The 144179-nt window shown below is 46.1% G+C and overlaps 1 protein-coding gene and 1 long non-coding RNA gene across 6 annotated transcripts; both read left to right on the top strand.

Moving 5' to 3' along the window:
• The first annotated feature begins 55354 nt into the window (after positions 1-55354).
• IRF2BPL (interferon regulatory factor 2 binding protein like) lies at positions 55355-58822 on the top strand. The gene has a single exon (XM_090033755.1). It carries the CDS (start codon positions 55802-55804, stop codon positions 58058-58060), a length of 2259 nt encoding a protein of 752 aa, XP_089889881.1. The 5' UTR covers positions 55355-55801; the 3' UTR covers positions 58061-58822.
• Positions 58823-62617: 3795 nt separating this feature from the next.
• On the top strand, positions 62618-134594 carry LOC149872066 (uncharacterized). 5 transcript variants are annotated; one of them, XR_016440349.1, is made up of 4 exons: positions 64791-65526; positions 100238-100411; positions 108608-108728; positions 132008-134594. It is a non-coding gene; the product is annotated as an uncharacterized LOC149872066 (long non-coding RNA). The 5 variants fall into 5 exon arrangements; XR_016440350.1 differs by lacking the exons at positions 64791-65526; positions 100238-100411 and adding an exon at positions 62618-62691; XR_016440351.1 differs by lacking the exons at positions 64791-65526; positions 100238-100411 and adding an exon at positions 62699-62970.
• The last annotated feature ends 9585 nt before the right edge of the window (positions 134595-144179 follow it).

The raw sequence follows: 144179 nt of genomic DNA, 5'->3' as shown, positions 1-144179 counted from the left end.
GGGAATTTGGATTTGTGCCATAGTCTTTAATTATCTGTTCGCAAACTACTTATTCCAGAGAACCTTTTCCTCATTCTCTGCATAACTTTCATGGTGTCCAGGGAATGATCAAGTTTTGTTTTTTAGTGAATGATTGCCTGTAGGATTTATGCCTCATTTGTTGCACAATTTGGAAAGTGCGTAGGTGAATGAGGCAGGCTAGTAAAGGGGCAGAAAGATGCTTTTGTGGATAACGCAGTTGAATGCCACCCTAGACATAATGTATGATCATGCCATTCAAATCTAGATCATACTGGATGCATCTACATGTGCAATTAATGTAGACCAGTAGACTTTTTGCTCCCAGGCACACCATTTGAACATGCACGTGGGAGTGAAAAATTCCGGTGCAAATTGCTCTGTAGTTTATCTGTGTGCACCACCTGGAGCCCAATCAAAGCAGTCCAGTCTGGCAGGTGCCCCAGGGGGGCTTAGGGTCCCTCAGTGTGGGGGTTGGCTGCCCTGCACTGAAACACCCTGTGCCCCAACCAGCTGGAGCAATATCTACACGTCCTGCTGTGCATGAAAAAACTCTGCAGAAAGCTAGTACTTGTATTTTACAAGACTGTCCTGCTGTGGAGTTTATTAGTTTTGTGTGCTCTAATAGAGATGCATGTGTTTGATGCATGCAACTGAGATGTTTACTGCACAGTTAATCAGTCAACTGTGCAGTAAACATCTTGTGTAGATGTGTCCACTGGCTGCATCTACACAAGATGTTGACTGGCTGCATCTACATGAGACGCTGATGAGATGCATCTACATAAGACAGTTGTACTGCACAGTCATTTAATACTTGTATAAAGGGTGCATGGACTTCTCTTGTATAAACTAGTATTAAATGATTGTGCAGTAACCCAAGTTACTGCGCAGTAGTGCCAACAAACAGCTTTATTGTGACATTATTGTGCAGTAGCCCAAGACTACTGTGCAGTAGTGTTGCATCACGGTTTCTGTCACGCGATGTTACCGCACAGTAGTCTTGGGCTACTGCTTATTCAGCGTCTTGTATAGGCACGGCCACTGTGTACAGATGTTGCACTGACATGTCCCAACTTTGGAATACTTGTCTTTGCAACCATAACGTTCTCTCATAGTGTGCTTTTTATTGTAAGTTCATCTGGAGTAGAATTCTGCTTGGGAAAAGACTGTGAATCAGACCTCTGAAGAGGTGGTATATTTGTGTTAGAAACACTGTAAAAGCAATATATCCCTTTTCTAGAACGTTTCCATTTTTAAAAGAATACAGGCGACATGGGTCTTTGGTTGGCATGACATATATCTAAGGACAGATGTGAAAAAATATTCAATTTAATTAGTTGGTAGATAGGCTCTTATTGTTGTCCCAGAAGTCCTAGAGTGACTGAGATGTGTTTGATGCAAGCCTAGAGATGCTGGGGTGCCAGGATCAAAGGATGCATTAAATAAGTAATCTTTGTGATTCTGGTACATACTGTCCCAAGTGTAAGAGAAGATTCAGGAATAGGCTGTGTTTTATTGCAGATGCTTATGGACCTCAAGGAGCGGTTACAGAAACTGGGAATTAAACAGTTAAAGTACCTGAGCTCCCCCAAAAGCCCCCAAACTGCTACCAACCAAAAGTTCCTCTTTGCCTTTGCTTCATGATGAAAGGGGTAGGCAAGTCCAGATCTGGGGAGAAGGTGCGGTGGTGCAGCTGCATGCCCTGCCACTGGCTTTGTTGCTCTCTGAGCTAACTACCTGGTCACCAACTGATTGGCACAAGCTCTGTGGGGCTGGGAGCAGAGACGTGGTGAAACCTGGGGTGGCTGCAGCCCCTCCCAGTGCTGCTGGAGCCTGCTCTGAGCCCAGCCTCTGCCAAGAAAAGCCCCACGCAGCGCCAGATCCGGCTCCACCCTGCAGCTGCAGCCTGCTCCACACTGCACAGATCTGGGGGAACATGCCTCACGCCTCCACCCTCCTGGGGTGCAGCAGTGGCGGGGGCTGCCCCCACCCCTTGAGCTATGCCTCCTTTCCACAACTCCTCCTACCCTGGCTGGGCAGCACCTTGCCCCTGCCCTCTCCCTCACCGCAGGGGGTGTTGATCTGCCCCCCCCATCTCTTTCCACCACAGTGGACTTACCAGCTGATGGCAGCTGTATCAGATATCAGATCAGTATTGGCTGCACACTTCTGTCCCCCTTGGGGAGGGGCCCACTGCACTGCACCGCACCCCAGCTTTTGCACCCCTATTCTGGCCTGCTGCTCAGCCCACTGCCAAGCCATGGTTGGAGGACAGACTAGGGAGGGAGCCTGCACTACCTGTAGGCCCCTCCTCCCCCACCATCACTATTGGGGCCTAAAGGTGCCTTGCCTGCCCCAGCTGCCTTGGTAGGTCACCCCCACCAGAAGCACACCCTGATTGGCTGAACTGGACGGCTTTCACCATTGCTGCTGCTGCCTCTCAGGAGAGAGGGAGATTTCCTGCTGCACTACCTTGTAGCCCACACAGGGCTGCCTGGAGCCGGCACAGGCAGTCCCACACAGGCTACAAGTGGCTGCAGCATGGGGCACCAGCCACGGGGTGGGCAAGGGCCTGCTTTTCCCCCCTCTGCACTCAGCTTTTCCTTGGGTCACATTTCCCCGGGGTCCTCCCCTGCCCTTCCCCCTTACCTGCGGTTCTGGTGCAGGGCAGCCACGTGGTCCCAGGCCAAACCCCCCCGCTGGGGCTTCCAACTGGGTGGGTGGGGCCAGGTGGGCTCTGCTGTTGTGGGAGCCTGCAGGACTTCGCCTGGGTTTTACTGCCCTTGGTTCCTGTCATTTTTGACAGGAACTGAAGGCAGAGAAATACTAATTTTCTAAATTTTTTAGGGAACCCGCGTGCCAGATAGAATGGCTTTGTGGGATCCAGCCTGTGGGCCATATTTTGCCCACTCCTGGACCAAGGGCAAGGGCAGTGGGAAGATCTTCTCTTCAGCCTCCTCCACAGCTTTGGGTGGCCCTGCCTCCAAGCCTAGGCCACCAGGACCTGAGGGGACCAGGTGCACTACACCAGCCACCACACCCACTCAGCCTGTCCCTGGCCCTAGCCCAGGCCCCACCAATGTGACCTCCTGGGGTGGGGAACCACAGCTATGTGCAGGCAGCTGTGGGGAGACCTGAAGCTGGGGGGTCTGGACCCTTCACTGCCGGCCCTTCCAGCTCAGGTGGCGGGGCCCCCTTTCTGGCATTCACCAGCAGGCACAGAGTGAAGTACCAACTGCCCAAGCGAGAGAACCTGCACTTTGAGATTTGGGTGCAGGCCCTGGCTCAGGTAGTGGGGGCCCCCAAGATCATGGCAACCTCCCGCTTTCATGGCAGGGGGGTCTTTTTCCTTGCCTTGGAGGCCGCCGGACAAAAGATGGTGGAGAGGAGGTTTGTGTTTGGAGGACAAATACGTCCCTCTCAAGCCTCGAGAAGAGCTGAAGACCAGGGTGGTCCTCAGCTCTATCCTTCCCTATATCCCCAATTGGGCCCTACTCCCCCAGCTTCAAACTCTGGGGAGAGTTATCTCCCCAGTGGTGGCCCTCTCACTGGGGTGGCAAGACCCCAGCCTCCACCACATGCACTCTTTCTGTCACCATGTTATGATCTAGCTGGCGGCGGAAGTGTGGCTGGAGGCTGAGGGGTGCCTGGCAAGTCCTTATTGGGGGGGCCCTGGTGAGGATTTTCTATACACTGGGGGACCTGTAGTGATTCCAGTGTCAAGCCCACAGATCGTGATGAGAGACATGCTGGGATGGGATGGGCTCCACCTTTCCCCTAAAGGTAAGCGTGTGTTCTCTTCCAGGTTGGTGAACCTCCTTCGGCGGGCTTTAAACTAGGCTCGTCGGGGGAGGGGGAAGATGAGGGCGGAGGAGACGATGAACTACCAGGCCCAGCAACAGCCAGCGAGCCCAGACCAATGGTCAAAAGGGAGAAACAGGTAAGTGATGGGGGACGGGGCATTGCTGAGACTAGGGGGTCAGTGGGCACAACCGTTGGAGGCCTCAAATGCCTCTACACGAATGCTCGAAGTATGGGGAAGAAGCAGGAGGAACTCGCCCTCCTCCTAGCTGTCACCAGCCCTGACATAGTGGGGATCACAGAAACGTGGTGGGACTCATCGCATGACTGGGCGGTGAGTGTCAAGGGCTATAGGCTATACAGGAGGGACAGGATAGGAAGGAAAGGTGGAGGAGTAGCACTGTACATCAAGGAGGAATATACTTCCTCGTCAATTAGCAAGGGGGTAGAGGGGGGGCACTCTGAGGTGCTCTGGGTTAGAGTAAAAGGCAGTCCAGGGGATAGAGACTTAACGGTGGGAGTCTACTATAGACCTCCCAACCAGGGAGAAGAGCTCGACCAGGAATTCTTAGGTCAGCTCACAGAGGCAGTGAGGGCTAAGGATGTGGTCATCATGGGGGACCTGAACTTCCCAGACATCTGCTGGGAAGAGCAGTCAGCCAAGTCTGACCACTCACGTCGGTTCTTAGCCAGAGTGCAGGACCTCCATCTAACCCAGGAGGTGCACAGCCCCACCAGGGGAGACGCCTTGTTGGACCTGGTGCTGGCCACGGGTGACGACCTGGTGAGGGGGCTGCGGGTGATGGGCCACCTGGGAGACAGTGATCATCGCTTGCTGGAATTCACCATCCAGCGTAAGGTGGCAAAGGGCTGCAGCAAGGCAACAGCCCTAGACTTTAGGAGGGCTGACTTCAACAAGCTAAGGAGGATCGTTGGGGAAGCGCTGAGGACCCAGAGGGGAAGGGAGCCAGATGTCCAAGGTGAGTGGTTGCTCCTTAAGGAGACAATCCTCCATGCCCAAAGGGAGGTAATCCCAACAAGGGTCAAAGGGAGCAGGAGGGCACATAAACCCCCATGGCTCACTAGGAGCATCCGGGAATGTCTCCTTGCTAAAAGGGAGGCATACACCCAATGGAGGGATGGGGTCATCACCAAGAAGGACTATGTTACAGTCGCCCGAGGATGTAGGGGGGCAGTCAGGAAGGCCAAGGCAGAGATGGAGATAGGACTAGCTTCCTGGATTAAGGACAATAAGAAGTCCTTCTTCAAATACATAGGGGGTAAAAAGAGGGTCCCGGGTAATGTGGGGTCCCTGCAGGACACGATGGGCAACTTAGTCGTCACGCCAGATGACAAAGCTAACATATTTAACGATTTCTTTGCCTCTGTCTTCCTAAGTAGGGACCAGTTCAGCCACCTCCCTGTTGGGCCCCCCTCGGGCCCCAGGAGAGACATGCCTGGGCCAGGGGTTAGCGAGGAGTTAGTTAGGGTACTTCTGGAGAGGCTGGACATGTTCAAGTCCGCTGGTCCGGACGATCTTCACCCTAGGGTTCTACAGGAACTGGCCGAGGTCATTGCGGGACCCCTGGCGCGGCTCTATGAGCACTCGTGGTGCTCTGGTAAGGTGCCGGAGGACTGGAAGAGGGCCAATGTGGTCCCTATCTTCAAAAAGGGAAAAAAAGAGGACCCGGGAAATTACAGGCCAGTTAGTCTTACCTCAATCCTGGGTAAGCTCTTTGAAAAAATTATCCTGGCACACATCCAGGAGGGCCTTGCGGGGGAATGCATGCTCGGGGCAACCAACATGGGTTCATCAGTGGCAGGTCTTGTCAGACCAACCTGGTGGCCTTTTACGATCAGGTCACCAAATGATTAGACGCAGGGGTTGCTGTGGATGTAGTCTTTCTGGACTTCCGGAAGGCTTTCGACACTGTCTCTCACCCTGTCCTCATCAAAAAGCTGGGAGACTGTGGTGTCGATGCCCACACGGTCAAATGGGTCGCTAACTGGTTGGAGGGCCGCACCCAGAGGGTGGTAGTGGATGGGTTCTTCTCGACCTGGAAGGACGTGGGCAGTGGGGTTCCTCAGGGCTCGGTCCTCGGGCCCGCACTGTTCAACATCTTCATCAGTGACTTGGATGAGGGGGTAGAAAGCACCCTGTTCAAGTTTGCTGATGACACTAAGATGTGGGGGGATGTGGGCGCACTAGAAGGGTGCAATAGGCTACAAGCTGACCTTGACAGGTTGCAACGGTGGGCGGATGAGAATAGGATGGGGTTTAACACTGATAAGTGCAAGGTGTTGCACATGGGGAGGAAGAACCGGCACCACACTTACAGGTTGGGGAACTCCCCTCTTGCCAGCACGGAGACGGAAAAGGATCTTGGAGTCGTCATTGACTCCATGATGAACATGGGCCAGCAGTGTGGGGAGGCAGTCAAGAAGGCCAACTGTACCCTGTCATGCATCCACAGATGCATCTCGAGCAGGTCCAGGGAGGTCATCCTCCCCCTCTATGCGGCACTGGTCAGGCTGCAGCTGGAGTACTGCGTCCAGTTCTGGGTGCCACACTTCAAGAGGGATGTGGATGATATGGAAAGAGTCCAGAGGAGGGCCACTCGTATGATCAGGGGTCAGCAAGGCAGGCCTTATGAGGAGAGGCTACAGGACCTGAACCTGTTTAGCCTCCACAAGAGAAGGTTAAGGGGGGACCTTGTGGCCTGCTACAAACTGGTCGGGGGGATCAGCAGGTATTGGGGGAGTCCCTGTTCCCCCGTGCGCTGCCAGGAGTGACCAGGAATAACGGTCACAAGCTGGCGGAGGGTATGTTTAGATTAGATATTAGGAGGCGCTACTTCACAGTCAGGGCGGCTAGGGCCTGGAACCGGCTTCCAGGGGAAGTGGTGCAGGCTCCTAGCCTGGGGATTTTTAAAAGGAAGTTAGATGAGCACCTTGCCGGGGTCATCTGACCCCGGTGCTCTTTCCTGCCAAGGCAGGGGGTCAGACTAGATGATCTACCTAGGTCCCTTCTGACTCTAGCTACTATGAAACTATGAAACTATGATGCTCACAAGTATCACGAGTGCCCCATGGGCCAGGCAGGGAGGGCATCCGCAGGTCCCACTGGCAAGAGGGGTGCCCCTACCATCAGCACACCTTCCCCCTCAGATGCCCCTGGTACCCCAGCCACAACTATGAGCCTCCCCATGAGCTCAAGGGACCCTGACCCCCAACCAAGTTTGGTGGAGTCCCAGGGAGGGTGGCAGCAACCAGGGGGAGAGAGGGAGCAAGGGCCCACTGCCCCTAGTCATGCCTCTTTCATTGCTGCCCCACCCTGCCAACCTTCACTTTCTCCTACTGGAGCCTGTCTGCCTGAGGACCACCCCATGACTGAATGAGTCCAGGTCCCCTCTGGGCATAATGGCAAGAAGAAGGCTTGGGCACAGCTGGAGCCCTCTGATGAGGAGGACTCCTCTCCCCCTCCCAAGACCATCATATGAGGGGAAGGAGCGGCCCTGCCTCTGGGGGCCTCTCCAGTTGCGCCTGACACCCTAACCCAGGAAAGATCAAATGGGTGATCCCCATGGAGGAGATTTTGGGGCTTCTAGATAGCCCCAAACAGGAGCCCATGGAGGAAGCCCCTCATTCTGCTGACCAGAGCCTACCCCCTGAAACCATGGGCACCAAGGCTGAGGCTGAGGCCTACCCAAAGGAAGGCCCAGGAGCAGAGCCTCTTCCCTCTGATCTGGAGGGTACAGAGACCCTGGGGCTCACCCTGGTGAATCCCAAGGGAGGAGGTCCCCTTTTCCAGGACCCTGAGGCAGACACCAAAGCCACCTTGGTGCCTAACAGGTCTCTTCCCTACCCTTCCCAGAAAAGCCTCACCCCCAGCCTGCCCCATAGTCCCACACCAGAGGGGATCATGGTGGGGTCCCCTAATCAACAAGAAGATCTTACTGGGGACCTGCACAGATCCCCCCCACCAGGGCTTCAGCTCTACCCTATCATCTTATGAAGGAGCTCCACCCACACCCTTACCCCTACCCCTGTCCCAAGGGGCTTCAAAGCTCTCCCAATCCCAACCAAAGTCTGGGGTCTTAGTGGACCAGGGGGTTCAGATGGTGCCAAAGGAGCCCACTGAGCCCCAGGACCAGGAGGAGGACACCCAAGAATCAGCAGGCTCCATGAAGCCTTTGGACCTCTTGGTGCCAGCGGTCCCTAGGGATGACCTACTTGCATTGCTTGACCGTGACTATACCCGCCTGTCTTCCAGCAAGGTACAGCTAGGCTTGGATCGCTGGGGAAATTTTGACAGCAGTGGTGAGGATGCTGGTTGGGGAAGGCAAGGGGCCCAAAAGCTGCCATGCCCAGATCTATAGGCAGGCCTGCAGTTTCATAGATACCCTCTATACGTATGGGAGGGCACTATGTGAATTGGCGGGCCCCACACCGAGCGTTGAGATGCACAAGACCCCTGCTGAACCATCTACTCCACACCCTACCCCCCAGCCATGAAGTTGTTTAATATTGTGACCCTCGATGTCTACAGCTGCAGGAAGGGTCTCCGGAGGTGCCGGATGCTCTTCTTCCTTCAGGAGGGAAGGTACCCCATGGTATTCTTGCAGATGACCCTGACGACTCCAGCCAATGAGCCTAGTTGGCAGCTGGAGTGGGGGGGCAGGGTCTTTTTTTCAGTCATCTCTTGGCCACCTCTTGCAGGGTAGCCATCCTGTTCTCCCCAAGCCTGCAGCCAGAGGTTCTCCAGGATGTTGAGGTGGTGCCGGACCACCTGCTGCACCTCCGGGTCCAGGTGCAGAGGTTGGCCCTGAATCTTCTGAACATGTACGCCCCTGTGAGGGACTTGGAGTTGGCAGATTTCTTCCGCCAGGCAGCAATATACATTGGCACCCTCAACCCTCACGAGTGCCTGGTCCTTGGTGAGGACTTTAATGTCACCCTAGACGTGTGAGACTGGTCTGGCAGGGAGCACAACCAGGCTGCCGTGGGTGTTCTTAGGGAGATCCTGATGGATTAATCCTTGATGGATGTTGGCATGCCAGTCACCCAACCGCCCCCCCTGCCTTCACCTATGTGAGGGTGGGGGAGGAGCAGGCATGCCACTTGCAGTTGGACTGGACTTATATCTCTTTGCTGTATTTTATCTTGGCTCACTCCTCTGGCATCTGGCCAATCTCTTTCAGCAATCACCACCTCGTCTGGATCCAAGCCATGCTAGGGCCTGGGTGTCTGGGGTTGGCCTACTGGTATTTCAGTGCCAGTTTGCTGGAGGATGTGGGCTTCAGGAAGGCCTTCTAGGAATTCTGGGTGTCCTGGTGGGAGCAACAGGCAGTTTTCCCCTTGGCTCAGAGATGGTGGGATGTGGGGAAGGTGTGCATCCACTTTTTTGCCGCAGCTACATTCAGGGGCACACCCAACAGAGGGAGGCGGCCTGGGAGCAGCTCAAGCAGGAAGTGCTATAGCTGGAGAGGTGCCTGGCCACCAACCCAACCAACCTGTACCTTTGCGGACAGTGTCAGGAGAGATGGGAAGAGCTTTGTGCTCTAGATGACCACAGCAGCCATGATGTGTTTGTCTGCTCGCATGTCGAGCTCCCTCAGGAGATGGACTGTGGCTCCTGCTTCTTCTATGCCCTGGAAAGAAGGTGAGGGGCCAAGAAGTACATCATCTCCTTTCTGGCTGGTGACGGCACCCCCCTCACGGATCCAGGTGAGATGCGCCAGCGCGCATGGGCCTTCTATGAAAAGCTCTTCTCCCTGGATCCAAACAACACCAAAGCCTGTCAGACCCTATGGGAGGGACTCCTGCAGGTCAGCGTGGGCAACCGGGACTGGCTGGAAGCTCCTTTCACTCTGGCTGAGTTTTCAGCTGCCCTTTGTCTGATGTATGGCAACAAGGTGTTGGGCATTGACAGGCTGACCATGGAGTTCTACTGGGCTTTCTGCGATGTCCTTGGCCTGGACCTTACCACAGTCTGGGCCAAATCCAAGGGAAGTGGGGAACTCCCCTTGTCATGCTGGAGGACCATGCTGACCCTCCTGCTGAAAAAGGGGGATCCCCATGACCTGAGGAACTGGCATTCTGTGTCCCTCCTCTGCACAGGCTACAAGGTGGCAGTGAAGGCCATCTCACTGTGCCTGCGGTTCCTGCTGACAGATGTGATCCATCCCGACCAGATGTGCACGGTGCTCAGACATTCCATCTTTGACAACCTGTACCTGGTTTGGGACCTCCTGGACCTAGCACGCTGGGAGGGCCTGGCTTTTGTCCTCTTAACCCCTGGATCAAGAGAAGGCATTTGACAGAGTGGATCATGGGTACCTCACAGGCATGCTGTGGACCTTTGGCTTCTGGCTCCGCTTCCTGTGGGCTCTCCAGGTGCTGTGCGCCTCTGAAGAGTGTTTGGTCAAGCTCGACTGGACCCTGGTGGAGCCCATCCTGTTCAAGAGAGGGGTGCATCAAGGCTGCCTGCTGTTGGGCCAGCTGTGCACCTTGGGCCTGGAGCCCTTCCTCATTCTCCTGCGGAAATGGGTGGCGGGTGGCAGGGTTGATATTCCGGGAGCTGGCAGTGCGGCTGGTCCTGTCAGCATATGCTGACAACATAGTCCTCATAGTCCAGGACTTAGGTGACCTGGCGTAGGTGGAGGCCTGCCAGACATTGTACTTGGCAGCCTCCTCTGCCTGGGTCAACTGGCTGAAGAGCTTTGGCCTGGCAGTGGGTGAAGTTTGGCAGGTGGGCTCACTCCCACCCGCGTTCCGCAGGATCTGCTGAAGCGTGCACTCACTGCTCTACTTGGGGTTCTACCAGTCCCCCACAGACCCCTCCCTGCCAGAGAATGCACCAGCTGGAGGCAAGGGTGGTGGAGTGGCTCTGGGTATGGGCAGGGCTCCTGAGATGTCTCTCCCTACATGGGAGAGTGCTGGTGTTGAACCAGCTGGTCCTGTCCATGCTCTGGCACTGCTTACACGCCCTGCTTATGCCCCCTGAGGTCCTGGCAGGACTCCAGAGACAGGCGCTGGAGATTTTCTGGCCGGGATGGCATTGAGTCGCTGCAGAGGTCCTGAGCCTCCCCTTGTGGGAGGGCAGCCAGGGCCTGGTTTTCCTATGCAGCCAGGTCTTAGCATTCTGCCTTCAGGCCCTGCAGCAACTGCTATATGGTGTCGGTAGCCATGCGGCATGGGGCAACCTGGGGCATGCTTTCCTCTGCCACTTCCAGGGGCTCCAATATGACTGGCAGCTCCTCAGCCTGTGGGGCTTCTCCCTGCAGGACCTGCAAGGGCTGCCAGATTTCTACCAGGGCCTCCTCTGGGCCTGGAGGCTGGTCTCTGCCTCCAGGTCCCCCACAACAGTTGCCCAAGGTGCCGACCTGCTTGTCAGGCCTCTCCTCTGGAATCCCCAGCTGGAGGTGCCAATGGCAGAGGTGCCCCGGTTGCGACAGAAGTTGATCCTGGCTGGTGTCACCCATATTGGAGACCTCCTGGACTATGATAGACTGGAGTGGGTGGACCCCACTGCGCTGGCCCAGTTCATGGGTCTACCCATGACATGTACAACCTGCTGTTTTGGTCCAGGAGGTGAAATCTGCCCTACCCCCCCAACGCCCTTGCCTTTGTTGACCAGGTCCTGCATCCGGCATATCCTCCAGCCCACTGGAGTTTGTTGAGGGGCCAGCGTCTTGCCTGGCTTCACGGCACTCCTTGCTCCACCCCCTGAGCTGGCTGGAGGACACCAAACTGGTCCACTTTTCCACTGTTCATTGCCCCCACCTCTACACACTCATGCACTGCGCTGTCCATTATGCCGCCCTCGTGTCCCACCCAGACACCAAGTGGCGGGACCTGCTCAGCGAGGGCATGGCTGGGGTGAGTCTGTACTTCATCCTTATCCCATGAGCCACTGGGGACCTCAGCTGGAGGTTCCTCTATGGAGCCGTCACCATGGGCATGTATGTGGCGAGCTTCATGGACACCCTGGTCTCCTGCCCTTTCTGCAGGAGGAGGGAGACCCTGACGCACATGACCCACGAGTGTGCCATGCTGCAGCCCCTCCACCTCCAGAGCCTCCTATTGAGGTTCTGGTTGAATTTCACCCCCCCACCTTTTTGTTTTTGTTCACTCCATCCACAGCTCCACCAAGTCCAGGGACCTCCTGGTCAACCTCCTCCTGGCCTTGGCCAGGTGGGCCTTGTACTTGACCAGGAAGGAGGCTGTGGCCAGGAAGGTGCCCAGAGACTGTGGGGCTGCTTTCTCCTCACTTCTCCATGTCCAAGTGGGGCTGCTTGTCCATGCAGAGCACTTGTGGGTGGCGTCCACTGGCTCCCTGGATGCCTTCGAGGACTGGTGGGTGCGGCCTGGGGGGGCTCTGCTCGGTATCCCCTTCAGGTGCACTTATTTTCACGTTTTGACCCTTTGACCCACATGACACTCCTATCCTATTTTTTTCATTAGTTGTCCCAGGTATTTTGTTGTAACATTCACCCACTAGCCCCCATACAATAGGGTCTACTCATTAGCTGGGTAGACCTTAGGGCCCATTCTATTTTGAATGTTAAAAATAGACAGGAGCTTCGGAGGCCTAGCCAGTTGGTATGTGGGGACACTACCCCTTGTGCCAGCTGGACTGCTGAAGCAGCCCTAACCTGGAGTGGCCCCTGCCCCCATTACCCACTGCAGGAGTCTGGCAGTGGAGACTGCTGCCTGGCTGTGAACTGCTGCCACCTGTGACAGCATCTGCCCTCTTGAACCTGCGGCCCCATGACTGCATTGCCTGCCGGACCTGGATGGGGTGCCCCTGCTCTGCCATCTGGGCAGCTATTGCCCAGAAGATATGCTCCTTGTGGTGGCCTACTTTGAACTGTCCAAGAATGTCCTCTTGGCCCCAAATGCCCAACAGGTCAACCACCTCATCTGCCCTTCAGCTGGGTCCGCAGTATTGGCCCTGGACAGGCTCCGCTGCCTGGGTCGTGCTGCTTGTCTCACCAGCAAAGATTCTAGTGTTCCCTGTTTACAAATAGCAAATTTGCTGATAAGAAACCCAAATTCTCTCACTAAAATACCCCAAATAAGTGTTCTTTTGCTATTAAAATGAAATGCCATTATATAGAGAGAGATCAGTTGGGAAATGTTTTATTGATATATTTACTAATTTAAAGCAGTTTGGAAGCCTACCATGCCTCTATCATCACAGTAAAATAAATTCTAAATTTCTATACACTTTGACATTTACTTTTGGCTTTTTTGTCATAGAAAAATCAAAGTTGCCCCTACTCCCTTTATTTACCAGGACGTGCAGTGTTGAGCAGCACTGATATGCCAATGCCCTGCCCTTGCCCTTGCCCCTCACTCTTGACCCATAGGGCCAGGTATGTGGGTGAGGGGTTTGTGGGGGTGGCTTGGGGTGTGGGGGTAGTAGGTAGATTGTGGGGGGGACTGTGGGTGTGGGAAGGCCATGTGTGGGGACTGCTCAGGAGGGGTGGATCCCCTGACCCCTGCAGGGTGCAGCCCCTCTGCACTGCTCATGGGCTGCCCCCCCACAGGGGCCACAGCTCCCAGAACAGGGCCCACATGCCCCCCCATAGGGCCTACATGCCCTCAGGGAGCGGCAGCCATGAGGGAGCTCAGGACTTCCTGGTATAGCCCCCCTGCACGGCACAGGGCAGTATGGCTTGGCTCCATCCACCTGGTACCCAATGCTGCCTGTGTCATATTGCACAGGGCCCGCCCAGCTCAGCACAGTCCCATGTGCTTTCCGGCAGCTCCAGGCCACTTAGGCTGTCGCCAGGGACCCTGCGCCACTTGCAGGGATGTGTCATGCCAGGCCAGGTCCTGAATGCATGGAACCAACCTGGGAGGGGCCTGTGCATGCAGGACCCAGCCCGGCGCAACAGACAGTCCCTGCAAGTGGCACAGGGCTCTGGGTGACAGCCCGAGGGGCCTGGAGCTGTCCAAAGGTACATGGTGCTGAGCTGGGCTGGGTCCACATGATTTGCCACAAGCAGCGCCAGGTGCCAGGCGGTCAGGGCTGAGCCATGCTGCTCCACACTGCAGGGGGGCTTTGCCAGGAGGGGCCTGAGTGCCCCGATGGGCTGCTGCTGCAGGGTGGGGGGGTTGTGAGCTGTGTAGGGGGCAGGCAGGGGACCCAGCCCTCCTGAGCAGCACCCCCCCAACCCCAATTCTTTATTTACCTCCAGATCCAGGGTCCATGCAGGCTACACCAGTCCAGGTTGCCTCACATGTGGAGCAGCATGCTTCAGCACCAGGGCAAGGCGCAGCCATAGAGATGCTCTGGATGGCTACCAGAGCATCTTTTTGGCAGACCCGAGCCTCCGGTTGCCTCAGGGCATGGTCCTGGATCATGCCCTGCCCCACTTCTTTTCTGCGGGTTGTTTTTTTGTTTGTTTGTTTGTTTTGATACCTGGATATCCAGGTATCAAATTTTGAGCCCTCACTGCAAATATGCAATGCAGGTAATGTTTTTTTGTTCCCAGCATGCCTCTTGCCGTATTTCAGACTGCTTTGAGATATGGCAAGAGGCACTTGCAGGCTCATCTGGATGTGCCCCAGAGGTCCTATGATGCAGGAGAAAGTCCTAGTCAACTTACAAAGTACAAAACAATGGTTCTCACTCCTTATTGGGTCAGATGTAATATTTACTAGTTTGTGAATTCCAGAATCATCCTTTACACCCTTTGCTTTTCTTTCCCCTAAGTAATGTACAGCTTGAGGCTTTGGGCTGTAAGGTCTTCCTCTTCTGTCAGTGGTTTCTTCAGCAAGGAGTAGGGAGGAGAGCTAGCCTTCTTGTTCCTGTTTTATTTAGAGTCTTATCCATATACCCTTCGCCCACAAAGAGTCTCTTCCTCTAAAAATTTCTATTAATGTGTACGCTCATTTATGCAGGGATGGAAGTAGGGATTTTATCACAGACTTACTTCCATTGTAACAACCACTTTAAAATATCTCTTAACTTTTTATTAAATGAAAAGACAAAGGAAAATAGTTAGAAGCATTTGAAACTTGAAAAAGTAGGTGGTAGGATGGCACAGGGGACACAACGGTGGGAGTCTACTACAGACCTCCCACTCAAAGTCCCGAGCTTGACCAGGAGTTTGCCTGGGAACTGACTGAGGCCGCTTGCTCCAGGACCTTGGTTGTCATGGGTGACTTCAATTACCCGGACATCTCGTGGGAAGATCACTCAGCTAAATCTGAGCGGGCGCAAAGCTTTCTCTCGTGCGTGGATGACCTCTACCTGACTCAAGAAGTCTATGGGCCAACGAGAGGCAAAGCGCCGCTTGACCTGGTACTGGCTACGGGGGACAACCTAATCGGCGACCTAGTGATTGATGGGAAGTTGGGTGACAGCGACCACGAGCTGATCACCTTCACCATCCACTGTAAAGCTGGCAAGTCAGTCAGCAACACAGAAGTCCTTGACTTCAGAAAAGCCGACTTTGACAAGCTCAAGAGGCTAGTCGGTCAGGCCCTCAGGGACCATGACCCCAGGGAGATGGGAGTTCAAGAAGAGTGGTTGCTTCTCAAGGAAGCGATCCTCAGTGCACAAGCTAAATCTATTCCAACACGGAGGAAAGGCAGCAAGAAGGCACAGCAGCACCCCTGGCTCTCCAGAGACCTAGCGGACCTACTGTGGCTAAAAAGGAAAGCCTACAAAGGATGGAGGACGGGATTCACCTCCAAGGAGGATTACTCCGCGCTGGTCTGGTCCTGCAGGGAGCAAACCAGGAAAGCCAAGGCTGCAACTGAACTCCAACTAGCTTCAGGCATCAAGGACAACAAAAAGTCCTTTTTCAGATATGTGGGGAGCCAGAGGAAAAGCAAGGGCAATGTTGGACACCTGCTAAACCAGATGGGGCAACTGACAACTGACGCCCAGGAAAAAGCCAACCTATTAAATAGGTACTTTGCGTCAGTCTTTCATCAGTCACACGGGATGCCCATGCCTGCTATGGGACAGGGAAATCTGGGTGAGGGGGATCCCCTACCCTCCATCAATGCTGACCTTGAGAAGCTGGATAACTTCAAGTCAGCTGGCCCTGACAATCTGCACCCCAGGGTACTCAAGGAGCTGGCGAGCGTCATAGCCCAGCCCCTGGCACGGATCTTTGAAAACTCCTGGCGCTCTGGTGTAGTGCCCGAAGACTGGAAGAAGGCCAATGTGGTGCCGATTTTCAAGAAAGGGAGGAGAGTGGATCCGGCTAACTACAGGCCCATTAGCCTGACTTCTATCCTGGGGAAGATCTTAGAAAAGTTTATTAAGGAGGCCATCCTTGATGCACTGGCCCAGGCTAACATTCTAAGGGACAGCCAGCATGGGTTTGTTGCGGGTAGGTCTTGTTTGACCAATCTCATTTCCTTCTATGACCAGGTGACCTATCACCTGGACAAGGGAGAAGAGATTGATGTCATATATCTTGACTTCAAAAAAGCTTTTGATCTGGTATCCCATGATCACCTCTTGGCCAAACTGGCCAGTTGTGGCCTTGGCTCCACCACGATCCGCTGGCTGGGAAATTGGCTTCGTGGTCGGACCCAGAGGGTTGTGATTGATGGCAGTCACTCATCATGGTGCCCTGTGACCAGTGGGGTCCCTCAAGGCTCTGTCCTGGGACCCATACTGTTCAACATCTTCATTAACGATGTGGACATTGGAGTCAGGAGTGGACTGGCCAAGTTCGCCGATGACACCAAACTTTGGGGCAAAGCATCCACGCCAGAAGATAGGCAGGTGATCCAGGCTGACCTGGACAAGCTCAGCAAATGGGCAGACGAGAACCTGATGGTGTTTAACACCGATAAATGCAAGGTTCTCCACCTTGGGAGGAAAAACCTGCAGCACCCTTATAGGCTTGGCAGTGCTACGTTGGTTAGCACTACAGAAGAAAAAGACTTGGGGGTCATCATTGACCACAAGATGAACATGAGCCTGCAATGCGATGCTGCGGCTAGTAAAGCGACCAAAATGCTGGCGTGCATCCATAGATGCTTCTCGAGCAAATCCCGGGACGTCATTCTCCCCTTGTACTCGGCCTTGGTGAGGCCGCAGCTCACCAAGCGTCCAGTTTTGGGCTCCACAATTCAAAAAGGATGTGGAGAAGCTTGAGAGAGTCCAGAGGAGAGCCACGCGCATGATCAGAGGTCAGGAAAACAGATCTTACAATGACAGGCTGAGAGCCATGGGACTCTTTAGCCTGGAAAAGCGCAGGCTCAGGGGTGATCTGATGGCCACCTATAAGTTTATCAGGGGTGACCACCAGGATCTGGGGGAACGTCTGTTCACCAGAGCGCCCCAAGGGATGACGAGGTCGAACGGTCACAAACTCCTGCAAGACCGTTTCAGGCTGGACATAAGGAAGAATTTCTTTACTGTCCGAGCCCCCAAGGTCTGGAACAGTCTGCCATCGGAGGTGGTTCAAGCACCTACATTGAACACCTTCAAGAGTAAATTGGATGCTTATCTTGCTGGGATCCTATGACCCCAGCTGACTTCCTGCCCTTTGGGCAGGGGGCTGGACTCGATGATCTCCCAAGGTCCCTTCCAGCCCTAATGTCTACAAAATCTATGAAATCTATAAGGATTATTTTTTAAATTCCCTTTCCCTAGTTATACAGACCCTTACAGGGAAAAGCTCCCCTTGCTTGACATTTCTATAAAAAGTGTTTAAAGATGGTATGAATTTTTCTTGGAAAAGAGGAAAAAAAGTGTATTTAGATGTTTTGAGCTCCTGTAGTTAAAGTTCAATCCTCTTTCTTTTCAAGGAAGAGCAAGACAGATATTATTTTTTACTCCAGAGTAAAAATAATACTCCAAAGAGGGCATGCTAATTGGAATCTCAGGTTTTCATTCTAGCTGGTAAAGCTGAAGTTGGAGGTGGAGGTGAAGATGCCATTTGGTTCCTTTCCCTCACCCAGTTCTATGTGGATGTTTTCCAGAGACAAGCCAAAGACCTCAAGAAGGTACAGTCAGCTTGAAGATTCAAGGGGGTAGTGACAGCTATGATATTGGAGCTCCTTTTTTTCTTTCTCACCCCACTGCCCCAAGCTATTCAGTCTGCCAGCTTTCCAGTCCACAAGTCTAAGAAAAAAAGTTGCCAAGTGCTGAAAAGAATTTCCAGAAACGATGGCATTCAGTTTGCTTTCAACAACCTTGCTGTGGGTGGTTTCTACTGCAAACTTGCAAGTCTAGAATTAAGAACGTGTTACCAGTCCCTGGGGGCAGTGTCCAAACAATTGACCCTGTTGGAGGAAAAAGGTTTATTCTTTGACTACTCTGATACTTGTAACTGCCCATTATTGCCCAGCCTTCAGTGGCTCAGGGGTACTCCCTGATAGCAACATCAGTCAGCTCTGCCTCTTAGCACAGCAGTCAGACCAAAGACTCTTCTGAGCCTCCATAGTTGGAATCTACTCCTGCTGGAGTAGACTTAGCCTATGCACTGGCCATATCCAGAAACATTCCTTGAAAAAAGTGGAGGACTAGAGAAGACTCCTTCTGGACCCTGTCCAGCTCAAACCTCCAGTCTGAATCTTCTCCTTGCAAGAAAGCTAGCTGAAAAAAATAACCACAAGGACCTTCTTGCTACCCCAGGGCACTCTCATCCTACAATGTCTCTCTCCCCATCTCAGGAGGAAGGTGAAGAGAGGTGTAAGAAGAGTGGTTCTGCAGATATTCACATGCTTCTAATCACCCCAACAAACACAAATAAGGATAGAAAAGAGCTCTCTAATCCAGAAGTCAGCAATGTATGGCCTTCAGGACAAATTTAGCCCATGAAGAAGTCTGATCTGTCCCATAGAAGTCTGATCCATCACAAGGGTTTGGTAACACGGAGCTATGCTTTACCCCTCTGCTGCAAGGCCTGCTCCTCTGCAGTTTCAGAGCTTCTGCGTGCTGCAAAGGGGCTGAGAATCTGGCAGCCAGCTGCTTGGAGGGGTGGAAGGACCAGGTGGTAAGTTCCAGCTGCACTAACAAAAGGCTGCCTCCCTCTGCTCTAAACTCCTTCACTCCTACAAAGAGTGTGACTTAGGGGATTCCTCTAGGAGGTATTCTAAGAGCCTCAGAATAAGTGTTTCCTTCAAACTGCATAAATCTGCAGCGTGCAGTGGGGAAGATAGTCCTCTCTGCCAAGTCTTCCCTTCCTCCCAACACACACTCAGAGTGTGACATGAGGTAGAAGAGTCCCATCCATTAATATGTTCCACTTTTTCTATGTGTATATATCACATCCCAAGAAAGATAATTCTTTCCTCATGGGCCAGTACTCCAAGTCAGAGTTAGAGAACTCAGAATGAGATATTTTTTAAAAGAACCAAAAGCCATGCAGAGAAGAGTGTCCTGCGTATTGTAAACTACTAGTATGAAGTCTGCAAATGTCATAGGAAAGCAATAGTTATATATCCAACCTCCTGCACCTTGGAAAAGACACCCAATCTTTGCTGATCATGACAGACAATACCTTGGCTATGTCATACATCTCACAAAGGGGAATCAGATCTAGTCTTTCAAAGAGATGTTAATTTTACTTGGGCAAAGAAAAATCTGTAGTCAGTTCACTCCCTTCATATCAAATGGAAAATGAGTGTTATGGCTGATTGGCTCAGGAGGCAGGGTGGGAACTTCATCCAGAAGTGTTCCAGCTAATAGTAGAAAAAAATGGTCTTGAAACAATAGATCTGTTTGCCTAGCATTTGAATCGCAAGGTTTCAGCATTCTTTCTTGCTGGCAGGATCACAAGGCCAATGCAACAGATGCCTTTTGCAAACATGATCAAAGGGTCTTATGTTTCTCCCTCCTTTTTCTCTCCTCTCCAGAATGCTAGAGATGAGGAGAAAAACAGCACTGATAATTCTAACACTCCCATCCCAGCCTTACAAACAGTGGCTCTCAGAGTTCTTCAGCAAGGCCTTCCATCAACTTTCCATCCAGAAGAGATCCAAGATACTAACTATGTAGCAAGATTCACAATTGAAAATTTAAGCTTAGCTGACTGGCTCCTGAAAGGAGCCTCTTAAGACAAAGAGGTCATACATCAGACAGAATACACTTTCACGCTCCAGAAAGAACATTTATTAATGTAGTGTATTTAAGGGCTCGATCTGAGGCTTATCCATTGGTGTCAGGATAAGGACTTCACCCCTACTTCTGTGATGGCACCATGGATTCTCTAATTTCTTCAAGGACTCAAGCCAGGATTGGCAGTTCAAACATTCAAAGGTCACATTATTACTCAGCTAACATTCATAGTGAAATGAATAAAGAGTGCATTTCTCTTATGTAGATGTTTGGCCTTTTTTTCCTGAAACAAGAGCAGCATTTTCTACAGCCTCCTAAAGTGCATACATTTTTTATGTAGGGTTGTTGGTTGTAGCCATGTTGGTCTAAGGACATAGGCAGGCAAGGTTCTTTGGGTAGATGTGATATCTTTTATTAGACAAACTAAGTAGTTGGAAAAAAGTTCTTTGTAAGCTTTTGGGCACAAACACCCTTCATCAGGCATAGAGAGATTTTGCTATTAACACCAGCAGAGGCTCCCTATGCCTAATGAAGGGCGTTTGTGCCCAAAAGCTTACAAAGAACTTTTTTCCAACTACTTAGCTGGTCTAATAAAAGATATCACATCAACTAAGAACCTTGCCCGCACATTATTATGGGATCATACCATGTTCTCAGATCCATTAAAGGGCTTCCATTTGAACCATCCATTAAGTCTTTTTACTTTCCATCCATTAACATGGCCTTTTTGTTAGCAATCACGTCAGTTTGCAGGGTGCCCAAGATGGGAACACTTTCCATGGAATCACAACATTGCATCTTCCATACAGATAGAGTAGGGCTGTCGCCAGGGCCAGATTATGACATGCTAGGACTCTAAGCTAAGGGTTTCCAACCTTCCTATGCTGTGGCCCATCAAACTGTGGACTGGAAGTGGCCACAGCCTGCCAAACTGTGGACCATCGTGTGTAGCCTCATGGCTAGAATTTCCAGCTGGAACACAAGTAAAAATACTTCCACCCCCACCAGGAACAGGGGCAGCCCTCAACTACAGCTGCTGTGGGCCCTGCACCTGGAGGAGGAGTCGTGGCCTCTCCACCCAGCTCTGCAAGGCCACAGTTTGCCAGTCCGCAGTCACTTCCAGTCCAGCAGCCAACCCTTTGTGGCCTGAGGGTTGGTTTAGAAGCCCCTCATAATGTGAGCCCCTAAGATGAAGCTGACTTAGCTTATGCCTAAATCTGGCACTGGCTGTCTCCATACCAAAGATTAATTCTGCATACCAGTGATCACAGAAAATTGTCTGTTCATTCTCTTGTTCAGCTGTAGCACTTCCCGAAGAGAAACTGTGGCATACTTTGGACAGCTGTAAAGATCTCAAAGTATAAATTCATCTGCTTTGTTTGTGCCTTATCGTTCTACGTCAAAGAGAATGAAAGCTGCAAAAACTTCCATTTCCAGGTGACTAAGACACTGTATCTCAGAAGCACAAGGAAAAAAAGCATAATTCAAATCCTCCAAAATCAGAGTTCACTCAGAGTCATGGCAGGCTTATGAAGAAATATGTAAAGCACTGCCTGTTTATACCTTCTGTGAGTTCTACAAGCTGGGTATCCAATCATAGTCTAATGCTGCTTCTGGTAGATGAATGCCCTTCATTTTAATATCCCAGTTATTGTGAAGAAAGGGTCCCCCCCCCCCACCCATTGCATCTGTACATCTATGGAAAGTTTCTCCCTTCCACCCCGTCCTCGTTCCCACAGATTGACCACTGTTGAAGAAAATCCCAATGTCATGGGTCTGTGAACAATATTGTGAACAGGAGTAGGACAATTTATCTGTGCCTTATGTGAACACATCATTTTTTTAAGTGGGTTTGGCTGGAACATGGGAAATTCTGGTTTGTGGAAAGGTTTGGCTTTTGAAATTTGATTTTGTTTTTAATGAGAACAAGATTCTGCCTTGTAAAGATTTCCTGCAAAACCAAAATTTTGGGGGGGAAAATTGTTTCAGGAACATGGACATATGTTTCCAAACTAAAATATGCTTTCTGAGACCTGGCATCTGCTAAATAAAACTTCATGGTTCTTATCAATTTCACTGCTACTCAGCACTGGACAGCAGTGCAGGGGTGAACAGCAGTCAAATGATAAGAGCTGTCAGCTTTACTCAGCAGTCACTAGGGCTTCTCTGGTTTGTGGCTCTGGGCTGCCCTGCCACTTGCGCTACCTTGGGATTAGATATCTCATGAGCCAGCTGTCTCTGCAGGCTTCCCAACTCTCAAGAGCAAACTGGCTCCCTGGACTATGTGAGGTGAGTAGCCTAGGACAGCCTGGAAACCTGGAAGCTTTAGATCCCTAGGTCATTTTGCAAGGCAGGGCCACCCTAGGGCTACACCCCCTGGGAATCCTGGGATATGTAGTAGCCTTTCAGGCAAGGCAGCAGGAAGGCAGGCACAGTTCTGACAGGAACTGCCTGTGGCTTGTCAAAAGTTCATCAAACAAGAGGTGTTTCTTCCTTCAGATCTGACATTAACTAACTAACACAAATCTCCCAAATCCCTTGCCTCAAGGTCAAAACAACTAAGGTTTCTTTTTCATCCTTTTCTTCAGGAAGAATAAGCTACACATCCCAACCTCTTTTTCTCAGAAGAGAAAAGCAAAAATCTTCTTTCTCCAGGAATGAGACACAGGGAAACCCTCAGCAAACAAAGTCTCTGTTCCTTCTCAGATTTTAAACAAGTGAAACAAACTCAAAATTAACATATTTAAGAAATATCTCTTCTATGAGTAGATGCCTTAGCTCAGAACAGCTATGTACTTGTCAAGCAACTTCAGTCTTCAGCAGCTTCTCTTCTCTTCTTTTGATATACCCCGACGAAATTTCTGGGTGCTTGTAGACCTCCTTTGCCTTACTGTCTCAAACTCTAGCCGGAACTCCCATGGCTTCCTAATTTGGTCAGTCTCCTGACCCAGATAGGTATCAGAAAGATAGTATGTATACTGTCCCATACACCCTTATTTAAAGTCTATACAGGTTTTCTGTGGAGCTGAGTTATACCTTTACAAATCACTAATTACACAGCATAGCCTCAGAAGAGGCTATGGAGGATATCAAGTAGTCTCGGATGGGAGGTAAAATACTTTTATGACTTAGATACTGATTAAGTGGCAGAAATTGTTTAATTGTCTGTGTGGTAGAGGATTAACAAAGAGATATCACAAGATACTGTACTAGAACTTTTGTTTTCTAATATAGTGAACAATGAACTAAAGGGGTGAGCAATGAGATGGCAAAAAATTGCAGATGGCATCCTACCTTTCCTTTTTCATGTCCTTGTGACAAGGTATTTAGCAGCAGATGACATGAAATTATTTAAGTCAGTAGCTAGTATTCAAATCCATACCTGCTCCCCAAAGAAAGCACCCTAATCTCTTGCATTTCCTATAGCACAGAGTTTTTGCATTCCTTTTAATTGGATCTAAGTTGTACAGTGCAATCTCCTGGCCACTTCATGCTTTCCATTTTGCTAAGTGAGATCTACAGCTTTTCATTCTCAGCCTTGAGCTGACTTGAAAGACTGACTCCATGTCCCAGCCTGCAGGGTAGAAGCACTTAATTAGTATGCAGGGCAGGTACTGAAAGGAGGCTGTCTCTATGCGACAACTCTCGATCCACTCCTCTGATTAATACGGCTCAGGGAAGAGAGAGAGAGAGAAATATAAAAAAAGAAAGAATGAAAAGAAAAATCCTTTTGCAGCTTTTATTTTATAATTGTTAGTATAAGATTAGTCTGGAAATACCTATTAGCTAGGGCCCGGTGTTTGTTTGTATTGACATTCTTTAAATATATTAAAAAGCAAATATCAATAAAGGTTGTGACAAGATAAAAATAGGCAACATCCTTAAACCTCAAATACTAATTACCTGTTGAATTTATTATTACTGGACTATTTTGAAAAATAACTTCAGACCTTTAGCTGAAAAGTGTCTCTGCATCAGAAAGTAATCCATTCTCATTACTGATTCTTTTGCTCTTCATTTTGGGCACAGGGCTCCTTGTCATGATCAGAAGGCTAGGTCCATTGTAAATGTATGTGCTTGGGTGCAGGGGAGAGAACAAGTGAGAGACTGAAAAAATTAAGCTATTCTTGTAATTTATCTGTTTTATTTTTTGCATGATACTGTGCTATGTGAGAAAATGCTACATTTCTCTGTTGCATTTCATTCCGAAAAATAGGAAAATGCTATACAGATAATCAGACCATCTCTTTCTCCAATCAGTTGTATACAAGTGGCAATTCATTCATTACTGAAATATAACCATTTTTGGGTGGAATATAGCAGCTTTTTCACAATGCCCGGCAACACTGCACAATGGTTTAGAACAGGAACATTCCTTGTACACTAGACCTCCATTTTCTGTAACTGAAAAAGCAAATTCTGAGTTTTAGATTGGAAGCAGTTTAATCCTAGGAAGTTTGAGATTATCTTCTGGTGACTGGGGCTTTGCTCATATGGGTTTGTGGTAGCACTAGGATTCCTTTATTGAGTTGTTTCTTTGTTTTACATGGCTGCTGGTTTAGATTCCACATTTACAATATGGGCATTGTAACAGCTTATGTTTTATAGAAAAGTAGGGCTGGAAAGGACCTCAGAGGCATGGCTACACATGCAATCATGTGTGCTTGCAGCAGCTCAAAAAGAAGTGGTGCAAATTTGAGCTGGGGCTTTTTGCCTCAGTGGATATGCTTGGACATGAGCTTTGTTGTGGAGAAAATTGTGCCACTTGGGGCAAAATAACCCTGCCTAGCTCCTCCTGGATCTGCAGCCAGGGGGAGCTAGAGCCTGGGGCCAGCACTTGTGCTGTCCCCAGCAGTATAAAAAGCAGCCCTGTCCTGGCCTCATCAGTACAAAAAGCTGCCCTGGCAAGTAGCTCAGGGCTACTCACTCTCAGGAACTTCTGAGGCCCAGCCAATTGGTACCTGAAGACACTAACCCTTGTGCCAGCTGGACTGCCGAAGCAGCCCTGAGAGTTCCCTGCACCCCCTACCCAGTGCAGCAGTCTGGCAGTGGGGGCTGCTGCCTGGCTGTGACCTGTTGTGCACCTGCCAGACCTGGATGGGGACTGCACAGCCAGTAGAGGCATCTGCCCCTCTGGGCCAGCTGCTAGTGGGCTGTGGCTTCAGAGTTGGCCTCTGTGCAACACTATTGCCATATGTGCCCCCAGCCCGGCCATCTGGGCAGCTATTGGTGGGAAGATGTTCCAGGTGTGGTGGCCTGCTTTGAACTGTCAAAGCACATCCTCCTGGCCCCATTTGACCAGGAGGTCAGCCACAGCCAGCTGGGTCCAAGGTGCCATCTCTGAGCAGGCAGGGTTCTGCCACTGGCCTCCCTAGCACAAATTCTGTTCTCTATTGGAAAACTGAAAAATCCCTGATAAAAAAAATCCCGAAGTCACTCTGTAAAGTACCCCCAAATCCATGTTCCTCCACAATTAAAACAAAAGACCACTATGAAGAGAGAAATAAAGTGAGGAAGAGACAGCCATCAGTTGGGCAATGTTTTATTGATATATCTACAGTGTTAAAGCAATGTGGAAGCCTACCAGTGTCTCTATCGTAATAATAAATAATAAAGTGGACTCTAAATACAAGTTTCATGAATTCATGAATACATGAATATATATTTTGCTGCCTTCCCACAGGGACTACAGCCCCCCCACACAGAGGCCAACTGGCCCCCGCAGGGGCTACCGCCACCCCCTGCAAGGCCCACATGCCCCACCCGAGCACCCCGATTGCTGCCCCACCTGGCCCCATCCCTCACCAGCTGCTTCAGCCCCCTCCCCCCGATGACTACATAATCCCTGTTTTTTCAGCCTTTCCCCATCAGTCATGTTTCCTAGATCTCCAATTATTTTTATTGCTGTCTGCAGGACTCTTAATTTTTCCACATCTTACTTAAAGTGTAGGTCCCAAAACTGGACACAGTATTTGTGGTGAGCTCCACCACTGCTGAATAATCACATCCCTTGATTTTCTAGTGACACTCCTATTTGCTATTAGCCTTTTTTGTAGTAAGAGCACATTATTAGCTCATATTCGTCTATGGTCTACTGTACCTCCAGGTACTTTTCTGCAGTACTGCAGCCTAGCCAGTTATTCCCAAGTGTGTATTTGTGTATGCAATTGTTCTGTCCCAAGTGCAGGACTTTTCACTTGTCCTTGTTGAATCTCTGACAGATTTCAGACCATTACACCAATTTATCAAGATCATTCTGAATCCTTATCCTACTCTGCAGTGTCTTCAACTCCACCCAACTTGGTGGCATCTGCGGATTTGCTAAATGCACTCAATCCCGTCCTCCAAATCATTAACAAAGGTGTTAAACAGTATTGGACCCAGAACAGACCCCTGAAGAACCCCACTCAACACCTCTTCCCAACTAAACATCAAGAATTGCTTACTACTTGCTGAGTATGATGATCCAACCGATTATGTGTTTCACCTTACAGTACTTGCATCTAGACTCTATTTCTGTAGCCTATTATTGAGAATATCATCAGAGACTGTGTCAAAAGCCATGCTAAAATCAAAGTATACTATTTCCATTGTTTTTCCTCATTGACAGAGCCAGTCTCTTTGTCATAGAAGGAAGTCAGGTTGGTCAAGCTTGACTTGATCTTGATGAATCCAAGTTGGCAGTTCCTGATCACCTTGTTCTCCTCCAGGTACAAAGAAAATTAATTCCTCGATGACCTACCTTATAAACTTTTCAGGTATTGAGGTCAGATGGACTGATCTGTCATTCCTAGGATCCCCTCCTTCCCTTTCTTAAACATGGTCACTATATTTGCCCTTTTAGGTGTCTAAGTATTTTACTGAAGCTAGCCAGTTGTTCTATGTCCAATATTTCGATTTGAACTTCAACTAGGATTTATGCTAATAGGTAGATCTATTTAATAAAGAACAGTGAAAGAGACAATCTTCAGTCAGCTAGTTAAATTGTGACTAACAGAGTGGGCTTTTCAAGGCTTTTGAAGATACTGGCTGTTCCCATTCATCAAAGGTAATCCAAAAGAATGATGCTTAATTATTTGTAAAGACTTTTATGGGCATATACAAGTAATTGATAATCAGACACACAATGCAAACCAGTAACTTAATCAAGGAATTCTGGTCACTCCATACACTGTAAGAATGAAATTTAATCCTGAGAAGTTAGAGCTTGGATTTTCTAGGTTTAAACCACAAATTATTTATCACTCAGATTTTGCATTTTCACCTTTCTGAATATATAGTCTATTAAACAGCCCTTGTGGTTATTATTGGATATTTAAAGAATTATTCATGTCACAGGGTTTAAAACTTCCAAGAGTTATATCTTCATTTTCTAAAGACTGGCATAGTTAAAAAGACCATGAAATTCAGCCCTGATGCATCTCCATTAATAGTAATGGTCAAATGAGTTACATCAGGAATGAAATTGACCTACATTTTTTAAACGTTTACACTGGGCATATTTACATGTTCATTAATGCCATAGTTACTGCTCATTTAGTTTAGTACTTCCTTAATGAAGTATTAACTGAATGTGCAGTAACTACATTTACTGCGCAGGAGCGCCAGTGCAGTTTTTTTGTGACAGTTACTGTGCAGTAGCCTAACAACAGTGTGCAAGAGCTTATTAGCATGGGTTTTGACTGGCATGCTACTGCACAGTCAGAGGCCTGTGTAGACATGTGCACTGTGTGTCCATCTCAGTTTAAGGCTTTAGGTACTGTAAAATTATTTAAGCTGAATGCTCCATTTCAGCAAAATATTTAAGCATGGATATCCAAGTAACCCAGTTGATTTAACTAATTTCCATGGGGCAACTCATGCACAACTTTAGCCAAACCATTCATTTTGTTCAGGAATCTAATGGGAAAAAACTAGTACATCCCTAAAGAAAGCATGCACATTCACCAAGAAGAATTAAAATTGCATGGCAGTCTTTATTTGGGCAGTAATCAACTTTTGAGTGCTTGGCTATACAACTGTAACATTCTTTTAACATAATTTCTTTATATACAATTCCTTATGTTAACTCCATCCTGTGGAACTATATTAAATTCTGTATGGATTATTAGCAGAGTTAGAACTCTTAGACACATGCTACAGATCGCTACTGCTTGAGCTAATGAAGTAACTGACAGCAATAACTGGCTGCTATCGCTTGGGTAGACCTGCCACCTGGGGAAAATGAGATGCACACATTGCCAATGTGTTTCATGGCTATTTGGTAAACAACAGAGGAACACTAGAATTCAGGAATCCTTTTGTTCGAGGTTCTTGTGTACTGTTGAGTATAGATCTCTCTGTCCTTACTCTTCTTAGCCAGACCCTTTCTGTCCCTGTCTCCTTGCATGTCCAATCCTCCAGCGTATAAACTGATGCCTTCAATACCTGTTTCTCTTCCTGTCCTCTACCCCCGAAACTTGCCCCTCTTCCCTGGTCCTCCTGTTTCTTCTAGGCTATTTTTGTCCCCTACATGTCCCTGTGCCCTTTTGACCACCCTCTGCTTCCCATTGCTCTGCCTGACAGTCATACAGCTGCTTCTTTCTCCTCCATAGTTTGTGTGCCAGTCAAGTGGCATTAAGAGCACAAGTGAGACAGTCTCCATGCTCTTGGTTTTGGTGTGCAGTGCAAGAGAGGCCTCTGACAAGGAGGAGAAGCATTTTCCAGGAAAATCCTGCTGAATCATTGCAGAACTGGTGTAGAGCATACTTTGAGATGGAACAGTTTAAATGCTGGTGTGCCAGCCTCTAACGAGTTTACTAGACACATGTAACTGGCAAGTCTCAAAAATTCTTACCTGGACAAGTCCAAATAGATTGTAAAGGAAACAAATGTAAGTACTTCCACTGCTCAGGCTACCTTGCTCTGCTCTGAAACATGCCCTGCTCTGAAACATGCAGGTGCAAGAGTTTTTTGACTGTAAGAATTATTTTTTTTTACATTTGGCAAAACAGTATTTTTGTAACCTACTTTTCAGAAGAGAGCAGGTTGTAATTGTACAAAAATCAGCCTGAAGCAAACACCCACCATAAGAAGTCTCAGTGTGAATGGGTAGAGTTTGGGATTACACACAACTACAAAAATCTGTTAGGCAACCATAACCATGTACATATGTTGCTACCAGCTCTGCCTGTAATAAACTATCCCTCTCTCCCTCATCCCCACTGCAGCATTTGAAACCCAAAGATAGTAAACTACTATGAACATATGAACACCAGAAAGTGAAAGCCACAAAAAGCAAAAGTGACACTGGCCACTTTTCACTACTCACATTGAGAAAAAGAAGTAAACAGACATTTGGAGAAAAGTAAATGAAGTTTTGTAACAAACCAAGGTGGTTTTCTATCAGGGTGCCTTTCAGCTCCAGACATCTCTCTACTGCTTCCTTACTAAGAACAAACTCAAATTTGCCCCTGGGATAACTTCGTACCCCAGTAAACCTTATTCCCACCTGTCCCAGTCTAAGCCTTGCAGCTCCAGTAAAGGAAATTTTGCCAGCTTATGAGACATAGCCTTATGGTTTGTATACAATTATAGGTTTCCACAGAAGAGGCAAGCCTAGAACGATCAGTTTCTCTGAACATCATCTTTACCACAGGCAACCAGTAAGGTAAATAAGATAGCACAAACATTTATTACACAAGCAAGATAAATCATATAAACAACTGTAGGTCGTAGAAACAGAATACAAGAAAATAGCCATAAAAAGTGAAAGGAGAATCTCACCCTGCATTTCTCACTAAAATGCAGCACTTCTCCCTGCCCAGAGAACTGTCCTGCTATCTCCTGACAGCTTTCCTGCTAGCAGCTCCTTAGGTTGCAGTACCAGTTATACCAGCTTCTGCTAGCTGGGGGTATAGATTATCCTAAGGCTAGAAATTTCTAGACACGTTTTGCCTCACACAGTACTTCTTAAATACTATAACCTTACCTAGCTATCTGTATTTTTTATATTCAATTCTTGGGGTGTATGTTATACAGATTACTTCTCCCTTCAGATATGCATCTGTCTGTCATGCCAGGTGCTGCTCCTGGTTTACAATTATATTGAAGACACATTTACATCCTTTCAGACAGATAAGCCATTAACTACATTTCCTTGGCTGTTAATTATTCAAAGGAGATATAGACTCTCTCTCATTCTATTCAAGGATGAAAAATATCAATCTTTGCATGAGATTCCTTCCAGGTGTTTGTCTCCTGGAAATAGATTTCCTTTACAAAAGGTTTCCCCCATGAAATGTAAACCACAATTGTTTGGGATAGGTACCTCTACCTGAATACACATTGAAAGTTACACCATCTTTCTGGCTGATTGATATGCATAGCCCTGCCAAATGCAAACTCCCAGAGATTAATTTCCCTTCTGTAAAGCCACAGTTTCTGAGAGAGGCAGATAGCCTTTGTCTGGCCTGGGCATTCCTGACAATTAAACTGTCACCTATTTCCAGTTACATTATAAAAATAGAAAAACAGTAGTGCAACTGAGGGGGGAGGGGTGACTGGACCAGTATCTCTAGGTGCTGCCTTTAGCTGGGGGGAAAGGGCTGGTGACTCATCATGCTGCTGCCCAGAATACAGAGCTGCCCTGTTACACCTCTGTAGAAAATAACATTTCTATCCAATACCATGGATCATACAAACAGAAAAAATGATAAAACTGAACATTGTCTTACACTGGCTATGAACAGAGACCACACTAGATCATTAAATCTAATTTGGGAAAATGTCTATGCAGGAACCTCAATTACTTCTTTCACTTAATACATTTTGTAATCCAGAGACAGGGTTTTCCCATGCTCTTTCAGCATCTGAAGTGGAACAATGCTGGGGAGTATTCCCCAAATGGAGGCATGGCATTAGGCTTATTGTGCTCCTTGCACAAGTCCAGGTGTATGGAGAGTGTCTGTGTGGAGCTGAGAGTGGGAAGCTGGCTTTTCCCATGCAGTTCCAACCTGCAAGGAGCTACTTGGGCCCCCCATGCCCCAACACAGCCTCCCGGGGGGGGGGAGGGTTGGGGCCTGGGGACAGGAGGCAGTGGGTCAGGAGTGAGTGGCACTGGGTCAGGACTAGCCATTGATGTTTACAATTGGGTCCTGATACAAAAAAGGTTGAGAACTACTAACTTAAGAGCATCCAGGGGCTGTTTCATATAAAGGAACAGCCCAAAACCTGGAATATTCGTCCTCCCTCTAAACTGTGCTTTCTATGCTCATTTCTAGCAGGAGCAGCACAGAATTGGATCCCCCAACCCTCCCCACGTTTATGTATTTAAAATCCAAGTCTCTTCACAGAGACTTCAGTGCAAAATGGTAGAAACCATGAGAAACTGTGATAGTACAGCAAGCAACCAGCCATATGTGCGGCCCCTGCAAATCCCATCAGTTATTAACTCTTGGCATCTTGGCTAATTCCATTGCAGTTAATCATCCTGCCTCCTTAAAACTCCCCCTACCATTTCTGTAGGATATAAAATTCTTCTTCACTTTCTGTTGTGACCGGGCAATCACCCAGGCCCAGTTACAGTACCAGCCCGCCTGCCTGTCTAGGGCAGTCTGCCCAGTCTTGTCTGCCATGCCTTTGTATAAAGTAAACTGGTGTTTACTTTACATAAGCAGGAGGCTGCCCATTTAAGACCCTAATGCCTAGGGGTTTGTACATGACTCCAGCCTTCCCTTACCATGTCCCATGCCTTGCAGATGTCTTCCTTGAGTTACTGTTTGCTCTGGCTCAAGGCTGGGCCAAACTCAGACCCTTGCTAGGCCTCACACATTCCTCCTTTGTCTTCACCCCAGCGGGCCTCAGTCATACCACCTGCTGTCAACAGGTCTCTCACACACTGCCCCACACAGGGCCACACTCAGCCTGCCCTGCTCCCTTGAGTGGCTCCTGCAGGCCTTCGGGCTTGCCTACATGCACTCCTTGGTTGGCTCTGGCACAGCCTCTCGGTGCTGTCCCGTGCCCCTCATCTGAACAGGGACCAGCCAGTTCACCTGGCCTTGGATGGAGCTCTGACCCAGGCCCCTCTATGGGTAACTCATAACTCTCAATCTTTGATTAGGGCCAATTGCTTGCCCACTTGGCCTCAAGCCCACTTACAGCCTCAGGCCTCCGAGAACTTACCTGGGCCTAACTGCCTCCTTCCTGGGGCCTCTACACACACCCCATCTCTGGGGCCTCAACTCATTCCCCTTATGGGTATTACTGCCAATCTCTGGCTTCTAACCCCATGCACTCCACCCCTTTCACTGGGGGACCTACTCTACCCCCCTCACTGGGGCCCATATTCTGCCCCTATACTGGGGCCTCAGATTCTTACACCCTGACAGGCTCAGGTGCCTCTGCCTAGGTGTACACTCTGGTCTTCATGGCCCACTGCATGATGGGGGCTGGGGTTATCAGGTGCCCCTACCCACCTTTCACCAGGAAGGCAAGTGGCCTCACATTTCTGTGGGACAGCCTCACCATGGACAGCCCCACCCAACCACCCTTCCCTGGCAGGGTGCAGTTTTAGGTCTTACCCAGGACCAAGCAGACCTACCTGTCCTGGTCTAGCTCCCTCAGTAGGGCTCCTGTATGCTGTCCTTGGGCTCTCTCACTGGGTCCAGCTTTCACTCTGGCCCCATTCCAATCTTTTAACAGCCTGCATACTGGCTGACTCCTACCTTCTTCAGCTGTGATGTCACCCCCATCAAAGGGATCTTCAGCCCTTACAGGCTCTGGCTCTGCCTCCAGGCAAGTCAGGGTGCCAGATAGCTCACAGTGGCCTTAGCCTGCCCCTCACATTGGACTTAATTGCCCTGAGGCCCTAGCCCTCTTGCACTGACCAGTGCGAGGGATCAGAAAGTCAACCTAGCAGCAGCTGACGCCCATACTCCAGAGAGGGGTCCCTCCTGGGTTCCACCAGAGAGCCCTCTTCTACTCCGGGGCTTGCCTGGCCCCTTGTAGGCCTACCAGGTGTTAGCCCAGGAGCGGGCAATTACTTGGGGCAGAGGGCTGTTTACCTAGTTTTGGCAGGCTGTCGAGGGCCACATGGGTAGCCCCGCCCCTTAACAGGTGCCCCGCCCTCTGGTCACCATCTTGGAACCAATGTCCCAGTGTCTTGGGACCAACGTCTTAGGGCCAGCACCAGTGGGGCCCAAAGCAGGGCACAGGCTGACAGGGGTCTGTGGAGCCAGGCTGGGCTGCACCAGCAGGGAGAGCGGGGAGCTGGCTCAGCTCCATAGAGCCCCTGCTGGCTGGGACCCCATGCTCCTGCCACCCTGCTCTGGGCCCCACTGGCACTGGCCCTGGGACACAGGTGCAGGCCCCACGTTCCCACTGGCTCCTGCACCCACTCACATCCAATGCCCCCCAGCCCTGTGGTACAGGTGGGGGGCAGCACACAGCCTCAACCCCCTGCTTGCGGGGAAGGAGTCTGGGGAAAAGCTGAGCATGGGAAAAAGTGGCCCCTCCCCCGCCCCATGGGCTGTGCTCCCTGCTGCAGCCACTCGCAGCCCACAGGGCTGTCCGGAGTAGGCACAGACAGCCCCATGCAGGCTGCAAGTGGCTGAAGCACGGGGTGCCAGGCACGGGGTGGGCAAAGGGCTGCTTTCCCCCTCCCCACATTCAGCTTTTTCCCGGGACACTTTTCCCTGGGCTCCTTCCCTGCCTGGGGTCCTCCCCTGCCCTTCCCCCCCATTCCCTCTTACCTGATGTTCCAGCGCTGCTGGGACAGCCATGTGCTCCCAGGCCAGAAGCCCTGGCTGGAGGGGCAGGGCCGGGTGGGCCCTGCTATTGTGGGAGACTGCTGTGCTTCTTTTGGGTCCTACTGCCATTTTTAACAGGAACCAAGGGCAGATAAATACTAATTTTCTAAATTTTTTAGGGGCCCCATGGGCTGGATAGAATGGACTCGCAGCCTAGATGTGGCCCATATTTTGCCCATCCCTGCGTTAGCCCTATGCCTAGGCTGGGCCTTGTTCTAACTAGGCTGAAACCTTCTTCCTGGGGCTGTGGACCCTACTGGGTCTGTAGGAACTTCTTGCCATCCCCACAGTTCCTCCCTTACCACCAAAGTGTTCCATGAGCAGCAGCAAGGCCAGGTGTTGTTGCTTCTTCAGCTGCTTGTAGCAAACTGCTGCCTCAACCATGAGAGTCAGAATCTAAAATGGCTGCCTCATCAGGGCTGGCCCACACCTGTCCTCTGCCTGCTCTTAGCCCTTAAAGTGACAGTCACAGTGCCCTAAACTTGCTCAGACTAACCAACTCCATGCTTCATTCCAAAGGTGATGGTAATTTGGGAGTGAAGGATGTGATTCCATGGTATATATGTGTGGAAGGATTCCTCTCCTCTGTGCTCCTGCACAGGATCTGGCCAAATACATTTGCTGTAGGAATACAAAGATCTGATTGATAGTAATGCTGAAAGTAGCATTAGTCTCCTTAAAGAGAGATAGAAAAAGGATCTTGAGGAGGCAGTGCTATGGCCCCACCTCCATATCAGTCCACCTGACAAAGCAGGCAAAAGAAGCATATGTTTCAACTCTTTATAGAGTAGGCTGAAGTCTGCTCCCTTTGCATTCCCAGGAGCATTTCACAGCCTCAGACAAATTGTCAGCAGGAGCCGCAGCTGATACCAAAGGAATCATGCCTCAGTGTGATCCAAGGTTTGCTTTGGAATCTTGGTCAATTAAAGGTGGTTGATAACTATCACTGATTATCACTATTAATGTTATGTATCTCCTTATATTTATCTTTATATTATGCATTAGAGATTAAAAAAAAGATAAATTATCAAGTGCATCCCTGTTACTTCCTCTGCAAATGCAAGTCTATTTCCAACACTGTGTTCTTCCATTATTTATTCACGCTGGTCTTAAATGGTTTCTGGCTAATATAGATTACTTTTGTGTCCTGTTTCAAAAATGCTGATTCTGATGCTGAAGAAAAGAATAAAATGTTATTACGTGTGTTGATAAAACCCCCTTGGCATCATGAAAATGGCTCTCTGCTTCTTCAGTTTCTAACACATTTGCATAGGTTACTCTTATGTGTGCCAGATCATAAGGGGTCTCAGCCAGCATTGGATATTAACGGACAGATCCAATAAACAAGGTAATCAGAATGTAGGTGGCTAGGTTCAAAATTGTGATCCTAAGCCCCCTGCTTAGTGCCCACCAACACTGGATGTGTCCAAGCTCCATAGGCATCTCTGGAGTCTTTGGCCATGTTCCTAACTACTCCAATCTTGACAGGACTGAGCAGCTTAGCACTTCGGTCATGCTTAAGCTGAACAGGATTGAAAAACTTGGCATTGTTCTGTGCAAGTCCCATGAGGGGCTTGCTATGGTAGGTGCTCTCAGAGCATGCCCACCACATGCTGGCAAGACCACTTTCCTCACAAAGTGTTGCTATCACCTTTGGAGGAGGAACGGATGCCTCTACCCTCTTCCACTTCATAGTAACCTGATAGTTAGAGCATCTGCCAAGAAAGTGGGAGACCCAGATTCAATTCTCTTCTTTAAAATCCACACCCCAACCTCCCAGGACAGTGCCATACTGTAGGTTTTTCTACACAAGGGCACTCTTCAATCCTCTTGTGGAAGCTATACCATTTTGGAGAACAAATTCAAGATTCATTGGAGCAGATAAAGAGCACAACTCTTTAGCTTGGTGTTTAGGCATGGGGTTCAGTGGGGGTGTGCAGAGGGAGAGGTATGTGGCCCTGGGACCCAGGGTCCTTGCTGGTACAGCCCCTGCTAGCGTGGCCGGGGTGAGGCATGTGGCCCCAGTGACCTGGAAGCTGGACAGCCCTGTGATAAACTGTAGAAATGGTAGTTTTGGATTCCATTCACAGGTGCACAGCTCTTCCCAGGCATAGTGTAGAGTCTAAGTACCTTATCCAGGATTATGAATATTACTCTGCTAGGCAAGTACCTATAAGGTGGGCATTGCTGAACCTAACTTGTAGATACTTAAGTCCTTGATTGGATCTGTTCTTAAGTCTGTCACCATCCAATTCCCTTTCAAAGGTACTGCTCTCCTATCACATCTCCTTGGTCTGCTTTGTTTCTTACTGCCGTTTCCTTTTATCCTTCCTCACAAGCACACCTAGTATTTCTGTGGCTCCTTCAGTTTCTCTTGCATATTAACAGCTTCAGGAATAAGGTCAGGTATTGTAATTGGCTGCCAGCTGTATTTTATTTTGTATCAGACCTGCTGCAAAAAGCATCTATGTTCCCCATGCAGATGCTTGACACAAGTTTATTTTAAGATAATATTAATTGGATTTAATTTAATTCATCTAATCAAGAGCATTTGTGATACAGTTTGGTTGGTATTTTATAGATTCCCACAAGGAACTTTGAAATAAAAGAAACTAACGCCTATTTACCTGGATTCTATGTATTTGGAGGGAGGAAAATCAATTTTGGAAAATGTTTGAGCAAATGTCTAAGGGGTTTTGCTCTGCTGCTTCTGGAAAAAAATAGAAAGGGCATGATGGGAACAGCTGGCTGGTTTCTCATGTTTTGATTGTAAAATTATTTGAAAGTTGGGAGTAATTTCTTACTCCTCCCCATTCGGTCTCATTCTGTTTGGAAACTCAGACGTTTTACCTGCTTTCTTCCTGTGTTGACTTCTCAGCAGTACAAAATGTCAGCTCCTGTTGCTGGAATCCTGATGTAGCAGACAGATAACTGAGGTGGATGAGAATAGGAAGACTGCACTCTATATTGCCCTTATGAATTAAGCTCATATCAGAAGTGACCCACAACCATTACCATTTAATGGTTGTTTTCTAGCCTATCTGACATGAATTAGAGGTCTGAGTCTAGCTCTTAGCTTGACATGTCCACATTAAAAAAGGAATCACCACTTCTCCTAAACAGTTCCACTGTTAGTGGTTTCTCCAGAGATCAAGAAACAACTACTCCATGGTGACTGATCTCCCCTTTCACACTTAGAAGAGGGCTTTGTGGAACAAGGTTGAATAATGTTGTTATAAAAGTATGAGTAGGGTGAAAGGAATTTTCCCTGCTGCTGCCTGGCATACTCCCAGGTTGTGGATTAACAGAGGAATTTCAGACCAGATTAGCCTCATAGGCACCTCCATTTTAGGCTTTGGTGTGCATAAAAATAAAAGAGTCCTAAATAGAGTGAGGCACCTATGATGTGTATACAGAGGATGGAGAGAGCTAGGTACCTTCAAAGGTCATTTCAGAGTGTCCAGATACTGAGAATGAGATGCCTAGAGATAGCCAACAGGAAACAGTAAGCACAGATGTGTGTCTGAACTCCTGCCCACATCTTCTATCTAACTGCCAGACTACAATATTATCTCCTGGAAGGGATCCTCTACCCACCACCTCCTTCTCTGGATTGTTTTTGAATGATAGTGGCCCCAGTGGTATGCTTTGTGCTTACCTCAGTATGGCAGAGTGAGCTGGGCATGCATGCTCTGAGCTTGACTACTGATTCAGGCCTTCTGGGGTTGTAGGCAGAGTTTAGATGCTGCATCACCTTCATTTGGGATTGTAACAGATATGGTGAGGAATTAGGTGCCTGGCTGCTCAGACTAGAGAGGAACAGGAGGACAAAATATGTGGTGGAAAAACATAATTTTCAGTGTTATAAAAGAATGTTAAAAGGGAAGGAGAATAAAAACAGAACTTCTATAAATTTCCTCAAGGGGCTGCCCACCTTTATGCCTACCAGATCACATGCCTTGCATTCTCAGCCCTGAGACTCCTTCGTGGAAAGAAGAATGGAAGAAAGAGCTAAAGAGTGTTGGGGGTCTCTCTACATGCTGTCCTAAAGGTAGCTCTGCAGCCTATTGAAATGTATCTCTTTTACTCTTCATGGAGTTAAAAAAAACAAGAAGCTGCCAAAACTTGCCCTCCCCACAACACAGCATTCAACATATAATACTGCAAGAGCTGTTCTCCCACTGCCCACTCTTTCCTGAATCCATCCTTCATCCTGACCACTGCCTTTAATTCCAAACAGTATCACTTTCACTGACACTTAGCCAACAAGCCTTTAAATACAAGACCCATTTACAACAATTTAGGATTGTAGTCACACCCCACATAGATAAAGTGACCATATATCACAATTTTTCATAAATGTAGAATCATAGAATCAATGAGTCGGAAGGGACCTAGACAGATTGTCTAGTCCGACCCCGTGCCATGGGCAGGAAGGAGCAGTGGGGTGGGCAGGGTCATAAGACCCCAGTCAGGTGCCTATCCAGTCTCCTCTTGAAGATTTCCAGGGAAGGTGAGAGCACCACCTCTCTGGGAAGCCTATTCCAGGCTCTGGCCACCCTTACAGTGAAGTAGTTCTTCCTAATATCTAACCTAAACCTATCTTCCCTCAGCTTGTGGCCATTGTCTCCATGTCCAGGGATTTCTTTAGAGACCTAATGCATTCACATTTTCATTTAATCAATCAAAAGGTGCATGTTTTTATTAACTACAAAATGGTTATTTAAGTCATACTACTATACCAAGCAAAATGTATCTTGTGTTTATCAGGAACAAAGAGTCCAATGGGATGGGTGTTCAGGGTTATGAACAGCATTTGGAATAAAGGAAAAAGTTAAAATGAATATAATTTTAATGACACTTATTAGGTTTTTATGACAAAGTTACTTGGAGTGCTAGGTAACTGGAAGAAAATCTTCCACAAATAAGAAATATGCATGTATCACTGATGAGTTGCAAGCTTTCAGTACTGATCCCAACAACATTTAAAAAAAAGTGAACTTTTGACTTTTGTGTGAGTGTTGCTCAACTCTAATAATGCAGCATCTCAATTTTTAATGTTTTTTCATGGGTGATGACACCTGGGCCCTCCCTTCCACTGAGTCCTATATGGGGTGATTTTAATTGGTCTCTCCAGAGCAGAGGATTTCAGAGTTAATTAATCATTAAATGAGAGAGGCAGTTCACCCCTCTGAGACTACAGAACATTCAAGTCATCAGGAATGGAGGTCACAATAAGTGGATCACTGTGGCTGAGTCTGAATCAACAGGAGGATATAGAGCGAAAGATCATGATTGTTGTGTTGCTGTTTGGGTATTCAGAGAAATCCAGGTAAACACTAGGGGTATATGTAGACATTACACCTAGATTGACCTAACTAGGGTTAGGTAAATCTAAGTGCTGATCTGTACAGACATTCAGGGAGATTAGATCAGGCAAAAAAAAGTCTGACCCAATTTAGTTTATCCAAGAGGTACACTAAATTAGATCGGGAACAGGTTAGCCTGATACAAGTAGCATCTACACATGTTTAGAGCACAGCCCTGGGACTGGGAAAACCCAGCCACTTGCCCCAGCCCTAGGGCTGAGACCTTCCTACATCCCAGCCCCGTCTGGGCTATTTTTAGCCCCTGACTTTCCCAGCCCAAGATGGACAAACCCCCTTGCAGACTTCTCCCCCTGCAGACCTACCAGCCATACCCTGATTTCCCCAAACCATCCCATCTAAGTTGTTAACCCCCCCCATGGACCTACTAGCACATCCCTCCCCCAAATCCTTCCCATCCTTCTGCCAACCCCAACTTACTTAGATCAGGTTCACAGCGCAGCTCCTAGCTCTGGCAAATGTGTACATGCTGGACCTGATCAACGATCGTGCAGCTTAAAGTAAGCCACGTGACTGTAGATCGGGGACAGCAAATGGTTGCTTGTCCCCTAGTTCTATAGACTGCCTAAATAATCAAAGAACAGATACCCTCAATAGTTAGTGAGGCAACAGAGTTGGCTAGTTCTTCAAAGTGCTTCTGTTTCCTTCCCACATCACTACAGACATTCCAGGATAATACAGCTTCAGCCGTTGCCTTTCATCTGTTATTGACATTTGCCAAGCCCCTGCTTAGCTAGGACCTGCCTGTTTCCCAAAATGTGTTCATACATTGTTCATAGAAACACAGAGCTCTCTGCCTTTGCTTTCAAAGAATTCATATTTTTGTACACTGTTTTCTGAAATATTTTCACTCATTTTGCCTGATTCCCACTGTAATGCAAATTACTTTCTCCTCTGTATCTGGGCAAGTGCTCTAACTATCAGGTAAATCAGAAAGTCTGGCTGCTTTCTAGAGGACTATATATATAAGATCCTGTTACCAAAGAAAGACTCCATTCTCAGCCTGTGAAGAGTGAAGGATCTTTGCTGTCAAGGAAGATTATCTCCAGTGATGTTGTTGGATTGCATTGGAGAGAATTCACTTTCCCAAGAAAAATAGCACCATGCACAAGTGTCCAGTCCTCTAGAAAGCAGCCAGACTTTCTGATTCACTTGTAAACATTCAGGCAACTGTAGCTGGGGTAGTAGCAATGCTGAAACGGTTCAAGAGGTTCAATCTTAAAACCTCTTAGAAAACTCAAGCATCCCGAATGAAGCCTGAATTTGGTCTTGAAATTACTTGCTAAAAATCTATTTGAGCAGGTCACCTTGGTCTTACTGTGTTTTCTTCTCATCCGAACCTGTCTTTCATGGTAACCATAACTTTCTCCTGATGAGTTTCAAAACTTGGTGCATTATTGATCAAAGAACACTAATGTACTTTTTTCACAAAGAAAAAGTGGCTCTTTGAACTCTGAGCAACTTCTACTCAAAATGGGACATGGGTTTTCATAGAATTTGAGAAACTGTTATGACAGCATAGTCCCAAGTTGAAACATAAATAATGGGAAAAGATAACATACTTGTGAAAACAGGAGAGCATTGAAGACTTTTCTTTTTAATGAGTTTCTTTTCTCTGAGACGGCCATTTCAGTGTGCTCAAACCCTCTTTGAAAGCCAGCTATGATTTCAGTAAGCTTGGAGTCGGGGACCGATGATTCCTAAAGATTTTTTTTTGTTGGTGAAATGCTCAGTAAAACTATTCTCTTTGAATATTTTGGAAGTGACTGCTCATAATCTCAAATTAAGTTGTATTCAGTTATCTTAGCATCTGCAACTTTTTAGAAGAAAAAAGGAGCAGATGAGTGACAATTCTGGCTGCCTATGCATTCTGTCTTTAAAAGATCCAACCCCTCTATTAAGGATCAGTACATCTCAGTGAAAAGAAATTGGCTGGTAAGGAAGTATTTATTTCTCAGAAAGCTGAAACTTATGAAAGGGCACTAATGGAGCACGAAGACACAGCATTTTATCATGTCTGGTTCAGTAACAATACAGTGCATTAATTCACACTAGTCTTGAGTTCCACATATGAGCTCCTCATGGCAGAGGGAACACACATAGTTTTGCTGTGATTTCTTGTAGGCTGACAAGTCTCACCAGTGCTGATGGACTGTGAAAGGACACATGACCAGTGCTCCTTGACTAGAGATGGTTCACCGGAATGAGGAACATTTGAAAGAACTGGTAGAAAGAAAAAATGAAGAATTTACTCCTTAGGAAATTTGCAGGAAAATCCCAGGGATAAAATTGGAAGATCCACAAACAAATATAGTATCTATTGGGAAATGGGGTCCTAACTGAGTGGTGGGTTTAATAAATAGATATTTATAATTTGGAGGCAATTTGCCACCAGATTTTAACCTAATTAAGTTTTGAAAACTAATTTTCTTGATAGTGGTGCTTCAAAGCAGAGGAGAGAATTTTACTGGGTGAAGAGGTAAATTCAGTGGCATTGTATATTATGAGGTTGATGAGATTATTGATGTAACCTACTTCCTGATGGACGTTTGTCTTGTACTACCAGCCTGCTAGCGAAGGAGATGTCTATGCCATGTTTATAAAGATGAGATGGAACAGTGAAACCAAACTCTCTATCTCAGATGCAGATTTGACAAGTGATTTCAGGACTGAAAGTATGGTGAAAGAGCACATAAGATATCTTGGTATGGTTCTAGAGGTACAAATTTGAGTCCTAATCCAAACCTGAAGTGAAGGCTGCCTGGCTGTAATGGGTACCTGGTTTTTCAGACTGGGGAATCAAAAACACCTGACTGTGATGTTGCCTTCACTGTTGACTGTAGAGACCAGCATGGCTTAATTACAGGAAGTCATTGATTTCGGGTGAACCTCTGACTTTTTCTTAACTTAATATCAAGACCAGGGTCAAGTTCCATTCAGGGCACCTGATTTTTTCATGACTTAGCCTATGGAACCACGTCAGCACTGTCGTTCCCTGCCTGAATGTTTGCTTACCATAGAATTAGCATACAGTTTTTCTTGTTTGGTGCTGTGAAATATTTGATCCCAGTAGCTGCTTGGAAGGCTTTCTTAGTGATGATGACAGATGGCCCATAGGGCTTTGGAAGCAGTAGCAGCAGGCAGGTTTGGTATTTGCAGGGGACATTTGCTGAGGAGGTGAGCAGAAGGATGGCAAAAGTCACTTTGGAAAGAGGCCTGTGGGAAGAGTTACTTTGAAGCAGAGGGCAGTGTCTCTTGGCTAGACTCTCTTCTTGTCTCTGGACTGGGCAGGACAGAGATGAGAAAAAATGGCTTTAGCGATTCAGAAATGGCAGCTTTTGTGTAGTATCCAGCCCCTGGGCTGGGAGCAGTTCCTGTATCTCCAGTTACAGATGATCTCTTTTTACTTCCTCAAGCCATGCCTTTTTTGCATGTTCTTCCCCTTCAAACACATCTGTATCATTTGCCTGGATTAGATCTAGCTCCAGAGGCAATAGCATTGTACTGCAGCCCAAATTCTTTGTCTTTAACCCTACTTGAGCTAGGTTTTAGTATGACATGAAATGATGTGTCTGGCGATGGGGATGGGCATGATTTTGCCTTGTTTTGGTTACAAGGTCCAGGCAAACAACTGAGCTACTTTTCTGACATTTTTACATTTGGTTACTTATAATTCCGATCAAGAGAAGGAGAGCTAGTAATATATAAGCTCTGAGAGCCACTGTATCACACCAGAGCTTCTATATAGCAATAATGAAGAGGCAAACCATCAAAGCCCCTGTTACTATCCATAGGTTATGAAACTTTAGAATGTGATTTGGGTTCAAGAATATTGATCACTCAGTTTGCTTTTAGTTTCTTGGTATGGGAATGCAGGCAAAGGAGAAGGGGAAGACATTAACAATTTACATCACTAAAGTGTCTTATGCTGCACCCTCTCAAAATGTAGCAAAATTATATCAGTTGAAGACATACAGCTGCTTCTGGGGCTGAAGATAGTAGCTGTTGCACACATTATGCACATTAAAACTATATGTAATAGGATGGAGTGAAAAATAATCTCATTTCCAGTTAGAACATAACATTTAGGGAAAGGTAATTGACTCACAATTTGACTAGGACCCTGGTGGTAGCACCATTACAATTATGGAAGTACTATAGGATATTTCAGAAGTTCAGGTAGCCAGGGCATTAGTTTTACCTGTCATTCAGATGTCTATACATCCAGCAGCACAGCATTTCAGTTACTCTAGGATTTTGATCTCAAGCACACTTCCTGATGAAACCTCATCAATACTATCGAGACATTAAGTTTTCCTTGGTCTTCTACTTAGGGATAGACCAAGCTTTATGCTGCTTAGCTTGTGAACTGTAATATTAAAGGGGAACGAGATTTAGGATTTGTAAAGCTTAATGTTTAATATGGGTGTTTTTGAAAGGAGTCTGGGACTAGAGATAGTTGCCCAAACCTCAAACTCTGCTCACAGTATTTTGGCATATCTCAGATGTCAGTGGTGCAGACGCAGTTTACATCTCTTTTTGCATCATTCTGAGGATGTCTGGCTGCTGGTATAAATTAGAACAGCACTGGGATCACTATGTTTAATTCTGCTAGTGGCCCCAGAAAACTATCCCAGAAACTAGGGACCTCGGTTAAAGGCCGTTCCTTCTTAAGTTATTCTGCCATTCATCACTGTATGCCAACTGTGGCTGTATGCCAACAGTTTTCATTTAACCTGTACAGGGAAATCCTCAAGTAGCTGGTTAAGTTGTGTGTAGGGCTCCTAGCATTGACAGTGTGGTGTAAAACAGTTTTAATGGGTTGGAGAATTTGGCTCCAAATATGTATGTGCAAAAGCAGAGATGTGTCTAGTACCAGTGATCCTCTCTCCACTGCCATAAAAGATTACTTTGTTGTCTGTTTGGGATATTTAGCTTGCTTCAGGATAAAACAGGCTGTGATACCAGACAAAAAAAATGGTGGCTGAAACTCATCCCTTAACATCCATGAATTGCAGCACCCAGCTGTGGAAAAGCATTCAAATCCTTCTGTGACCTAATGTATCCTGGATATGATCCTATTTGTAGCTCTGCAGTAACACAGACAGCATTGTCTACTACAACATGGAATATATTTGGTATCAAATTGCCACTTACATACTAACATGTTGGAAGTGTTAGAAATAACTAAGGCAAATAAATATTCCTTCTCCCTTCTTGCATAAGGGTCTGCTTCAGCTGTGTGAATCTGTGTGTGAACGTATTTGAGAGGATATACCTGTTGATTTCTGTATGTATAAGCATGTCTGTGCAGCAAGCTTGCTTCATTCTGTGCTGCAGTATGATACACAAGGGACAAGACTGTCATGTTTGGTATTTTTTTTTTCACTGTGATCATCTAGATCAAATTCCTGAACTATCATTTATGCAAAAACTGTGAATGCTTCCAGCTTGCGAATGAAGTCAACCCCTTGTTAATGTTTACAGTAAAACAGCTGTTCTCAGCATTTCTTTCTGTGCCTCCAATTCTTTAGCTCTTCCATAGTCAGCCTTACATCATAGCAGCTGCAATAATAAGAGGCGGGAAGGGGTCAGAAGCAGGCAGTTACCCTGAACCACACCTTTGTTTAAAAGAAATTTGGGATGGTAAGATATCTTTGCTGCTAAATTGTTCAGTCAGACTGGACTCTACACATGGGCTGGAACTTTAAAGACCTATAGCACCAAAACAAGTCAGGCACTGCCAACAAAATGTAAATCAGAACACAGCCCTTTATATATTTCCCCTGGAAACATTCTATAGATCTGTTCTGGGAAATGTTCCAAGGTTTTTCAGAACTAAAGATAATAGTAACCAAAAAAAAGAGGGAGGGGCACAGGGGCAGAGCACATGCTGGTTTTAAAAGGCATAACAGAAACTCCTTCTGTCTGGCAAAGCCTTGATAATTTGCATGGCAAAATTTGCTAATTTGTACCAGTAATGGGAGATTGTTTACAAATTATTGATTTTTGTGAATTAGCAAGTACATGAACAAATGCAATTTTAAGAAACCAAGGAAAAACATCACATTGTACTTTCATTTGAAAACTGAGATTTCTTTGTAATTCTTTATGATGCTTCATAATGAACTAATAAATATACAGGAATATATGTTGCAAAAAGAATGAAGTCCATATAACAGGAGATGTACATATCTCCATTGTTCAGTCTTTCCTGAGAAGCGAATGTCATTTTCGTACTGTTTATAAAATACATGGACTAGTGAGATTCATTCTGTATCTACAGCAAAGGGACATACCTGACAAAATAAAAAGGTTGCAATTCAATGTTCTAAATATTTTCTTAAACCTTTTCTTCTCTTGAGCACTTGCTGAAGATGTGTCTGTCAGAGTATAAAAAGATAAGAAGTGAGCTCATTAACAATTTATTACACTATCTCGGAATTTAGTAAAATTGCATTGAAAATGGAAATTTGGAAACTAATATAGGAAGAAAGGATGACTGCTATGGCTGCAAAGCTTTTATCCAGAACTATAGCTTCTTTTCTTTACATGCAAGGATTTTTCAAGGTATGTTATGGGCTTAAAATCTGCCAGAAATATTGTGGTTCCTTGAAGAGCAATAGTTATATAACTTTGTAATGCCTGGGTACCTGAGAGCACTAGAGGAACTACAAGCTTGTTTTGAACTTGCAGTTTGCAGGGTGATGCCATAAACAGATGATATCACAAATATCACAGATTGCAACAATATGCTGCTGCAAAAGAAAATGTCAAGTTTTGAATGCTCATGCATTGCCTAACAGATTCCAGCTCCAGGATTACATCAAAATGGCTTCTAGAGAAACCCCACGTTTTCCTTTTTTTCAAAAAAACTGAGGAACAGAAAGAAAGGTGTTAGAAAGAGTAAAATAGTGGGATCTGTATATTGCATACTTACATACCAGTCAGTATATGTTCAGAAAGGTGGTTAGTGATGGAAACAATTGATCTGAATTATAAATGTTATATAATTTACAATAACAATGATGATAGTGAATTATTTGTAATAGTTCCTGGACTTCCCTTCTAGGATCAAGACTCCATCATGCTAGACATTGTACAAGAACAAGATGAAAAGCAAGGGAGTGGGCTGAAACATGATGGAAGCATTCAGAGTGAAATTAGGGGCATAAATTCTTAGTTCCAAAATTTTACTCCAAGATAAGTAACATGCAATGATTAGGAGAGAGAGGAAAAACTGAACCAGGTACTGGTACTTTTTATATGCATTATATATGTTCATTATGTATGTATAATTTATATGCATTACTTCAGAAAGATACCCAGCAAGTAGTACAATGGTAGTTCTTTTGGTACTGCCAGTGTTATACGCTGCTTGTAAATACATACACACATGCATGTGTTCACATGCAGAAATATATGTGTTATAAGGATAGGTGTATCTTTATTTAGGTTCTGTTGGTCCATCCAAATAATGTTCAATTTAGTTCACCTTGCTTATATTGTAACCAGCAGCTCTTGATAAAAATATAGCCTTCTGCTCTGTATATTGCTTGGGAGAATATATTCTAGTTTTCTCATGCTAGGTATAGATACATAACAGCTAATATTTTTTCTGTTATCAGAAACGTAGCAGATGAAAAAATGACATCCATATGACTGAGAGCTGGGTCCTTGTGAATAGGATAAAGAACTCTATAAGCAGTTATAAGTCCAGCATTTCTATGTCCAGCATTTCCTTCTCTCCTCTTTTAGCTTGTTATTGACAATGAAAACAAATGTAAGCAACTGTTAGCTCTATTTTCAGGTGAGTGGAGCAAAGAGATTCACCTTAGCTGATTTTTAACAAAATAGTGTAAGTTATTTTGCTGTTAAAAGAATAAAGAAGCATGGTTTGGGGTTATGTGCTTTTTTTCTGACATGTTTCTGAATAATCAGGAAATTCCAGTGAGACAAACAGAATGTGTAGAGCAGGCCAGAATGACCAAATTACCATGACAACCATAGGCAAGAACCCAGAGAGAATCAGGTGAAGAAATTATAGTTGAATTACAGTTAACTTCATAAAATCTACTTTTTTTGTAACTATACAGTCATGAAGAGCTATCTCCTTAGGCCTAATATGGTGGGAGGCACAAGCCAGTGAAAGTGCAGCATTGTCTGTCTGCAATATTGAAATTGCTTTCCAAATGGATACAAGTCATTTCTATCAAAAATTGCACATGCAAACTGCATTAGTCATTGAAATTAAATATGAAGTGTGAGGCTCAAATTAAAATCACATCTGCCTCAATACCCTTAGAAGCCATTTTGGCTTTAACTAAAATGGAGTTTAAACAATATACAGAGTAAGGGGATGTATGTTTCTATGCTGCTGCTAATGCCTGGAACAATTTCCTCTTCCTTTTTTTCCAAATGACCATCATATTCATTCTAACCTTTGGTTAAGACACTGTGAACTTTCCAATAGGACGTTGCCTAAAGATATATGAAAGACTGAAAGAAAGAGCTTTTTAAAAGGCATAGCATTAGAAAGCTTCTCTGAAAAATGTATCTTAAGGAACAGACAAAATGAAGATGGTGGTTATTTGAATATATATTAAGCAAAAACTGCAGATTAACCATAAGATGGTTAGCTCCTAGGGCAGAGACTCACTCCCTGGTGTATTTGTTCAGTTTCTAGCACAATGACATTGCTCAACAATTAATAATAAAATAACATACACAAATATAACACAAATATAGGGATATATTTGTTTCCGGAGACAAAGAGGGAAGATTTGTTGGATTGTATCATTTTTACATTAAGCTCACAAAACTGGCAATAGAATATATATTTGAAAAGAGAACAAAGTTCCCCAAATGTTCTTATGTTTCTCTCTCTGTATCTCATTTAAAATTTCAAAAAATGTCTGCTTTATGGCTTGCAGACTTGCTCTTTATAATCTGCACACCCAGACATATTTTCATATTTGGTCTTTATAAATGTTATGCCTTTATATCTCTTAATTTTATAGCATGGGCTCACAGAGAGAAATGATACACTATATTGTTCCATGATATGATGTCATGCTTTGAATTCTCCTTGTCTGAACAGAATTGAATTTACTGCACTGTAGCAAGATGTCTTCAGAGAACCTGAATATATTGCTGTAGTAGACCCAGGAAGGGGGATGTGTTAAAACTATACACAGTCAAATGGATGTATATTCTGGCAAAAATCTTTGGTATCCATGTGTTTTTGTTTATCGCTGTCTATGGATATAGATATGCATACTAATTCATACCCAGGCTCATGTTGTGCATAGCTCAAGGCTGTATTTATTTTAATCTTGAGGGCTATGAGAAGCTGAGTGAGCTCTCAGGGTCTTTACTTTCACCAGAGTGCAGCTTGGGATCATACACTTGGGGTGAGTCCAGGTCTTTTTCTTCTTTGTCATGTCTCTAATCCAACCTTTCTACGTGGTCTGTTCCCAATATCCTGTCCAGGCCACTGCTTCTGGTGTTGGTGTTGCCAGATCTCATGGAGTGCATTGTGGTGGAGTCCAGGTGCTTTGCACATTACTCAGGCATGGGGCCACATCACCTGGACAAGCCGGCCAGGTGCCCTAAAAAGCCACAGAGAACTGCTGGCAAGTGGTGTCCTGCAGGGCGGAGCCCTGGCTTAACTGCTGTCTAAAACCATCTGAGATTTACAAATGGAGACATGACAGGGACAGGGGACAGCCTTCGATTGCTGCTGAAAGTACTGAACTGCCAGAGGGAGGGAAGAAAAAGGACTTCCTTTGGGCTTCCCTTCCTCTCCACTCCCACCCACCCCACCAAAAAAAAAACAAAAAGAGATCCTGGCTCAGCCCTTTCCAACAGGGCCTGGCGGCTGGGACATGCTAATCTTGCTCTGAACAGCCTGCATGAGCTGTGTGCAGGGCTCAGCCTCTGCTTTCAACCCCTTGCTTCCTGCCCCGCAAGAGTTAACCTTTTCTAGAACATTTATTTCACAGTCTCAGGGAGAAAAAAAACCAAAAACCTGCAGAGCTGAGAGGCTGCAGATCACAAGGCCATTCTGATAGCCTCCTGTCCCCATGGCAACAGCAACGGCATTTATCAGTTCCTTATGAGAGCAGGCACAGCAAATCTGCATTGCACATGGCAGCCTTCCAGCCTTTCAAATGAAAGAGCACTTTGAACTGCTGCCAAGTGTGGAAGGAGCAGAGCTGTCAGGACTGCTTAATGCTGGCAGTTTGTACTTGGGAGCCTTTCAGTTCCCAGAATCCTTCAGCCATGGCAGCCTGCCAGGTACTTAGCGGAAGCTAAAAACTAACCCCCAGACCATTCACTGCAGTGCACTCAAAATTTTCCACATGTACCATGTCACAAGTGCAGACTGTACAATGAAAGCAAACGCCTGCTGCTCGGGATTCTCATTTTATTCATAATCTAAGAAAAAGCCATTGCAGATTAATTGGATGACAGCAGTACAGGGTAGCCGCTGTTTATAACTGCATGTGAGTGCATCTCAAATGTGCATTTCACCCTTCAGAAATAGGATCAGCTTCTGACAGCACAAATGTTGCAGGCGGTCCTGGAGGGGAGAAGAGCAGAATTAGCAGGAAGAAGGAACTGGGGTATTTACGATCGTAGGCATTATCCAGAGTTTCCCCCTGCACAGTCAGTGGGTGATGGACAAGAGAGAGAAAGCGGGGGCTGGCGGATATTTTCTGCCCTTGCCCTCTGCAGTTTGCTGACATTGTGAGAATCTTGGAAACTGGCTGCTGAGTGCAGCAGGGAGACATGGCTCTTGGTGGGTTTCCTTTCAATGAAGAGTTTTCATGAGAACTTTTGATTGTTTTGCATTACCCAAAGCACAAGGGCTTCTCCTGGCAGAAGAAACATAATTGGCACAGTGCTGCTTTTTTTTTTGTTAATCTGTGCTGAGATCAAGGGCAAGGGCTTCATTTTCCAGCACTAGTCATAAGCCTTTAGCACAAATAGAATGAAAATTATCTGTCGCTCAGGCAGTTGGACAGGGTTCAGGAAAACTATGTCTGGCACCAGTTCCAAAGTGGAGGTTTGGTTCAATTCAGCACCATTAATTTCAGTAAACTGTTTTCACTTGTCTGGATCCCACTGTTCAAGAGCTATTTATTCTCTTTCTCTAAAGTCATGTCTTCGGTTGTACAAAGCAGTGAATAACACCGTATGGGCAATATAGGGATGGGTATGGAGGGATTGTTACAAACTTCTGCTTTTCTCTTTCTTTTCTCATGTGCTGCTTTTTCTCTGACCCTCTCCCACTACAAGACACAGAGATAATGACAGACAGAGGGACACGAAGAATAGTGCAGTGAGATGGAAAGCCCAGAAGGAAACCCATCTGCACAAGAATTAGAGGTTTCCCCCAAGACAGGAGGATAGGTGTGCTGCTTTCTCAGCTTGCAGCTATCCTAGGCCTGCTTCTTGAAACTGCGGCTTAATTCACTCAGGCAGTACTGTCTAAAAGTAATACATCAAGACAGTTAATTTTGGCACTTGATCTCCCTTAGGAATTTTACCATCAGTCTTTGGAAAAAAGTAAATGATCCTTTCTCCCCTCTCCCCTTTCCCCCATAGCTCGTCTTGGAACAAATCCAAATAACAGTAAAGCGCTTCCTCCGCTCGCCTGCTCCCACCCTCCTATCCCTCCTAAACATCCTCCTTTCAATAGTCCAGTGTTAACCAGCATTTGTAACAGGGACAGGGGAAACGTGCTTTAGTTCTCTCAAATGGCCTAGTTACAGTGGGAAAGGAGTTTCTAGCTTGAAACATGATTTTAAACATTGCAATTCTTTCTTTCTCTCTTTCTTTCTCTGTCTCTCTTTCAAATTTGGCTTTTCCCTCTCCTCCTTCCCACCTCCCACTTTTTTTTTTTTTTTTGAAAACACAGTAAAGTTTTGTTCAGTTCTCAAGTGTTATTAATCACTGGTGGAGGCCAAAAGCAGGGATATTTTTCTTGGCAGCACGTTTTGATAAACAATCTGTGTATGGGGTGAAGGGAGGGGGAGGCTGTCTTGCTGGTAACTAAGCTAATGTTTGGCAGATTCTTAACTGTCACGAAAGTGCAAGTGGCTCTCAGTGGGAATAGCCTAAAAAAAAAAGTACCGATTCAGTTGATTCATTATTGTTGATTGTTTACTACGTCCCCAGGATGTAAGCTGAATACAGTCAATGAGTAAAATAAAAATAACAACAGTGGCAAACCCAGGCTCACAAGGGGTGTGGTCCAGCAGTCACTAGGCTCTTTCAGAGCAAACAGAAATAATGATGGGTGTCTAATTGTGCACTGTAAGATATGGCAAATGTGGGCACCTGGAAATCTGGGCCCACAGATTATTTTAAAAAGCCATAAATACAGTTGTATGAAAAGTGGTTGGAATGGGCCTGTCAAGGGAAGCAGGGGTGCTTTCTGGGGAAGAAGTGGGACTTTTGCATGGTTTGGGGGGAAACCAAGTTACCTGTTTTGTACACTGGGATCACATAGTCAGTAGCAAAAGGGCCCCAGACAGATGGACCCCCTTGCCAGCCCTGCTCTGTGTTGGCGAAAGTGATTGTGCAGGCGTCCACACAGAAACAGCACTGTAAAGAGAAAAGAAAAAAAGAAAATTAGCCATGAAACCTGGTAGAAATAGAGCGCAGGAGAGAAGCATCACTTACAAACGTGGTAAACTCCAGCATGCAGAGAAACCAGTGGCACCGTTTAGAAAAAAGAAAGGAAGGAAGGAGCAGTCCTAGGCAGGAGGCTGGAAAGAAGGCCTGCAGAGAGCAACAGGCCCCCGGAGCTGGTGTATTTTCAAATAGGGCCTGTAATCTGCAGAGAATGGGTAACTGAAACGATAAACAGAAACACGTAATTACACTCTTGCTCTTTGTAACTACGTGTTTTGACACTTCCTGGCAGTTTGCAGCAGAAGACGCTGCTGTTTCACTTTTAATTTGACAAAATTGTGGAAGTCCCTCCCCCAGTGTTTGCGATGCCGTTTCAGGAGCACGCTCCCCTGCACGCCTCAGCGCTTTCCAGGGTTCACCTCTTCACTGGTTTCAAGCCAGACACTTGCTTGGGAGCGACTGTGGTTGCCGGTTGCCGCGCTGCGCGGGGGGAGATCTCTGCACTGGGCTGGGCTCTGTCAAGATTTCTCTTCCTTCCTGTGCCCCCTCCTCGCCCCTGCGCTGCAGCTGGAGCTGCTGTTTTGACCACGGGGGGCAGGGCCATGAGGGAGGACAGATCTGATTAACCCCCCTCCCCCTTTCTGAGGTGAGCTTCTCAGGAAGGAAGAGTGTCCTTGTGACGGCCGCGCTGCTACGTGCGGAGCGAGCCCTTGGCCCGGCTCGGGGTGCAGTGACCCCGGCTGGGAACGGATCTGGGCTACACGCCGCATGGCCGAAAACCTTGGGACTGCCGCAGGCAAGGGCTCGGTAGCAATCAGTGCCGCTCTCCCAGGGACCTCAGCCGTCACCCCAGTGCATTTGCAAGCTGTGGCAGGGGGCTGAGCCCAGGCGAGTGCTTCCTGCCTTGGTAGGACATTGTCCTCCATGCTGGCTGCGTGTGCAGGGGCGGCCGGGTCGTGTGTCCTCTGATCTGTTTGCTTCCCTTGCTCGTATCAGAGCTTCACCTCTCGTCAGTCGTGAACCTGGGGACGGGGATCGAGCGAGAGGACCCGTGGAGCCGGAACGGATCTGCCGGAGCTGGCAGATGCTCGTGTTAGCCCGAGGGACGCCCTGGCCCCGGGGCTGCTGGGGGTCACTCATCAGGGACCGGGGCCAGGGCTCCAGGGCCGAGCGGCCTCCCCGAGCACGGGGCCAGGCGCGGAGCAGCCGATCGCGGCCCCTCGGCCACCAGCCCCCGCCGCTGGCGCTGCCGGGCTGCGTGTGTGCTGGCACTGAGGCACACACCTGGGAGGCTTCTTTGCCTGGGCTCTTGCCTTTCCTCCTGCTCCTCCTCCACACGCGCTTTAACTCCAGGGTTATTGCAGCGCTAAAGAAACAGCTCCCCGGCTCAGTGGCGGCCCAAGGAGACCCACCCGGCCTCCTGCCGCCCAGCCCCTGGCGGGGCAAGGACCGCGCGGTGGGAGAGGCGCCCTGCCGCCCTTGAGGGAGATTGTAGCGTTGACTGTCAGGTTGGCATCGTTCACTCTGCTCCCCTCCAGCAGCCCAGCTGGACCCTGCCCGCCCGCTCGGTGCCGCCGCCTCCCAGGCAGGGACCCCCGGGACCCTGCTTCAAAGCCGGGTTTAATCGTCACGGGAAAAGAAATCCCCGCTTCCACCAGCGCATCCATCCCGCCGCTGGGCCGGTTCACACGTGCTAATCGCCCATCTTTTTCTGTCCCCGGACTAGAAAGGGAGTCGCCAGCACCGGTGAGCGCTTTGCTGAGGCTAGGTCCGGTCTCTGGTGATTGTTTCCCTGCGCTGGTCTCGTGAGCCCGGAGCCTGGCTGCTCCTGCGGGGAGCCTGGGGCTTTCCCGCAGCTAGGAGTCAGAGGAGCCAGGGCGAGGGAGCGCCTTGGCTTATTTGCGGAGTGAAATCCAGTCTCACTCCTCTCGCATCCCCTTCCCAGAGAGCCAGGGCGGGGTGGGGGACCTCTGCTTCCTCGGCTGGCATGATTTAGGCAAAGGGAAGGCTTTTTTTTCCCATCGCCCAATTCTGTTGCTTATGTGCAGTTCCACAGAGCAGGGGGAAGGGGAGAGGGGGTTGCCCGTCAGGTCTGTGTGACAGCGAGCATATCGTGTTCAGACAAGTCCAGTGACATGGAGGGGAAGCCCCGCAGACTTCCCCAAGCCCCTCGAGGCGCTGTGAGGGGAGGCCGCTCGCCCCCGCCTCCACCTGCCTCGCTGGACTCCGCTTCAGCGAAGCCTCGATGTTGTCCGCAGCCTGGGCATGACACTCCTCCACGTGCAAACCGTCCCCCGGGAGTTCATCTCCAACAGGAGTTGTGCACGCGGAAGACTTGGCTCATTCAAGGGCTTTCCGTTTTCCCTTGTTCGCCGTTGCCCCATTAGCTGCACCTTTGGAAAAATGATGGCACTTGATCAGAGCTGGCTGGATCGGAGCCCGCCCCTTCTGTAGCTTTACGGCCTGCGTTTCAGGTCGCTTTCTCTCTTTAAAAAAGCCGGACATATCATTTCACATCAAGTTTGCTGGCTTTATGAGCCCTGGACGTGGCCGCGAGAGGCAGCGGGGATTTGAAGGGAATCGAGTTATTTGACGAAACGTAAACAGAGCTGATACCCCGCTCGTCCCGCCGAGGCACGAAGCACTGCGTTGTTAATACTGTGCATTTTCGTGGAGGGGGGACATGGCACCATGCCACAGAAATCAGAGCGGCCTTTGCAGGAGAGCGAGAGAAATCAAAAGGCCAGTTTTTTGTTCTCTTCTGTGTTCAATGAAGGCGAGCTGAATGAGGAGCAATAACAAGAGAGGGGTTATCCGGCGTGACCAGCTGCAGCATTACAGCCCGGGGAGTGCAGCAACGTTTCGCTGGAGAGGGGGAGTCACCCTGGGAGCGAGCTGCATGGTGCGAGCAGTGACGCAGGGCCCTGGGCACGGGAGCGCGCCTGGCTCGGGCCTCGGGGGCGGGGGCGGGGGCGGCGGGGCCTGCGGACGCTGCAGCGGGGCAGCCGCAACCTCCGGTCGGCCACGGCCACGGCGACGCTCCAGCCACAGCCTCAAAAATAAAGCTCGTTTTCTCCTTCGAGTCCGATGCGTTCACAGCGCATTTGCATAGCCTGGAGCTGCTGCTCATCAGCGCAGCCTGAGAAGGAAAACGAAAGCCCGGCGCTGCCCCGGCGCGGATGGATCCGGTGGCCCTTCCTTGTGGGGGTCACCTGCCCGGCCGTGCCCGCCCCGCCCCGCCCCCTGCGGCTCTGGCAGCCGGGCCCGGCTCATCTGACAGCGGGCAGCCCCCTGCAGCCGGCACTGCACGAAGTGCGTGTCCTCCTGCGGCCGAGCTGCTCCGCATGTGCTTCCCGGCCGCCTCCTGGCTCGGGAGGAGCTGCCGGGGGGCTGGGAGGCGGGAGCGAGCTCGTGTCTGAGTTTCCAAACATAGCCCTCGGTGCGTCTCTCCTGCCGCCTCAGCTGTCGCGCAGCCGGGAGGGAGGAAGCGGGCAGCGGGCCGAGCATGCGCAATTTCCGCGCAACAAGTGGCCTCCGCGTCCGTAGGCAGAGGAAGTGGGGGGAGGGGAGGGAGGCTGGAAAGGGGAACTGCGGCGGGGGGCGGGGCGGGGCGGCGTGACGCGAGGGCTCCACCCCGGTGGCATCCGCGCCGCGCCGGGCGGGGGGGGGGGCGGGGCCGCGCCGGACGCGACACACTCCGGATTCCGAGCGCGAGCCCCGAGCAGCGGCGAGATGTGAGTGCGGAGCAGGCGGCGCCGCTCGCCAGCAGCGCGGAGAGCGGGCCCGGCCCGGGCGGCTCCTCCCGCGGGTCCCCGGGTAGAAGGCGTCCCCCCCCCCCGCTCGCCCGCCCCCCGCGCGGAGGAGGAGCCGCCGAGAACCAGAGCGAGAGCGCGCTGGGAAACAGCAGCGGCGAGAAGGCGACCCCCAGCCCAGCCCAGCCAACCCCCCGGCGGAGCGGAGCGGGAGCAGGAGCTGCTTCTCCCCTCGTCCGCGGGGGCGACGCTGCCGGCGCCAGGTAGCAAGAGGACAGCGCTGTCCGGCGGCAGCGGCGAGCCGAGCCCCCGCCGCCAGGGCCCGCGGGAGCCGGCACTGGGAGCCCCGCCGCCCGCGGCACCATGTCGGCCGCGCAGGTGTCGTCGTCGCGGAGACAGTCGTGCTACCTGTGCGACCTGCCCCGCATGCCCTGGGCCATGATCTGGGACTTCACGGAGCCCGTGTGTCGCGGCTGCGTCAACTACGAGGGCGCCGACCGCATAGAGTTCGTCATCGAGACGGCGCGGCAGCTCAAGCGGGCGCACGGCTGCTTCCAGGACGGGCGCTCGCCAGGCCCGCCGCCGCCCGTCGGGGTCAAGGCGGTGCCGCTGTCAGCCAAGGAGGCGGCGGCGGCCGCCGCGGCGGCCCAACAGCAGCAGCAGCAGCTGAACCACGTGGACGCGTCGGCCAAGGCCGCCTCGGCGGGGCTGGCGCCGGCCGGCCTCGAGCGCTACGGGCTGAGCGCGGCGGCGGCTGAGCCGCGCGGCCGCTTCGACTACCCGCCGCCGCCGGGCAGCCTGGCCGCCCGCCTGCCCAACGGCTTGGGCGGCCCGAACGGCTTCCCCAAGGCGCCCGAGGACGGGCCGCCCGAGCTGAACCGCCAGAGCCCCAACTCCTCGTCGGCCTCGGCGGCGGCGTCGTCGCGGCGTGGCGCGCACGGCGGACTGGTGGCCGGGCTGCCGCCGGGCGCGGGCGGCGCGGGGCTCAGTGTGCCGCCCAACCTGCTGCCACAGACACTGCTGAACGGCCCGGCGGCCGCCGGCGTGGCGCTGCCTCCTCCGCCGCACGGCGGCCTGAGCGGGCGCGGCGGCGGCCCCCCCGCGGCCTCGGGCTCGGCGCCGGCGGGCGCGTGCGGAGCGGGGCCGGGCGGCGCGGGGCCGGGCGGTGGCGGCGGCGGCGGGCCGGGCCCCGGCGCGGCGGGTGACAAGCGGCCCGGCTCGGTGTCGAGCAGCGAGCAGGAGCGCGAGCTGAAGGAGAAGCAGCGCAACGCCGAGGCGCTGGCCGAGCTGGGCGAGAGCCTGCGCAACCGCGCCGAGGAGTGGGCCAGCAAGCCCAAGCTGGTGCGCGACACGCTGCTGACGCTGGCGGGCTGCACGCCCTACGAGGTGCGCTTCAAGAAGGACCACACGCTGCTCGGCCGCGTCTTCGCCTTCGACGCCGTGTCCAAGCCGGGCCTGGACTACGAGCTGAAGCTCTTCATCGAGTACCCCAGCGGCTCGGGCACCGTCTTCTCCAGCGCCTCGGGCGTGGCCAAGCAGATGTACCAGGACTGCATGAAGGACTTCGGGCGCGGGCTGTCCTCGGGCTTCAAGTACCTGGAGTACGAGAAGAAGCACGGCTCCGGCGACTGGCGCCTGCTGGGCGACCTGCTGCCCGAGTCCGTGCGCTTCTTCAAGGAGCTGGTGGGCGCCGACATGCTGCCGCAGCCCTACTTGGACGCCAGCTGCCCCATGCTGCCCACGGCGCTCGTCAGCCTGCCCCGGCCGGCCGGCGGCCCCGCGGCGGGGCAGGGCGCGGCGGCCGGCTCGGCTCGGGGCCCGGGCGGCGGCGGCGGCGGCGGCGGCGGGGGCGGGCTGCGCAAGAGGAAGGCGTCCCCCGAGCCGCCGGACTCGGCCGAGGCGGGGCTGAAGCTGAGCGAGGAGCAGCAGCGGCAGCAGTGGATGGCCAGCCAGAGCGAAGCGCTCAAGCTCACCATGGCAGCGGGGGGCTTCGGCGCCGTGCACGGCGGGGGCCCGCCGCCGCCGCCGCCGCCGCCGCCGCTGGGCCCGCACCCCAACCGGACCACGCCGCCCGAGGCGGCCCCGCAGAACGGGCAGTCGCCCATGGCGGCGCTCATGTCGGTGGCCGACACGCTGGGCACGGCGCACTCGCCCAAGGACGGCAGCTCAGTGCACTCCACCACGGCCGGCCGCCGGAACAGCAGCAGCCCCGTGTCCCCCGCCTCGGTGCCCGGCCAGCGCCGCCTGGCCTCGCGCAACGGCGACATGAACCTGCAGGTGGCCCCCCCTCCCCCTAGCGCCCACCCCGGCATGGACCCCGTGCACCCCCAAAACATTCCCGACTCGCCCATGGCCAACAGCGGCCCGCTCTGCTGCACCATCTGCCACGAACGCTTGGAGGACACGCACTTCGTGCAGTGCCCGTCCGTGCCCAGCCACAAGTTCTGCTTCCCCTGCTCCCGAGAGAGCATCAAGGCCCAGGGGGCCACGGGCGAGGTCTACTGCCCCAGCGGAGAGAAATGCCCCCTCGTCGGTTCCAACGTGCCTTGGGCGTTTATGCAGGGCGAGATCGCCACCATTTTAGCTGGGGACGTGAAAGTGAAAAAGGAGAGAGACCCTTGAACTAGGCCGCCCAGCCCCTCCCTCCAGGCTCCTGAACCTGTAGAATTGTGAATATAACGGACTGCAACAAAGTTAGTCTGATGTATAGACATTATTTTCGTCGTACGTTTCTATATTTTGAAACAAAGGTATGTACTCTTCTTCATTTGAAGGATAGAGCTGGTTTTTGTTAAACAGAATATAATATTGTTTGGTTACTCCATAAGCCCTGGTCTCATTTCTTTGGCAGTGTGTTGGCTAGGTACACAGTTAATAGCCCTTAGCGATTACCTGCTGCTGGTGTGTATTTTTGTAAATGTATGCACTTCTCTGACAGAAGAAGAAGAAGAAGAAAAAAGAAAAAAATACATTTTTTTTTTGCCAAGGCCAGTGTTGATGCCTAAAAAAAAAAAAATTGCTACAAAAAATGGTGACAGCTTATGTTTTACAAGCCCTGAGTGTTAGTCCTTCACTTTCTTTCTTTCTGTTTTCGTTTTTTCGTTGGCAAAAAAAAAAAAAAGGCGGGGGTGGTCGGGGGGTGTTTTTTCGTTGCAAGTTTGTAAGGAAAATGTTTCAGTTTGTTTCTATTGATCTGAACGTTTTTAATCTTCATGTGTTTTTTGTTTTTGCTTTATTGATGCACGGATGCTTTTGAACAGTAGAGCAAAATGCTGTACATGGAAAACATGCTCTGTTTGTCCTTTATACATTTCTGTAGTTAACAGAACACTGTAATGTGCCTTGGAGCTTAGTAAATTGTAATAAATTCAATTGATATTAATACTTCCTGAGTAGCAAGCTTTATTTTTTCCTAGAGTTTTGGGCAGCAGATGCTGAACACATTGCCTGTTCAAGAGTTTCAGTTATGCCAAAAGCCTGTATTTCATTCAGCTAACTGAGACTTTGGTGCACGCACACTTGCAGATATGTGCGATGATGATACTATCAAACTTATCTCGAGGCTGGCACTGTGCCTATTTACATTTCACCTTTAAAGTTGCAGGAACAGTTGCTGACTAAGCATTTTCTGTTTACTGTTCCTGCATCTCATTTCCTTCCAAAGCTTTCCAGTATTTATAGTATTTTTAATACAAGATGCATCCCTTGACTACACCATTTCATAAGAGCTGGAATCATGAATGAAACCCTCTTTTATGTAGCAGTTCAGTAATGCGTGTGGTTCATCCTATTAGTAAATAAATACAATTTAAAAAGTGTTCCTTGAAGCTCGCTTGGCATTGGTAATAGACTCTGGATATATCGCAGGGCGTGTAACTGAGCTCCGCACAGAGCTAACAACTTATGCAGTTTGTGGTGCCCTTGGGCATAGCTTCCTCCTCCAGAATTTGGATTCCCATTTTTGTTCTTAAGGGAAAACTAACCTGGTTAGCAGGACAGGGGCTACATTATTTTGTCAGGTGGGAAAAGGTTATTAGCTGCACTGATGACAAAGCTTGCTTTTACTGGCTAGGAAATGTGATTATTCATCTAATTAGCTTTTTTTTAAGTGACATTTGCATTTTCAGGAGATGGGGCACTGGAATACCTATTAGGTGATGATCAACAGGCAGAGGGAATACACAGGCCTGCCTCTTGCTGGGTAGAAAATGCAAACAAACGTGGCCTGAACTTTGTCCTTCTTTTGTGAGGGGTATGACAGAAAAGGCAGCAAACTCCACAAACAAAAACAACAGCAGTGCGTAAATCCTTTTTGCAGTACTGCCAGCAGAATACAGGGGTGTCCCCACTGTCTTGTGTAAGAGGTTAGGAGTTGCTGACTCTATTGAACATTGGGGACCCTGGGAAAAAAAATACTTTGCTGGAAAGAGGCACTTTCTAAAAGTCTAGCTGGTATTTGGCATTTAGGGTTGTATTTAGTAGCTGCTAATAATACACTTTGGGTTTCTATTCTGGTAGGAGTGATAAATGAAATGGTAGAAGCCTGGAACCTATGTCTGTTTTGTAGCTACAAATTTACTCTGCTGTGGTTTACTTTCTTACCTGCTTCTGACACTCATCCCTTGGTATCTCTATACTCACAATTTTAGATTTTAGCCTTCTGCCAAGTGTTGTATTGGTATTTATGAATTCCATAAGCTATTGCTCTGATGTAATTAACTCAGTCTAATAAAGCACACCAGAAGGTTCTGAGTTCATTATTGGATACAAGCTGCACATATTTTGTTTTTGGTAAAGTTTGGATTTGAACTGATCGGATTCTTAAAGTGTGATTTTGAACTTGCAGCTACTACATGGGGTTTTCTTTCCCTGTCAGAGAGAGAGTTTATAATTGTGGCTTATTGACTGTCAGAAGAGAAAATTCTTACGAGCAAATGGATGGCTTTTCAGTTTAACAGCAAAAAGAATAAAGTAATATTCACATGTGAATTGAAACAGCCATTTAAACAGAAAAGACTGATGACTTTTCAGCATTTACCCATGTCATAGACACATTAGTGTCCAGATTTAAATAAACAGAGCAACCCTAGGTATACTGTAGCCAGCCATCAGCATTTGGGGTCATGGAAAGCCCTGTTTTGGTAGGTTTCTATAATAATAACAACAAAATGGCTCCTCAGAAGCTCCTGTTTAGATTTTTTAAGAAGAATAATCAGTTTTTGTGGACTGCCAATCTGATTGTTTGCAGACATGGAAGAGGTGAGAGACAGTGGGAATGTATGGAAAATAGGCTTGAAGTGAATTGTTATACTGCTGTTAATTAAAGTTAACCATAGCTAGAGGGCATTTGTTGTATGGAGGGCTTTTCTGTAATCATGTGACCTTTTCTTTTACTCTGACCCATTAAACAGTCAATCTCAGCTATTAGCCAGCATTTCTTTGATCCCACTCCATGGGCTTTTTTTTTCTTTTTTTAAGATGTCCACAGACTGATGAGCTGTAATCTCTTGTGAGTTTCAGTTACAGAGGTCCAGTTCACTTCTATGTTTTGTAGTGTCATTTACCCCTTAATATTTGTCAGTTATTAAAGCATATTTTTGCTGAAATTTGTATTAATAAAACTCTTGTACCAGTTTATTTGTCCAGGTGTTCACCCCCCCCCATCTTTTCTTTTAGAGGGCAAATAGAGTTTTTCCAAATAGCTTTTCAAAAATAAATAATCTTTGGCTGTCTCCCAAAACAGTTTCCGACCCTCAATTTCTAAGAAATGAGACTTTAGATGCACATCAAGAGATGTTTTTGAGAACCTTGTAAACTGTTTGTTAGCTGGGGATTCACATGGTTGAGAAATGGAGTAACAGACCTGTAGAATTGTGATTATCTTTTGATCAGGAGCTGTGATCTCAGTAACCCTAGCTAGTATCATGCAAAACAAATCTTTTCTATTTAAAAATTTTTAAACAGCATTGAGCATGTGCGCAGCTCCCCTTCCTTCAGAATTTTTTCCCCAAACTGATGGTGTCCAACACTTCTGAAACTGCAGGCTCTTTAAATTCAGGTTTGCTGCCAACACAGTTTTGAAAAAAACGCAGTGGTCACTGAAAGAGAGGTTGTCTTTACTCAGTTTAGGTGTCTTTGGAAACAGGATTTTTCTGTGCCTCAAGGAAAGGGCTTTGTCTCCTTAGCTCTGAGATTAACAGCTGTATTATGCAGTGGTTGCTTTTCAGCTTCCCCTCTAGTACTTGCCATTTTCTTTTTGCTGGTATGCAGCCACTCTCCATTCATAGGAGGGTGGTTCATGTTGAGCGTTAGCAACCTCTCTCTGTGCCAAAGTGACACATCCTGTAGACTTGCAGTAGAGTACCGTCACTGTAATGCTGACTCTCATAAGGCTATTCTTGAAGTAGAGCAGCTTCTCCCTTGGCTTTCAGCCATGGGAATCCATTACAGCATTCGCCTTCTACCCAAACAGTTCTGTACCTGCATATCCATCTTTTTGTCCATTAGCTCAGGGACTGCTGGGTATGCTCATATGCTTTCATATCAAAAGGAAATAGCTCAGCATTGTATGTGTAAGGTATAAAGAGGTCGTGAGTTTGTTTTCAGTCTCTCTGAAAATTTTGTAATGGGACTCTGTATTATAATTTAATCCATACATTTGAAATTCCTGATGCAAGAATTTCAGGGAAATATCTGTTTGTTGTACAATGTGAAAATAGTTGCTGACAGGACTGAAAGAAATATGATATGTGTGTGTGTGTGTGTGTAGTGAGGCAGCTCCAAGATTAATCTTATCAGATAGGGGAGTGCTTTCCTCTCCACATATTTGATGCAAGAATGTTACTGTACAGCTTGCATGTGCATAGGGCTTTGCAGGAGTTCAGCCCTCTCATGCTCCAATCTTTGTTAAAAGTAATGAGAGATTGCAGGCCACTTAAATGTTTTTGATGGCAAACCCACTCCCTGTTAGCAAGTCAAGGAATTAAAGAAAGCTGTGCACACAGAAAGGAAAGCAGAGGGGAAGTTAGGCAAGTGAAGAAGGCAGGGCAGGGGGGACTCTTGCCACTGGCCACAATGTCCAAGTTTATTTTCGGACTGGTTGAACTGGCTGGATTACCCAGAGCCAGGTAGTTTAAAGGTCATTCTGTTGTCCCAGCCAGCTAGTGTCCTGCCTTTTTGAATCGGGCCTTTTTTTTTTGAATTCTCTCTTTTGCTGATGATGGCTGCGGCAGCTAGAAGCATGCGGCTGGGAGGTGCGCGGACTCTGCTGACTGGGTGATATTGCATTCCTGTTGCTGCTGTGTAGATTGCCTTCCCCTTAGGGTTGCCTACTACTATGCCCTTCTAAGGTTATTTGGAGAAGGTGGGAGCACGGGTGGAGGTGAGGAGGGTCAGATTTCTTTGGTTTCTGCTGAGTTGGCATCAGATCAGCACCCTTTCCCCTTAAACTCAGCATTACCGAATACGTTCTCTGTTGGTTTATGGCCCTTACACAAAGAAAGCTCACAAAGATGTTTGCTGCTCTCTTCTTTGTAAGTAAGGAATAGCTTCGTTGTGGGAAATTACCTATTCCTGCCCTGCTCTGGGGTGATATTTTTGTTTGGGTTTTCTCTTTTCGTACAGTAATAATAATAATTCAGAGCTGTGCTTTCCTTTCCACTCTAAATCTTTAGTGAGCAAATACCGGGAGCTGCTGGGGCTGACTGGCTCCATGGTGGGCTTGTGTTCCTGCTGCAGGGAAAGGAGCTTTGCTTTGTTTAGTTTTGCTGTGAGTAAAGGTTCAGGCTGGAAACCCCACCCCAGTATGTGCTGCAGCAACAGCAGCTCTGTTCTTGGCTGCTTTGCAGCAGCAAAGCCCTGGGAGAGGCGGCCCTGGAATGCCATGGCATGCGAACACAGATGGAATTAACTCCACTTGACTGGGCCTCGGACTAGACAGTCATGTGACACCCCCCAACTTCCCCTCCCCCCTCTGCAGCGAGGCTTGGAATGGGGACATGAAACATGTCTGTGCAGCGAGAAGGAGCTGAGCAGAATTCCCCACTGTCATCATCACCCTCCCCCTCCCACCCCGCAGGCTGCCAGAGGGGAGGGCTGATTACAGTTTTGCTATTGTTCAAGTAACCTACAAATGGATTTGCATGGAAGCAGGTTGGGAGGGGCACGGGGGTGGGATTTATTAACACTGGCTAAACTTCGGGATTACTATTAGCAGAGAGATTCTCAATGGGCATGATCCCTCTGGTAGGGAGGGAGGAGGAGGGAGTTTAAATCTCTTGCTGCAAATAGGTGAAGGGGTGGCTATATGAGGCAGAGGACAGGAGGCAGGCAGGGTGCTGCTGGCTGGAGGGAAGGAGCTTCACCTCGGCTTAAACTGTAACCCTCTATTCAGAGCACGCAGCTCCTGGCAGCTACGCTCATTCCAAAGCCTTGACTCAGGGTTATCTGCATGCTGGGTAATAATTTGCGTCACTGGAGGAATGTGCAAAGAAAGCAGCTATGGTGGAAAGTGAGAGCAGTGTTTCCTTCTCTCTGCAGGTGAATGGCTGCTTTAACAGCCTCAATTTGACTGCAGCAGCCCCCTCCCAGTGTAGTACGGGTGCTGTCCATGGCCGTGGGGCACTGCACCCAAGTGCGGCTGAGGGTACTACATAATTGAATGAGGTACAGGCAGTAGTGGGGTTCTGGGACTGATTCTCAGTGAGAGAATCTTTTGCTCTCTCCATAGGCAGGACCACCTTGTGCAAAGTTCGCCCCAGGCTTTCCTAACAAAGCTCCGAAGAATTGAGGGTATTACTCTGTGTTGGTTTGTTCATTTTCTAGGTGGGTAAAGAAGTGATTTGGCCAAGGTCACATAGCTCTCGCAGTCTAGTCTGTAGCTGCTGATTTCTGCCCCCTTTATTAAATCTGCCTCCCTCTCTGGTAGAAATAAAGGAACCAGTAGCAGTAACTCTGAAAGTCTGATCTAAATGTGCCGATGTACATACAGGTTTTTGGGAACAACAGAAGCATTTGGTGCCAAGCTGTTTGCTTGTATTAGCTGTCCTTCATACAAAGGGCTTCAGGGCTATTGTATGCTGCAGTTTTTGCTGATGCAGTACACCCACAGTTGGGGTGAAGGAGAGTGTGTGTGTGTGTACCGGGTGCGAATCCCCCTGGGCTGGCGTAAGAGCAGAGTACATTCAAATCAAGGGTAGGCGGGTTGCTTTGCCTTGCTGTGTTCAAAATCTGTTTAACACGAGCTCTTACTTCACTAAACATGCTGCAGTAGCAAAGGAGAAGCAGCTCATGTCTTAGGCTGGATGTTCATTAAAACATGCCCAGGCTGGTGCACCTTTGGGGTAAGATGGTCCTTTTCTTTCTGTTGGGAGGTGGGTATTTGGCTTATTGTATGAATTCAGCTAGTTCTTTAAAAGCATACAGGCCTCTGAGTTTAAGCTGCTGCCTTTTATCCGATCAGTTCAATGTGCTAGTAGCTAGACCCTTGCTCCTAGAGCTGACTGTTCCTGTTACGTTCCTATAAAGAAACAAACTACTGAATTAGACAAATTAACAAGCTTTCAATGTATGCCCCAGTCAGGGGTAAATTATGGACGTTACTGTCACTGTTCAATGCTGTTAACATGCTTTGTACTATAACACCATATATAAATAAAGGTGGTGCCTTCCCCAAATTGCTTATGCTGTACAGGTGAAAAGGGCTGTTCAGCATGTCTGCCCTATCCCAGCTCCTCAGTAAAAGGTTGTTTCTTTTACCATAACAAAAGTCAGCAGGCTTTGAGAAGGTGCACCTGGGTAAGTGTACGTGTTCCTCTTATGCTTCTGACATGAACAGGTCTCAGGTGCTGCTTTGAGTTTTGGGGAGCAGGGGGAAATGGGGAGGGTCCTATTGACTTCCTCCTCCGCGCATCACCCCATTATACCCTTGTACCCCTTGATCATTTCTCTTTGGAGGGGAAGAGCAAAGGCACAAGGAACACTACCAACTGTGTGATCTTCGCATGGACATTTGGTCAAGCTGAGTTTAAAGAAGGCAGATTGATCAATCCATCAGTGTCCTTGAATGGCTGGCTGCCGGTTTGTGACAGGTAAGTAGTGGGAAATGATGCAGAAATTCCCATGTTCTTGTGTATCTGTCTCTTGTCATGCAGCAACTTTGTCTTAGCTGAGCACCTCCTGACAACTGAGCATAAACTTAACAAAGGAGCAGCTTGTATAAGACTTTTGAACGATTTAGATGCAGTGCTTTCCTGTCTCCTTTAAATCTGGGGGTTTATTTTTAAGTTAGAAGTTTGGACATATTTTACATGCTTAGGCTTGAAACGTCCTCCTGGTGCAAGGTTCTGTCATTTGGAAGGACCTCACCCTTTTCTTCATGTGAAATCCCCAGCTGTGTTGGGGCATGCCTTTAGAGGCAGGTGCAGGGAGTCTGGCTGGATCCTGAACTTTCTACCTAGTATCTGGAAATAAACATTGTTTAAAGCACTAGATTCTTGTTAGAATTTTCAAGCTCAAAGCAAATGTGTGAAACCGTTTTTGCTGTTTACTAAGCACCTTTTCCATCCACTATTCTTCCAAGTTGGTGGCTCCCAAACATTTGGGCCAGTCGACCTCTATCAATGCTCAGTTTCTTATTGATCATCCTGGACCGTGGTTCACTGGAAAGTGCTGGGGACCTATTGCTCTCTGCAGATCATTATCAGACCCTTTCAGCTGCCAGTGGCCCACCAGGTATGGTGTGGGAAGCATTTCCATAGCTCATAATCCTCTGGGTATGACATCACCATGGAAATTAATTATGACCTCAAAGCACCAGTCTTTGTCACCTTTATGACTCTGTGTGTGTGTGTGTAGGGACTGAACTAAAATGTTTGTTTCCTGCTGCTACAAATAAAACATTACATTGTGAAATTAAATATAAATCTACTTTTTAATATGACCTTTTTTTACTCTGTTTTTTTAAAACACTGGTTAAATTTATTCACTACAGGATGCCAATGCTTATATAGATTGCTGGCCTGAATCCCCCAGCCCAGAAAGGATATCATACCCAGTCTGTTCAGAGTCTTTCCTTCAGGGCAGTTTTATATTTCAAACATAAACTACCACAAAAATAAATCTGTTTTCTTAACCAAGGCAGCCCTTTTGCCCCCATATCTTTCCCCTTGCCTGACACTACTCCCTCCTCAGTGGAAATTTTTGTAAGAATCCTTCCAGACCAAGTGTGACTATTTAACAGGGATGGCAGGTCCCCTCTTTAAAGGGGACATACCATGTCACCTAGCACCTTGTCCAGCCTCACAACATATTCTTCAGTTTGATGGCACAACTTGTGACCTTCATAGACTTTGCCTTTATGTTGTGTGCCTCAGGGTTGTGGTGCCTGTGCATGTAAACATATCTAACTCTTTAAACTTACTGATGGCGATCAAGAGCAAGCAGCTTCACTTATCACAGCTCCCTAATGCTCTTCTGCCAGTTGCTACCAGTTATACTGACACACTTCCTGTCTTCTTATAGAGCATCATCTGATTTCCCATTGTAACCTCCTCAACCTCAAGTTCAAGCTTTTGTTCCTGATATTCAGCTCTTGCTGTCAAAACATTTTGCTCTCTGAGTCAGAGGGCTGCTAGGTTGGTCAAAGATGTCCCACTTCAGCTCAAATAGTTGTATTACAGCAATGGGCAGTGTCTTCATGTCCAAGTTCATCCCATCCAAACCATGCTACCTGGATTCCCAGCTGCTCCTAGGGAAGTTCTTTTAGGTTGTGGTTGGGACTCTTCAAAAACCTTCCATTTAGAGCTACCTAGCGCTCTTTCTCTTTGAGGGAATTCTGCCCAGCTACTCAAAGTCAGGGCATCTCTTATCTTGCCTTTTAGCAGTGGGGCACCCCCAGTTTGGTGCACTTTCCTTATCACTTCATCTGTAGACTGTCCAAAATGCTTTACCAGTTTTGAGGCTCCATAGGTAGAATCTGCAAGAATTATTTCTGAACTACATATTTTCCTTGCAAACCCAACTCTGGATGCAACCAAGGGGTAGCAAGGTTTCATTACCATTGGGCCGCTGCACATGACGTGATTTCCAGAGATAAAATTCAGCCCCTAACCATTGACAGTATACCTCCAGATCCAGTCTTAATCTGTTAAAAATGGCAGCTTTTACCTTAGGATATGACCCAAGCTACTTCACAATTTTCATTAGATATCCTGCCTGTCTTGCCACTCCATTGTGCAGAAGAAAATCTTGGTAGTTTTCTGACCCCAGCTTCATCAACCAAGGAAGGGCCAGACTTATCTAAGCCACCCTCTGCAGGTCTCCAAAGGCTCCCTGAAGCCTGCTTCTCCATGCATTGCTGTTAAGCAGCAAGCTGCAATTCCTGCCACTTTTTTTGTTGACTCTGAGGGACGAATGCCTGGTCTATTGCTGCTGCAACAGCAGACAGACAGCATTCTTCATCCTTTCCCCACATTCAGAAAAAAGAAAGCCAAGACAGTTACAACAAACCCCTCTAGCCACTTTGTTTTCTGTGACTGCTTCAATTCCTGCTCATTCCAGGGGCCAGTTGCCCGCTTATGTTTTCCACCATTTGAAAGCCTCTAGCTCGCCTCCCCCAGCCCAAGAAGGATTAACTCCACATCCAAAGTCCATTCAGGCTCTACCTTCAGGGGAGAGTTTTATTCTTTAAACATCCAATTCACAAAACAAAGCTTTTTCCTTAACTAAAGAAGTCTGCAAGGGCCTTTCTCCTGCACCAAAGCAAACTGCAGCAACCCATCCCCCTCTGTTGAGTTCTCTGTAGGACTCATAACCCCTTCCTGGCTGGATTTGATAATGCCTCAGGGCTCTTGGTCCATAAAGGAGCAGGTAAATCTGTTCTGACTTAGTTTGCAGATACCTCAGAGTAAGATTTGCGTACGGGCAAATGGCCATTCTCTTCACTGAATTTAAAAACTTGAAACCAAACAATGAGTTATATTAAGGGTTTTTATTTAAAAAAAACCGAGTTATCACTATGCTTTTTATAAACTCCCATGTCTACAATGTTTAGCAAAGAGGGCAAGGAAATGTATGAAAAACAAGGATTGTCTTTAAGCCCCTTCATATTGCTGAGTAAAGGTGAGGAGAGTGCTGCATAAGAAAACAGGGGAATCCTGGAATGGAGCACAGATTTTGCCCCCCAAGGCATATACTGAACTTCATCCCACCCTTTCAGTGGTGCTGCAGCCATGGAAAGTATGAAAAAAGCAATAAAATTGCATAAGGTAGAAAAGCGTCTCTTCTAATATAAATAAAGGCTATGGGATTGTCCCCAAAGTTACCCTAACCTGTCACCATTCTTTGATATTACTGGGCAGTACCAACAAGAGAAGTTTCTTGTACCTGGCTTGTGAGTGGGACAGTGATGGATCTGTATCCATTAAGGGATTTCAATCTGCCCTGATCGGCAGTTAGGTTTAATGTAGGTGGTGTGCTATTTGGTGCATTTCTCAGGAGTACTTTGAGGTATTTGAAGAGACAAACTCATTAGATCCCTTTTGTCATTTGACAGAGAGAAGTGTTTGGTGGGTCAGGAGCAGGTTTGAGAACGCTGAAGTCCCCTTGAATTTTAGTCATGGCTCTGATGAGAATTTCCTCTGGCCTTGGGCTTGTCACTTAGCCTCCTTGCCTCAAGTTTCCCTATTTGTGAAATGGCTATGATAATGGTTCTCTCTTTCTTAGCAGAGCTGCGAGGTTTAATCCCACATATGTAAAAAATTAAAAGTCCTGGTTCATGTTAAAAATTATTTCAATAGGAGTGTGCAACTGTGTGGCCATTGCTGTCTACTATCATAGCTTCAGATACAGATTGCTTATAACTCTACTTACATGCTTGTCTTCAGTGCTTTCCACCACTTTTACCATATCGTGGGCTCATCACGGTTGCATTGATTTGCTGTTATATTTCCTTCCTGACATAGATAAAATAGTTGGATGTGGAAAAGGAGGGTTCCTGTCAGGAAAGATAATAAATTAAAATGTTGTCCTTTTGGGGCATAACCCTTAATGTGTAACAGAGGGTGGAGGCAGAACATGTGCAAGGAACTGGAGAATGGTAGAGGAAAGAAAATTTAGTCAAGATGAAGCTTCTGCAAGCTGGAAAAGAAGAAGGGAAGGGAGAGAGTTATAATTTTCTATTTTAAGAACTTGGATATTGTCAAGAAACTGTTGGATTGGGGGGCATGTGTATGTAGATAGAAATGATTGCATAACTTTAAGGAGCAGCATGGGCACTTCAGACAATGCATGGACAGGGACCACCTGGGTGTCTTGAAGTGGTGAGTCCCTTTCAATCTATGCATCCAGGAAGGAAGAGCAACTACAAGCAGTAGCTTTTGGGATGAGAGGCAGCATATAATCGGACACAAGGGTGCCACAAAACCATAACATTCTAAAGTTTTGATCATGTCAAGTATCTTGATGGCCATTGTGATGAGTCATATTTTGAATCGGCTAAAGATGTCTTTGTCAGTGGGTCTTTAACCTTTCACTTTTTCACTCACTTTTTGACTATGGAAAAATAATAGAGCAATTCTTTTGTTGCAAGGAACTTAGAAAGACCACAGCAGGTCAGAATGTTTTTGACACTATGGATTCCTATTTGAAATCCCTGGGCGCATCCAGACGAGCGCAGTCATGCAGCATGTGGTGCTGCAAACACACTTGCAGTGCCACATATCGCACATTCCAGTGTTCTCCACGCTGCAAGGGTGTGCTGCCTGAGCATGTGCTGCTCTGGGTTTTTTTCTGTGGGTTTTTTTTGACCCCTAGATATCCCCTGGACCCCTGGATATCCAGGTGTCAAAAAAAAACATGGAAAAAAAAAAGGAGAAGTGCACACTTGGGCAACGCATGCTGCTGAAAAACAGAGCCAGGCCACCGGGAGCCACACTGCAGCTGCTGGCTAGGCTTCACTTGGCAGGATCGCTGTGGCTGCAGCCACGGGAGACCCCCAGGATACCAGGTAAGGCTGCTACAGTAGGCTCCCTTACTGCCCCTTACTTGCCACACACCAAAGCACATGTGGCATGGGCACTGCTGTTACTTGTCCCCAGGGTACCAAATGTCCACACATGTCTGGACTTGCCCCCTGGGTCTCTCTTGTAATTTGTGTAGGTGTTTGTACACCTAAAAGTACTAACAATGTGTGGCACCCTGCAGCACCCTTACAAGGATCTCTTGGCACCTGTAGGGTTGAGAATCACTGTTCCATACTTTATGGCAAAGACTAAGACACAATCCTGTATCTCATGAACTTCCTATTTACATATTCAGGATGACACAATGAGTAAAGGTGATGAAGGAAAGTTGTTGTATGGGTAACCGACAAATTATAGTAGCAGCAATGGCCACATATGTAACAGGGGAATGGGCAAGATGGCGGTAGATAAAATTTATGATAAATGCAGTTATGCCTACATGGCAGAGAAAAAAAATGAACTGGGTTTTAAATTAAATGCATCAAATATGGGAAAAGACCTCCACATCATTTTGAACAGCTCAGCAAAGATTTCTCTGTAAATTTGTAAGTGGCGTGAAAAAAGCAAACAAAATTATTAGGATGTATAAAGAACAGAATAATATGAAACAGTACATCAAGTATTGTAATGCCTTTATATTAATCACTGGTTTGCTCTCATCTGGAATACTATGTTTAGTGCTGGTAACCCCATTCAAAAAAGGGTATTGCACAATTGAAATGAGATCAGAGAACAGCTGGTAAGAATGATTAAAAGCATAGAAAATGGCTTTGTACTGCAGCAGAGTCAGAATTACAGTTATTAATTTATTCTACAGCTAGAGCACTATCAGGTGAATAGTGCTTTCTGGAAGAATAGGACAGGTCTCTGCCCAAGGAGTTTGTCTTCAAAGCCAGACAGCACAAGAAAGGGTGACAAACCACAGGAAGTGTGGTGGTACTGGTGCAGTGCAGGAGAGGCAGTGATAGACAGACCTGCAGACATAAGAGATGTGGGAGAAAAGAAGAGGTCAGGGTCAAGGATGACACCAAAGCCCTCTTTGGCTATGCACTTATCTTGCACTGAGTCAGCCCTCCTTTTGTGTCAGTGTGCAAGGCTGCTAATTTGATTGTCCAGAAGATGTGACATAGTCTTCTTTAAACTGTAGTTCTGTGAAAAATCTCAGATCCGAAGGGCTCTGTTTTTAGATGGCTTCTTTTTTTCTTCATGGGCAGCTGCTTTTGTAGACAAACCACGTATTTGCACACACTGACAGGCAACTGGGTTGCACAAATAGAAAAAAAAGTCAATGAATATTTGAATTTGAAAGGAAAATTTTGTGCAGCTGTGTTTACAACCCAGTAATGTTCACTTGCTGTGGACATCAAGCACTCAAGGTTTATTTGTGCAAATATTCATAAAAAGTGCATTTTAAGCTTCCATTTTTACTATCAGCAAATTTTGATTTGTTGGAGTGTAAAATTCAAAGTGTATTCTTAGTTGGTTAGTTATTCAAATTATCCAGTCAGGAAACAGAATCAATATCGCTTGACTTATGTAATTACCCAGGACAATGCCTACCCAAGAATTATTTATTTCTAAAATAAGTCATTTTCAAGGATACATAAGTTTGAGTATTTCTGAACTTGGTTGCACACAGTTGTGAACAGAAAAAATAATATTCGTAGAATATGTTTTTGTTGCACATTACTTGCTCTTTCATAGCAGTGCATATGCAAATCAGTTAATTTTGCACCTAATTATCTGATTTGCATGCATAAATGCAGGTTGTACATGTGCAAATGATTTCATTCAAATATAGTACATGCCTAAAATGTAGAGTGGCTGAATATATGGATCTAGCTAGGTAGGTCTGGATTGCTCATGTTTACCAAGAAAGAACACAGCTAAACTTATCATTTCTTATAGATCAAACTAAAATATGATGGTTTTGCAGAATGATAACCCTGGAGCTATGCATTTTTCTGCAGAAATTATCAATAATGGGGATTTCCAGAGAGATAAGTAAATAAAAGGGAATCATGCTGCTTTAAGTACCATTAGAAAGTCGGAAAAAATACAAAAACATGCCGAGTGGAAAAAGGCAAAATCAGTCCAAACGTGAGTTGCAAAGTCTAAGAGGCTTTAGCAGACAATGAGAGGCAAGAGGAAAATTGTAGAAAATACAATACTCAGAAAGACATTTGGGGAAATGATGATCACATTGTTTTAAACTCTCATATCATTGATGTAGGTAATACCACTTTTGATTGTGATATTGGCTGACTAACACAATATATTGCTACTGTGGTACTCTTATTTAGAGTAGAGTCAGGCAAAAAATAAATGCAAGAAAACCTTAGGCTGTATTGCTAACTCAGTGCTTGATATTTAGCCAACGTAACTTCTGCTACATCAAAGAAATGCTCCATTATTTGAGAAAATAGTTATTTTTCCTTATTTCTATTCCACCAGACCAAGAATAAAGGTTATTTTTTTCCAGTTTTTGGATACTGTTATAAAGTGCTGGAATATAGTCCTGGAGGCAGACAGTTTCTGTTTTTTCATATATTTCCTGACAATGTCAGCTTCCAAATTTCTGCAACTGCCAGTCTTTCTCCTTTCCTATATAGCACAGTGCAACTTTGGGTAGATATCTTGGAGCAGGCTTGGGTACCTGAAGCCAAACAGCCACCCTAGTGTGGTATTCTGTCCAGGCTACTATACTCTGCTTTTCAGCAGGGTCAGTCATCCCGGGTGGGGTGCAGTGCCTAAATGGCTATAACTGCTTTCTGTACCAGAGCTAGCTCAGAGACCTTTGCACATCTTTGCATTGTGCCACCTAGGCATATTCTTTGCATGAGAGGGAAGTTTTTTATTCATGGCTCATTCAATCCTTGGCCTCTCTGCTGAGGCTGTTAGTAAGGGAGGTGGCAGTTACTGCCTGTTGCAATGTAGGCACCATTGTGGGCCCTAGACCTGTTGAAATGAACTGAAGCTGCAAGTTCATCCGTAGAAGCCAGGAAACAACTATCTGACAGCAAATGATTTTGGTCACTGAGGTGAAAAGTTCTATCTCACATGCCCAATCCCTTTGGGCATGTGCTTGTCTCCAAAGTGAAAAGGTATGACATCACAGCTCGACTGGAAACTGTCACGCTGTCCCCACAGACAGTAAGCACTTCGTAGCCAGTGCCTTTCCAGTATTGCTTTGGGAATGTATTTACTTTAGTTTCTTGACTCAGATTTATTATTGTTTAGTGAAGTATGGTTGTAGAGAACTACAGCTTTCTCATGTGTGACTGTCTTATTCCTGTTTGGCAGCTAAGGGAGACCCACCATTTCTATATAGCTGATGATAAAGAATTGCTAGGGAGAAAATTGTTTCTTGGGTTTATCTGCCCCTTTAAATCTGTGCCACAGCATTCCAGCTTAATAAAGAAATTGGGAAACATTTTTGCTCCGGAATGGTTTAGGCTTTATAATAGTTGACTAAAACATTCACGATTGCGAAAATTATACATGCAAAGATGAGTGTTATCAGTCTCTGGGTAATGAACCCCATGTTTTCTATAGGCTTTCAGCCTTTCCCTTACTATTTTTCAGTCTGTGTGGTAAAGATTTCCAATATCAACTAAAATCCCTGGTCCGTGTATTGTATTACTCTGATTTTGTTATTGGTCACAGCCCGTGGTTTGTTATCCTAGGGTTGCTCATGTGAATTGGGTTGTACACATTAGTTGGGAACTGCAGAACTGCACATGATTGCTGGATCTGAAAACCCAATCTTTTCCACTTTATACTCAGAGAGTGAAGTTTAAGCAGTCTGTCATGAGGCCCCTAGATAAAACTGGATCCTCTTTCCATTGTCCTCTCTGAGCACAGGAAGCTCAGAATGCAGATAGAGCTGCTGCAGACTCCCAGCTCCGTGATGTACAATAAGCTGCTCCAAACCACTTCGTCGCCAGGATTAGAATCATTAACATTTTTCAGTCTTAGTTTAAAATCCAAACTGTAAAATGTGGTCTGTAAAATACTAGACTTATAAAACTGAAATATCTCCATATATTTTCCACACAGACATATGTATGCGCACACGTTCACGACATGGATGCATTCACAAAGTCACACATTCACAATCTCAGACACATTCACTGTCTCTCTCACACAGAATGTGTTCTGTAATGTACACAGTACACAGAATGATTTTGAAGACAGAACAAGATGGCTATAAATTGACACTTACACCCACTGATGAAAAAAAGCCAAGAAAACCTCAGTGGAGAATGTGTTTGATAATTAATTCTGAACAAATTTCATTGACAAAGCAAAAAGAAGCAAGTAGATAGATGATTTAAATGTTGAATGATTAATGCATGGAGAGGGGGCTGAGGAAAGAGACAATTTTAAGAGCAGTCATGGAAATTTATGAGAGAGCGTGTGTGTGAGGACCGGATTCTGATCTTAGTTAGAGTTGGGGATCTATTGGCCTTAATAGAAATATTCCATATTCACGCCTGTGCACCATACCAGAGACCAGAATTTAGCCCAGCTTAGAACAAACATTTGGAGTGTGCTTGTGATTGTATTTTTGGGGTAAGTTAGAGAAAGGGGGCGGATTTTGTATATATGTGGGAAAGAGGGATAGATTGCAAATATGGAAGACTTCCTGAGGGTGAGAGGTAGAGGAAGAATGTCTGTGAGATTGTGTATGTGCATGAGAGTTGTCTGACAGGGAGTGGGAGGGTAAGAATGTGTTTGTTTCTAGACTCCCTGGTTCAGTGAAAATGGCTCTTGGAAATGCTGTTTTAGATTAGAGAGCAATGGCTGGAGTGGTGGAGATTTCATTACCTTCCTCTTTGTGTGATGTTTTGGAGTTGGTAATGTAAGAGCGGAGCTATAAATAATCCAGTTCCAGCTGCAGCGTCCTGGAGATTTATAGTGCATGCTAATGCCAGGATCTTTGGGGTGTTACACTATGTGAAGCAAGATGAGAAATAATCAAGCAATAGCAATGCAGCAGACCCCTCTTTTTTCTTACTTGCCAGGCAGGACTTGGGGCAAAGGAGAATTCTCTTTTTGCCTCCACAGAGACACCCAAAGGATTTATTTATGTGTTTATATACAATGTCGTCACCTCCATAACAGTGCCCTTGCTTGTCTTTGCCTTTGGAGGTTAGCTTGATCACAACCTGCCTTTGGAGTCTGCAGCAAGCACAAGGAAGGGGTGTGGAGGTCACAAGCAGTAGCCTGCTGCGTGCAAGCTTTTGAGGCAGCAGGGACAGTATTTTTAGTTGCTCCAGATTCCCTCCACTGTCATGGGTAGGATGCAATGCTGAGGATTATATTGCTGTAGGGATGTGCCTAGAATACCAGACAACCTCAGAAATTGGCTGTGCCGCAGAGCTCTAAGTGCAGCTTTGTGATAGTGTGTTGCTTCCACTACTGGAGAGACAGGAAAAATAGTTCCCCTTTGCTGCAAGAGCTGGAGAGGCAGCTGCTGCTGTGATTGAATGAGGAGCATTGCTGTGGCGAGTTACATTGGTTCATCAATCTAAAATGCATTCTGAACACTAATGTCATTTTTCTCAAACACATTTCTATATTTTGTCAAAGCAGTTGGACTTAATGTTTGCTGCTGTTTGCCAGTGCATGTCTCAAATATTTCTGTATAATTGATGGTAAATATTCTTTTAGATATGGAGACTAAGTCTTTCCCAGATGCATGGGCCATGACTACCTGGCTTTTTGGAAGAGGGTACCACGTGACTGACAGAACTATAACATAACACTACAAGGATGTCTCATTTAATCTGGGTAGGGCTTGAAGGAGAGCTTCCATGGTTCTCAAATCTAGCAGGGAGAGGTAGTTAGCTAGCTGTGTCAGTCTGAAGTCAGGTGGAAAGAAGGGTATGGTAGCACTTTAAAGACAAACTCATTTAGAAATGCATAAGCTTTTACAGAAAGAAGGCAGCTAGCCTAACCAGAGTTAGGCTAACAGGGGGCCCCTCTATTAAGAATCCTACAGAACATAAAATGCAACTGGTTGACATTCCACTCCACTGCTCAAAGCATCTGCAGATTGAGGTGTGTAAAGTACTTGGTTTTAGGCCTGCAATCCATTTGCAATCCAAGGCTGGGTGTGTTTGCGAATCACAACCGTGTTTGTGAAAGGTCAGTGCTTCAACCTCTTAATGAACCAAGGCCTCAGAATACAAATAGCTCCACCTACAGCCATGTGACACAACAATAAATGCTGGATGATAACAAAATAGTCTATGTCCAGAATAGTTTTGGATACAGCTAGGAAACGGAGATTGAAAAGATCCATCCAGTCCACCTACTCAAAGGCTAATATACAGTTAGGTACATTCTCCTGGATTTATGTACAGGTTTCCCTCACTTTATGCTGTAGATGTGTTCCTGGAAAATGGCATAACTCCAATTAGTATAAAGGGAACCCACTTTACAATGTAACAAATAGGGATATGTTCCAAGACCACGACTTGTGGTACTGACCCTCAGACCTGCTTTTACAAGACAATTTTGGTACTCATCAACAGCAGACAGTACACACAAGCAGAGGGCACTATCATAATAGGGATGGCAGCTACAGAAACACATTGCAGACAACAAGTGAGGAACACGGATCCACACAGGAGACTATATTTTGGTACACGTCACTCCCACAATGCACTGCACAAAGCAGCTGATTGTGGGCTTCCACCACACTGATCACACAACAGTGAATTTACCTCTCGTACAACAAATTTTTGGTATAAACAGGGTCATTGCGTAAGAGCGAATTTGCACATACAGAACCCGCATAAAGCAAGGGAAACCTGTATTCTAGAGTCAGATATCCTAAGGGATGGTGTATCTAGCACTGTTCTAAGGATAGGGTTAATAAATACATAAAATGGAAAAAATGTATCGGTGTAGTTCTTTTGGCTCCTGCCTATTTCCAGATTTGAACGAGGCTCCCTGCTGCCCCCTTGTTGCTGGAAACATCAGTGAAAATAATATCTAGGATATAATTTTGCTGTTGTGACATTGCAAGCTTGAATGACACCTTCCCATTTTGGGGGAAATTTTAGAACACAGACAAGAATATCAGTCTCATTGTTTTGGTGACTGGAGTAAAAACAATAATAACTACAATAGTGATATTAGTAGTGCTTAGCATTTATCTAATGCTTTACATTCTCAAAGTGCTTTGCAAACATGAGTAAACAACAAGGTCTTAACAATAAGACTGCAATGAAAAATATATCCTCTTGAAAGCATTCCTGTGGATTGTCATAAACACATAGCCCTATGCAGCCCTAGGAAGTGGGATGTAGAGTGTTTTAAGTCTAAGTTACTGGTTCCAAACTGGCCTTGGCCCAACAGGTTGACAGGTTTTTGCTACCTGTAATTTATTCAGGCACCCAAAATTATTTTGGTGGGTCACAGTGCAATTCCTCGTTGGCTGGTGTCTCTGTCACAAAATAGTCATCAACACTGGTGCTAAATTGTCCCCTTGCTTGAAAGGCCAGTGACTGAATGGGCCATAAAGAATGAACTCCACTCTGTCCCTTAATGAATGGTAGCCAGGTCAGGGCTGAGTCACACTGGCAGGAGGCAGCGATATGGGAAGCTTGCCCTGCCATTATCTGTTCTGTGGATAAACAGAGGATTTCAGTCCTCTGGGATCACCAGCCTATACTAAATTCTCAATGGGAATGAAAACAAAACAAAAAACAGCAGGCAGTTGGTCATTGCATGTGCCTTTAGTGCTTGCAAGTGAAAGTGGCTGTCACACACCAAGGGAGTAGTGTGGCAATTTGTTTTGGAGATTAAGTAGGCAGTAGAAAAAGGTTACACCAAAATGCCGGGAATATATAAAAGAGTTGTATTTATACTATCAGTAGCAAACAAACAGCACACGAAGAATGTTGACAACACAGAATTTTCAAGGAGGATAAAACTAATGTACCAAATATTCAGGCTTGTAGCCAGCAGCAATTCCCTGCTGCCCCCAAGAAAACTGGGACTGGTAACTTGGCCCTCTCTCATGCACATAGACAGTGAAAACCCTGAGCTTTAGTTCAGCTGGCATCACTGGATGACCTCATGCACTTACTTGTCATCTCAGCAGTTTTTGCTCCAGTGTTCCTCCTTAGATTCATTAAGAAAATATTTAACATCCGAAGAAAGGAAGGCGCCCTGTGGCCTGAGAGACCTGTCCCGCGGTTCCTTCAAAGTCAGGCCAATGAAAACAGAGCCCCAAAGCTCTTTCCTATATATCGATGGTACAAGGGTGATTCCAGGGCACTCCGGGCCTTCAGGATGAGAGAAAAGCATTGATTTAATCACCAAAATGTAACCAAAGGGGCACTGCACATTTGGGGCCCCAAGCTGCAATTAGAATGACCTCCATTGGGTGGTTTGCATCAGGTTTTAAATGTTTTTTGTGACTTCTAGTAATGCTTCTATATTCATGAGCTTCAAATCTGCTTTGTTATTGCCCTTTATTTTTCTCAAATTCTCTCCTTGAGCATACACACCCAGGTTTGTCATTGAAAAGATTTCTGAACCTTTTGGTACTGGTTTTTTTATTATTTGATATTTTTAGAACAAAAATAACCTTGGCAGCTTTTATTTGGGGGAAGCTTTCAGCATACAAAGAACAAGAACTTTAGAAACAGATGAAAACAAAATGAGAGTTTAATGTTGCCTCTGTTATGTCAGCTCCAGATCTTAGAAATGATGGTTTTCTTTAACTTGGCTGCATACAGCCCTTGATCTTGCTGTTCTGGCATCCATCTTGGTATTTGTGAAATTTAGTTTCCAATCCTTTCTTTCAGCAAGATCAAACAATAGCAAACGTTTCCCTTTCAAAACTTGCAAAACCCACCCAAAAACATGATGGTTGCCTGCTTTTTACGCCATCCTTTTACTGTGCAACAAGAACGCTGGGAGCAGGTTTTAGACAGTGTATGGATGGGGCCCTGAATCAGTGTGTTACTAGTAGCTTGCTGCTGTCACAGCTTCACACACCAGGTGAGAGGCTAAATTGGGATGTGGAATTCCTTCTTTTCCTATCAGCCAGACCTGGATGGGCAGCTCCATCCCCCTGAGTCTCCACAGCAAATTACCTCAATTCTCTATGTGCTCCTGCACTCTCTCTCTCTCTCCCCACCTCTTTAAAGGAAAAAAAAGTCATTAAGTGCTGCAGTAAGAGCTGATTCAGGCCACTGGTGTTTAGTCCTTTCAGAAAATGGGGCTGGGAGGGATGATGGAGGAGGGACTGCAGAGTGTGCTTGCTGCTGACCTGCTGAATTATGACTTTAATGCAGTCGCTTTAATAACTTGCTGTAGCTCCAACCACCAGATGCAATTTATGGCAAAGCAGGCGCCCAAGCATTTTTCTTTCTCTGAAGACTAAGCAGATCTCTGATTACCGCCCCCTCCCCCCAAGCCCATTACCTCCTCCTGCTTGCTCTGCTAATGGAAAAATGTTATGTGTCTGTGTGCTTTTTTCCCCAAGCCCTGTTTTCAGGAAATGGAGGAGAATGAGAAACTAACACACACAACAGCACTGAATGAAAGCTCTTTTTACTCTCCATTCCTCAACCAGAACTCCTTCTGCTTGCAGATTGTCTCCTTTCTTTTCCTAAAACCTTTAAAATCCCAGCTGGACAGAGGCAAAGCAAACAGAATTCAGTGATTTATTTGTAAGGGAAAAGCTTCCCCCTCCCAAACTAGTCTGATCAAAATGAACTGAAGCCTGACTGTGTTTGCTGCATAATGCAAACCCACCCTTTTCATAAAATCCTCCCTGCTGCATAGAGGGCTTAAAAAAAAAAGATGAAAAACAAAACATGCAGATGTCATCCAAGTCTGAATCTTGTATTTAGTACCTAGATACAATGGTGATGGGTGTATTAACAAGTAGCAGAAAGCGAGACTGTCTATCTAGCTATTTACTCCCTTACTTTAGATAGCAATTCAGCTCCCATCCAGGGGATGGATTCTTCCTACCCTCCTTTCTGCAATTTGCATTATCAGTTGCTACCTCTATAATGAATTACTATTTACTCAAGTCCACAGCTTCAAGGGCATCTCACAAATAAATCACCACTTGATCAATATACCCAGGTTCTTTAAAAAACAAATTTGAGGAGAAATAAATTCTTAAAAATAAATTATTTATTTTTAATCAATCATTTTTTGGAGAGAAAACCCCACAATCTTAGCACAACAGGTGCACTCAGGTCTCAGCTCTTGGGGGTTCTCATGGATAGAGAAGAGCCTATGGATTAAGCTTTTTTGTATTTTATTTTTTTCTCTTGTATTTCATAGTTTCATAGTGTGTAGGGTCCGGAGGGGCCTGAGCAGATCATCAAGTCCGACCCCCTGCCGTGGCAGGAAAGAGTACTGGGGTCAAACGATCCCAGCAAAGTGACTGTCTAGTCTTGTCTTGAAGACCCCCAGGGTAGGAGCCAGCACCACTTTGCTTGGAAGTTGGTTCCAGATCCTAGCTGCCCTGACCGTGAAGTAGCGCCTCCTGATATCTAGCCTAAATCTACCCTCTGCCAGCTTGTGACCGTTATTCCTGGTCACTCCTGGCAGTGCTCGGGGGAACAGGGACTCCCCCAGTGCCTGCTGATCCCCCCTGACTAGTTTGTAACAGGCCACTAGATCCCCCTCAGCCTTCTCTTGTGGAGGCTGAACAGGTTCGGGTCCCGTAGCCTCTCCTCATAGGGCCTGCCCTGCTGTCCCCTGATCATGCGAGTGGCCCTCCTCTGGACCTGCTCCATTTCCTTTCCTCACAGAGCACATAATTCCAACTGCAGCACTGAACAATGGCATCTTTGAAAGGGTCTCTATAGACAGCATCACAGAACAGTCCTTTATGACTGTTAAATATTTACCAGCAAGGCAAGTCCCTCCTAGGTTACAGCAAGTACAGTTAAAAATGACCTGCCTTCTGGTCTGCTAGCAAATACACAGCATATCCCTTTACAATGTCCAGTTTCTCATTCAGCGTGACCAATGTTCTTCCCCTTGGACATCAAGATTAGCATGTGGCACACTCAGCAACTTGCTCACCAGAGCAGCAGCAACATATGGGAACATTTCTAGACAGAGAATTGTAAATTGCATGTTTCTATATGAATTTAATCTTCACTGCAGTTGCATCACTACTTTGAATGCTGTAACATATAATACGGATAGATCTTATGTTCCCATTTGTAAGCCCAGCAACAGCAACAGGGACTAAAGTAGTCTACTCATTCAGTTTCTATGGACTAAGTTTCTCATAAGTGTTCTATAAATCCTAAAAAAAGAATTTTTCCAACTATTTGAGGTAGTCTAATAAAAGATATCAGATTTACCCAAAGAACGTGGTCTGCCTGTGTCCTTAGACCAACACAGCTACAACCTATACCCCTATAAATCCTTAAGCACCTACCTAGACTGGAGACCTCTTGAGAGTCCCAAATACTAGATAGGCCCAGAGTTGCCTGGCTTCCAAGATTAGGTGAGACTGGGGTGATTCAATTCATGCAAAGCATCCCTTCCCCACTTCTCTCCCCTGCTCCCCATGAGGATTTTGGAATTCAGTTCAGATCTATACAATTCCCAAAGTTTAGAGCCACTGGAACAAATACTAATGAGCATACCGACAATACAAGTATGTTGTACTGTACGTGAAGACCACTCTAGTTTCTCAGTTACCAAGAACCAAAGAGGTCAGGTATAATGAGATAGGGTGCTGTAAGAGCCTTTATAGCACTAGGAAGTCTCCCCAAGCTGAGGTGATCCTGCTGTAGCTAGCCAAGCCAACCTTAGAGCCAGTTTGCATTGCTGATTGGTCGTAAATGACTGCAGCACAGTCTGAGATCTTATACAGAAAGCGTAAAATATATCTGCATGATTGAATATAAATGCATTTGAACAGCGTAGGGAACGTAGGTATGTATACAGCTAATATGGCCCATTCTGAAGGTTGCTGTAATTCTGCTATGTTTTTCCTTCTTTGAAGTAGTCTTTTGATTAAAAATCTCTTGCTTCCAACTCATGATGACTTTTAAATGGTTCTGCAAAGCCCTCTCGCGGTTCCCCGGCTCACACCAGAAGCTGAGAGCTGGAAGTGTTTCACTGCAGAATAAACATATGGGCTGTAAATCCTGTGATTCAGAAGATTCGCCTGCAATATTCCCCTCTGCTGTTGCCATAGGTAACCAGGCTCTGCAAAACACCATTTACCCTGGAATGCAAGGAGACATGAAGCTTAGCAAGGGCATTCCAGTTAACCCCTTCCTAGTAAAATAACAAAAACCCTCTGGTGACTCCTGCGAAAACAAAATGAATTGCCACCCAGCATTCACTCACATATACCCACAAATTTGTCCTGCATACATTGTACAGGCAACACAAAAACATGTATACAACCCACAGAAATATAAAACCATCTCTAATATTACACCCAGCACGTACACATTTATAATGGAGAGAATTCGCTATCCTCCTCCCACCCCCAGCCTCAGCTTAATTATTGCTGACTCACTCAGGGCAGGTTTGGCTCATTAGACTCCACCATGAATATAAGGGGCAAGGAGGGGTTATGCTTCTTTAGTGGAGGCAGACAGGTTGTAAAAGGAGGAATCTTATGAGGGGAAATAAACCATAGAAGAAGCTGACCCTAGGGCACGTGTAGCATTTTTTGAGAATTAGTTTTTGCTAATAAGACCAGACCTCCAAAGGGGTTACTTTGATTTTACAGAAAGCATGCATATAGCTTTCTTTTGGAGCTGGTAGAAGCCATCCCCCCCGCAGCTTACAGAGTGTATATTCACTGTTGTAAACAAACAAAAGCACACATTGTATGTACATCTTCCCCATACATGTGCCACACAAATACAGGACAGTCATACTGAAGTACATCTGTGTTACCTAAATACATGTTACACATGAAAATAGTGGCTCATGCTCAACCTGAATACAGATTCCTAGATGAGTTAAAACTGGCAGTTGAGGAGGATAACAGGAAATGTGTTTCCTTTCAGCTCCTCTGATCCTGAGCTAGCTGGGGCTAATATGGGCCCCCAAAGAATTTAAGGAGTATCAGGGCTGCTCCAGACAATCCCAGCTGCACTGTAGTGCTACCTGGACATCAGCAGAGCACTGTGTGTTCTGCCTTCTCCCCTTTTCCCTGGTTCTTCTCTATGTGGAGCCAGGGTAATGGGTAGCATTGAGCTGGCAAAGGGCTGCTGCTTTAAAGCAGGGGTGTCAAACTCATCAGGCTCTGCAGGCTGGGTGAATGGCATGAGGCAGGTCTGTGGGCCAGACTAGCCATGCATGCTCAGGGATCCAGCATGTGGGGCCAGTTCGACACAAACACTGCATATAGCATGTGTCTCGGGCAAGCCTTGCCTCTGCTCTGTTCACCACATGCAATGTGTTGGGCTGATCCAGCACGTAATGCACGTGGCATGTGGGACCACTCCAAGATCCATGGGCAGTTCTGCAGGCTGGATAACAGGCTCCACAGACACCCCTGGTTTAGAGCAATAGTTAGTGCTGCAGAGGAGCTGAAGATGAGGCTGAAAATCTGTTCCATTTCTCACTTGCATGGTCCATGAATCTCAAGTTCGGCTCATCTAAAACCTCCCCCCTCCCAACTGCACACAAGCACAAATTTGAACAATGATGCTATAGCATTTCATCATATTGCGCTTTACACATCTACAGGCAGGGAAAAAAGACAAGATTCCTGCTCTGAAAAGTTAAACATATAAATGATTTTTGTATCAAATATCTGACTGGAACCCCAGAAAAGCCAGGAAAGTCAGGGCTGAAATTATTCTGATAAAAGACTCTGTGGTGCCTGGGAGTCACAGCCCATGGATGGACAAATCCACACTGAGAATGCTGTAATCTAGAGGCCAAACAGGGGGAGGGAAGGAGAAGCCAGTGTTCTTTGTACGATTCCCTGGCATTAATGGGGGGAGTAGAGATGAGAGAGTTAGTCCCTCTGTGTTCTGTGAAATGGGAGTGAGTGGGGTTTCTAAATTTCTCCTCTGTGTTAGAATAAAAGCCAAATAGAGAAGAACAAAAATCTCCTCCCTGCGTTATTGATAATCAGGGATTCTGGCACTTGGAACTGTATGATTCAGATCCTTGTCACAGACTGTTTTTTTCAACCTGGGTACATTTATACATGCGCTTTAATGCACAGTAGCCTATTTTACTGCACATTAGAGCATCATGGCAAAAACTGTGTTAATACACTAATGTGCAGTAAAATTAAGCTACCGCACAATCCATCAAGCATCACTAAAAAGTGTGTGCTTTTGCTACTGCACATTAGGGCATCCTGATGCACATTTAGTTAGTTCCTCACATTAGAGGTACTAAATTCAATGCACAGTAGCAAAAGAACATGAATGAATGTGTAGATGCACTCCATGAGAAGTAAGGTGAAGGAAATGGTGGAGGCACAGGAACAGGGTGTTTCAGTGGTAGCCATAAATCTTCCTACTGCATAAACCTTGCTGGGTGAGGTACTCCAACTTGCTCTGTTATCAGCTTAAAATGGGGAGATGGGCTGTCACAGAGCCTAAAAACCATGCCATGATGCCTGGATGCACCATGACATTCCAAATGTATGCTGATTTTTAGGACTTTGCATAATGAATATTAATTAAATGCCCCCCTCCTCCCTGAAAATCTCAAGGGCTAGCCCCTGGACTGTTCTGGGTTTCTATTTCTGTCCCCAGGGTCACAACTCAGACCCAGTACTGCATTCTCAGTTCCCCTGAAGTCCCTGGGGGCTGCTATATGACATGCAGTGACTCTTGTGACATTGTAGGTACCTGCTCGTGTGTGTGTGTGTGTGTGTGTGTGTAGGTCAGAAGCAGCATTGCCCGGAACGCAGAGCAGACTCCAGTCAACAGTAATTGGGCCATTCACTCTTCAATGAACTACCTGAAGGTCCAAGTGCAGCTGGGAGAAGCTCTGTGTCACATGGGCTGAAGAAAAAAAGCATGGGATTTTCTCCAGTCTGAAAAAATTGCTTCAGAACTAAAATGTTTAAATGTTAAATTTTACATAGTTTCTACTGATCTCTAGGTAAAAAGCATAAGCTGTATTCAAATCAAATGTGTCAGTCTGTATATTTGTGTAGATAAATGCCCCTGGTTTCATGAAGTGCTTTTGTTTTCTCTGAAACCCAGATGAAGCACTTCCCTTGTTCTCAGCTCCTTCTGGGAGAAATTAATAGGGTTTATTTCTTGGGAAAGGAAATCATCAGAAAGGGGTATTTTCTGCTCGGATGCTGGAAAGCAGCTTTTCCTGCAGTCCATCTTGGCTCTATTTACAGGAGGAGGATGAGAAAGTGGTAAGTAGAGAGCCAGGCAGAGTCCAGTTTGGGGCAGGAAAGGGTTACTGACTGCACTGTTTTTTCTGTCTGCAGCTCCAGGCAAAACCCAAAAGAGACAATGATGTCAGCACTACCTTCATCACCCAGGGCCCCTTGCCTGACAATGTGGACAATCCAACACATTCCGATCTGCCATAATAAGGGCATTCAGACTCCTATTTCCTGACCTCTTGAGATTAAAACATGTGGAGTTAAATATATATACAGCCTGATGCACATGGACTTATATTGGCCCAGAAATAGACTGATGGGAAATAGTCTGCAGCTTTTGCCACCCAACACGCAGTATCAGTGTCAACTTTGTCATTGAGAAAAACACATGTTCGGGGGGAGGGGGCAAGGGAGAAGAAGGGGAATGTACAGTAAATGTTCGTGTAGCTAAGATACAGTTCTCTTCTGCACACTGCAATTCTGTGTCCAGTCAGTGGCACTGTGTGTGAGACCCCCCAAAAGACCTTGAGATGGATAGATAAAATAGAAAGTGAGGGATTAAGGCAGTAAAGGGAAAATGGTAGTAAAACCAGTCCTGTAATTCCATAAATTATTCTTTATTTTCTAGCACTGCCTTTTTTGAGCATTCACAGCAAAGCAGCGTCATAGTTGGGATGGGTGTGTTCACTCACAGCTGATGCAAGAGAGAGAGAGAGCCTGTTAGATGGAGTGCCTTTCCATATTGCTGTGTTGGGGTATAATGACATACTAGGAGAATCTCTGGCAAGCTGAATGAAGTGTTTTTATCCTTATAGTGGGAGCCAACAGTTAAAGGGAAATTATCTCTATAAATGTGTCTTATTGCCAGTTTTATTGGTGGTGGTATATGTGTGTATATGGCTGTGCATGTGTTTGCGTGTGTGTGTACTATGTTTAGTTGTCCATATGTATCTATATGCCTCCATATTTGTCTCTCATTGTGTATGTATATTTCTCTGCATGTTTCCTTATTTGTTTCAGTCTTTGTCTGTATCCACATATATGCGTGTTCCCATTAATATGTAGTAAGAGAAAGATAATAAACTTAGAGACAAGTCTTGCAATTTAATTTATTTCTTGGTTAGCAAGAGGTTGCAGGATTCAGAAATACAAATGAGAAAAACTTGGTGTCACTTCTTTCCTAGTTTTCCTCCCTTATGTTTCTTGTCTCCAGTCCCTTCTGCTTTCTTTCTTGTCCTCTTTATTTATTTCCTTTCCTTTTTTCAAGCTTCCTGTCATTCTCCAACTCTTATCCCCTTAGCAATCTTTTAAAATTAATCTAGCCCACTTGTTAGTATAGTCAGGCTCCTTTCCATAGTGTGCTTCTTTTGCATTCCTGTCTCATTTTTTTCCTTCCTTTTTTTCCAACTCATTGAAGGCTTTGGCCTTGTGAATTCCTGTGGGCAGTTCTGGTTAGTGTGTCTCTTTTTCATTTTGGCCCCTAAGCAGATGATTCAAAATCTTACAGAGAGAAAAAATAAAAAGAACCTCTCCAAAATGTAGTTGTGGTTCCCAGTGGCTCACTGGCATCTTGGAGGCAGGTTTAGCTGGTAAAACCTTAATCGGTGCTGGAGAGGGTGAGGCCAAAAGTTTAATGTAGGATAAAAATACAAGCCCTTTAATTCTCTTAGTGTTTGGCTTGACCTTGCTTTGACTCTGCAGGGATGGCAGTAAGGAAGGATGAGCTTGTATTAGAAACAGGATTCTCTCTTTCAGCCCAACCCTCTCTATGCCAGTTTCAGTATTAATGGGCATCAATAGTTCAAATCTTCCTTATTTATTTCTGACGGCTGAGGGCTGGGACCCGCCTCATTTCTCCATTAACGTAATCAAGGCTGAGACCCTGGCATCATTTCCAAGTGCTTTTTTTCTTCTGTTTGCTAAGATTAATTTCTGCCCTGCTCTGGTGTGTGATGATCACTCAGCTTCCATGAAACTCAGAAAATTGAAAGGCAGTCAGGAAGACTGGGGCCAGATTGTATTTCATTGCTGGTAGAACAAGGGAGCTGCCCCAAACGTCAGCCAGCTGAAGGGAGGCATATAGACAGGATGATGTAGAAATATACATAGTGCCTGTCATGCCAGTATCTGAGTGCATAATAAACACTAATTAAGTCATTAAACTAAAGATCTGCTGGTAGGTTTGAAATGGAGCACAATAAAGCTTTCTGGAGAAGGGAGCACAGGCTAGTGATTTGAACACAAAAAAACTTGCTTCTGGTATATCATCTTGAGCAAGTAATTTCACTCCATTGTTCTCCAGTTCCCCATCAGTCACACTGGGGTGTAATAATGGTAACTAAGAAAGAATTGTGAAGATTCATTCATTAATATTTCTAAAGCAGGTTGAATATGATAGTGTGATTTAAGAGTTAATCATATTATTATTAACTTCCAAATAACTCTGTGAGATGGCCCTCACAATGGATATATGGATCTCTTTAATAAATTAGGAAACCGTTACAGAGAGGTTTAGACCCAAAGGGACTCAAACACTGTAATGCTCAGCATCATAGCACCTCAGAGGCTGTCCACCTTCACAGACTCACAATCCTGTGTTAGGTTCCCTAGGGTTGTCTGGTGTGCAGGGGAAAGCTAGGTGTTTCAGGATGTAATGCATGTTCTGAAAAGGGAGCTGCCCAAAGTGGCCCATTGCAAAGGATGAGGACAGTGTTATGTCCTTTTGTCCACCTCAGTGGGCATCTTAGTGCTACTGGAGGTGCTGTCTTCTATTCCAGATGTGCAGCCTGGACTCTCTTCCTGCACCTAAGCCTTCTTTTTCAAAAACAACTGAGAAGTCACTCTTAAAACACAGCCAGAGGAGGAGGAGGAGCTGCTGTTGCAGCTGTTGTTGTAGAGAGTCCAGAGGAGAGTCACCAGTATGATCAAAGGCCAAGAGAGCAAACCTTACAAGGAGAGGCTGAGGGACATAGGACTCTTCAGCCTGGAGAAGAGAAAGCTCAGGGGAGACTTGGTGGCTGCCTGTAAGTACATAAGGGGAATGCATCAGGATCTGGGGGAATAGTAGCTCACCAGAGCTCCCCAAGGAATAACAAGGTCCAATGGCCACAAACTCCTTGAAGTCTGATTTAGATTGAACATAAGGAAAAACTTCTTCACAGTCCAAGTGTCCAGGGTCTGGAACAGACTCCCCCTGGACGTAGTGCAAGCACCTCATTTGGACTTATTTAAAAGGCGTTTGGAGGTTTATCTTGCCGGGATCATTTGATCCCTACAGACTTCCTACCTGTGGCAGGGGGGCTGGACTTGATAATCTCACAAGGTCCCCTTCCAGTTCCTAATGTCTGTGAAATCTATGCTCCTTTTTATACGCCGGCTCAGTGATGAGAGCCTTCAGCCAGGACACAGGAGACCTGGGTTCATTTCATGCCACCCTGCATGTCCCACCTCCTAGCAGAGTACCCTTTCTACCGAGCTGGAGGGTGGTCTGAGGTGGCAGATGCCCTTAACACCTCCTATGAAAGCTGCTTCACTTTGCACAGGAGAGTGAACATTCACTGGGCCAGAGAGAGGAAAGAGGAGAGAGCATAACTGCAGCCTTGCGGTTAAGGCACCTAGCTTCCAGTCCCTCCTCCAAGGCCTGTTTATCTATTTTTATCCAATGACTGATAACTGTAAAAACCTAGCAGTTCTTGGAGCAAAGGCTGGAACCCAGGTTCACCTCTTTCAGGGGAGTACCCTATTGGAGAATTATCCACTGTGCAAAGTGAAAAAGCTCCTATGGGAGGGGTTCAGCCTAGCTCCATCCCAGAATAACTTACACTTTGGTTAGGGTTGTCTGGTGGAGGTAGAAGACATGGGCTTGAATGTTTCCCAGGAGAGAATGGGATTGAACCAAAATCTCCCCGTGTCCTGGCCGAGCGCTGTAATCACTGAGCTGTTGTATAAAGAGGGCAACAGCAGTTCCTTGTCCAGCCTTGTTATGAAAGAAAGTGGCAGCTGTTCACGCTTACTGTGTGGAGTCCAAGTTAGTAGGCATGCACTAAACACGCCCACTGGATCAAGACTCTCAGGCTGCGTAGGTGGAGGAATGCCTAGTTCTTGAATCCTAATGCGTCATAAATGTGAAATGGCACTGAGCTTCTCCATGGTCATGATTGAGGTGCTTCTGGGCATGCCCAAAAGTAGAGCTGTAAGTTCCTGGGAAACTTAAATGTTAAAATCATAAGCACCTACAGGCTTCAGGTGCTGCTGATGTTAGGCAGGAATAGAATAGGGCTTTTCAGGATTGCAGTTTTGGATATAGGTGCCTAAATCCTGCCTAATAGATCTGGATCTTGATGACTTTCCTTGGCTTCAGACACTGAATCACAAAGGACCTGCAAGTCCTGACTCCCCATCTTTTGCATTAATCACCAGATCAGACACCTGAACTTTGTGTTCTATATCCCCAGGTTCCATGGCTTATGGTAGTAACATTATTTCCACAGAGGAGCGGGAGCTTTGATTTTGCAGATGAAAATCTGGCAATAGATTTTACAGCTGTTGTTTGCTTTCCTGGACACATGCCCTCTGGTTTAGAGCTCAGCTGACAGTTTGGGAGAAGGAGGAGGAAAGGAAATCATGTTATTCTGACCACCTTCCTCTTGTAAGCATAACTATTCAATCAGCTGCCCAGAGGACACATTCTGGGAGATATGAGAATTTATTGAACAAGTGCTGGTTTTCATTTATGATTGGAATAAACAAGAATGTCAGCCACTGCAGCGCTGCTGAGGGCCTCTTCACACTTCAGTGCTGGGCAGCAGCGCCTGCTGCTTAGGAGATGGATTTATTAAGATTATTCATAAGTGTTATTTGGAGGTGACTGAAATCTCTGGGCAAGCTCCAGGGGATTAGCTTTCCAAAGATAGCAAAGGCAAAAAAAGAAACCCCAAACAAACAAGCTACCTAGTACCGGTTGTATTTATTTAATAAGGTCTCTACACAAGATTAGCTCACACGTAATCTCTTGTTTTCATGGCAAGAGATATGGGGGAGGGGAAGAGGAAACATTTTAGGAGGCTGCTCAATGCAGAGAGCAGAGCAGCAGCACCCTCTCTGGCCTTGGTCACAGGGAAGGAGATTGTGTGTTCTGGGTATGCAGGATGAAGAGGAATCCCTTTTTCCTGAATTGCAGTGGATTTAGAGAGCCAGCGTACAAAAGCTGGGATACAGAAATAACCTGTATTATGAAACGCTGCATGGGGAAAATAAGTCCTGTGAGGTCTGGGCACTGGACAAAACTGATCTGAGGGGAAATGCAGTCTGAAGGAGGAAGAATATAGTCATCAATATAATAGGGTGCCATTCTCCAGCAGTTTTCACTAGCAGATCTCAAAGTGCTTTACAGCCAGACATGAATTCATTAAGTGTCAAAACTCCTTTGTGAGGTAGGTCACTATTATTATTTCCAGATGGGAAACCCAAGGCTCTGAGGGGTTGCTCAAGGTCACAGAGGGAGACTCTAACAGATGACAGTCAAGGGGAAGAGAGAGAGAAAGAGATTTGTGGAGAGAAAGAGATTTGCCAGAATAGCAGCAGAACTGAATTGAGGAAAGCAAGGTCCTCTGTGAAGAACTGCAGTGCAGCTATTCATTTTGTATTTGGTGTCTTGGTACTGTAGTGCTGAGAGCATCAGCAATGTCCTTGGCATTGCCACTGAATGATTATATTAAATCTGTAGTCCAGATATCCAGTCCACTGCTTTAACCACTGGACAATGTTCCTTGACAGTAAATGGGCCATGCTGGGAGTTCACATTTAGGTCTTATCTTCCTTAGGCACCATAATGACAGCAGTGTTTTTAGCCGAAGGAACAGGAGGTACCTTGTAAAGCTCTGTAGACCTCTGTTAAAGCTGCTCTAGGAACAGGCTTTGGTGGCCCCTGAAGCATCCTCTATTCAGGCTTATGCAGCCCAGATTGATGTGACATGTGACCACAATGTGGGTGAAAACAAAATAAAAGGGGCCATGAACAAAATAAAGGGGGCCATGAATCCTTATTTTCAAGCAATTCCTACTGAAATCTTTCAGAACCTGGATCTTTGGGCCAGTGCTTTTTCTCTCCCAAGCCTGGAGGAGTTATAACCTACTCTTGCCTTCCTTCAAGGCAGCGCACTGTGGCCAATCTGAGATAAAATTCATTATTGCCTGGACTTCCCAAGACTTTTGGAAACCACAACAACAGAAACAGAGTACTTGGCTTGTTGAAAGCCTGTTCAAACAGGCAAGACCTTTAATTTTACTAAACACGGACACAGAGCAGAACTGAGACTGCGAGAGTATCTTAATGGTTTCTTTCCTCAGCCAAGGGAAGGGGACAGTACATTTCTTGACTCTACTAGGTTAAGAAGCTACCACCACTGAAAATGGGTGGAGGGGAAGCCTGGTGCTCTCTCAAGTGGAAGGAAGGAATTGGGAATCTAACAGCACAGCTTTACACTGAGTGGACAGAAAACTGCTGATTTGTGAATCTAATCCTGTGCAGGGATTGAAGGGCAGGTCAGTAGTGGCCAACAAGAAGTTCACCGTCATACAGTGTCTTGGATCCACGTGCAGCTCCTGTGGATATCAGTTGCTGGCCTTAAAATTCTAAAATTTAAATAATTGATTCCCAACTAATGAAAAAGCTAATAGAATACTGGGGTATGACAGAGCAGAGGGAACGGGATGGGAGGGCAGGAGAGAGCGAGAGAGAGAGATTGACTGGAATTACAAAGCCACCTCTTGGCTTCCTTTTGCCAGGCTCAGCTTTTCACTAACAGTGATAATTTCCTTATGAGAAGCTGGTGGAAGCAGAAGCCATTTCCTTTCACCAATAAATGGAAATAATGTGTCTTAAAATAAGAAAGACAGGGTTAATTCTCAAGCAAAACTCAAACTTCTCTGAAAAACCCAAGGAATTTTTTCAGCAGAGAGAAAATATGGTTGTGCCTGGTCTTTTCTAATGGTTGGTACAGGATGCAGTGCAAGAAGCTTTACCTTCTTCTCTGCTGGAACCAGTTCTCTAGGACAGTGGTTCTCAAAATCTGGGCTGCATCTTATTGATAAGCAATTTTTCAACAAGATCCAGATAAAACTCCAGCAGAATCCATGGCAGTACTGTTCTGCAAACAAATTCACACCAGTATTTCTTCAACAGTGGCTACTGAGCAGAACTGAGCTGAATCTCTGCCTGTCAATATGCAAGAAACAAGTCTGTACTTCTGGTACCTGGTGCATCAAAGAAACATATACTGCCTGCTCCATGCATGCCTCACAAAGCAGAAACTGAAATGCAATAAGAATATGCTTCACTCACATAGTTTCACACTCAGGCCTCAGATGAATCTGCAATGTTTCCTTCACCAGACTTCTTACTGAAGTCAGTGACAGTTTGCTTTAGTAAAGACTGAATGAAAATGGAGTATGGACTGCAGGATATAGCTAGCTGAGACTGTGATATATAGAGGATAAATCAGAAATGAATAATGAGAAGTCACAGACCAGCCCCCTAAAGAAAGTACAGAGTTGTGGGAAGAACAGATCACAAATAAGCAGCAGGGTTGCTAGAACAAATCCCTTCATCGTAGCAGAATATTTTTCTATACTGAAATTTACAACATACGTTCAGACTCTCACAAAATACAGAATCAGGGATCACAAACTGATATAAATGCTAGGATTCTGGGATAGATGTGATCCAAAATTCAAAAGCAGTTATTGACATATGTACTTAGTCTGAATTATTTTAATTTCTGATTAAAGAGACTGTAAAGAGAGAACACTGGACTTTAAAAGGTATTTGAGTGCATAACTACCAATGTCCACTGAAAACAGTGGGTTTTAGGAGCCTACATACCTTTTAAAAAACTGACCCTAAATCCCAGTGAGAGAGAAAACTCATTGTCAGTAACATTTTACTGGTGAACTCAGTGATAGCTGATAGCAGCAGGCTCGTAGAATCCTTTACATTTAAAAATGTGGGAGACAGAACACAAGATTGCAGCATCATCTTTTGGTTACACAACTTAATACCACATATTATACTGCGCTGTTAAAAATATCAACTCATACAGAAAGTTACTACTTAAAACTGTGTGACAAAATAAAACATATTTCATCTAAAAAGCAAGGAAAAAATCCTGAACATAATTTTGGTAAAAATGAAATTGATAGCAAGAATGTTGCAATGTGGGATTGGCTTTCTACTTAAATGGACACGTTGTTTTTTGTCTGATTTGGATAAAACTTGCAACGGTGGTAGCCTCTGCTGAGAGCATGAAGCCTGCCAAATTTCAAGAAGATTGGTGCTGCGGTTTCAGGGAAACTGCACCCCAAATTCTTGAAAGCAAAACTCATGTCACGTGTACGTGTTAAGCCACAATGGGGTGAAAACTGCAGGCGTGGTGGCCCCTGGTGAGGCCACAAAGCCTGCCAAATTTCAAGGTGATAGGTGCAGGGATTTGGGGAACTGCATCTCAAGCTGCTGACAGGCAAGACTCGTGACAAAAATGACCGTGTGTGTGTTAAGGTGCAGGGGGCTGAAAACTGCAGAGGTGGTGGCCCCTGCTCAGGCCACAAAGCCTGCCAAGTTTCTAGGAGATAAGTGCAGGGGCTTGGGGGGAACTGCACCTCAAGCTGCAGACAAGCAAAACTCGTGACATGGGTGACACTGTGTGTGTTAAGGCGCAGCAGGATGAAAGCTGCAGGGATGGTAGCCCCTGCTGTGGCCACAAAGCCTGCCAGCCTGCCGAGGAAATCAGTGCAGGGCTTCTAGGTTCTGGAGCCCTGCACCTCTACCTGCTGATAGGCACAACTCATGACATGGGTGCTTGTGCAACTGTGTGCGTCTTGGGGCAGTTGATTGTCTGTATTGATTATTTCCTCTCCTTAGTTTGTGGTTGTGTAGGTGTTAATCGCTGCTCGTTAACTCATTAACACCTACACTGGCTTAACACATACACATGACATGAGTTTTGCTTTCAGGAATTTGGGGTGCAGTTCCCCCCAAAACCCTGTACCTATCTTCTTGAAACTTGGCAGGCTTTGTGGTCTCCTCAGAGGCTACCACCCCTGCAGTTTTCACCCCCTGTGGTGTAACACATACACATGACATGAGTTTTGCTTTCAATAATTTGGGGTATAGTTCCCCCCAAACCCCTTCACCAATCTTCTTGAAACTTGGCATACTTCATGATTTTAACAGAGGCTACCACCCCTGAAAGTTTCATCCAAATCAGACAAAAAATAACAAAGTTATGGATATTTCATTGATTCCCTATTATACCCTATGGTCAGATCTCCCAGGCGGCTCCTAAGCTTTTCCAAAGCGGTTCGGAAGCTCTGAACCACTTCGGAAAGCCTAAAGAAGCCAGAGCTTCAATCCAGACATGCTGCTTCAGACGCTGAAGCATCCAAAGCTTCTTTAGATCCGAAGCACGGTCCAAAGCCTCGCACAGCCCTACTGTCCTGACCCACTGATATCCATGCTGTACTGGAAGTGGAGGCATTTGCTCCAGGTAAACACATAGTTTCATAGGTTCTAGGGTCGGAAGGGACCTGAGCAGATCATCGAGTCCGACCCCCTGCCATGGCAGGAAAGAGTACTGGGGTCAAACGACCCCAGCAAGGTGTTCATCTAGCCCTGTGCTTGTCGATGGTACTCTTCTATCGGTTTCCTAGCCTATCTTTTTAACTGTGTCAGGCTGCTTGATACATTCCTTTCCTGGCTCACCTCTGCTGTTGCATCAGATACAAACTATCTGTTTTCCCTTTCAAACCCCAATCCCAGCCCAACCAGTCATCTCTCATTCAGCTACAAGAGAACAACTCCCATTCCCATTTGACCCATGATACCAGCTTCCCCTGCCCCTTCATGTTTTTTTTCCCATTTTGTCCTCAGGCTTGGGAAGAGCTGCCTGTAAACACCCACAGAGCTATCTTGTTGTCTTCTTTTCAACCCTTTCCTAGAACTCTCCATTGCTGTGATGCTTGCAAAAGGTTTAAGAGAGGTCAGGCCACTGGTATGCTGAGATTGCTGCCTACCACATTAATTAATATTGCCTCACTGCTTCCTTGTGCTTCTCTGACTGCTGTTTCATGTTTGTGATCTGCCATCATACACTTACACTGTAAGCTCTTCTGCAGTAGTGCAGCACACGGCACTTTTGGGTTTCAGTTCATAGTGGGTCTTCTTGGTGCTAGGATAGTACAAAAAATGATGATGATACAAAAATGGCATCGATACATGAACATGTCTATGTATTTGGCTTGGGTTTGTATGGATATGAATGAGTCTGGTACATGTCTATGATGTGACATGGTACATGTGTGTCTGTGGCATACATTTATGTTTGTGGTATGACTGTATATGAATACATATGTGTCTGTACAGTGTTTGCATGAGTTTGCATTTCTGTGGATGCAAGACTGGTGCATGAATGTGCACGTATCTTCTATGTCACCTGCAGAATTTCTCCTTTAAACTATGAGACTCTTGCTTAGGCACAGACCCAGGGCTCCTGTTTAAACAGCAAGCAATGGCAGCACTGAGAGAGAAAGTACTGCATATTTTTGGCAGGTCTGGGGACACTTGCTCCAGATGGAGCCTGTTTGTTGATGTGCCTTGTCTTTATTCCATGCAGCACCTACAATTCAGCTCAGCACTTGTCTCCCTGCTATTGCCCAGTCATGCACATGCTCAATTCAGGTCATACATGCCCCTCCTTTCCTCCCCCTTCTCCTCTGGAGTTTGCTCATTCCATTAAGCTTTAATGAGAGGCCCACAAGCCGTGGAAAGCAGGGCCCTCAAGTCACTGCTGAAGCCAGGGTCAAGCCCAGGGCAGGAACTGTCCGCAAATACAGACATGAGAGTGAAGGGAAGGAAAGAACAATAAATGCCATTTACTTCCCATTGCTCTTGAGTGCTTTCAGAGAAACTGTCCCCCCAAATGCTGAGTCAGCAGCATCTGACAAATTAGTCAACAGGATGACTGGGCTTCAGCTTCTGGCAATTAGCATTGACAAAGCTTGGTCGGGGTGCGTGTGTGTGTGTGTTTTCCCGTTAGCAGCAGCTTGCACGTCTGCAGAGGGAGAAGGGAGGAGGGACTGGGAAGGAAATGACTTGCTTTGACTTCACAAACACATGGAATTTGCATTCCCAAGGTCATGCAGCAGTCTCCTGGCTTCCTGTTTCAGACTAGCAGCTGTAGCCATTATGAATAAAGCATTTTGAGAATTTGTTAGAACAGAGGTGCATTAGCAGAGCTGGGGTGGGGGGAGTCCAGGACTGGGAAAGCTGGTCATGCTGCATGTCAGGAGTGAACTGCACTGACAAAGCTTTGTGGGTAAACAGTACTACAAGATCACATCCAAAGTGAGAAGTGTTGGCAGAGCTCAAGTGGAGGTATTCAGTGGTGGGGAGGAGATCAGGATTGGGAACACTGGGAGAAATCAAAGTAGTGAGAATGGGATTCAGAAGGAGCCCTGGACTGGAACAGAAGGAAGTGCTGCAGGTCAGGATATCAGGATTGTTGTGTACTACCAAGGCTATTTGGGGAGCCCAGGGACAGGTTAGCTGGTGGGGCTGCAGGGCAGGATTAATCCAAATGCTTTGAGCTGAGGTTTGTTGCAGTTTGGCTGAGGTCAGTGCCTCCAAAGCTGCCTGGCAAGGCCATGACCCCTCCAGTGACATTTCCTGGAGTCTACTCTATTGAAATGACAGACACACTTTTTGTTGCTGAAACTCTGTGAAGCTCCTCTTGTCTTCCTAGCCTTAAAGACTAGGTCATCATGACTCTGACTGAGTGGGGGCTGAGAGTAGTGAGAGGACCCTGGGAAAGAGGTCAAGTGCAGTAGCTTTTTCATCTTCTCCCTCATCCACTCCATATCCATCTTCCAAGGAAGTCAAACACTATTGTTATTCTAATTCCCAGTGGTCTAGAGTCACTCTGAGATTCAGCTCTGATGCCCAGCCCCAAGAACTAAGAGGCTTGGTTTTGAGCTATGAAGAATGAATGTGTTTTGTTTGGTAATACCTCTGAGATCTGCCTGTCTGTTCAGATGATTTCACAATAATTGAGACCAATTGAGATTGCTGAGTACTAGAGCTAGGAGACCTATTTTAAAAGGGTTGAGACTGAGGGCAGAGCGTTCTCAGTGAGGGACTGTCATTTTCCTGCTTGTTCTGACAGAATCAGAATCTTCTGGATTTCAGGTTATGCTGCGTGGATTCTCCTTAGAGTTAATGTGCTCATTTAAGATTTTAAGAAAATAGTGGGTTGAAGAGTGCATATGTAGGTCAAAATAGCTGATCCTGATTCATTAAGTGTTGGAGGGCAAGGACATCTAAACTACTTACCATTGGGCAGAAAGGGCAAGGTGTTGCTACATATCACCTTCTTGGCAGTAACTGTCCATGTGCATGTTCCTACCCCATGGAAATTGGAAGCTAAGTCAGGGAAGCTTAAAGCTCAGTGAAAGAATAAGAAACAACATGTACATGATATTGACTGTCTGTCTGGATCTGAAATCCTTACAGTGTTAGCCCAGGTCAGTTTACTTTTCTGCAAAACACTATCTGAGGACAACAGTTACAATTTCAAATATAGCTGCGTGGCACTGACCTGGCAGCTGCACCTCAACAGTGTGCAGAAAAGGGCACTGTTTGAAACCCATTGTTATTTACCAACCCAATCATGTGTCAATTAGAGACATATCCAGGATGGCCTGGGGACAGGGTTCCTGGGGACCATGAATGTACACAGCATCTCTTTGCTTGATGCTGGTGATAATCCTCATTCCCATTGTCCTGAGTGGGTACTGCTGGCTAGTCACCTTAGTGGGATTTGCACTGGAATACCCTCAAAGAAAAGATCAGTTACCTGTCCTACAATAATTGTGGCTCTTTGAGATATTGTAGACTGTGGTTTCATCCCTGCTTTTGAAATCATCAGCAAACCTGGGCTTCAGACTGCAGAGGGTGGGGGAAGCCTTTAAGTCTTGCCACCAGAATACAGGGAAGTACAGGGCTCATACATGGCCCTGACAGAGACCCTGTTCAAACCATTCTAAACCTGTGCATTTAAACTCTGGCAAATGCAAACCTGAAGGGGATCCACTTAGGCTCTAGCATCCTGATCACCTATGGTTACTGTGTTGAGGAAATGAGAGGAAAATTATTATGAGCTTCCCAAATACTACAGTGATTGGCCGGGGGGGGGAGACAGAAAATAATACCTCAGTATTGTAGTCTATCACTACAAATATATATATTTTCAAATAGGAGCTGTGTTTCAGAGATGGTTAGAAGTGATTGAATATATACAAGTCTCTATTAAACCTGGGGTAAAGAAGGATAGTTTGGCAAATATTGGCCATGGCAAGATTTTACTCATAGTAATTCCTTCATGCTCAGTCCTGGAAACAGCTTCTCTCAGAAGGTTTTGACACCCCTGCAAGCATCACCTTCTCCTTCTTGCTGATGTTTCATTGTGTCATCTGTCTGTTTTCTTCTATTTTTGATTGGAGGAAGGACCCAGATTGAAATTTCTGGAGGCTGAACGGTTACAGCAAGGACAGGGCACGTTTCTCTAGCACAGCTTTATCCATGTGCCTCTTGCCCTCCCAGAGGTGCTGACTGTAGGGATGAAATGGCCTTTATTCTGAGCCTGCCAGCTAATGCCAGCTGCAAGAAATGGATCTATAATGTTGATGCTTGTCCCTGGACCAAGATTTTTCCATCTCTCCCTCACCCAGTTCATTTTGCATAGAGTGCCAAAAAGCTGTCTAATGAGAATGTCTTTGTAACAATCAATCTAGACTGAGCTTGATCTGGTGACATAGAGGTGAAAGGTCCCAGTCTGCTTCCCAGTCCCATTAAGGCAGCCAATATTACCTCTTTGTGCTCATTCAGGGAGTTGGTTCTGATAATGTCAATATGAATCTTATGCAGCCACTTATCCAGTATCTACATTTCCTGCTGGAAAACAATATAAAGTGAAACTAAGAGACAAAAAATTGCTGTGACAGGAGAATAGAATTCTGTGGCTGACTTATGATTGCACTGGTATCATACAACCAAATTTATGTTTAAAGGAGAAGTTAGTGTTGCTGTGCCAAGCAGACACATCCCTGGAAACATGTTCTTATCATCCAGATTCCTCAGATTACACTATCACCATCTTCCTCCCACTTCTTGTCCTGAAATGCCATATCCAGACTGACCCATCTCGAAAAGAGAAGACATACATTGTGTTGGTAAGAAGCAGTTATAAGTACTTAGAATATTAATAAAAGAAATTATTCTTTGCACTTCTCTAGTGCCTTCCACTTGAAGGTCTCCTAGCATTTTACAAACATTAATTAAACTTTTCATCTCACCCCCAAATATGCATCTCTATCCCCTTTATACAGATGAGCAAAGTGAGGTACAGGGAAGAAATTATAGGGAATGGCATAGAAATGGCATCCTGGCTCTGGCTACACCTTCTCATTGACCCATGCCTACGGGAAAAAGAGGTGTGATAAAGGCATCCCAAGATACCAGTTCTTCCTGGTTGATGGAACTGCCACTTGGGGTATGGACAGGTAAGAAACTCCATCCAAACCTAAAAGCCCATCAGGCTGGCATGATTAAGGTACACCAGTTCCTCAGCTAACAACATTCAAGGGAGTCATATAGTGTGGCGGGCCAGTAGGAGGTGCTCCTGCATTGAGCCACCCACCTCACTGTGCCCCACCACCTTCCAGGCTCCCAGTGCCTCCCTAGGGGTGCCTCGTGTCCAGCTGACCCCCTTCCTGGAGCACACTCACTAGCTTGGGGGTAAAGTAAGCTGCCACCACCCCGAGAAGGGACTGTCTCGGCCCTGTGTCATCAGGGAAACACAGGTCTAAAAGTCCTATGGGTACTCGACCCAGTATGGGCAGTTCCCCAAGTCAGGGGTCAAAAAGGAAAGTCTCCTTTAGTCTGCAGACCTAAGGGGCCTCTTAGGCATAATTTAGACCCACCCCTCAATAAGTCTCCCACACCGGTCACAAAGGAGAACTTTATTGATTACAGGGGTACGGTGAAAATAGGGTACAAGATAGAGCAATATCACAGAAATCCCATAGAGCAAAACAATCTGACTGAGGTAGCCTTTTGATCACGCATCTGAGTTACTGCCAGCTAGATAGCTAACCAGATCTCGAGTAGCTTACTCACAAGCATCATCCAGAGACTGTTGGAGATTCCCTCTGGAGGCAGGCCGTTCCTAGCTCATGAGTTTTGGGGGAGAGAGCCAGTTTCAGATGGTAAACTCCTCTCTAAGTCTGAGTCCCCCACATGGCTGCTCCCCCCTCCTCCTGGGCAGTCTTAACTTATATAGCCCCTGTGACCTCATTCACCTGGTCCAATGGAGGCCAGCACCTGTTGGCTGTCGGCCAACCAATTTGAAATACATCACTAGTTGCTGGGCAGACTCTAGCCCACCAGGTAGAAGCCGCTCACCCAGGTAGCTGATACCAATCAAGTAGGCAGAGGGAGCAGGTTTCCCCCCTCCCTCAGGAAGGTAGTCAGCTCAGGTTACCTAAAGAGATAAGGTAAAGGTGTGTCTCCTCTACTGGGCCCATCCTAATCAAATTGTCACAGCACAGAGATTTTGGGGAGAAACAAAGGTGACTTCCTGCCACATATAGCAACCACCATCTCCAGCCATCTTTGACCCCCTCAGCCTGGATGACCAGGTACCCATTTACAGCTGGGTCAACTGGGGATAGCCTTTAGCTTGAGTACAGGACAGGGCTTGAACTCATTCCTCTAGAGTAGGGATATCAAACCTACCTTTGTAGAGGTAGACCTGGTAAGTACAGCTGCCTATATTGGGCAAGATGGACATGGTCCACAAGACTGTAATCTGGTCCGTGGCGCTTCAAGGGCAGTGGTTTTCAACTTGTGGTCCATGGACCCCTGGGGGCCCCCAAACTATGGCTTAGGGTTCCACAAAAGATTACTATGATCAATCAAAAGTATGTGAATATCCACACTTACAAATCAAAGGGATTTGACTTGTACCTTCATTCACAATTTCTAAAGGGGTCCACATCTTCATTCAAAATTTTGTAGGGGTCCACAAATGAAAAAAGTTTGAAAACCACCATCTTCAAGGGTTTGAATGGGGGCAGAGCTTGCCAAAAAATACCCAGTGATGGAGTTCTGATGGACATGCATGTCAGCAGTGGTACTGGGGTGAGCAATAGCTGCAGGGTAACCCCTGCAGATCCTTGACATTGCTCGCCCCACTATGATGTCTGGATCCAGCCCATGAGGATCTCTGCAGTCCAAATACAGCCTAGGAGCTGGGTGAGTTTGATACCTCTGCTTTAGAGCTTAGCAAGGCACCTTAACTGCTTTGCTATCAGGGGCATGGATAGCGGGGCACAAATGAGACCTGAGGCTGAACTAACTCATGCTGGGGATCAGTATGGCCCTCAGCAAGTCCCTTTAGCTACATTTAGCTTCCAGAGCTGCCCTAGTTAGACTAAAGGATCTGAACCATAACATTAAAAAAAATGGAGGAAGAGGGGAATCAGAGGGCCAGGTACAAACCCTTGAGAGGACATAGCATAGGTAAGGATTTATGTTTAAAAGTCTGAAGTGCTTTATAAATGAACGTAGGAATTACTTTATCCACTGCTTAAAGGTGGCCACTCGGTGGGACATGGCTATTTAACAACACAGGAAGGGACCAAGTTACATCCCACTGAATCAGCAGAGGAAATTTAGGAAAGGGGAAGGTATTTACCCAAGTTGAAATGTAGTCAGGACTCCTGGGGTTTAGCTCCCCATTTTTTGGTAAAAAATTAAAGGAATCTTTAGTACCCTTGGGTATTTGTGTATTCTAGGGCTTTTACAACATCAGCAGCAACAGAAATACTCTTAATAATAAATAAATAATTACATGGAGTGTGAAGAGAATCTATCTGCTTCTGTTTGTAAGAGAAATTGTTGAAACACCATCATCACCAACAGCAGCACTGAAATGCTTAGAAACAAGCGTGCCGTATGCTGTTTTGTTAATAACACAATTTCAGAGATCATCTGCAGAATTTCTAACTAGAGGAAAGTAATCTAAAGGGTTTTGTACTGTGTATTCTTCATCTAGAAACCAAAGCAACTGGCTCATTATAGCTGCACAAGCATATAGAATAATAAAATGAATTAATAATTAAATAATCATTACCACTACAGTGCATTGTCCCTTTCATTTGAGGACATTAAATGCCTTAGAAGGATGAGTTGCAATAATTAATAAAGCACTGGTAAAGCTTTGCTGTTATGTAGGAATTTACATTTTTAAAGAGCTGTACAATCTGTACTCCCTGACTCCCACAGTCTTGTGATGTTTGTATCATTATCCCCATTGTACAGTTGGGGAAATCAAAGTAAGTTACTCAGTTTCACAGACTTAATGTGGGGCAAGAATAAAACTTAAGCCTCTTGATGCTTAGTCTCAACTCTAACTACTAGAAAAACTGTCTCTTCTTCTATTTGCTGACTGTCACATCTTCTAATTCATGCTTCTGTTCTGGGCACCTGGCTGCTCTGAGATCAGAAGCATAACTGGCCAGTACTATACTTTGGGTAGTGGTGGTCCATAGGATAGGGGCAGCGGCCAGAGGTTTGCTTCTGTAGGGGAGGAAGGGCGAGGGAATGTTACCTCCTTTCTTGCAGCTATCGTGTGTCAAGCTACCATTTAAACACCAGTTTTGGGTGGTAAGTAAAGGATTTAATAGATTTCATAGATATTGGGGCTGGAAGGGACCTCAGAAGACCATCGAGTCCAGCCCCCCACCCAAAGGGCAGGAAGTCAGCTGGGGTCATAGGATCCCAGCAAGATAAGCATCCAATTTGCTCTTGAAGGTGTTCAATATAGGTGTTTGAACCACCTCTGATGGCAGGCTGTTCCAGACCTTGGGGGCTCGGACAGTAAAGAAATTCTTCCTTATGTCCAGCCTAAAATAGTCTTGCAGTAGTTTATAAACGTTCAACCTTGTCATCCCCTGGGGTACTGTGGTGAACAAACGTTCCCCCAGATCCTTGTGGTCACCCCTGATAAACTTATAGGTGGCCATCAGATCACCCCTGAGCCTGCGCTTTTCCAGGCTAAAGAGCCCCATGGCTCTCAGCCTGTCGTCGTAAGGTCTGTTTTCCTGACCTCTGATCATGCGCGTGGCTCTTCTCTGGACTCTCTCAGGCTTCTCCACATCCTTTTTGAATTGTGGAGGAGGTGACATCTCCCCCACAACAGTGAGCCTCTGGCTGCTGCTCCTGTACCAGGCACAGCTGCTGCTGCTCTGCCCTCACCACTTCCAGAACTGGACCAAAAGCTGCTGCAGGGAAGGTGCAGGGCGTTTGGGAGAGGATACAGGAGAGGGATGGGGGACAGAAGGATGAGGAGCCCCCCTAGCTCCATTCCGGTGCCTTCCTTCCTTATGCAGCTCCTGAGGCTTGTGCCATGCTTGCCCACCCATCGTTACACTACTGTCCCAGATACAGGTCTCCTTACTGCTGGAAAGAGGAAGAGAGTGAAATCCTCATTCTTGTAGTCTATCAGTGAGAAGACACTGAACTAGTTTGTGCCATGGAATTAAGTGAATGGCAGCCTTCCAGTCTCAGATGCTGGCTGTGGGTGTTTAGAACAGAGTTAGTGCTGACTAGGTTTCTTCTCACATGCACTCTCCCATCCATCTCAATTCATGCTTGTTCTTACTTTAAGTAGGATGGTTTGCTTTATAGTGTGAGGGGCATAGATTCATGGAGCACCTGCTAACAGCAGCCTCCCAGCCATGCCCTTGAGACTGGTTTTTGCTTTACCCAGGGAATGGGGTGCTGTATCTTGCTTCGCCCTGGTTCATCTCTAGAACTACCCACTGTAGCATCTAATCTTGCATCATCCCTACCCCTAATCAACATGCCCTTTTATCCCGTATCCTTCCTGTTCACACACCTGGTGTTATCTAGCCTTGCCCCAGCCTTGTACTAGCTTGCTTGTTAGTCTACAAGTCCTTGCACAGAACTGGCCCAATGCTTCACTCATGTACGCTGGTGTATACTTACTGATTGCAGTAGGCTTACTCCATATTTTCACTGGTGTCAGTGAACATTGACTTTATAGAATACAATGAAAAATGGCATCACCCTAAGTGCTGGAAGATGCCATCACTCATGGATGAACTTCTTGATTCAGGATTATGGGGCCTGTCTTCCTTTTCTGACTGTACAGCATTCAACATGCTCATGGCATTCAGTAACAAATTATAATACAAAATCTTATATTTTTTCCTTTGGGGGCAGGGATCTTTGTCAAACTCTGGAGAATCTCACCCATTTAGACTGAGAGCATTCCAGGGCAAGAAATATTTCTTCCTATGTTTGTAAAGTGAGCAGGATGAAGGGGATTTTATCTCATTGGGGCCTTTGAATGCTAGTGTAATACAAATAATAATGGCTGAATTTGGAACACATGTGCAACCCCCTCCCCCTTTTCATCAGTACCCTGTCTACACCAGAGGCTTAAACTTCTTATAGCAGCAAACTGCTTCCCCCTTATGAAGTCCCCACCACCATTTCCTGAAGAACAGAGAATGGGATCTGCTCTTACAAGTGCTGACCAATGACCATGTCTAACCTAGATAGGTGTAGAGAGACCTGACCAGTCTGCAGTAGTATAGTTGTAGGCCCTGTGGCCATTTGCAAGCCTGTTTGAGATCAAAGTCTCAAAAGTGCCCATGGAGGGACTCTCTGAAGTGCCCAAGTGCTGCAAAGCACGGGCCGAGCTCCTTTTTGCAGCTGACTGGTACAGTGCAGGGAGAGCTCCACTGTTGAATGCTGCCAAAGCTATGGCTTTGTAAGCCAAATCCAAAGGCTTCATGGGCCAGATCTGGTCTATGGGCCATAGGTTTCTGACCCCTGCTCTACTGTGTCCTCTGGCAAATGCTTAAGTACAGAACTGGGGGGTGAGCACCAGATGGAGCTGTATCCAGCCTTCCCCAGTGCAGTGATTTTTAAGCTTGTTAGACTGAAGGCGCCCCTGCAAACATGCCAGCTCTTAGCTTTCACTTGTTTTTTGACTACAGAAAAATACTAGAACAGAATAACTTTTTCTTATTCTGTACCCCTCCCAATTTTATTTTAACCCCTTAAATCCTGATTGTTATTATAATGAAAATTAAATCTGCTATTACACAATTTCTCCCGCATATTCCCCAGAGATGTCTTGTGTACCCCCAGAGGTATGTGTACCACAGTTTGGGAACTCCTGTACTAGAACAATTCTTCTTTACAAAGAACTTAGAAAAATTGTGACATTTGGATTCCTATTTGAAACCTCTGGCTTTATCATGTGAAGTGCTAATATTACACAACACCCTGTGATGGCCTTACATGGATCTCATAGCATGCCAGGGTGCTGCAGCACCCTGGCTGAGAATTACTGCCTTAGTGGAAAGTGAGTCTTCTACACTTTCATTGGACCTCTGTGAATCAGGAGGCTCCAAGGGGACTCCAGAAGAAGTCCCCTTGGAGTGTTGCCTGTGACAGTGTCCCAAAGTACCCTCTTTATCATGTTGACTTTCTTTCAAATCTGTTTCTTACCAGCTTTGCAAGGAAGGAAATAATATCTCTGCTCTGTTACTAGATATCTGAATCTACTCTCTCATATACCAAGGCATGCAACTAATTTTTGCTAGAACGTACCATATTACCTGAGGGAAGGAATGATCTAATATTGTGAGCAGAGGCCTGGAAACCACAGACCCCTGGAAACTAGCTGAAGCACTAACTCCAATTCTCTATATAACATTAGGCCGGTCACTTTGCCTCTCTGTGCCTTTGTTTCCCCAACCATAAAACTGGTATCATGGTAAAATCTTCAGAATTGGCTAGGCAATGTTGAAAATTTCACCTACTTATTTAATTTGTCTAATTTAATTTAGACTTTGATATATCACACTCATCAGCACAGTAGCTAGGTATGTACTACCTTTCTTTCCAGGGAGGCTCCAAGGAAAAATCATTTATATGCAGTGCAGGTAGGGACACCTATATTTTCCAACACATTCTGTTGTAAGACTATTTTCAGTTCCTTGTAACTTAGCCAAAATGAAACTGTTTAGGCTGAAAGTTTCCACGTTGAGTGTTTGCCACAGGCTGAATTGTGTTGGAAACTTTCAGCTAAAATAGTTTAGTTTTGTTTGTGAATGAGATCAGGGGAAAAAATGACATTTTGTCCACATTAAAACAATTCTTACAACCATTTCAGTGAAAAGTTCTGGTGCCTCTGTGCGTCATTCCTTCACCATTCCTGCAGACCACCCAGGCAGAACACACATCCTCTCCAAAGCCCTGTTCCTCAGTTCTCCTGCAATTGCTTCCTGGTAACTGGGGGCTGCTAGAACACCAGGGACCTGAACAGGGAATAGGGAATCAGTTGTTTCTGTGTTCCTAGCAGTCTGCGGCTGGTGCTGGAGGAAAAGACAAAAAACAGCCTGATCTGACAGGAGGAGGCAAGGGAAAGAAATACTGTACAGGAAGGGCAGCCAGAGCCTGGTAGGAAGGGGATTAGAAGCAGGATTCAGATGAAAGAAGACCATGGGAGAGAGAGGAAAAGGGTGGGGAGAGGAACTGGAGGCCGGGTCAAGACAGGAGCAGGAAGAAGAGCAGGAGTTGAGCAGCAGGGAACAGGCAAGAGCTGAGGCAGGAGGGAAAGGAGCAGCAGAGGCAAAGGTTGAGGGATCGGGGCAGAGCTGTCTGTAATCACAGGAGTACACTGACCAACTAAACCTGAAATAGAAATTTACTCTTGGGTTGCAACATTCCTTAGCTGTCAGCACATGGCTGGGAAATCCACTGGCAATGTGTGAGTGTTTCTGTTCCCCTTTAGTGGTAGGCGGACATCAAATCATAGCCTCCTACTTGGACCAACTACTCCATTAACTCAAGTGGTATAGAAATCTGGAATGAATTTAGAGATCTGAATCCTACTAATAACCCCTGTTGGGAGTTGGTGCATTTCCATTTTGGTGCAGTGTGAAATTTTTTTGTAGTCTATCTTAAGTTTTTAAAAACAAAATATTACATGTAAAAACTCTCCTAAAATATATTAAAGAGGCAAAATCAAGCACTCAAGAGTTAGGAAATGCCAGAACCAAGATTGCCTATAAAACCTTAATTTGCCTTCTTTGTGCTTACAGATTGGATGCAGTTTTTAATTACACATGCATTTTTTTAAAAGGACCCTCCCTATTCCCTGAGTGCACATGCTAGATTGTGCTTTGGGAATGAATCAAGGTTATCTAGTGAATGAGGGTGTTGTCCACAGGATTCCTGCTTCATTTCTTGCAGAAACTAGAAGCAAATTCTACACTTATAGGAATTGTAGCAAATGAAGCAAGGAACTGCAGAATGGATTAGTATGTGGTTAAGGCAACTGAATACCACCCTGGATAATTGAATTCTACCCCTGCCTCTGCCATGAAGTTCCAGTGTGATGCTGAGCAAGCCAGATATTCAAAGGCATTCACCATTGTGTTACCTATTTTCTAAGCACCCAGAGCTTGAGGCACCTGAGATTAGATTTGCAAAAGTGCTGAGCATGTGCAGCTGTAAACTGAGGTTAAAGGGAGCTCTGCTCTGGAAATATAAACTGCTAATTACTGTGGAAAAGCAGACCTTAGGTGTTACAAATAGGACATCTAAAATTAATGGTGATTGTTGACAACTTTGGCTTCCACTTTACATTTCAGTTCCCTGCATGTCTAATGGGAGACAGTAATACTACTTCCCAGGAATGTTGTGGAGATACATTAATGAAAGTTTCTGAAGTAACAAGATATTAGGATGAAAGCATCATAGAAGAGTCTGTTGGTAAGTTAATATTTCTCTATTCAGTGAAGGGTTTGGATGGTGTTTAGTTAATAGTGTGGAGACCATACACTGAACACTGAAGATAAGACATTTTGAATAGCTACCCACTCAGTAAGCTCCATCCATCATAGGCACTGCATAAGGCAGAGAGAGTTCCTATGGAAAGATAATATGTGATCATTTAATTAAAGACTGTATCATATTTTATATGCTTGTCTGGTGTTTCCTAATTTTTGAGTGCTGGGCTTTGCATCTTTAATATTTTAATGCTATTTTCTTTGTAGTATTCAGAAAAGGTTCCATGGGTTTAATAAGGGGGTGATCTGAGTCTAAAAAGGTTGAGAACCACTGGACTATACAAAACATCTGCTGGCAAACAAATACTGGTGGCAGCAAGGCTTGGGCTAGGGCAGCATTGTGCAGTACTGGTCTGGGGTTCTCATGCAACTCATGAGAGGTGAAATCTTGGCCCTTAGGCTCCCATCTGATCCCTGCTCTCCCTGTTGCTCCAATGGCAAAAGCAGCTGGGATCTCCAGGCTCCCTTCCCCACTGCAGGGGGCAGGGAAATGCAGCACAGCACAGCTCACGGTGATGGGGGGGAAGCCTGCGGCTCCTGAGAGCCATGATGCAGAGGAGGAGCCTGCTGAGGGAGTTTAGGGTGAGGCTGGGTGTCTGGGCATGCAGTGCGGCCCCTGGGGCATGCAGTCCCCGCCACTTAGAAGTTAGAGTCCCAGGTCAGGGTTCTCAAAATAGTCTTTGCTTCTCATCTTATTTCATATAGTTACATCTCATGATATTGTGTGGTCCTTGTAGAATGTCCTCCTCATAAGCCACTCTCAATCAGACCTGGATGAAATCTTGATGGAAGAGCAGAGCTTGGTGCTACTGCATGCAAAGCTGATGCTGACAGAAAGGCATATCCATTTACAGGGTCAGAGCAGAGTTTCCTATTTGATTCTGTTTTACTGGACAGGTTGTAGGAAATAAACTGGCACTGGGACCTAATAGGTCTTTCCCTTCTCAAAAACTCCTGTTTCAAAAGCTGTTCTGTGGGTGAGGTGGTGACAACAGGAAAAGGGGTTATTTTGGGGCAGGTTCTTTGTCATTCATTTTGTTTCCCTGTCTGCAACTGTGTTGCAATCCCAGCCTTGGCAGCAGAGATGCCCTGGGGGGAGGGGAGAGGAGCTGTTGCTGGAGTTGGAGAGGATTCATCATGGCTGTTTGTCCTCTCTGTGACTGCAGCAAAGGGGAGGGGGTGAGAGGAGCCTGGGGCTCATTCACAGCTGACCCTGGTTATTTTTAGCTGTGGAATGCTCCTACCACGACCCTCTGGGTTTATTTTTCTTCTCTTGGCAAATGGTACTTTGTGAGTGCCTCAGCAGAGGAATTGGAGGGCCCTGGAAAAAGTCAAAGGGCAGTTAACCCAAATACTGCTGAGAGGGAGCATTTGGAGGGTCTGGACACACACAAGGGCAGGAGCCCTTCAGATGACAGCTTTCTAGCCCTTTTAGGTAAGGTGATGGGATGAAAACTGAAGTTGAAAAGGAAGGAGGAAAATAGAGAGATGGAGGGAAAAGAAAGAGACAAATTAAGAGTAGTGAGGTAGGAACAGGTGGGAAGAGGGTTATGGAAGAGAAGGGTCTCTATGGGAGGTAGATGAAGTAAATGAAAATGTGCAGGGACCTGACGTGAGTATGACCGAGGAAAAGCAGGACTTGGGATAGCAGTCTGCTCCTCGGGCTCTAAGCATGGATTACCTGGAACGGCTCACAGAGTCCTTCCTCAGTTAGGGAGCCCACTAGGTCCCAGAGTCAGTCCTACAAGCTGTAAACATCACAAGAACAGCATTGCTTTTCTTCTCCTGCGGGTCTCCTCTACCTGCTGCAGCCAGGTAAATGGCCAAGATGAGGCCGATTAGTTGCACAGGAAAATAACCAGGTATTTCTTTACTTTCACAAAGAGGATTGAGATGGGGTCTAGCAGGGCTCCTGCTGCCTCTGTGGCCCAGCCCAGCACCTTTCCAGTAACATGAGGTCTCAGGTTTGAGACCCAGAATCTGGCCTCCTAGCAGATGATAAAAGGCAGGATGCTGGAACCATGTGACAAGATAAATGTAGGTCCTAAGACATAGGAAGCATCTAGTGTCTGTAGAAAGTGAAGCAGCTTTCATTTGCAAAATTAGATACAGTAATACAGGGGTGTAAAAAAATATAGCCTGTAGACTGGATCCTATCACCCAGCCTGCAGTGTTGCCTGTGAGTTGCACACCATGTGCAGTGCACCCTGAACTGAGCCCACATGCAGCACACATTGGCCCTAGCTCTGCACACTGCATGTGGCACAGAGCTGGTCTGGTACAAGCTGCATCCAGTGCATAGGTTGGAGCTGACGCAGTGTATGGGGCCAGGCTGGGGTGCACACTGCATGCAGGGCCCACACTGGATCATCCCTGTGCATTGGATCAGGTGTTCAGAGCAAGGCTGTGGGCCCAGTCCAGCCTGAGGACCAGCCCTGCTCTGCCTGCCTCATGTGGCAGGTTAGGCCTGATGAGTTTGACACCCTTTCACTATTAAACTGCCAAGTGCTCAGCATGGGGCAACCCCAAATATATGGGAGCTCCAAATGCCCAAGTTAGCCCTGCCTACATGTTCCAGAGTCTCTTTCCTCCTATCTGTTTACTTCTCTGGCACCAATGCCTGGGGACTATAAACCTCAAAAAAGAATAAGGAATTTATCCTCCCAGTCTCCAAGTATGGTTGTGAAGTATTTTTATCCTGATTTCACAGTTCGGCTAATGTTCCTAGGAAATGCATTAGCAACCTTTCCCCTACGCTGTAAGCTGAAGGATAAAATACACTTCTGTTTCCCTTCTCTCATTATGGACCTGGCCAGGAGCTCTCCTGCCCTAGCATGTGGGCTGCTGCATGGTGGCTGTAGCTGGGTTGAATGTCAGGCCAATGCAAGGGCAGAAATAACCTGCTCAAAATAACATGGCTGTCCCTTCTTTCCCTTTTCTTCCCACAGTCTCTCTTTACAGTAGCTTCTCCTTAGCTTTCAAAAGTCCCAGCTGTTTCTGCTCGTCTCAGGCAAGGGAGCCTGGTTGCCTGGATACCGGTCCCTTTGATGAGCAGTTCGGTCCCCCTGGAACTCTTGCTACAGCCAGTTCCCCTCCCCCCAGCATTGCTGCATGTGTGAGAGAGAAGCCAAGCACGTTTGGGTCCTCATAGGGCTTTAAAATGCAAAAAAAGAAAGAGTGAAAGATGGTAACATTCCCTGAATGGCACTATCCTCCCCCGCCCCTCAAAGAAGCAATGAGCTCTAGGATGATAGAGACCAAAAGAGTGAGGAAATGGCACTGTTCTGCTGGGGGCCAAATTGGGACATGGGTCCCAAATCCATATCAGGTGTTAGCTGATAAAAAAGAACCTGTGCCTAAGCTCAGCCAAGAGGCCAGTTCAGAAATCTGCATTACACCAGTTCAAACTGATTGGCAGGGGAGCCCCAAGTGAGCTGTTTCTATCACCAGCAGAGCTTTGCTCTGAGAAAGCAGCTTCACAGTTTGGGGAAGCGCTGGGGAGGATCAAGATGCTGATTCCTTTTTACCCTGGCTTGGATTTCTGTGCCCTTCAGGCATAGCTCCAGTGTAGCTGACCTTGACTGGTATTGCTAAAATGATCAGCTAACCTGACGACACAGCCAAGAACCTCTTAGGTGTCCAGTGGGGTAAACACTAATAGGAGAGATGAAGGTCCCAAAAGAGTTTAACCAGGAAGACTGAGATAAACAGAAACAAAGGAACATTTAGAGTGAATATCAGGAAATAAAGCTTCCTTTCTCTTTATATGCAAAGATTACTCTGATTCCAGTCCTATATGCCTGGCAGTCACTTAAAAAGCCATATAATGAAGAACTGCTCAGTATCCTAGGAAAGCTTCCACAAAGCAAAAGGTCATCAAGCTAGTATGCTGTTAACTAAAACCACCTCAGCATATCACATCCTACCCAAACCGCCTCACATGCCACCCCTCCATCTTTTGCAAGAATTCCCAGAAGCATTGTTGGTGCAAGGCTGATGCTGGATGACACGGTTCCAGTCTAGCATGGCATATCCTGTGTCCCCAGAGCTCAACCATATAGATGGTCTTTGTAGCATGTTCTGAAATTCAACAGAGAAGTCTATTTTAAAACAAGAAGGGACTGAATTCCTGAAGTAAGGGTCTTACATGGACTGCAAGCCAGGAGCATCTACTCTTCTTATACTGACAAGGCATCAACTTTAAGTGCCTCTGCTGACAGCAGCTGTTCAGTATGTTGTCAGGAGGCAAGTGTGTCTCAGTTACCCATGTCCCAGACTATTCATGGCTTTATAGTCAGAACAAACACTTCAGTCTTTACTGGGAAGCCAGTGGTCACCTGATGCAGATTCCTGAGCACTGGTGTCTCATGATGAGATATCTTATTTAAGAGGCAGGCTACTAAATTCCTTTAGCTTTAGTTTCCAAGTGAGCTTGCAGTATATCCCCTCACAGAGTGCCGTACATTGGGTTTGGTTTAAAGAGACAAAATAGATGGATGGCAGTAGCAAGGTTCTTATCTGTAAGAAAAGGTTGCAAGCTTCTGGCTATTTACAGATGAAAAAATGCAGTTCTGTTTGCTCTTGCTCTATTATAATCTAAAATCACATTAAGTTCCAAGAGCAGCCCTGTGGCGCAAACTAAGTGATTGGGTTTGTGCAGACACAAATAGTCAAAGAGGCTGGCATGGCATCTGCCATCTTCTTTGTCTGCCTACCTAAAACATGGGCAACTCAGTCTTGTCTGGATTGAGCTTTAGGCAGTGTTCAATATGGTGTACCCCAATCTAAACCCAGTACTGGCTAGAGCATTTGACTGCATCATCAAGAATGTACAAGAGAAAGGTGCAAAGCTGGCACTCATGCATACTCAAAACACAACAGCTTGCATTTCATGACCAACCCTTTTAGTAGCCTTGTATGGAATTGAATAACAAAGCTGATGAAGTGGAATCCTGCAACACCCAATAATTGAAAGCCCTTGGAGAGGCAAAGCAATTATCTGCAACTGCCTCTTAGAATCATCTGAGATGAGGCTGTGAAAGTTTCTCAGGGAAAAGGGTAGAGGTCTCCTTGCTTAGATCAAAAAGGGAAGGTATAGAGCAAACAGGAGTTTAAAAAAGCAATCTCCTTGGAACTGAATTAGGAAAAAAGGAAGTATCTGAAGAAGGGAGATATCTCTGCCCATGCCCAAGGACCTGGGCAGTGTAACACTATAATAAGGCTCCCTTCTCTCTAGCCTCTGGGAGATTTGGATCAGTTTATGGTAACAAGGACAGTTGTTACTGGAGATTTTTTCCACAGTTACTGCCTTTCTGCTCCAGTTTCCTTTGTATTGGATGCTCACTGAAATCAAGATACAAGATGTATCTTGTTTAGAGTTGGGGTAGAAAGGAAAGAGAGAAGACAGGAAGACTAATCAGATGCTTTCCTTTTAAAAATATATTTTTTTCTCAATCCCATTTCAAAGCAAGTGGGAAGAGAGAGGGAGACATCCAGAGAAAGAAAATGTGAATCATTTGCCATGTATTTTGCCTGAATGAGGACTGACATAAGCGTGTGAAATAGGAAGAAAATGTATGAATAATTCAGAGCAAGGCTCTTTGCAGGAGAAAGATTGTTACTGTGTCCTCTGCTTGATTTTCGTAGTGAAAAATCAAGTGGAGATGGAGGGAGCATGAAAACTCGGTATGGTCATCTCAGAAAGAAAATGTAATAAGAATCCACTGCATGTTACATGGTATCACCCTCCTGTCTCTGTGTCACATTCATCCTATGTTAGCACAGAGACAAGGAAAATGGTTGGTGTTTCAGTAACTGTGACATAACTGGAGATTGGCTTGGCTCCTCAAACAGGTTAAGGCAGCCATCAGAGCTGCCCTTAAGCATGCCTCAGCTGTAGTGGCCCATCTGGGCTATTTCAGGAATGCAAAATCACTGGTCAGAGGCCTGCTCTGGTGATACCCAAACATACAATTGCTACGCAACATGTCTCAGAATGTGACCTATGTCGGGACCTCTCTGATAATGCAAGGCCAGCTGTGAGGCTCTGGAGAACAGCCTTTTGTACTAGAAGTATTTCTGGAAGGACTTGTACCTGCTCTGGCATTTATTTGCACCAGCGTACAGATTTCCTTTTTCTTGATGGGAGGTGTTGTGGCGTTGAGGTTTTCTGGATGCTACTCTGGTGACTTGAGTTTTGTTTTTGGCTCTGCTGCTGGCTGACCTTAGACAGTTCATTTAATCTCCTTGGGCCTCAGTTTGCTCATTTATACTAATGGAATTCATCATATTTGGGCTAGATTTGTTATTCTAGACAGCCCATCACCATCACCAAGGTATATGGCAACTAAGGCATGTTTCTGCCATAAGGATGATATTCTTATTCCCTACATTGTTTTACAACATTGATGTTTGGGATTTTGGATGACTTCTGAGCTATTTTGTTGTACTGTTTCTGTGTGTGTCAACCTTGATTTGCTAACCCATGCCCTCCAAGTTCTCCTGAACATTGACAGGGGACATTGTATCTACTGTGTCTCTAAAGATTTCAGAAGTAGAGCTCACATAATCATACAGAGCTGCTAGGAATTTCCCAGATTGCCTTGAGGAAAGAAGTTGACCTACCCAGTGACAGTCTATCTCTAATTTATTGCTGTATTAGGATACTGAAAGATATAATCCATCATTACACAGGTTTACAGAGGTGACTGAACTTAGTGGATGTTAAGGCTTCTAGACAAAAGACAGGAGCTTACATGGAGGTCTAAGGAAGGGCATTTTACAAAAGGGCTTTGGGGATTAGTAAAGACAGGGCAATGGGAATAAGGCTGGGATGGATAGGAACACAAAGACACAATGGGGAAGACAGGAGCTAAATTTTGCATCTGGAGAGAGGAGGAAGAGAAACAGAAAAAGGGAAAGAGAAGAAGAATGTAGAAGACCTGGGAGAGCACCAAGCAGAAGAAAACTCACAGCTGGATTATCCAGCCTGTGATAGAACAGTACTTGCCATGGAAATAGACATCCTTCTGTTCTTCCTGTCTTTTCAGCCAAACCAACATGATATAAAGAGGCAGACTGAAAAACTCTGTTTTGTATAATGACACACACAGTTTTAAAGACAGTATTAAAAGTTGCCTGCCTGGAGAAGCAATGATACTGATGCACCGTAGTGGCAGAAAAACTTGTTGACCTTTGAAAGCATGAAAAAGGCACAGTAGCTACATTTCGCCTCATAAATCTCCTGCTTCCCCAAAATATGCTATAAACTTTCATCAGCCAAAAAAGGTCTTAGTGTGAAACAGCCTCCTTCTTTTTCCCCTTGGTTTTACCCCATCTCCCTATAGGGCACAGCAAAAATCAAGGGATAGCATGGCAAGAACACATTAAAGATACACATTGCATTACTGTAGCATTATTAGTGCCCTGTATTCTCTTTAACTCAATTCACATGTACCCCTTTTCACCCTGAAATGGGAGGTGCAGGTGTAGACAGACTGCAATGTCTACCTCATCTCAGTGCAACTTTCTTCTCTAGTGCTACTGGCTGAATCCTCACAGCTGCACCCCGTTGTGAATCCCAGTGGAGACCCTTAATTCTCTAGAGGTAGGAAGGGAAATGGTATTGGAGTCTGTGCTGGATTCCTACACACCATTCTGATATGCATCTCATGTAGTTTTGGTTCTCATATGTAGAACCCAAGAGTTGTGATTCCATAATATAACATGCTCCATAGTTATAATGCTCTCAGCAGTGTAACACCCTTCTTTTCTTTCAGTTAAACCCAGTACTGCCTTGGGGGTGAAGTGAGAGGAAGCAGGAGAGGAAAGGAGATTATGAGAGGTTCTAAACAGCTTCTGGATGATTATTTATCTAGATTATATAGACTCATCCATTTTGGCTCATCCATTGTAGACAGGCACTGGCACATACCCGTCCAGAGCCAGTGACACCAATAGGACTTAACGGAGGATTCCCTATGGATGCTCTGTGGTGAGGAAGTGGGATTAATGGTTAGAGGTTAAACTAGAGATGTGGGAGTTAGAATGTGTTAATCTGTTCCTGAGTGTGCCACTTGATGTATGAACCTCTCTGGGCTTCAGTTTCTCAGTACAGTGAAGATTTAAAAAGGGCTGTAAGGCTTCAAACTATATACAAATGCCAAGTATCATTAGGAGTGGTAAGGGAGTTCAGTCTCTGTGGTCCTTTCAGTCCTAGCCTCTGCAAGAACCCTAGCAAGGTGGGTAGTTGTGTCAGTATTTTTATCACTTGCTCTGGTATAAATTCTATAGGGATTCCAGTGGACCCTCCTAACTCGTCACACAGACTCCTCCCTTCAGCAGCATCACATAGGTTCACTTTCAGTCACCAATAACCTGAGCTACAGTTAAACCAATAATTTAAACGTGAAAACTCCATATGCCACTTACCCTTACTCCTAAACCAGTCCTGTAGATCTTGACTTTTAAGAGAGAATTAGAAAAAAGTTCTCCCTCTTGCCTGCAGGTCTTTCACCTCCCTTAAAGGAGGGATTGTTTGGGGTATATGTAGGATAATTGTGGTTAATTTCCCTTTGAGACACAAGCAAGAAGTTTTAGGCTTCAAAAGCTCAGAAATATGCGAAGATCAGCTATATCCTTGGAAACTACATGGTGCCTTGATGAAAGAATCATGCCAGCCTTAAGTCTCATATGACTGCTTTGGATCTTCTTGCCCTTCCCCCACATTCCTTATTGCAGTAGGCCTAGTGCCTCTGCTTTATGATGCCCCAGGGAGCTGTAAAGAAGTCTCTTCCCTCTCAAACACTCAGATTCTGCCATAATGGTGTGGATCTGGAATCCATTACACCCATTTCTCTCCTCCTACAAACTGATTTACAATTCATAATGGCTTTCTACATACAAATGTGACCCATAGCAAATACAGCATTCATAAATGAAACAAATCCAATTCCACATAGATGGAGAGCTGTGCTGAGTCCACCCACTGTGAAAGAAAGTCAGCTATACTCTATCCAACCTCCTGTACAGATAATTAAAGATAAGCTGTATCAAGTCCATTTAGCTGCCATACCTAAAGGCAAGCCACACTGATCCCATCCTCCTTTTTATGTTGCTTTGCTATATTTAGCAAATATATTTATATATTTATATAAATATATTTATATATTGCTATATTTAGCAAATACTCTCTTACATGAAGGTTTGCTGTACTGAGTGTGTCCTACCTGTACATAGAGTGGGCCATGTTGTGTACATCTCTCCTAAACTGAGGCAGGATTGACTAGAGAGCTATAGTAAAATTATTTCCTCTAAAGGCAAGTGAAACACATTAAATGCAATCTACCACCCAGGTAAATTTAAAGTGAGTCCTGTTGCAACTCTCTGGCACATAAAACGAAGAGGAGATGCCTGGTTTTCCCCCTTGTAAGTGGTTCTGAGAAGTAGGCATTCCACCCCAACAAACATAGCTGGGAAATATTGATTTTTCCCAGTAAATCATGGTAAGACCTCTGGATTCCCCCAATAAATGAAGGCTAGATGTATTGATTTGCCCCATAAATGAAGGCAAGAGATATTGATTTGCTTCCAGTAATGAAAGGTGAGCCATATTGATTCCCCCCCAGTGAATGAAGGTGATTGTATTGATTCCTCCCCAATAAATGAAACCAAGTTTTAAGTCCACTCCCATAAATAAAAGTGGTCCATACTGAGGTAGCCCCTGCCCATATTAGTGGAGCGACGGTGTATTGATTCCATTTTCTATAATTGAAGGAGAGCTGTATGCTGTTCTTCTGCCTAATATAAATGACAGTGAGGTGTACTGATTCCACCTACTATAAATGAAAGGGAAGTCTTATTGAATATCCCCAAAAATAAATGGGGAGAAGGCATAGTAGGTAGACTGCCTTTCTCAAAAATCCCCTTGTCACTTATTATTTGCATATTGAGGCCTTTAATTCATTAATGTTGAAGACATGGTCAACTGGATAAAGTTTTAGGCCCAGAGTGGAGTCATGTGAACGGATTTACCTGACAGAAGCAGTATGAGTAAGAAGACTGAGATGAGGGCGAGTACTTTGGGGTTCTGGTTCTTGACCCTTAGAGAAGTCTTTCTTTTTACTTGCCTCTAGTAGTGTCCCCTAACCCATGCTACTTGATGAATAGGAAACCAGTATCAGGGGGATGCACCCAAGTAGGCAGCTGAGCAAAGACCTGCTGCAGAGATGTAAGAAGCCAGGAGAACCTACAGGTAGGAGCTAAAGTGCAGCAGGGGACTGCTTGAGCACTAAGCTGCATGGGCATAGGCAAAAAGGGCTCCAGGTAAGTAAGAGGGCAATGGCTGCAGGTTGGTGGCTTAAGCTGTAGCACCTGAGAGCAGGCTGCAGTAGATCAGAGTAGGCTTAGTACTGGGCTAATTAGAAATCTCTGACCAGAACAGGTGAAGCATCATCCTATTAGAAGCCTGGCTTCTGAGTCAGAGTTTAGTCTGCCCCTGACCGCTGCTGAAGGCAGAATTCCTGGCAGCCTGTGCTGCTAGAGGGGGGCATCTAGGTAATGCAGGTACCTAGGACAGCTTTCAGGAGCCATCAGATAGAGGGTAGGAGTTTTTTAGGACCAAGGAAGACCCTGGTTTGTGTTCTGAGTGTTAGCAGGTGTAGTACTGGGGGTCTGGATGTGGCTACAGGGGTCGTGGGGTGCCTTGAGAGGCATCCTGTGTTATACAGGCTAAGGCCAAGAGAGAGCCCTGCAAGGGTCTAGGATAGGGGTAGGTAAAGTCCAGTCCCACAGGTCGAGCCCACAGCAGACTCTATTTCCCAGCAGCCCCTGCCTGTATTGCTGTGGCCAGATTCTATGGAGACCCCAGCAGTAGCAGCACTGTGACAGCATGGGGCCAGGGTTTCCATAGGGACTGGCCCCAGCAGCAATGGCAGGGCGTGCGCCTGGGCAGAGAGCTGCTCCAGGGCTGGGATATTGCAGTGGTGACAGTGTGGTCTGGAGCCAGGACAGAGCTGTGATTTGCTACCTGCATGCTCTGGGCAAGGTCATGTGGCAGCAGATTGTGGCTCTGCCCCATTTCCAGATCATGTTGTCATCGCTGCAAGATCCCAGCCCCAGCCACAGAGCAGCTTCCTGCCCAGCCGCGCACCCCACCAGTGCTGCTGGCCAGATATCCATGGAAACCCTGGCCTCATTTTGTTATGGTGCTGCTGCTGCTGGGATCTCCATGGAAACCAGCTGTTGCAACATGGCCAGGAACGCTGGGAAGTGGAACCTGGCTACTGGCCAGGTCTGCCATTTTGCCTACCCTTGGTCTAGGATTTGGTGGGCTGTGTGAGGCTGAGACCAAGTAGTTTTGAAGCGGGAGATAGCAGTCCTGCAGAGTCAAGGACTCAACAGCCAAGTACAAGGCTGGGGCTCAGTTTGAGAGAGGAATGAGGCCAGGGGCCCGGTGCGAGAAAGTGTCCAGCTAGAGTCGGGGACCTACTGAGCCAGAGCTCCAGGCCAGAGGGCCCAGTGCACAAGAAGACAATCATATCTGTGAGGGGGTGACTGGAGGCTACAGTTGCATCCTTTAAGGCAATTAGGACCATAGGATCATGTTCAGAGACAATTGGTCCCAGTGTCAGAGAGCCAGTGTCCAGAGGGATTGGAGCCCCAGAGAGCGACTGAGCAGTAGGGTTGGAGCCCTAGGTCAAGTAAGCCATTTTTTGGCTAAGACTGAGAGGGGGAGGAGGAGTCCTATTCAGCCGAGGTAGAGAGCTGAGCCCAAGGAGAAGCAGAACAAGGTGGGGCATCCACAGCTCATTGGCCCCTGAAGGCAGTCTCCCTTATAGTATTTTACCATTAAGGCATGGCAGAAGAGGTAGCAAGGTGAGACCCTGAGAGGCTAGAGTAGGGCAGGATTAAGGGGACCACCAAGGGGCATCATGTATGCTCTTGGCACCAGTCCTGTCATACTGTCTCAGCTTCTCCCTCTGTATAATAAGAATAACATTTCTAACCCAGGTGTTAGGGGTTGAATGGTATGATGTGCTGTCTACAACTATCTGGTGTTTTTTATGATGGTATCCTATAAGTCCCATGCATGCCACTAGTTATGGATAGAAGTGTCAGTGCCTGCCTACAATGGGCCAATATGATTCCAGGATGAGCTTATATAATGCATATCAATAATTGCCTAGAAGCAGTTTGGAGCCTGTTATAATCTCCTTTTTCCTCTCCTGCTTCCTCCCACCCCACCGCCAAGAGAGCACTAGGTTTAACTGAAAGAAAAGCTTTCAGAGATACCCCACTGTGAAGTTGTGCATTTGTGAAGGTCTTGAGTTTTTAGTGACTGCTTTCATGAAAAGAGGCTAAGACAACAGACCAGTGCATATCTGCAAAGTGAACTGTTGAAGCCCAGCTGCAGGGACTGATTTTAGTCCTCTGCAGCCCAGTCGGACAGACCATAAGTAAACAAGACGAAGCTTCCCCAGCTGGAGTGGCATCAGCTGTATGGTGTGTGACCTGCTTCTGTTGGCTGCAGTTGTCAGAGAACGGCAGGGCATAAAGAGCATTGAATGACTGGAATGGAGAACACAGCAAACTCAGTTCTCTCCGAACTCATGCTACCTTGAGTGCTCCCTACCATGATCCTTGCCCTTCCAGAAGAGGGCAGAAAGGTGGCAGCAAAAGATTGCTTTCTTTCTGGAGTTTCTGTTGTAGAGTTTGGGGTCTGGTTCCCCTCTTTTGTGCTTGGCCTTGTTGTTAAACTTGAATCTTGGACTTCCTTTGCTGCAGTGCATGACTGTGTGCCTTTTGTTCCTTGAAAGGGGCTGACATACCTTCCTTTTTACTGTACCTCCTCCCCCAGCTCTGTATCACTCCTCATCTGTCTACCCCTGATTCTTTCTGTGTCAGCCTCCCCCCTCCCCATATACAAGTGGTTAGGAAGGGGTCTTTACCACAGTACAGTGTCTAATTTCCTAAAAACTTGCCAAAATATGTAGATCATGTGACTAAAAGGAGGTTCTCCTGCACCCTCCATCCCCTGGACTCTTTTGGTACTTAAAAAAAAAAAAAAAAAAGAAAAGATACACAGTTCCATCGGATCCTAAGTGTCAGAGTGGGAGGGGAAAAATGAAGGGGTTGGACACAAAAGAGGCAAAGTGCTTATTTGCTCATGCTGTTAAGCCCTCACTGGGACCCTGCATACCCAGACATATGGTATTTATCTACTCCTAGCACAGGGAGCAAATGAAAGCTGAATAAGGAACATTAAGAACACTTTGCTTATGACCATTCCCTCATCTCTTGTTCAGAACATGCTCAAGATCATGTGAGGCGGTACATATGTAATCTCAGCTCAGCTGTCTTCTTCTCAAATCCCACCTTCCTAAGCAGTCATGAAGGGCAAAGTGTTCTGAACAGCTTCATTTATGCAAAACCTCAGTAGTCCAACATATTCCTCTTCCAAAGTAGATATTAAGGAAGAATTTACACATTGTACCGTCTAAAATATGTAGAAATGTCCTTTTCAAAACTCAATTTATTCTGGGCCTTCAGCATTCCAGAGCACTGAAAAATAGTAGAAGGAATGGGGACATCAGCAAGGAAGCAAAATAGAGGCTACTCAATCCTTGTGTTCCACCCAAAATACGACCAAGGAAATATACCTGCTTCCCCATAGTGCTCCATCACCTAGTGGACAATCCCTGCTGCTCTTTCTGAGTTAGAGTCTCTGGAGAATCCACTGCCAAAGGTGGATGAGAAATGGAATCACCTGGGCCTCAGGGAAGGGCCTGGTAGTTTATCATTTTTTATTTCTCAAAATTAAACCAGTTTACACAACACCAGAAAGTTAGCAAACAATTAAACATTTAACTGAAAACAGAACAAATAACAGCAGTCAGGCCCTCGTCTCTTTTAACAATGCCATTCAAAGTTAATACCCCTCTGGATGCCGTGTCTGGGGTGGTGAGGCAGAGTTTCTGGCTGCTTCTGGCTTATATTGTTCATGTGCATGAAAGGTACTGGCGTAGCCACTGTCTTTCACAATATATATGTGGCTGTGTATGCAGGCAATGTGCACAACTGAAGAGATGAATGGAAGCTTATTTCCCTTATGAACCTGTGGCACTGCAGATCTGACAGAGATCAGAGCATCTTATAACAGGCCAGGGCCCGGTCTTTGGCATTGTTTACATTAGGGGGAAAAAATGTGTTTTGATATATGTTAGCTAACACATGCTAACGTGTGTTTAAAATCCTAGTACAGACAAGAGAAGTTTTAGTTTTAACGTGTTAAGCTGGTCAGGGTAGGTGGTAAGTATTCCTAAAATGGGTGACTTGGGAGTGGTAGTTTCTAGAGAGATTGCTCTGCCCATAATATCTGGAAATTCCTGTGGCGCCTTGAGCAGTCAGACGTAAATTCCCAAATACTCTGCTAGGCACCTGTTTCACCAACTTTCAAAATGTTTCTCAAAGACGATTTAGTTTTGCTTTTTTCCTGAGTTTGTACAGAATTTCTCATGCCTCCCCCAAGAGAGTCTTCATACAGTGCAGAGGATGCAAATCTTGTTCCTGTTTCAGTACGTCCTTTGAAAGGGGACCAGGCAGTTTCCATGGCAACCACACATATGAGCCAGCTATAGTTGCCATGGAAACAGGAAGAAATGATTGGGAACCAAGAGAAATAATCCCAAAGGAAAAGCCATTTTAACAAAAAACAAAACAAGCCCCCAAACAACTAAAATAAAAATCATGCTTTGAAATTCTGGGGCCTCAGAAACAAGGGGGCAAAAGATAGTGGCTGCAAGCATGCTCTTGTCACACTGTTTGCTTCTTTTATCATCCTCTGGGGGGGAAGGGGACCGAAATAGGATGTTCCCTGATGATTACCATGGAGGAGATGCAGGTGGGCTCTACAGTGTTCTTGGCTGGTGTGATGATTTTGTAGGGATGCTCTACACTGATTAATTTCTAGCATGGACTCGCAGACTGGCATTGGCCCATCAGATCTTGTTTCCCTCTGTACTGATCCTTCTTCCTATTCAGCTACACACTCTTCCTACTAAGGACTTGAGGCAGTGTAGTGATTTCAGTATTTGTCTTTGGAGAAGCACAAACTCCATTAGGAGGTACAATGTCCACCATTAAATAGGAGACAGTGTGCAGTAGCTGTGAAATAAAACTTTTTTATGTTTTACAGAATGTTACAGGATCATAGACAGAAAAGTGCTAGGTGTCAGGGCAGAGTTATTCCCCACTCTGTTCTCCGTAGGGGTATTAAGCCTTGTTTGAAATGTACCAAGGAAAGCATCCCATAGCCTCTGGCATCTCGTTATCTCAGTACTCTGCTGGCATTTGTTGATAATTTTAAATTTTTCTTTGTTAACTTTAGTATTATTATTAATAAGAGAATGGTTAAAAGAGTAAAAAGAAGGATTCTGGGGGAAAGGATGAGGAAAAGTAAGTCCAGCCTCCAGCCTGTGAAAGAGGGGTTCTGAGCTTTTTAGATTTTTTAAATTAAAAATAAAATAGGGCAAAGTAAGGAACTCGGATGCAAATAACTGTTGAGTGGAGAGCAGATAGGGGCGGGGGTGGGTATAGGAGATGGATGAAGATCTCATGAAAGAAGAGATTGGGGCAGAGATAGAGTTCATGGCTCTGATAGGGGGCTACAGAGGAAAGATGGAAGAAGCTATGGCAGAGTAAGTGAGATAATATGAAAAGTAATTGGAAAGAGGAGAGAAGACAGAAGCTGAGATATAACACAAGGATCAGAGTGGAGAGAAATGATAGACCAGGTGGAAGCAGGAGAGCAAAAATAAGAATCAAAGGAGAGAATGACCAGTGAGGAAAAATGAGATGAAGGCCAGGGCAGCATTGGTAGCAATGTGGGGAGCAACAGGAAGGGAGAAAAAAGGAGAGAGAGAAGCTGGCTAAGCGTGCAGGGGATATGGCAGGGAGAAGCAAGGGTGCAGAAGCCAGACAGAGCACAGGGGCTTTGTTTGATTCCTTGAATACTCCCACATTTCACCGGATTTCCATGACTTTTCTAAACTCTGTGTGGTAAAGTAATGTTATTAGCCAGTTCCATTAATGCCCTTTGGCAGATCATCCAGTCCAAAGTGCTTAATTTTTCCAGTAATTCCTTTCCCTGGTCTTTATCAATAGATAACACTACCAAATCTTTCTTATGCTCCAATAGTCCAAACTTTTAAAAATTATTTCCTTATTGAAGTCCCATTTAGAAAAGCAGTTCAACATCCTAGGTGAGTTTGAGGTGTCATTCACCTCAGCATTTGCTGGGTGATCTTCATCCCCACCTTCTTGTTTTGGATTCCTCATTTTCATAGTAAATAAGGGGGCTGATCCTGCAGTCTTTCTATGTGTGTAAATCCTGCTGAAATTGATGGATGGACGGCTGGGCTATGTGTAGCCGGACTGCAGGATTGGGCCAAAGGACTCCCATTTAAGGGGATAATAAACAACTCACATTTACTAAGGAGAAGAGAGGAAGAAAGTCTTTATTCAAAATGTAAATCTCTTCCTGCTGAGGAGCGAACCCAAAAGTCAGCCTTCAGGATATAAATATTTATGCCTTTTGCATAAACAGCAGATGTAACATTTCCAATTAACTGTCGATCTTTCCATTTCTCTGGCTGCTGCCGCTTCTACTCATAGTATGAGAATGAAATATGGATAGGGGGCTCACTTGATTTGCCTGAGCTCAGATCCCTAGCATGTTTCCACCGTTTCATGAGATAAAATAATTTCTTGAAATGTTTATTTATTGGAGTTTAACTTATTTCCTGTATTATTTTATTTTCTTTAGTTCCTGAATGTGGTTCTGGTGGAGGTGTCAGAATGATAACCCAGAGAGAGACTGTGTCTTTATGTATTCAGTCCAAACATCACAGAAAGCTTTCCCATGTACATCTACACCCTGCCCTCACATTCTTGTATATCAGTTTTGTCCTACAAGGATCCCTGTGTTACACAGGAACCACTGAACATCCATCCTGATATAATAACCAGGGATCCAGGTTTTCCGTTCACCATGGGAAAATGAGGTAAAACATGGATTTTCTCCTTTAAAGGAGAAAAATTCAGGAACCAGTGGGTTTCACCTTGCAGGCTGACAGAGTTCCAACCTGCTGGGGGAGCTGGAGGAGGGCAGTCAAGCAGGGGACGCCATGTGCATGTACATGTGCACATGTATACATACACATGGCCACCAGGCAGCCTGGAGAGCAGCTCCTGCAGGTAAATCTGGTGTGGTGGGGGTGGGGATTGGGGCCCCCATAGTGAGGGAGGGAGTTGGGCAGGGCTTGGGCTTGGGCTGCTGCTGCCCAGCCTGGGTAGTGCATGGCGTTTGGGGCCCAGGGCCAGGGCAGGAATGTGGGGGGGCTGTGGGTAGGGAGTAATGGGTACTGGCAGGGCTGGAAGACTGTGGGTGGTAAGTGAGGGGTGGCAACAGGGCTAAGGGGCTGTGGCTGGGGAGCCAGGGGCACCGGCAGGGCCAGGTGGCAGTGAGAAGGGAGTAAGGGATTTTGGGATTTTTAATCAGAGTTTGTGATTTCTTTATTTTTTTTTAAATTCGAGAATTTGCTATTTTTAAACAGAAAACCAGGATCCCTGATGATACCTTTCTGTCATTACTGAAACAGGTTGATTATGAAGTCACAGGCAAGAGCCACTCTGTGCTTAGCAGGCACTCCCACCAATCTGCAAACATCAAAGCTTGTTTTACTAACAAAGGGATGCCGTCAGGGCACCAAGACTCTCACCAATTCTTTTTGAAAAGTGTTGTGTGTGTGGGCAGCAGCATTTGCTGGCTGAAGCAGGGATCTTGTTGGAAACCTGCATTTTTTTTTTTTCCCCTGGTTTTGCCCGTGACCTGTAATCTTGACTGTCTAGGTTTTTTTACCTCTGTACCTCAGTTACTCTTCCTGTAAAATAGGGATAACATTTACTTGCTTGTGTAAGGGGTTCAGCGGCTACAGACAAAAATCATATATGAGTGCAACATACCCATTAATCACTAGAGTTATCTAGAATTAGCACTGGGAAGAAGCCCAAATCCTATCCTGGGACTTGACCCCTATGACCTCTGAAAAATAGTTTTGAGATGTATTGAGCATTATTGGAACATTTAACGTAAATTATATGATAAAATCTGGGCTAAGACAAGTCCGTAAATGTTGATCCTGAGACCAGAGAGGCCTTGATCCTACAGTAGGCCAAAGAAGGCAGATAATCTTTTAGCAGAGTTGGTCAGGAATTTTTCAATGAAGCATTTTTCCATTGGAATAATCAAACCCAGAGCTGTTTGGAAGGAAAAGTCTGGGCTTGAGGAATTTCTAGGTTCAGAAACATTTTGAGAAGACATCACAATTGTCAAAAAGAAAAATTCTGTTTCCCTGTTTGAGCCAGCTTCCCATTTGGGCATGTGAATGAGTATGGTAAGAAAAAACATAATGGTTCAATCAAAAGTAAATGTTTTGAAATTACTGAAGCATCTTATTGACACAAATCAATCCTTTTCTGATTTTTTTTAATTTGAAACATTTTTGAGATTGTGCCTTTTGGCCTTGATTTGAGATGGGGAAAAATTTGGGATTCTAGAACTTTTTTTTTCTGGAAAGGGGAAACTTTTTCCTGACTAGCTTGATTTTTCAGAGATCTTTGCTTTGGCTTGTTTAATTCACTGCCTTCATCACTTTTCTACAACCTCCATTTCTACAGGTGTCTGTTATATAATCATAATAATGATAATCTCCCATACCTGTGATGGCCTTTATATAAAGAAAGGTCTGTAGAGGGGTGAACTGGAAAATAGCACTTACCAAAGCTGCTAAATTTTATTTTGAATTGGCAGACTGCAGATAAAACCAACATCTTTGAACCGAGGGGAAGATGACACAAAAAACCAGTCATGGGGAAGCAGTGGCTGGTGGATGGCAAAGGCAGAGACATGCACGTGGAGGGAAAGCCCCTTATTATGTAATGTCAGAGGATTTTAGTCCCTCTGCTGTTTCCCCGTGGAAGACTTCTGCACAAAGTCCCGTTCTCCCATCCTGGCCAGCACCCACCAGGGTGTTTGCCTCAACATCTCTCCCTGTATTTGTTGGGGACCCAAAATTAGAAACTGGGTAAGGACTTGGATTAAGCCAGAAAGTGCTTTTCCACTTTTCCTTCCCTAGGAGGGCTGTGTCAGAGAGCTATTTCCTTTCTCTTCCTAAAGAGATGAGACTGGGTTAATAGCTACCCAGCTTGCTGGGGCTGTGGGGCCCCACATGGCTGTTTGTGCGTGAGGTCAGCTTTGCTCTTCACCTGGAATAGCTGAATCACAGTCCAAAGGCAGCTCTTACATGTGCTGTTGCTATGGAAACTGGGTCTGCTCTAAAGCCATCCACATTGTCATGCAGAGACGGTCCTGTGATTCCACAGACTGGTAGGGTGTGCACTTTCTGCACAGATCCACTTCTGCTGCCTTCTACGCTCTGTACCATTCTCCTGTCTCACTGGACTCCTTGTGTGGAAAACTTCTCCCCCACTCAGTCACTCCAGCTGGGTAAAACCTCAAGTCTCCTAGGAGTGTTAGAAATCATTCCTGTTATACAATCCAGAAAAGCACAGACCAAATTGGTGAGAATTCTTACTGCACCTAGAAGAGCTCTCAGTAGGCATAACTTACACCTTCATCTGCACCATCACTGAAAGGTCTATACAATAGGTCTTGTCTTTGCTCAAGATTAGCCCTGACTCAGCCTAATTGCAGCATATCCCAATTACAATTAGAAGTAAACTTCTATTCTTTCCCTTGGTACTAATCCTTCCATGTCCTGGCCTATGCTTGCATGTCAGCACGGGTGCAATTTCAGTCACTTCTGGACATTATTAAGTCGGTCATGGCTATTCTCAAATGTAGATGATGCCTTAGGAAAAGATTAATGTAGACTAAGGTTAAGGGAATCTTAGTTGTTGTAACACACACAACTGGGTACCCAACACAATGCAGAGCTGTGCAGAAATACCAGAACTTGCTCTCCCCAAGTTAATTTGGGTCCTGGAAACCATTTAACCACACTGGCAGGGCATTCTGCCCAGGCTGATGTAACAAATTCCTCAGTCGTGCCAATTAGCCCAGAGAGCGCTGCACAAAATGTGACTACTACTCTCAGTACTTGTGCTAGCTAGCTCAGGTGTTGCTGCACAGCACTGGATTGTGCCACGTGGCCATACCCTCAGGGCCCAGAAAAAGAAACAGTGATAAGGAAAGCAAATGAAAGGAGGATGAAAGCCAGTTTTGTAAACTGTGAACATTCGCTTGCTTCTCAGCTCATTCACCCATTAGACTGACTGCTGTCTGGTATCTCTCTTGAGTCTTCCCTACTGGTTGAAGACTCTTTATCTTATTTTAATGACATTCATTAATCATACAGTAATGCTCTTATGCAGCATCAGTGATGTGGATTCAAATTGTTCTACTGATAGACATTGGATTTGTTCCTCAGACTGAGTGCATTCTAAGGTCAACTGGATTGTCCAAGTCTCTGCATACATTATGGATATACCGTTGGACCCTGGGGATTTAGATGGCTACGTGTCCTGGTATGGGATAAGCATTATGGGAACAGATTCCAAGCTGAGCTTCCTGAGTGGCACACCTCAAAGTCACAGTGTGGGAGGAGGCAAAGTGGCTTTATGCTGTTTTTAGGCTTTCCAAATTCTGCACTGATTTGAAACTGCTCTGACTTGTATCACCTGCAGCAGATCCTTATAGAGCTGCCTCTCAGCCTGCCATAGCTGGAGGATAGAATCTCGTTCACTCCCAAACGTCTGTTGACTGTCTCATCTAGGACAGCATGCCTTTCTTCTTTACACTCTGTTCAGTGTTTTACCCATAAATTAACTCTTTGGGTTACGCTGTTCCTCAAATTCATATTACAAAACGGCTGCTCCCACTGCTTTATGTCTGTCACAGAACTCCCCCTAGTTCTGGATTACACACATAGACTCTCCTCATCCTGTGGAACAGGCTCCTTTACAGATCTACATGCTTCCTGTAGCTGAATGTCATGTGCTTCATATCCAGCTGAGCTGTGCCATGCACTAGATAATCCTTTTCCTGCTTTATAAGGAAGAGAAATTATTTCAGTTACATTCTTATGCCAGTTCCTAGAATGTGGCATTTTAATAAGTGAAAAGAATTTGGTCTGACATTGTCTTCCAGGCCCCTCTGTAATTCACTGTGCGAGTGTGCTCAGGGGTATTACACACATGCTGATGCTTTTTTTGCTTGCATTAAGCCCCAAAGACTCCCTTGGAGAACTCTTTTAGAAAAGACATAGGCTACTGGTGTATCATGCTACTCCCCTCGTGAATACGCTCACAGTGCATTTGGGTTACATCATCCTTTGCAATAACAGAGAGATTCAGTAGTTTGGGGGTATCCCCCAGTCTATAGTAAGAGATTTCCAAAGGGACAGTTGGTGTCCCATTTGATTTGTATGTAAACTCTTTAGACTGTTTTTAGAGTTAAGTCGGAGATCCACCCCACGTTTACTATGTGGCCTGTTACTTTACTTGTCTGTGTTAAACAGGGATAGTGATTCAACAAAAAAAAATTCCTTGTAGAAAAGTAGTCCAGCTATTTACCTTGATGTCAGAGTAGAGGAATATGTGCTCTTTCATTTCTGTTGCTTGTACTGTAGAACACAGATTGTATTCTATAATGTAGTCATGATCTGACTACTGGCTGTTAACCATCAACACAATAATTTGTGCAGGTTCCTTACTTTTTTTGTGGAAAGTATGTCTGCAGGTTGGTGGATAACTTCTTTGTTCTTTTTTGACTGGGAAAAATTCTTTTATTCCCTTAAGTTTTTTAAATCTGATTTGAGTTTAGTTGCTTGCATTTCTGGGGGGACTGGCAGATGACATTTTCAATAATGTACTTTGTAGTTGTTCTATCATGCTGCTGTTTACCTCTGGCATAAATTATGCCCACAGGTTAGGGAGCCCTTATCTTCCCACTCATGAAGAACACATTCCAGAAGCATGGAGGCATCAGCTGGTGATTTGTACATGAGACATACCCGCTAGTGCTATAGATGGTTAAGGCACTTGAGAGCTAAAATATGCTCTTGATAATAGGGCCTGACCCATTAAAGGCTTTCATTGACTTAAGTGGGAGTTGAATCGGGCCCTGAAAGCACAAGACTCAAGAGTATCTATCCAACCAAGTAATGTAGAAGTAAAGTTAATTCTGCAAGCAGGGGTTTTTCTTTTTCATTATTAACTTCCCAAGCTAAGCAGGACTGACTGAGGACTACTTGGGTGGAAGACCTCCAAGAAAAATCCAGAAAGGCAAAAAGTATTGGTTCAGTAGTGGAACTCTCCTCAGTTCCTTAGCATTGCTACTACAGGGTTTTTTGCAGCGAGAAGTAACAGCAATTGCTCTGTTATACCAACTCTACTCTTTATTATTTTCCTTTATTTTTTGTACCTTGAAAATGCCTAAAAGTTTGTCCTGGATCAGGATCCTGCTGTTGTAGATGTGGTACAAGCACAGGAGAAAAAAATGTGGCCCCTACTGCTAAATGGCATCTTTGAATCACAGAGGTTTGTTGAGGGGCATTGTGCTGTGTGAGAGGTTTGTCTTTTCTAAGTCACTGCTGACCTCAGTGGTGTGGTGCTGGGGAACATGGGGCTTCTGGCTGACATGTAAGGCAGACCACAAAGGTCCTGATTGGCATTTTGCTCCACCAAGTTCATTACATTTTGACAAAATGTAGCAGTTAATTTGGCAGGAAGTGGAGTCCAATAGTTTCATGCAGCTTTCCTAAACATGGCACCACCTACCTGGCAGTCGGCATCTACTTGTCCTTGGGACTCCCTGGCCCTTTTTGGGTAGAGACTGAGAATGACCTCGGTACATCTCAGCTGAGTACATTGTCACCCCAAGGGGCGTTCTCTTTCCCTCTTCCTGCTTTTCCCTCCTCCCCCATTTTTTTTTTTTACCCTTCTCATTTTTGTCTTTTCTGACTAGCTCCTCCAGCTGCCCATTCACCCATTACAGGTAGCTCATCTGGAAGATGGCAGGCTTACAAAGCACAACAGCAAACTATTGCCCATAATTCAAATGTTTTATATCATGAGGTGCAAAATATGTTCTTAACTATTTTATTTCATTTCTTTGGCTACCAGGCTTTTGGCTTCAGACTGGACTGCTGGAAGAGGGGCGGCACTTATGAAATCCCAGACCACGTAGAAAACTAGAAGCTTCCAAAATCCCAGGAGAAAAGGTGTCCTTGCCTCCAGGCTCCCCCTTGAAATCTCTATCACTGTGGGGAAGAGGGAGTCTGAATGAAGGAGAGGGAGGTGAGAGAGAATGACTCAAAAGCAGCACTGTCGTGGTTCAGACCTGCAGCCAGTGCTCATCTCTGACAGGTGCAGCAAGAAATCATGCCAGAGAGGGGATCTTGAGCAAACAACAAATCAACCAAATGAATAAACTGGCTGATAAAGAAGAGCTGGAAATCTGTAGTTAACGAACATGGCTCTGTCTCTGCATCAGCTTCTCCTGGGCAGAAGGGGAGTCAATTACCTGCCTTCCAACAAGCTATTGATCGAGCTGCTACCACATATCGAATCTCAGGCCCCATCCGCCCTGTGTGGCTTTTTGATTTTCTCTCTCTCTGTAGCAGCACGTGGATGGAAGCCAGATGAGCCAGCACAGGACTATTGATCAATCTGCTTCTCTCTTCCTCACTTCAGTCACCATAGCAACTGCTGCTGCTGCAGAAGCACTATTTACCTGGCCCATTTATTCTTCTTTCCAATATCTCTCCCCTGCTCCCCGTTGCTGTCTCATTGGTATGATATTGGCAATGTGCTCAGAAGTGGCAGAAGATGAGTTTTCATGGGTGTGAGGGACAATGAAGTGTTCCTGTAACAAGGCATTTGCCATAAGCAATGGGTGCCTCTGTAGCCAACTCAATATCATGCACACACTATTGAGATTTCAGAAATCCAGGCCTCTGATCTACAAGAGATCACTGGCTGTAGAAATATCAATGTTTTACATTACCTGCTTCTATATACCCCATAAATCGGCACTTGCCAAACTTTTTCTGGTCAGCATTCTAATTAGAAACCCATATTTTGTGAGACCCTGTACAGCAGTAACTGTTTGTGCGATTGCAGTTAACTAGGGTTGGGTACTTAGCTGTAACTCAGCTGCTCTGCAGTCATTGTCCTTGTATCTGCTTTTACCCCACAGTGAGAGATGACTGGGGCACCTTATCCCTGAATGGAGCAGTACTAAATTGCTCCAGTTTAACTTTGACTTATCATGGAATAAAAGTAGGTACATGGACAGTAACCAGAGAGCAACTGTGGCACAATAAGTCTCAATATATGGACTTATTACAGGCACAAGGAGATTAGGGGCTGTGTTAAGCTCATAGTTCATTTTAAACTGCCAAGGCTTGTCTCATGGGGTTACAACCCCTAGTTTGGTAAACAGTATCCTAACTGTTGAAATGGTTGCAGCCAGTGGAACAAATCTGATATTCCATCCAGGAGAGGACCTCTGCAACACATTCACTGCAGCAGAATTCCCTGCCTCTTACTGTCCATTAATCTACTTCCTAAATTAATTAAATTTCAGGCCTGTTTCCATCTTCCATATCTCTATAGTGGAAATATTATTCATCTTCCATTGCTTCCACTGGCTGGAACAGTCTCTCTGCTCCTGAATAGGGTGATAGTCTCTGTTTCAAGGAGACAAAAGGTAACTATGTGAAAAATGTGTCAGTGTTTAAAGGCCTCTAGAATATCACATTCATGATATAATACATATATGCAGGCTCCCAGGGCAGGATCCTCCGCTGAAATGCAGGGCAGAATGCGTATGAGATAGTAGCAGAAGCAGATCCAGAGGGGTTGCAGTGGCATGGTCGCATCTTGCTTTTGGACCATGCTGCAAGTGCAGTATCGGGATATTTTTTGCGTCACTAAGCAGGTAAGAATTCCCTTCTCATTCCCTTCCCTTCCCTTCCATATTCAGTGAGACATCCCCTCTCCCATCTGCTGCTACCAGTGTGCTCTCTGTCTCTCCTCTGCCCCCAGGGCAGCCAGCTCCAGAGCTGTTCCTGCCCCACTCTAGCCAGGCTGTGCAGGGAGCCAGACACAGCTGGGGATGGTAGCAGCAGAAGTAACAGGTGGGCTCCCCCTCCTTGCGCAGTCCCCCTAGATGTTCCTTACCAGCTTTGTAGGAGGCACAGAGAGCGAGAACCTACCTGTCATCCCTACCTCTACCACCACTGCTATTATCCCTGGTTGAGTCTGGCTCCCTGTGCACCCTGGCTACAGTAGGGCAGGAGTGGCTTTGGGAGGTGCTCCCCAGATCTCCAGAGCAGCTAGGGACAATGACAGTGGCAAGTGAGAGGGGGAAAATGGGAGTGGAGAGAAGGGGAATTGCCCTGAGCATGGAAGTGTGGAGTTGTGAAGAGCACAACTGGGTGGGGAGAAGAATTCTTGCCTGATCCAGGAACTTTTTTTAGTCCCTGGCAGATGCTTCTGTTGTGTGGTCTGTCTATTCCAGTGGATGGGGAAGGGGAAATGTGTAAGTGAATCCCTGCAGCCACACCTGCAGTGCCAGACCTTGCCTCTGCACCACCTTTTACAAAATTCTGGATCCGCCCGTATATATGTAGTTGGAAGTAAATGAAGAGAATCCCTTAAACTACAGAACAGGTCTTCACTCTAGCTATAAAGGATTGCCTCTCTCTCTTTTGACTGAAGTTCTTCACTTTAGTCTCACATTCCTGATTGCACAACAAAGCCATCTAAACCCATTTCTTGAGGCTCCCAATTTCCCTTTTAATTCAGTATCATGATTCAGGATGTAAAAGATCACTGGCTATTATGAAGCAAAGACTTCCTCCCCCTGAAGCAGAAAGTTGCAGGATAAACTGTGGAATTTGTGACTGCATGATATTATTGAGCAAATACTATGTTTTGAAGAAACAGCAAGTATCTATAGGAGGGCATCTGTTATTATGAAATCCACATGAAAGTGTTAACCTACATGTTCCAGGGCACAAGCTGATAGGGATCAGGAAGAAATCCTACTTCTTCTTCACAACACTGGGGTGTGTTATAAACACACCTGCATGCATGTGTGAGTTCACACCCTCTTCTATACACATTTACCTTTTGTACTTGCAGATCTGCCCCAGTTTCCTGAGTTAGTGGTCATCTGCAGCTTTCCCATCTTACACTTTTCTGGGATCTTTCCTGTTTGTGTGTTTAAACAAGGCCTCTTCCCTCCACCTCCTTGGTTCCCTTTTGGTTGGGGTCCAAGTAATATCACACTGAATCTGCAACTTCACACCAATTTCCATGGTAACAGGAGCTTGTATCATAAATACAGTTCTAGGAATTAGGCATGATCTCCCCTTGAAATTTGAGTTTGTGGAGGGCCCTTGCCAGGGGTACCTTGCTTTTTCTTTTTTTTTTCTTTTTTTACAACAATCTGTCCCTTTTTAGAGGAAGGGGAGCATAAATGGTGCATGAAAATCCTCCCCCAAAGATCCTCACATTTGGGGTAGAATTTTGCATCCCCTTGTGTTCCTAAATGGTAGTTTTTAGCCATGTGCCTGGGCATTTTAGGGTGCTTTTAGCCCTATTTTTGCACTGTGGATTTATAAATTTGCACATGCAGACTGAGCACATGCAGTAGGCTACATGTTGGCTGGGCAGGTACTTGCATACCTTGGCATAAATCTGAGTGAAATAGGGTACTCCTATATTTCAGCTTGGCTAGCTGAGTGGTTAGGGTACTTGTCTAGAAAGCTAGAGACCCAAGGAGTTGGTTCTAGTCTTCCTTTGCAAGGAAAGAGTTTGAATCTGCATCTTCCTGATTTCCCAGCTCAGTGACCTACCCATCATATCACAGTAGGTATTTTTGAGACCCTTCTCCAGCTGAGCTTAATAGTCTTTGAATGGAGAGTGAGGAAATTCCTCTCCCATTGGGAATCAGCATCTGGGTTAAAAGCAGGTCCCCCTCTGCTTCAAAGCAGTAGCAATCTCACTGAGACAGACAATGTTTAGCTTTTTCTGTTCCTCTGGCTCCACATATCTCCTCCAGTTAGCTGCCCAGGAAGTCATCTTCAAAAGGAGGGAACAAAGTAATGCCTAACAGAGCACTGCACTGGGAAGTCAGGGAGATGCAGGCTTAGATCCCCTCTGGTCAAGGAGGGGCTTTAGAACCCAGGTCTCCCATTTGCTGGGCAAAATGCTTTAATGGGTGAACTGTTGGAGCTAAAAGATGGGAGTGCCTTCCTCCAAGTCCATTAGTTATGGATTTTTGACTGGCTTTGTTTTCATGCCTTACACGCACTTACATATTGCAATGGGTGTGCGCATGTAGCTGCATAGCTGCCTGCCTGCCTAGTCTTTGTGCACATTTACACAACCACAGTGTGGGGGGATGAAATCAGAACCTGGACAAAAAACTCCACTGATGTGCTGGAAATCTGCCATTTGGGTGCACGGCGGAGAACAGAATGCCACCCTCAGTGTCTGCAACTTGGCATTCATTTTCTCAGCTTGGTTCCTCACCCAGTTCTCTCTTCTTGCAGTGACCTCTGCTGCACTGAGCCAGTACAGCTCAGCCTTCCTTGTGAGCCCTGGGGAATGCTGCCAGCTCACCTTCCCCATGGAGTAAAATCTGAAAGCAGACCCACCACACTGAGGCATTCAGCTACAACACAGGCAGCAGCTAGTGCCAGAGCCTCGCACTGCACCGGCCGTCTCTCTCCCTCTTGTCCCCTACATAAAGCCGGATGTGTTTTTTATTGTAGATTCTTTCCTATAATTTTTTCTCCAGAGGTGATTTATGAACTGGGTTTTGTCAGGACAGAGCCTGTCGGCCCCACCTCCGGGGTGGGGTGCACGTCGGGGGATGAAGGCTCCCGCTGGGCTCCCCAGACAGGGAAATGCACGTCTCTTCTCACACAACATGAGCTGTAATTTCCGGCAGACATTTGAGGTCCCCGACATCTGCATAATGTGTGCCAGTCTCCTAGCAACCGGGAACAGCTGTCTGGCATTTCCAAGATTAAACTGTAACTATACACGGCCATTGCCAGGGAACGGGGGAGAGAAACGGCCCCTCCTGGCTCCTTCAAAGTCATTTATGTTTTACTCATTTCCTGCTCCAAGTAATGAGGCCAGAGATTCTGGGGTGGTGCCGCTGCTGCTGCTGAGAAGGCAGATTGTTACACGCACACGTATGTTTCTGTTGCAGGGTGAATTTTTCAGTGCTCATGAAAAGGAGGGGCTAATAGTGCCAGCAATGGCCAAGCACAAAGCAGACAATCTTCATGACACAGTTCTGCCACAAAGTCCTGACTGGTAGTACCTCTGGTTCCCAGTAATTCTCCCAGCCCTCTGGGCCTTCCAATTCCTCAGTACCAATTTGTAGCACCTCCTGCTGGGACATCTTTGTGAGGATTTATAGACTCCCCTGTTGTTCCGGTGCTGGGTTCCTATACCAGCGCTACAATACTGACCTGTCCTTCCTCAATCCCCTGTCTCTATGCTCCAGACTCATGCTCTGTAGGGAGATGATCTTGGCTAATGTAAACAAATTTTGCTTGGTTGTGAAATCAAGCTTGGCATGAGACCGCAAGCACTCATTGCACTAGTGAGTTAAATGCGGTAAGATGTGAATGCAATAAACTAAGACCATGTTTCCAAACCATTTTTAAATAAAGATGAACCCAGCTCCTTGTGGTCTCTGATAGTGTCCCTAGCCTGTCTACAAATACAGCAATCTGTCTTCTTCTCAATGGGATAGTAAGGGACACTGGTCTCCCAGACTTGCTACCATTTCCACCCCCACACTCACCACTATTGAATGCTACCATCTGGCTCCTCCATTATAATTTAATCTCAGGATTCTGCTGTTTTTTCAGTTTGTTTTTAAGCAAAAAAGGAGGAAAAAAATTTTTTGGCTGCAACTGTCAGTTCCTCTCGGTTGCACTCTAATGCCAAAGCCAGCAGGATCCAGGAATTCATCTATTGGTGCCAACGAGAAAGCACTGACCCAAACAAGGGAGCCAGAACTTGGACTACAGTCCTTGCCAGAGAGCAGCAAGCGGCCAGAGAGACCATGCTGCTGAGTCATCATCACCGCTCCAGCTGCTACAAGCCTTTTCTGGGGACGCGGCTGTTGCTAAGATTCCTGGGAGCTGACTGATTGCTCCTTCTATAGTCATGTAATACACACATGCACAAGCCAAAGGAATACGAAACACCAGCTGAGTCCAGCTCAGACCAAGAACACAGCCTGCTGGCCACAAGCAGCCAGGCTAGGCTCTCTGACTGCAAGGCCATCACTTCTGAACCCAAGTGCACATATTTCTTGGACCCAGTCTGTAGGGTTTGCTGGCCCTCCTCTCCACCTAGCCTCTCTTCTCATTGGCTCATTAATAAGTTTCAAAAGGTGAACAGTCCAACCCACGGCTTTTTGGAAAAATTTCTCTTTTAGTTTTTATTCTTTAGGCTCACAAGTTCCATCTCTTTATTTTCAGCATCCATGGGGACCCTACAGTCCTCGCCTAGGACCGTAGTCATGGGAAAGTACCTCTGGCCAGATCCAATAAGGTATTTAGGTGCATAAATGCCCTCTGCTGGGAGTCAGATGGCTTAATAGATTTTCAGGTCTGACTCTCAGGTCCTTTCTATCTGGTTCTCTGTTGGGGGCAGGAGGGCTGAGGGGGAGGGCAGTGCAAGATGTATCTTTACAGCATAGAATAAACAAACAAACAAGCTCTTCTCCAGTACTTTCCATTTTTGAAGCCTTGCACTAATTTAAACTAATGAACTCATTAGACTCTCTAAGTCTTTGTTCAGTCTAATTTGAAATGTCTGAAGCTATGGCACTTTCCTAACTTCCTCTGGGAAATTATTGTACAGCCTCATAGATTTCACAATTAGGGAATGATTCTTTATATTCAACGTAAATCTTCCTTTGCCCACTTCATCCATACTATTCCCTCTTTACTTGTCCTGAACAATTTTAGTCCCTCCTAGGAGTTTGCATCCTTCATATACTGCAGTTATCCTTGTTTTTTGCTCCACAGTTGACACTCAATGAGCTAGACATACTTAGGCCTTTAAATCTCCCTGCATCCTATTTAGATTGTTAGAGCCTTAGGGCATGGGGCATGTTTTCTCACTCCTGTGTTCTACATCACACACATCAACAACTCCGCATAAAAAAATATCCTAACAATTAATAATACAATTAATAATTCCAGACCCTCATCTTTTTATACCTCTTCTCTGGTTTTCCTGTCAGGTATAGAAGTCAGAATTAGGCCCTACAAAATGAGCTGTACCAGTTTATCAGTTTCCTATGGCTACTATCTTTGCTATTATTGTCCACATCCAGACTAGCGTGGATGTCCAGTATGGTGGCGCCACACACTAGACATACAGATACTCCCAACCCTGCTACCTTCCAGTGCAGGGGTGGGGGGTTGACCCTGGGAGGTTCTGAGGTCAAAAAAACCCATACCAAAAAAAAGCGGGACAGTGCATGTGGCAGCAGTGTGCCTCACCCAAAACTGGAGCCTGGCTAGCCAGACTCTGGCTGCTGGCCAGGCTCCCAGCTGCAGGAGTGTCACAGCTGCAGCCCCCTGAGGCCACCTGTGTTGCTGGCCCCAGTCTCCCCTATCCCATGGGGGGTAACCTGCCATGCACCAGAGAATGTGTGGCACGGGCATTCTCCAGGGACAAGTAGCAGTAGCACAAGATGTGCCACTGCTGCTTGTCCCTGGGGAAACAAACGTCTGCACTCATCTGGATGTGGCCATTATGCCTTAAATTTACAGCATCTGTCAGTGCATATAAAAGACATGGTGGGCTGTCAGTGGTCAACCTATGCCTTTTTCTCGAAAGAGAACCCTTCAGGGAATCTTCACTGTCCATAGGAGTACAACTTTTTGAATGAGTAGAACGGTTCGGTACATTTCTAGCATTCTTAAGGCCTTCACACTCAACTTGGGATGACTGTACTCACAAACAGCACTTCTGGTACCATGCTAACCTTCTTGAGACACCAGATCACCTTCACTTCTGGGACCAGGTTGTGGTTATGGTAGTGATGATGGGGAGCAGCTCTGGCTATAGGACAGGATTCTGTTGTGCTAGGCATTGTACAAAACAGAATGAAAAGACAATCCATACCCAAAGATATTACTAAGTGTAAAACAAGAGGTAACATATGGATACAGAGAAGATAGATCAATGAGACAATATTGTAGCAGTGTTATCATGATGGGCTGTAGTCTCACACACCAGTATTTGCATAGTAAAGTGGATCTGTCAAAGCTGGAAACCTCACAGAAGAGTTAGGGCAAGAGAGAGGGATATTTTGGCATCTGGTTTTTGAGATTCCTCAAAAAAGGCTTTTATCTCTGTAATTCCTTTTCCTGCTGGAGAATGCACAATACAGCTGGGCTTCTCAAAAAGGCATTTTAAGCAGTGTGTAGGGAAAATAGAATCCATAATTCAACCTTGTTCAAATTAGCATCAACATGCTCTCTGCCCATGTGGTCTGATGGAAAATGAGAGCGTTTCCTTATGAAAGTGGTGGAAATCACATGGCTCTCTTATCCTGAGAGTGTGCCTGCATGATGGTTGTGGCTTAGAGCACCCAATGCTCACATATAGGAAGACAGGAATGTTCTGTAATACAGAGTATCCCAAAATGTCTGTATCACAGCAGTTAAATCCTGCTCTCTCTAACAACCAAGATTGTTTCTACACCATTCCAGAAACTTCCTCTTCATTTTGTGATGAGCTGGATATGTTCTGGTCACCCACATCCAAGATGTCCTATGCAAACATCAGAAACCACACCTTGAATTTGGTAGATGGTGTATTCCTCTCAGATTTCAGCCTATTCTGGGTCAGTGTATTCTGTACAGCATAGGTGCGTTGTATAGAATCAGATTAATCACTTGTAATTCAAGGTCCTGTCTGCTGTAACTATTAGAAGGTTCCTGGCTGATAACCCTCTCCCCCCCCGAACACCATTTTTGAATAAGGAAACCCGTGATCTACCCTAAATCATGCCATAGTTCACTGAATTCTGAAAAAAATCACTTGCGGACCTGTCAGAGGTTGCAAACTACTACCGTATATACTTGAATATAAGATGACCTTGCCCTCTGGAGGACTGGACAATATTAATCATATGCAACAGGTTGGGGGGTGTGGGGCAACAGCGGGATTCTGGACAAGATGTTGGAGACCCTGCTCAGTGATGTTTGCCAGATATTTACTGCTGGTTAAAAAACAGGACTCCTTAAAAATGGGAAATAAAGGCACAGCTCAGCTATGGGAGTGAAGAAGTAAAAATGTATTCAGTGTAGTAGCTCACTATGACTTAAAAAGAGTCAGTGCTGAGGGGGACTGGATATAATGGGCACTACCATATATCATAGTCATATGGAATATACTAGCATATCTTTGAAATTTTTACTTTAATTAAAAGAATGGACTTTAATTCAAAACTGATTTGGCCCTGGAAATAAAATTTTATTTTAAAAAATGTGTGGTAGGTTCTTACCAGTATTTTTGGCACCAATGGAGGGTGTTGGAGCTTGCTCTGGCCTCTCTGTGTGCCAGTCTGGTATCCCACGTGTTTTATACTCATGCTGCTTAATGCTGTTTGCATTTAATTGACTTTATAGGTGGTTTCCATTACTGAGCACATGCTGCTTTTATCAGCAGTTTAATGATAGACAATGTATTTAATGTGGGCTCCTTGTATGTGAATGTAAGACAGGGGCTTTCCCCCCTATGTTGATTGGGGAAAAAAGCCTCCTCTTAATTTCAGTAGAATCATAGAATGATAGAAAGTTAGGCTTGGAAGGCATCTCAGGAGGTCATCTAGTTCAAACCCTGCTCAAAGGAGGACCATTCTCAAGCAGATCAGCCCAGCCATGAACGATGCATGCTCCCGGTGGCTGGGGGGGCACAGCGGTGGCAGGAGTGCAGCAACAGCAGCGGCAGCACAGCAGCGGTAAGTGGGAGCTCTTCCAGACACCGCCACTGCTGGCGGTGGCGGGGGGATCAGAGGGCTGAGTGCCGGCCAGGGTTTGGCAACCACCCTCAGATGCCACAGGCAGCGTCAGCAGCAGCCAGCAGGGATCGCTTACCACCTGCAGACGCTACTGGTGGCAGGGGGGTGTGGGGGTGTGGATGGTGAGCAGCGACCACTCACAGGTGCTGCCAACACTGTTGGCAGCACCTTTTTGTAGAGGGTGCACTGCCACGTTCAGGGGGTGCATGTGCACCCGCATGTACCCCCTATGCATTGCCCCTGATCCCAGCCAAGGCTTTGTCTAACCTGGTCTTAAAAACTTCCAAGGATGGAGACTCCACAACCTCTCTGAGTAACCTGTTCCAGTGTTTTACTGCCTTCCTATTGGGAAAGTTTTTGCTAATATCTAACCTATACTTCCCTTGATACAACTTGAAACCATTGCTCCTTGTTCTGTCATCTGCCATTACTGAAAGACAATCTAGCCCCATCCTCTATGGAACCACCCTTCAGGTAGTTGATGGCTGCTAGTAAATCCCCTCTCAGTTTTCTCTTTGCCAGACTAAATATACCCAATTCCCTCAGCCTCTCCTCGTAAGTTGTGTGTCTGAGCCCCCTAACCATTTTTGTTGCTCTCTGCTGAACTCTCTTCAATTTGTCTACATCTTTTTTGTAGTGAGGCCCCCAAAATTGGACATGGTATTCCAGATGTGGCCTCACCAGTGCTAAATAGAGGGGAAGAATCACTTCCCTTGATCTGCTGGCAACACTCCTACCACTGCAGCTCAGTATGTTGTTAGCCTTCATGGCAACAACGGCACACTGATGACTTATATCCAGCTTGTTGTCCACTGTAACCCCCAGGTCCTTTTTTGCAGAACTGCTGCTTAGCCAGTTAGTTCCAAGCTTGTATGTGTGCATGGGATTGTTCTGTCCTAAGTGCAGGACTTTGCATTTGTCTTTATAGAACTTCATGAGATTTCTTTTGATCCAATCCTCCAATTTGTCTAGGAGAGGTCCTGGAGAGGTCCTATCCTAGCCCAGCATACATTCTACTTTTCCCAGCTTGGTGTCATCAACTTGCTGAGGGTGCACCCCATCCCATCATTTTAGGTCATTGATGAAGATACTGAACAAAACTGGCTCCAGGACTGACTCCTGGGGTACTCCACTTGATACTGTCTGCCAACTAAACATCAAGTCATTGATTACTACTCTCTGAGACTGATGATCTAGCCAGTTTTCTATCCACCTTACGGTCCATTCATCCATCCCATACTTCCTTAGCTTGCTTGCAAGAATGTTTTGACCATATCAAAAACTTTGCTAAAGTAAAGATATATCACTTCTGCTGCTCATCTCACATCCTCAGAGCCAGTCATGGAAGGCAATGAGGTTGGTCAGGCATGACTTACCCTTGGTGAATCTATACTTACTGTTTCTAATCACCTTCTTCTCCTCCAGGTGATTAGAAATGGATTCCTTGAGGACCTGCTCCATGATTTTTCTAGAAACTGAGGTGAGGCTGACCAGTCTGTAGTTCCCCAAATCCTCCTTTTTCCCTTTCTTAAAGATGGACACTTTCTTTGCCCTTTTCCAACCATCCAGGACCTCTCCTAATTGCCATGAATTTTCAAAGATAATGGCCAGCAGCTCTGCAATCACATCAGCCAGCTGCCTCAGCACCCTCAGGTACATCACGTCTGGTCCCATGGGCTTGTACACATCTAGCTTTTCAAAACAATCCCTAACCTCTTCTTTTGCCACTGTAATCCAAATTCTGGTGCCCTTGTTTCACCTCTACCCCCTCTCACTTCTTTTTTGCTGTCAAGGAGAGATCTATACTCATCCTTCTGGGTCTGTATATGGTACTCATTATTGTTAACCATGGCATAATACTATCTTGCCCCAGAGATGCAACAGGGATTTACAAAACATCTCTCCAATAGCTCTAATCTTTCCCTATACAATATTCACAGAGCCAAATGGTGGAATGAGCTGCTCCTCTATGTTCAGAACATCACTTGAGGAGATCCAGAGGCTTTACCCTCTTCCACAATATTTTAAGCATTAATTCAAGGTCTTGATATTTATTTTGAAGACCTCCCATTCTCTGTCCCAAAATAGCTCAAAGAAATCCTTTTTTTCTTGCAACAACCTCCTTTGATATCTACATTCATCAGGAACTTTGAAGATGTCAACCTCAAGGTGAAACTCGAAATAATGAAAAACAAAGTCTTCAGCAACAGG

This window comes from Crocodylus siamensis, chromosome 2 (assembly GCF_052110815.1).
Source record: "Crocodylus siamensis isolate JL-2025a chromosome 2, ASM5211081v1, whole genome shotgun sequence".
In the NCBI taxonomy this organism is placed as follows: Eukaryota; Metazoa; Chordata; order Crocodylia; family Crocodylidae; genus Crocodylus; species Crocodylus siamensis.
Note: the sequence above shows the minus strand (reverse complement) of the source record. Positions and strands in the feature narration are given on the sequence as shown.

What these genes read in the sequence shown, in the direction of transcription:
- IRF2BPL (XM_090033755.1), top strand. Translation starts at nt 55,802, where the DNA reads ATGTCGGCCGCGCAGGTGTCGTCGTCGCGGAGACAGTCGTGCTACCTG.